This window comes from Hemicordylus capensis, chromosome 6, assembly GCF_027244095.1.
Source record: "Hemicordylus capensis ecotype Gifberg chromosome 6, rHemCap1.1.pri, whole genome shotgun sequence".
Classification (NCBI taxonomy): Eukaryota; Metazoa; Chordata; class Lepidosauria; order Squamata; family Cordylidae; genus Hemicordylus; species Hemicordylus capensis.
The window spans coordinates 137238569-137382747 of record NC_069662.1 but is presented as its reverse complement, the minus strand read 5'-3'; the positions used below and the strand labels follow the sequence as shown (position 1 = coordinate 137382747).

The following is a 144179-nucleotide window of genomic DNA, read 5'->3' as shown; positions in this document are numbered from 1 at the left end:
CACCATATTGTTGATGGGAGAGGCACTCTTTGTCTGGCTTCTCTGGTGAGACCTGTCCAGTATGGTTGGACCTCTGGCATAGCTCTAACCATTATATTATTATTATTATTATTATTATTATTAGATTTATATACTGCCATTCCTAAAGTGGCCTAGGGCAGTTTACAGTAAAATAAAAAAATACATAACAAAATCAAAAAGCAATTAAAAACAGATTAAAATTACAATTAAAACAAGATATCAATAAAATCCAGACTAAAACGATGGGTCTTAAGACTTTCCTGAAGGCCTTCAAGGAAGACAATCCTCTTATCTCCACAAGGAGCCTGTTCCACAACCTAGGGGTGACAACAGAGAAGGCCCTATTCCAGGTCACCACCAGATGAACTGGTGGCACCCAAGGATGGACCCCTCCTGATGATCTCAATGAGCAGTGGGGATCTTGTAGAGAAAAACACTCCCTCAGGTAACTCGGACCTAAGCCATTCAGGGCTTTAAAGGCAATAACCAGCACTTGGTACTTTGCCTGGAAGCATATCAGCAGCCAGTGCAACTGTTCGAGAACAGGCATAATGTGGTCTCTCCGAGATACCCCAGAGACCAATCTGGTGACTGCATTTTGAACTAACTGAAGTTTCTGAACTACATACAAAGGCAGCCCTACATAGAACACATTGCAGTAATCCAACCTGGATGTAAGCAGCTGGTGAGCCTGTTTTCAGGTCATTCTTCTCAAGAAACAGATAGAGTTGTCGAATCAGTCGTAGCTGGTAAAAAGCACTCCTGGCCACAGCCTCAACCTGAGGTCCAAGAGCATTCCCAATCTATGAATCTGTTCTTTCTGGGGGAGTGTAACCTTGTCCAGAACAGGTGTTCTATCCTCTCTTGCAGATTACAACCCCCAACAATAAGCACCTCTGTCTTGCTTGGATTCAGCTTCAGTTTATAATCCCTCATCCAGCCCATTACTGCCTGTAGGGAGGCATTTAAGCCTTTTCCTTATATTGATGGCAAGGAGAGAGATTTTGTGTGTCATCAGCATATTGATAACACCTAGCACCAAATCCCTTGATGACCTTACCCAGCAGTTTCATGTAGATGTTAAAAACCATTGGTGACAGAATGGAGCCCTGGGGGACTCCATATAGAAGCTCCCATTTTGAAGAGCAGCTGTCACCAATTGCCACCATCTGAAATCTACCCAAGAGATAGGAGCTGGACCACTGTAAAACAGTGCCTCCTTAGGGCTGGATTAAGCTAGTGTGGGGCCTGTAGCATATGTTATAAAGGGGCCCTAAATTTTAAAAAAATGCACATAAATTTTAAAACATAAATTGTTTACTTGCATAGTAAAGTAATTCAATTTTTTCATTTGCTATATTTTGGAGTATGGGGGACCAAGCAACAAACTCACACTTACTACTACAACAGTGAACCTTTATATACCGTTTTCCAATCAAAATTCTCAAAGTGGTTTACATAGAAAAATAAAGAGTGGATAGATGATTCTCTGTCTCCAAAGGGCTCACACTCTAAAAATAAAAATGTGGTAGGCACCAGCAATATCCACTGGACAGATGCTGTGCTGGACCTTCGCTTAAAAGGCACATTTAGCAGAAAAGGGATATTTTATCTAATATAGACCAGATAAAACAGGTAAAGTTTTTACTTTAATTCCCAGTTGGAAGATTGGCATGTGGGGCCCTCGAAAATGCGGGGCCCATAGCAAATGCTACATTTGCTATTACGTTAATCCGCCATAGTGCCTCCTATCCCCCAATCCCTCAGGCAATCCAGAAGGATACCATGGTTGATGGTATTGAACGCCACTGAGAGATCCAAAAGAACCAGCAGAGTCACATTCCCTCTATCAATTCCCTGGCAAAGGTCATCTGTCAGGCTGACCAAGGCTGCTTCAATCCCGTAGCTTGCTCTAAAGCCAGTTTAAAATAGGTCTAGATAATTGGTTTCCTCCAAAACTGCTTGGAGCTGATCAGCCACCATCCTCTCAGTCATCTTACCCAACCATGGGAGGATAGAGACTGGCCATAATTATCCATCACCAGGGTGTCCAAAGTGGGCTTTTTAAGAAGGGGTCTGACCACCACCTCCTTTAGACAAGATGGCTTTCCCCTAGTGAGATATTAATGATATCAATCATCCCAGCTCCAACAACCTCCCTGCAAGACTGATCCATCATGGCATGGATCCAAAGAACAGATGATAGGCCACACTGCTCCAAGCAGCTTGTCCACATCCTCAGGAGTCACAAACTGAATCTGATTCAATCAAATATTACAAGAGGGATTGCCAGACACCCCCAACTGGCCCTGCAGAAATATTAGAGTCCAGATTAGCCCGAATGCGGGAGATTTTATTTGCAAAGAACTCATTAAATGTGTCACAATGAGACATTGTTTCCAGAAACAGATTTGAAACAGATTTTGGTATGTATTTTGCACAAAAAGCTACAAATTGCACATATTTTGCACAAAAAGCTACAAATTGTACATATTTTCTACTTAAGAAACAAATTTCAAGTAAGATGAGGTGACAGATTTCCTCTTGAAACCAAATTTATCCTTACAAAGGAAAACCGAATTCCACATGCTACTTTTTTTAAAAGCATGTATATTCAATACAAAACAAAGCATACAAAATTTAGGATATGTCTGGAAAATGATTGGCCTATGCAGCCTAAAAAATGTTAGAATTGATCTGACCTGACAGAAAAAGTCTCAGAAGGCCTGATACGGCCCCTCAAAATTGTTGGGTCATCTTGGAAACTCAACATTTCCTGATATTCTTGTCAGACCCAAATTAAATGGCCCATGTGCTGCCTCTCAGCTAAGAGGAAATGTGCAGGCCATTTAACTTTTAAATAACCCACATAGTGCCTCTCAGCCGGGGTTCCAATAATTAGGGGCTCCTTGCTGTTGTGTCTGAACTCATGCTGATAGTGCCTAACAGTGGGCATATTGGGTCTGACATGACTGTCAGGGTGACACGACTGCACAGCAATAGAAAATATACAGAAACTTTTCTATAATAGAGTGCATAATATTTGTGGATGCAGAATTGGAGCAGAATTCGCTTGCTTTCGGAATTTCCTCTGTTCTGATGCATGACTCTCTAATAAAAAGTATGCTCTAATTTTCACATATTATCTATATATCTAAGGGACAAAAGAGATGTGATGTGGCAGCCATCCATATATCTGTCCTGGACACATATAAAGTGGGGACAGAGGAATCTACTCTTTGAAAAAAAGAAGAATGAGGAATAAAAACCTACCTCCTGCCTGCCTCACCTATCAAGTTTTTTTTATGCCTTACTACATTGAACTGTTTTAATCAGTTTTCTTCCAGACCAGCTTCGGTTATTGAAAGTAAGTCAAACTAGGAGAAAATTGCATACAACAATGGAGCACAGTGACATGGGGGTGTAGCTCAGTGGTAGAGCATCTGCTGTGCAAACAAAAAGTCCCAGGTTCAATTCCTGGCATCTCCAGGTAGGTCTAGGAGAGCCTCCTGCCTGACACTTTGCAGAACTGCTCAGTGTAACCATACTGAGCTAGATGGACCAATGGTTCCTATATCCTTCCTATAATCTTATAAGACAGAGGGGAGTTGCTCCCCTCCTCCATGCCCTCATTTTCATGTGAAAAAATAGGCTCTCAGACTGCCCTGCTTTATGCATGAATGAGGCAGACATGTAGATGAAATGCACATGGTTGCCCCAACATGTCTAATCTGACCTTAAATATAATGGCTTGGAGCTAAAGATGCCCTTCTGTGAGCCAAAAGTCTCTCCTAATCACAGCAGAGCTCTTTCTGACATAGCACAAGAGTGTTGCTTGAGAACAGTGGCCCCAAATCCAGAAGAGTTCCTCCATATGTGCAAACCTTTCCATAAATATATTCAGAAACTTTTGTATGGCTCACTAGAGTTTATACGCCACAGTCTCTATGTTCCTTATTTATCAGTCTTTTATACTGTAATGTATAACCCAAACACAGTGTGGTTTAGCACTGTGAGAAGTCTTTCATGAATGCTCACATAAGAGTTCATGGAGCAGCACAATTCATTGGATTCCAGTCAATTTTAGAGGGGTATCAATGAAGCATTCTTACCGTAGGAGCATAGGAAGCTGCCTGATACTGAACAAGACCATTGTCCATCTTGCTCAGGACTGTCTACACCAGGGATTCTCAGCGCTGGGTCCCCAGATGTTATTGAACCTCAACTCCCAGAATCCCCAACCAAAGGCTACTGGGGCTGGGGACTATGGGAGTTGAAGTCCAAGAACATCTGGGGACCCAACGTTGAGAATCCCTGGTCTACACTGATTGGAAGTAGTTATCCAAGGACTCAGGCAAGAGACTCTCCCAGCCCTACCTGGAGATGCCAGGGACTGAATCTGAAACCTCCTGCATGCAAGCAGATGCTCTACCACTGAGATATAGCCCCATCCCCAAAGGGGAATATCTTACAGCAGATAGATGTAGCATGCATCCAAATGCAATCCCTTGGGGACAATCCCTTGGTTTGCTGCCACAAGACTGGTTCTTCACCCCAAGCTTTGACTATTCTTATGTGCTGGACACACGCTCTGTTAGAAAAAACAAGGAGACGAGTCTCACAGTCAGTGAGACCCACTTTTGTGGGGAGAACCGGCTAAGTCCGCTCTTCCTGCAGACAAGCAGGGTGGGAACCCTGGGTGGCCGGATTGGCCGCCCACGTGACTGCCAGCTCCTTAATGGAGCTGGCGGGGTCTGGGGAGTTCAGGGGCCGTGCAGCCCCCAGAAGCTCTAGTATGCCCTGTGCGAGTGTGCAGAGCATACTAGGGAGACCCCCGAGCCGGAAGGCTGCTTTTCAGCCTCCTGCTGGGGGTCTACTCATGAGTAGCCATGGCTCCGCAAACCCAGTTTAAGGGACGGGCTACTTGAGCGGGTTATCCGCTCAAGAACCACCAGGCTTGCAGCCGAGCCCGGTGGTTCACACGGTTGCAGGAAATTGGGCTAGCGGAGGCTAGGCCAGTGTTCTACAGTCGTGTGAATAGCCTCAAGGTCTGCATAATTTAGCTCTTATTTATGTCCCTGAACTTGACCAGTGTCATTCTTGGGCAAGATGACAAAGTAGGTAGTGGTGACACAGCACCAGTAACTGCTAGAGATATTATTTTATTTAATAATAAAGGGGTCCCCTGGTGGCGCAGTGGTAAAACTGCCGCCTGTAACCAGAAGGTTACAAGTTCGATCCTGACCAGGGGCTCAAGGTTGACTCAGCCTTCCATCCTTCCGAGGTCAGTAAAATGAGTACCCAGAATGTTGGGGGCAATATGCTAAATCATTGTAAATCGCTTAGAGAGCTTCCAGCTATATAGAGCGGTATATATAAATGTAAGTGCTAATAAGACTGTATACTGCCCACTACCCAAGTCTCTAGGCAGTTTACAGCATAAAATAGTTATTTCCTTACTTCATATCAGTCTGGCTCCAGGCCCAGTTCTGAGACCAATACTGCTGTGCTTGCTAGGCGGATAAGCAACAGGGAGGGATAAACAAGGAGAGTGTTACCCTGTTGTTTCTTCTTGGCATCACTGACCGTAATATTTTCTGGGTGATCTGATGAGGTGAGGAGTACCACTATACAGTGGTTCCACACCAACCTGTCAGGTAAGGAATGGGCCACCATGAGAGTATTATACCTGGGACCCTCATTGGCTCCCAATTTGTTTCCAAGCCCTACTCAAAGTGCTGCTTAGGGGTGTGCACAGAAGTTTTTTTTTTAAGGTGCCCTCTCAATGCCAATAAAAATACCCTTAAAGGGGGGTTTAGAGGAAGTGAAACATTTAAAAATTACACATGCCTTCAGCATTTTTTGAAACACCTGTACATATTTTCATGTCCTAATGACTCGAGAATATCTTGATTTATTTAACATATTTTTATACCACCCCAAACTTACATTTCTGGGCAGTTTACAACAAAATAAAAACAGAAAAAGTAAAACATTAGTTAAAACAAAACAAAAAAGTTTAAAACATTACAACAATCTAAAAAATTTAAAACAATATTTTAAAACAGCATTAAAACCATTAAAACAATATTAATTGGAAAAGAACCGCGAAAAGGGTCTTGCAACATACTGCTGTTCCACAGAAAGAATGTAATGTTCCCTTTTTAAGTAATGCAGATTCATTCCAACTTCTGCACATGCAAAATGAGTAACAACAAAGCAGTTGCATAATGGCATGGAACTTTCATTGGAGCAAGGAAACAGATTCCACTTTCCAGTTCCCAGGAGACTACAGTTTAACAAAACACTGTTGTGAATGAAATGGAACACTTTGTGCTTCTTCAAAGGATAACTGGATATGTTTAGCCTGGAGAAGACCGCGAGGGGATATGATGGCACACTTCCAGTACCGAAATGGTGGTCACATAAAAGAGGGCAAAGACCTGTTCCCTGTGGTCCTAGAGCAGGAATTCTCAACGTTTGGGTCCCCAGATGTAATTGGACTTCAACTCCCATAATTCCCAACCAAAGGCCACAGGGGCTGGGGATTATGGGAGTTGAAGTCCAATAACATCTGGGGACCCACACGTTGAGAAACCCTGTCCTAGAGGACAGGACTAGATTGAATTGACTTAAATGACAGGGCAATACAGTTCTGTTGCATATTAAAAGAAACTTTTAAATTAAAAAACCACAGTAACAATGAAACCAATTACTGGGAGCGTGGGGTGTGTGGGAGTTCTTCAAGTGGGAGTCCATCTGTTGATGAGGCATTAGTTCTGGATTAAGTGAAAGGCTGGACTATATGTAGTGGCGTAGCTAAGGGAGGGGGCTCTGTGTTCGCCCCCTCCCTGGCGAAACAGCTTGGGTTTCTTGTGTATGCGTGCGCCAGCAATGCCTCTGCATTTGATGTCCCATGAAAGGCGGCGCAGTCTGAGCCCCGGGTGCACCACACGGGCATTCCGGAGCTTGTCTGTGACTTCTGCTGCGCAGTAAGCAGTCAAGACTCCCCAGCCATGGTGCTCTCACTCTCCGCCTTGCTCTGAGCAACCTACCACCAGCCTGGTTGACTGCTTGAAACTTGCATCGCTCCCAAGCTCCTGCTCTTCAGCTCCACCAGAGCTTCTTCTTCAGCTGAAGTCTCACCGCTCTCAGGCCTCTGACCCTGGTAATATGCTGCATCCACAAGCCTTGGATCCCTCTTTCCTTCCTCCTCCTTCCCCTCCCTCTTCCCCCTACTAACTCTTGATGCCAACCATACCGCTCCTGTACCTTCCTTACCTCCCCCCGCTTCCATCTATATCTGAATTATGTAAGACTTTAGGAAGATTGAGTACACACACATATGATAGTTAGGAACACTGGGGTTAATGTTGTTGCTAGCTATGATTGAAATATTGTTAGTAGTACTGATTGATTGTTCGGTTTTCTGCTCAGTTAGATTGATGCTGTTATTCTTTTATACTCAGTAAAGCCCATTGAATCATTTAGGAGTGTTTTGGGTCTTCTTTCTACCTTCATGTCCAGACTATAAAGGCTCACTGTATAAAAGAACTGGTCATTTTGTGACACTGATGAAACAAGCCTAATTTCATATGCTAGCTCCAGAGCTTATCTGGTATACAAATCAGGCTTGGTTCACAACACTATGCAAACTCTCCAGAGTTTATTCCCAGCCATGCTCATTGCTGCTGGGTGTGTGTTTAGTTCACTCTCTCATGAGCAGCCAGCAGTGAACATGGCTGGGGAATCAGGGCCAGCTGGAGTTGGGAGTAGGGGAGAGGCAAGGGACTAGTCAGATGGCTCCCAGGAGCTGGGCAACTTGGGTTCTTTGAACCCATCCACCCTATTATCGCTCTGCTCCTGATTATATGGCCTATAAGTTCCACTCTGTCTCTGGCTGACAGCTATGTCTGCTTGTTATGAACAGTCTATAACATATAACCAGAGGTACCAACTCAGAAGCATGATGAAATATAGGCCTGTGTCTGATTTATTTTAAGAGTTCAATTCAATGTCTGAACTGGAGGTGAATCTCATGACTGCCTGGTCAATGATTTGTAGAGGCAGGAGGAATGTAGCATTGTGTTGCTAAAATGGATATTCAGGGAACACAAAGGCTTTGGCCTGAGCTTTCATATGATAAAAATGTGACTCACTATGTCTGTGGAAGAGTTTGCCCGACCTGTTGAGTTCCTCCTTCCATTGTCAGTGATGGCCCTGCAATGCTCACGTGATTAGCACAATTACTGTAGCCAAATGGATACCGAGAAAATACTTGTAGGCTTTAAGTATTTTCTCACTGATGATTCTGTCCTAGCCAAATTGTATTGAATGTCCCACACATGCAAATATTCTCTTGTTTTCAATTACAAGAAAAACACTGGATAAAGGTACATAAGAAATAGTGGAATGATTGTCTCACACCTAATAGGACCAATTCCCTTACTAACTCTGAATTTTAACACCTCTCGGGGAAAGATGCAATTTGCAGCATCTTGGATGCAGATTTCCCCCCCTCCCTTCCTGAACGCGCAGTTTACAGGAGATGAGAGTCAAATCTCTCTCTGGACTAGCTGATATCCTGAATAATTAAGATTTTGTTCAGAAGGTAACAGTGAATTATCACCTCTTGGACGCACAGGAAAAGAGGAGATTTTTGAATAGATCCTATTCAAGGATCAAAGAGAAAATGACTATAAGAATGAGGCTTTTGAGACAGAGAGTTCAGCATTCTTGTGCCTACAACAAGATCTGCTCACACGCTTTCCCAGAGTTTGCTGCCCAGCCGCGGGGCTAAGCAGGAACTCTGCCCGTGCTCAGAGGCTATGACTCACTGCGCAGTGAGAAGTCAAGGCTCCCCAGCCATGGAGCTCTCAGCTATGATCTGAAGCAATTGCACAACTCCTGTCTCCGCCAGTGCCTCACTGCTTCAGCTAAAGTGATTTGTCTCTCTCCAGCCTCTGATCCTGGTAATATGCTGCTTGGAATCCCCTCATCCCTTCCTCTTTTACTGCTCCCTTCTCCGTCCCCCCCCTTCTTCCCTTCTACTAATCTCCCCAAAACCATGCCAGCCCCTCCTTTCTTTTCTGCCTATATCTGAAATGTATTAGAATCTAGGAAAATTTAATTACACACACATAATTTAGTTAGGCACACAATGAATATTGGTACTGGTTAGGATGTTCTGTTTAAATACTGTTGCTAAAATTGATAGAGGGTTCTGCTTTCTGCTTTGCTAGACTATGTTGTTAGTCTTTATACTCAATAAAGCCCATTGAATCCTTCTGAGTAGTTTGATCTCCTTTCCTTCATCGCTTCCAGATCATACGTGGTCATCAATATAAAAGAACTTGATCCAGACCTGTTTTATATACTAGCTAATGAGCATGTTTAGTATATAGATCAGGCCTGGTCTGTAACATGCTTCTCTCCTTATCTCTATGGACCAACTGAACAATATAGCAAGCTGAGTTGCATGTCTAATTTGACCCTTGTTCAGAGAGAAGACTACTAGCTAGCTTGCTGGTGGCATTCTGGTGAAGCACTGTGTCTTGGAGAAATGTATCAGGCAGAAATTAAGCAGATGCATCTCTAGCAAGTTATTCTGGAGGCTGTCCCTGTTGAATTTCTGCCTAGCATCATTTCACTGCCCACTGTTATGCTGAAAGACCAAGGCAAAGCATGGGGGAATGAACCCAAATTTGTAAACCCAAGATAATATACAGGACTATACAAAGTAATTACTGCTTACATGGTACAAAAGTTGAGGAGACCTCTTCACTTGCAATGTCCATACCTTTTTGGAGCACAGATGAAAATTATGATGACAATGCTCAATCTCAAACTACAGGGCTCTTAAATATGATGGGTTGGCATATTCTAGAATCTAGCAATCCATGACTCCTCTGGGAAAATATTTTAAATGATGAATCAATCTGATTCATCAGATTCAGAGAAAAGGATGAGAATTCACATTTTGCAAGTTTCAACTCGAAACCCATAAGAAAAATTGCCAACCAACCATATTTCTGTACTCTGGAGGAAGCCTAGAGGCCCCAATGGTCAGATAACCAGACAATACAGCTGTCATTTCCAAGAACAAATTTATCATTTTTTGAAAACAATGTATTTGTTGGTGTGTGCAATTGCTGGTATCAGGATACATACAGGTTATACTAATGATCATATAGAACTCATGCTGATACAAATGGCTACATGGGAACTAGCTTCTTTAAATTCTTATTTTTCATTGAACCTCCCGCTTGTATTAACAATTCTACCTGAATCTGAGATCTTTACTGGTGTATGTGCATTCTGGCTAGAAACAAGAAGTTACAATACAACCACTCCTATGGATACCCAAATGCAATTTAATACCATTTACAGAATGCTATGTTATACAGAGAAATACTTAAACACAACACTGTATATCAGAAATAGAGATGGAGGCCACATACAAATTGGGGAAGATCAAAATATGAGCTCCCCAGTTCAAATAGTCTTGCTCTCATATGAGCTGAGCCCAAATTCCCAGGGCACCAAATCCTGGGGGTGGTGTGTGCTGTTGCAGGCACTGCCACCACAGTGAATAGGAAGAGAAACTAGGGATGTGCATGGGTCCGGACTGGCATGGGGGGGGGTCTACCTTTAAGGGTATGCATGCTACTATTACGGCTTCTTCTGGGCAATGACGGGAGAAGGGGCGGCAGCGAGGAACGCTGCCACCCCAAAAACTACAATTTTAAACGCAGCGCCGGAGGGGGAAGAGCGGCGGGAGGGGTAAGTTCTACCCCACGCCCTTAAAGGTAGACCCCCCCCCCTCAGTGCTGGACCACCGGACCGGTCCGTTTCCGAACCGGTTCGGAGGCCTCCAACATGGCCTCCGGACTGGTTCGTGCACATCACTAAGAGAAACATAGGAAACTGCCTTATACTAAATCAGACCATTGGTCCATCTAGTTTGGTATTGTCTACCAGGTCGATATAAAAGAGAGCAGCAATGGATTCAAAGTTCTTTTTGAAAATGGACTAGAGCCAAAAGTATGTGCTAAAACACAAGTGCAATAGTCCGAATATGATGGCTATGCACCGTGCACTTGTGTGGTGCATTGTGGGATTTCTAGAGGCCGGGATGATGCATTCCAACCCCCGTACCTCTGCCTGTGGTAGCTGTGGATCATCTGGGCATGTGATTCGTGCGCCCAGAAGTTTCACGATGCTTGTCTGCAGGGAAGGCGAGCTTCTGCTACATTCCCTGCTCTCATACTTCCTGCTCTCAAGCCCTCTCATTCAATTGTGAGAAAGGGTTCAAAGGACTCGATGGCTTTCTGCAAGAAGAACACACCTAAGTTCCATGGGCTTGCACGTTCTCCCTCCTGTCTCATTCTCTCTTACACTTGAGAGATTTAAAACTTCTTCTTTCACTATGAGCTGTTCCAAAAATTCTCATTCTACAAACATGGAGAATTGTGGCTTATTCAAACCACAGTAAGGGAACAAACCAGGAACTGAAACAGCAGTTCGATGCTGGTTTGTTTTATTTAACTGTGGTTTGAGTTTTACTTAACTGTGATTTGAAGCCACAATCCCCCAAGTTCATATGCCACAGGGAATTTTGATTTACTCATACTCATACTGAAAGAGGAAGCTTTAAACCTCCTCTTGAGCACAAGAGAGGGGAGAGTGGGCAGCACACATAGCTGTGGCTCATTCTCACAGCAGAAAACTAGGTCTTAATGTGCACAAGTGAAGAGGGTTGCACCACAAATCCAAGAAGAACAGAGTGGTCACTGCTTGTTAAATTATTTTGAGCCAAGCAATATTTTAAGCTTTTCAAGTCCCAAGCCTAGACACTTTTCAAATTTTCATAGTAGAGCAAATAGTTGGTTTAAAGTTATGCATGGTTAAAGAATACCGGGGTTGGATGAAGATGTCAGATCAATGTAGTATGTTTGTTCTGTATGCACAATATTAGCTTTTTCAATCAATCAATCTTTATTTTGGTCTTTGACCAGCATAAGATAAAGCATTAAAAGAGTGGCATTAAAAGCAGTCTATGCCCGAAAAAAGCAGGAACTGTAACATTAAAACTAAGAATTATAGAAGTTTATAAAAATTAATTAAAATATGAGAAAATAAATGTATGAAGGCTAAGAAGTTTGAAACTATAAGCATAAGATTAAAATCTACAAGAAGCTATAAAAGAGTTAAGATTAGAATTAAAATTTGATCAAAACAAGAGAAAATGAAAACGGTATAACGGGGCAGCAGAGGTGGCAGTGCAGGTATGAACTATGTTGGGCCTAATTAGTTCTTGATGGAGATCAGATCCTGGCGGATCTGCACGCTTCCATGCAGAACTTGTCAACACTGCGTGTTGAGAAACATAGAACTGGCTTGTGTGGTCTGGCAACTTTGTAAAGTAGCAGGAGGAAGTGGGTATTGTGGATGTCTCTATAGAATAAGCAGCCTAAGAGAATGTGCTCAGTGGTTTCAACTTGCCCAGCATCACAGGGGCACAGACATTCTAGGAAGGGGTCTTATACCTTCCATCAAACACATCTGAAGGAAGGGCATTGCATCAAACCAGGGTGAAGGCTCTTCTGTGGTTAGGGGTCTCTAGCCGTGTTAGATATGCAGCAGTTGCCACTATATACCTTAGACTTTCAGAGACAGGTAGGTTAGGCATCCTACCCAGGTCAGTTTGGCACTTTATGTCCATTATGTGCTGTTTTGAGAAGTGTTCTGGCCTGCTCATAACCCAGGGAAAGTGGTTGGGGGCGGGGGAGAGTGTGAGTGATGCTAGTTTCACCAACAGGGTTTGCTTCCTGGTGGAATGGTATCCATCCTCCATTGTTAAGGGGCTAGGCCTGTTGAGAAGGGGAGCCAGCCAGAAGGGTATGGATAGCCATATTCTGGCCTCTACTTGCACCACGCCTGCATCCAGTCATAAAGCAGCATTGGAGACAGAGCAGGGTACCTGGAATACTGCTATTAGGAATTGTGACTGGATGAGCTCCAGAGGGGCAATGTTGGCAAAAGGGCCCAGATGGGCTCCTTCAAGAAGTTGGGCCAGCAGCTTAGATTCAAATAGTTTAAGGGCTGCAGGTATGTAATAACCTCCATCTGACCAGAAGACTTTTAAGCTGGCAGCAAAATGCTCCTCTGGGCATTTTGGCAACAGAACTGCCATGGGACTTCCTGGTGCCAAATGCATGAAAGACCACCCCCAAGTATTTGAAGCATACCACCTGCTTGATTGTGTTCCCATCTATGCACCAGGAGTGTGCATTTAGTCTCCTGGCAAAGGCCAGGATTTTGGTTTTATGGTTGTTTATTTCCAAAAGGTCCTCTTTACAATATCAAGTGAGGGTCCCCAAGTACTCTTCTTAGACCAATGGGGGTCCTAGAGAAGATTGCCACATCATCTGTGTAAAGCAGGATGGAGATGTGTTTCTCTTCCAGTTGGGGGAGATGAAAGTCTAAGTTGTGAAAGAGGCTTTCAGTTTTGCCCACAATTTGGTTTGTGAGATGGAGCTGAATGCAGACTTGAGATCTAAGGCAGCAGCATATAGGGAGACTGTGTTGTGGGTGGAAGTTAGACGCTGGAGTACTTGGCACTGGTCAATGGTAGATTGTCCCTCATTAAGTCTAGCCTGCTCTTCTGTGCCAAGGTTTTCTTATTCCAGTCAGTCTCTTAGTAGAGCTTGCCTATTTTGCTGAGCAGGCTGTTGGGTCCATAGTGTGCTGGGTCATCCCTTCTACCTTTTTTTGAAGATGGGAACAATAACTGCTAGTCCCCCAGCCCCTAGAGATGTGACCGTGCTTGTCAATAAATGGCCAGAATGGAAGCTCACCAAGCTGTTATTTTTGATTAGCTCATTGGGTTTAGATCCATCTCCAGGAGCCTTTCCAGGTCTTAGTTGGAGATCAGATCCTTGATTAGCTTTACTAGGTACATTAAAGAGTGTTCTGATTTGTATTTGATAAATAAATGTTCTAGATATTTCAATATTTGTGCAGTTGCATGAATCAGTTAATTATGTAATACTCAAGAGAATGTGTGATATTTGTCAGGAGTATCTAATATCTCAAAACTATATGAACATTATAAAGTATTTTTCCTGTAAAATCAGGAACAACAATGTCAGGCCTCAACAGCACAATTTGCCTCAACAGCAAAATTAAAAGAGTTTTTGCCTTAAAATATGCAAGGCTATCAACTGCTGATTGTTTTGGCAATAAAAACAAAAACTATGGCAACTTAAGAAAAAATTCAAATAATTGTTGGCAGCTTAGTAACATACATGCAAACTCAAATACCTCAGAGCTTTAGCTTGTATAGAATATGCAGTGACAGGAAATACAATGTAAATGTTATGATGGCAGAAGTATATTGCTAGCTACAATACATACAGTATAAAAACATGCCTTAACAGGCAATTAGTTATTACAAACACAGTACCTATTATGTGCCATATAACACTTAACATTGACCTGGCCCTATCCAAATTGCTTCCCTCAAGTGAGAAATACATTTCTAATCAAAGATAACAAGCTGCTGATAAAAACCGCCACTGTAGTAGCCACTTAGTGGCTATAAACTGAGCTTTTAAATTTAGTCGGAAAACCAGTGGAAAAGTTGTTATACAGTCTGGAAGAGTCTCCTTGAAACAGTGATGAGAAATAGTCTATCTTCCAGATAGCACTGGATAAAAATTTCCAGTTCTACCTTGCAACTTCTATCCTGATGTTTAACATGCATGTTTCTCTCTGTATGATATTGAGGTCCCTCCCTGTCTTCTTTCAAGACATCAGAAAAAGTCTAACTTAACTGTTGGAAGGACTTTGTACATCTCTACACCTCAAAATTTGCCTTTTGGAAATTTCTGTACATAGGTTTTACTTAATCACAGGGTCTGACTAATCCAGCGATCTTTACTATTTTTCAAGCAGGGGCCCATTTGGCAAAAAACCTTCAGTGTGAGCCATTTAACTCTGCACATATTAGTGCACTTTTCTCAGTGTCAGGAAGGCCTTTTAAGAGAGGTGGAGCCCGCTCTTAAGAGCTCCTTGGGGAAGGCACTGGGAAGAGCTAACCTCCCCAGCACTGATAGGAACCTAGGAAGCTGCCTTATACCAAGTCAGACCATTAGTCCTTCTAGCTCAGTATTGTTTACACAGACTGGTAGCAGCTTCTCCCAGGTTGCAGGCAGGAGTCCCTCTCAGTCTTATCTTGGAGATACCAAGGAGGGAACCTGGAATCTTCTGCATGTAAGCATGCAGATGTTCTTCGCAGAGCAGCCCCATCCCCTATGGGGAATCTCGTACAGTGCTCATATATAGTCTCCCATTCAAATGCAAACCAGGATGGACCCTGCTTAGCAAGGAGTACAATTCATACTTGCTACCACAGGATCAGCTCTCCTCCCTGGGCACGCCTTCCAAGTAAAGACAATGTAGGGGCTAAAAAGAAGATTCAGTTTCCCTTAAAGAAGCTCCCCAAGCACTGGTCAGAGCACAGCACTACACAGTAGGATTGATCATGGCTGCATGGTGCTCGGGGCCTGGGCCGAGTATTGAGCTTTGGCCAAAGCTTTTCACACAGTTCTTCAGAGTGCCACACTGAGAGTCGATGGGAGCTGCCACTGGCTCCTGGACTTTACAATAAATACTGGACTGATAACTGTACTTGAGGATTGAGAAAAGCGTTTCCCTAAGTAAACCACTCCAGGTGGTTCATTGTAGGGGTGTGCACAAATGGTTAGCCATCTAAGCAGTTCGCCTCGAACCAGGATGATTCGGTGGATCAATCATAAATCAAACTGGGGGGGGGCGGGGCGGTTCGGTCCACTATTGAACCAGCCCAAGCCTGGCTTGGCAGCGAAGGGGCAGCCAGGAGGGATTGACGAGGAAGGTAGAAAGGTCCTTACCTGGCTGGAGCAGCTGCCAGCACCGCCACTTGTCCACCCCCGCACAGCCCCAAGTGCACACGAAGCTTGGTTCAGGAAGCCACCCGCGTGGCGGCGGGTCAGTTATACCCTCTGCATATGTGAGGAGGCTGAAAATGGGCCTCCACCACTGCATGGGCGGCTTCCTAAACAAAACTTTGTGCATGTTTGGTGCCGGGCTGGGGAGCGGGGGGAGTGGCAGCGCTGGCAGCCACACCAGCCTAGTAAATACCTTTCTACCTCTCTTGCCGCCCCTGCCCGGCTGCCCCTTAACATATCCTGAATGCCCACTCCTTTTCTTGTAAAGGGGGAATCCTCACTGGATTCCCCTTTACAAGTATTAGCCAGCTGATTAGTCGACCGAACCAGTTCATCAGCACACATTTCAGCTCCAATTCTATTTGGAACAGAAATGTGATTTCTGGTTTGTGCACACCCCTAGTTCATTGCTATCTCCCATTACATGTGGTAGGGCTTCCCTTGCTGAAAGTATCCAGACCTAGCTGTTTATTGACAATTTTCTGCTTTATCTATAGAGAACACAGATATGTAAGCAGGGTCTTCTCCCAACCTACATTTGGTTATTTCAACATATGAAAGGAGCATTCATTTGTACATTTTTTACACAACTAGGCACCACTTCATGCAACTGGAAACCTGGAAAAGGCTGATTGTGCAGAGACATCCTGTGGACATAAACCTGTAGGTGAATAGGTCCATTTCAGATGCTGAAAGCAACATGTGTAAATTGGAGGCAGAAGTTGGGGGTGAAGTCTACTGCTGTGATGCTATCCTTTTTCTCTGCCTACACACATTCTGAGGTTTCATAATGCTGAACTCCAGAGATGTTCCACATTATGTGGAACTTGAGAGATGAATGCAGAACTTCAGTTAAAGGGAAGAAACCTTTTGCTTCCTTTTATGTGTTCTGTGATTTCTTTTTGTACTCTTGACCAATACTCTCTTTGCTTTAATTGCATATTTCATCTTGCTCTCTTAATTTGTGTGCTCTTATCTCACACTTCCTCTTTCAGTGTTCCAAGTTCGGGGGTAATGCTGAGTAGATCTCTTTGAATGTGCAATAGTATAGCCAAGACATGTGTGATCTGTCATTAGGAGTGAAATTTCTGAAATAATTATTAGACAATTATTAGCATTTGAAGCTCAATGAGAGCTTTCCAAGTTTTTGGAGGATCTTCTCCAGCATTCATTACCACATCTAATAAGCTATTAGGGATGTACAAACTGGTTCAAATTTGAACTGGCTCGGTTCGATGGTTCGAATTCGAACTGAACCAGCCATTAGGTTCAAGCTGCCAGTTTGAATTCTCACCAAACTGGGGGGTTCAATTTGAACTGGTTTGAACCTCCCAAGGTGGGTGGGGTGGTAGCTGGCACCCATGGGTGCCTAACACCCAACCCCCAAAGCAATCAGACACTCCTACAATTTTTTCAATTATTTTTTTTTCATAGGGTATAATGGGTCATGAACCAGTCCATTATTTCCTATTGTGGAGCACCAAGGGGTGCCAAACCTCGAAGCAATTGGACACTCCTACAATTTTTTTATGAATTTTTGAAATATTTTTAATTATTTTTCTCATAGGGTATAATGGGACTCAAATCAGCCCATTATCCCCTATTGTGGAGCACCTAGGTATCCCCTATTGTGGAGCACCTAGGGGCACAAAAGTGGGGTGGGTGATAGCAAATGAGAGTGGATTCATGGTTTGTCATTGAAAATCTCATATGCTACCCAAGAATCTACACCTCAAAAACAACAAAACCCTGTACTGCATGGGTTAGCAACCCATGCGGGTGGTTGGCACTCTCTGTGCACTACACCATCACTCTCTCTGGGCCACCCCAGTGCCCCCCAAGGTGCAGTTATGGGGCTGCTGAAAGCTCCATTCTTCCCTATGGAGAAAAACCTTAAAGATGCATAAACTTCAAAAATCACTAAAAAATCACCCCTTTGCCCAATTCCTTTGAAATAATTCTGATAGCTTCCTTGCCCCCCTTGGGAACTACCACCCACCACACTCCACCCTAGGCCACCCCTTTCCTCCCAACGTGAAGCTATATATTTGCTGGAATCCTCATTATTCCCTATGAGGAATTCAAAAATACTTTTAAAATTCACCAATAATTGGAGGAGTGTCTGATTGCCTTGGGGTTTGGTGGGTCGTAGGCACACAGGGGTGCCTACCACCCACCCCACTTTTGTGCCCTTAGGTGCTCAAATTCAAACCGAATGGGGGAGGGGTTTTTTTGAGCAAAACCAAAAACGAACCACGCCCTCCCGCTTCGAATTCGAACCAAACCAGGCAAACCAGTTTTGTGCACATCCCTATAAACTATTTGGAAGGGTAAAAATAAAACTGGAAAGGGCTCAGGTCCAGCTGGTCTAATCTCTGCCCAAAAGTCAAGTCCTCCTATAATGAAGACTGTGCAGCTTAACCTTGCAGTTCAGGTCACAGTGGTACCACAAGCAGAGACTACCAGTAGCCTTTTACAAGTTATATCCATTCAGAACTTTGAGAAGGAGTGTGTTCCACAACCCAAAGGCAACTACAGAAAAGGCTCACCCCTGAGTCACCACCAGATGAGTCATTAGTAACCGCAAATGAGCCTCCTCTAATGATCTTAGTTGGCAGTGGGGTTAATGACAAAGGCTCTTAAATACCCTAGGCTGAAGCTGTTAAGGGCTTATAGGTAATAACCGGAACTTTGTATTTTGTCTGGAAAAATAGCAGCAGCCAATGTAGTTCTTTTAAAACAGGAGTAATAAGGTCTCTTTGGGCTACCTCAGAGACCAACCTGGCTGCTGCATTTTGCACCAACTGTAGCTTCCAGAAAATGTACAGAGGCAGGCTAACATACAGCGCCATTGCAACAGTCAGGCCTGGTGGTTACCAGCATGTGCACCACGATTTTAAGGTGACTTTCTTCCAGAAAAGAATGCAGTTGGCAAATCAGCTTAGGAAGCTTTCTGGCACTGACACAACTTGAGGTATCAGAGAGCAGTTTGGTTGCAGCAGAACTCCCAAACAGCACACTTGTTCTTTCTGGTGGAGTATAACCTCATCCAGAACAGACCAATCTATTCCAGCTTCTGGATTCCTACATTGAGCATCTCAATCTTAATTACATCTTTAGTTTATTCAAACTGAAATACCTCAGTTTGAAAAACTAAAATTTAACAGAAATCCTTTATTTATATTCTCCATTTTTTAAATTGTTAGGTTTATAATGCCCTAACAAAAGACATTAGCACAACCGATCGTAAGTAACAGGCTTCTCAGCGCCTAACACAGCATTTCACTGGCCAGCTAAAGGCAACTCTACATGATCTCTCTCTCTCTCTTGTGCACAAGGATAATCACTCATTCTGCAGCTGTTAAAAAAAAAAAGTGAATTCCATGCTGGGGATTATTCTTAAAACTACTTTACAATTTTCATTTCCCATTTTTTTCCAAACAGAAATCAAAGCCTCTCACAACATTGTTTACAACAATAAAACATGAATGCATCATAATGATATCCCAAAAAGAACAGGGTAAGGTTAAAAAAAAAAAATCAGAGATAAAAATACATCCAAAGCAGAAAAGGGGAAAGGCTTGACCAAAAAAAGGAAGAAAGCCTTTACAAACTATTGAAAAGCCAACAAAGAGGATGCTTGCAAGATCTCCTGAGGGAGAGTATTCCACAAGAAAGATGGCCACCACAAAGAAAGACCTCTCCCATGTAGCTGACCACCACATCTCAGAAGGATGTGACACATGCAGGAAGGCCTCCATGAAAGTTCTTATGGGGATTCATGCAGGAAATGGCAGATTCATGTGGGAGAAGGCAATTCATCAACTATCAAACTATTTAAGTCTTTAATGTTCAAAACAAGCACCTGGAACTGTGCCTGGAAATAGACCAATAGCTAGTGCAGCTGAAGCAAAGAAGATGAAATACGATCCAAATATGACCCAAAGATTACCCATTCGCTTCCGAATTCAATTCAAAGTCCTGGTTCTTACCTTCAAAGCCTTGTGGGGCTTGGCGCCTGTTTACTTACAGAACTGCCTCTCCCATCCAGTTACATCCTGTCCTATTAGATCATTTCAGGTGGCCCTTTTGTCGGTCCCTGATTTTCGAGAGGTTCGGAGTTCTAGGACCCACGAAAGGGCTTTTTCGGTTGCTGCCCCACTTCTTCGGAATTCTCTTCCCCTTCAGATTTGTCTAGCCCCCTCTTTACTGGTCTTTAAATCCTTACTGAAGACCTTTCTTTTCCGCTGGGCATTTGCCCTGTAGTTCACTTTATTTCCTTACCATTGTCTATTTTAGTTTGCAATTGTAATGTAATTTTTGATTGTAATTTTTAATGTTACCTTATTTACATGTCATTGTACACCAACCTGGAGTCTTGGAGTGGGCAGTATATTAAATGCTTCTAATAAATAAATCCTCATCAGGACCTTACAATTGCATTCTGGACCAACTCAAGTTTCTGAACAGTCTTCAAGTGCTGCCCCATGTAAAGAATGTTACTGTAAACCATTTGAGCAGTAATAAGGACAGGGATAACTATAGTCAGATCTGAGAAAACATAGATATAGCTGGCGCACCAGCCAACCCCCCACCCCCAGGCCATGGCTAGCACCTGGTGTACCAACAGATATAGACAAGAGCCTCCCAAGCCACAGTCAATGCCTGAACTTCCAGGTGAGTGGTGGGTCCAGAGGTTTCCCAAAGCTGTACTTCTGACCCTTCAAAGGGAAGAGTAACCTTATCTAGAACAGGTTGATATACCATCCTTGCATCAGCAGCAGTGTTCCCTGAAACATGGATTCCAAGAAGTTGACTACATCTCCCAGCATCCCCAGCCACAATGACTTTTGGCTGGGGATGATGAGAGTTGTAGTCAACATCTAGGAATCCCTGTTACAGGGGAAACTGGTCAGCAGTTCTCTCCAGGAGAGTCTCTACCATATCCAGATTTAATTTCAGCTTCTTAGCTCACATCCAGCCCTTCAGTTATTCCAGGCACATATTTAGGCTGGTCACTGCTTCAGTAGTTGGGGATGGCACATGTACAGAACACACACACACACACCACACGTCATATACGGTGTATATACTGTATACTGATGGCACCCAACTCCAAACCCACATATCACCTCCCCCAGCAGTTGTTGTGTGGAAAGCTGGTCTTGTGGTAGCAAGCTTGACTTGTCCCCTTGGCTAAGCACTGTCTGCCCTGGTTGCATATGAATAGGAGACTAGACATGTGAGCACTGTAAGATATTCCCCTCTGGGGATGGAGCTGTTCTGGGAAGAGCAGAAGGTTCCAAGTTCCCTCCCTGGCTTCTCCAAGATAAGGCTGAGAGAGATTTCTGCCTGCACTGCTGTCAGTCTGTGAAGACAATACTGAGCTTGATAGACCAATGGTCTGACTCAGTATACGGTAGCTTCCTATGTACATATTAAAGAGTTTAGATGACAAGACAAATTGTTATAGGATACCATTGTTGGGGTTTATTAGTTTTTACCCCCAGTAGGTAAAACAGCAGAGCACTAAGGAATGAGCACACACTCCAGTTACAGAGTAGGGAAGAGAGGATGGATTATTTGTTGCAGCTATTTAGAAAAAAACACATGGAGATTCTTGTAGAACTAAATGCTAAGTATTTGTTGGTTAAGTACACTTGGATAGGAAAGCCTAACCTAATCTAAAGGACTACATAATGAATAGGTAAGAAGGGAGACAGATGTTTCCATCTGTTCTCTAAGAGGAAAGGAAGGATTGTGACTCAGCACAGGTGGTGTGGAAGAGTCAGATTAGGCGTCATAGAGTAGAGACAGATAGAACAGTTAGGGAGACCCTTACTCGCTATCTCTACTCCCAATGCCTCTAGTGGTCATTGGGATAGTTGGTGCAAAAGGTTGATGCACTGCAACTCCATCTACAACAACCATATGCCAGAGGTAGGCAAAATTGGCTCTCTAGCCAACTAGAGAACTACAGCTCTCATCTCCCAAAATTGTGGTAAGGGATTATGGGAGTTGTAATTCAACAGCTGGAGAGCACTGTTCCCTCTGAAGCGTGTGCACATGCGGACACTCACAAGTTTTCTGATCTCTGCTCAGTTAACTTTAGGTCCCGCTCAGGTTGAATTAGGAAGGCCCCACTCTGAATGCATGTGTGCACACAGTGCCTTGACACTGCCGCCCAGAACAAAACTCATTCTGCACAGAGATGAAAAAAAAAATTAGAAAGCGGGGAGTGGGGTGGGGTAAGCAGGTGAACTCGAGGCGCAGGTGTTCTGCACCCAGTTCAGCTAGTTCCAAATATTCCCCATAGTCTTTCTCTGTAAAGACTGGTACTCCAGCCTGCAATCAGTATTCCAAATGTCGCTGTTGGACAGATTTTTAGTTTGTCTGGTTACAATCCTGGCAGTTACATATTCAATCCCTTTCCTAAATGACATTACAACTCTCCATTTTACCAACCTTGGACAAGATGGTCAAATTCGTAGAGGCAGCTCCACTCTAGGGGTACTTTGATAAGACGGAGTATCTGGATCCCCATCAATCTCTCCTCCATCCAGTTTTAGGACTGGAACTGCTATGGTCACTGCAGTGACCTATGCCGGGGACTGGACAGAGGAAGTCTCTGTTGTGCTGGAGCTGTCTGGGGCTTCAGACACCATTGACCATGGTATCCTTCTGGCATGCCGGATGGGGATAGGGGGACACTGTTTGTGGCAGTCTGCCATTTTTACACCCTGGCATCCAAACTTGTCTCTCTCCTTCCTTGAACCATGCTCATTTATCTGCTACAATCTGCAAAATATTTTCCTCTTCAGTATATACTACCTTATAGGTAGTAAATGTTGTTGGCATGGGAATTGCACCAATAAGGAGTATATTCAATTAGAAAGTTTAAAAGGTATATCTTTGAAAAGTGATCAATTAGAGGGACCACTACTGGAGCCAAGGTGCCTATCCCTGCCAAAGCAAGGCAAGGATCAGATGTCCTTCCTGCCCCACACCCGTACCTCCTTCTGGAATCTACCTCACAGGAACAAACTGAACCACTGAAGCAGTGTGAAGAACAGACTCCCAGCAAAAGGGGTGTAGTTTACATTCTGTGAGGCAATTCTCACGACGGCAGGAAAACAGGTTAAGGGAACTGAGCCTGCTTTCCCGCGGTCATGTGCTGCCACAGGAGCTGCGTGGCTCCTGGCAGCAAACCTTGGTAAGTAGCCCCTTAAACGAGTGCGGGCCATCCTTCCTTTGGGCCGGCAGGTTGGCCTCCGCCACCGCTTCCCCGCTGGCTGCCCGCCCAGTTTTCTTCCCAGCCTGCCGTTTTCTCTGCCTGCCCACCACCCGCCGTCTCCCCTCCCCACCACTGGCCTGGCTGCCACCGCCATTTTCTTCCCTCCCACCTGTGCCCATTGCTATCCAGGCAGCTGCTCACGAACTCTTGCAAGAGCTGTCACGCATGGGATTAGTGACGGGTACCCTTAAGAGAATATATATATATATATATGTATATATATATATATATATATATATATATATATATATATATGAATGATAGGGGGGAAATATTTACATTTCAAATACTTGAATATAAATTATTTTTTCCGATCTTCTTTATATATATTTCTCTTAGGCGTACCCGTCACTAATCCCACGTGTGGCAGATCTCGCAAGAATTCATGAGCAGCTGCCCAGATAGCAATGTGCACAGATGGGAGGGAAGAAAATGGCGGTGGCAGCTGCGGGGTGGGGAGAGAAAGACAGTGGGAATAAAATACTTGGAATAGATGGTGTGGACCTCACAGAAGTTAATAAAATTATGTGTAATGTCGTGAAAAGTTTCTCCCTCATGATACTAAGGCTCATCCAGTGAAATCAATAGGTAGAAGATTAGGGATGACAAAAGAATGTCTAGAAGCCAAGATAGCCATACAGAACCTTAATGTTTGGAGGCAGGATGTGACCTATATATCAATTGCTGGGGAGGCTTCATGTCCTGCTTGTGGTTGGCTTCTGTGGAAAGCAGGATGCTCGACTAGATGAACTTTTATTCTGATCCATTACGGCTGCTCTTATGTTTAATTTAAAAATGGCTTTGTTTGCATGATCAAGTCAGTTCCCTCCCTCCCTCCCTCCCGAGATTAAGTACATACTTGAGCCAAGACACTGATAATAGGCCAGCTCCATGTCTTGCTGATACACTGCCTCTTCTTCTACTCCTAGCATTTATAATCAAAACAGATCAACAAGAGGAAGCTCCCCCACACACATTCAGCGAAATCAGCACCACCTCTCCCCTCCCCTCTAGGCAAGCCAAGCCAGAACCACAAAACAGGTTCTCTCACACCTTAGGAGAAGAGGCAACTATGGGGAGAAATGACAGAAGTGTATAAAATTATGCATGGAGTAGAGAGAGAATGGACAGAGAAAATTTTCCTCCTCTCTCACAACACTAGAACAAGGGGGCATTCCATGAAACTGAAGGCCAGGAAATTTAGGACTGACAAAAGGAAAAACAAGTTGTTTACCTGTAACAGATGATCTCTCTGGTGATCCACATTCACTCACAACTGTCTTCTGTGCCTGCGCAGTTGCTCTGCAGAGGAATACAAAGCTCTGATATGTGCTCTCCAGCATTCCAAGGCACAAGGGAGCACCTGTTAAAATAGGTGGGAAAGTGTATTCTACTTCAGTTCCTCATTCGGACACTGTGTCGAGACTGACAGAACGTTATGGAGAAGTCCAGTAAGGCACCTAAGAACAAAACACTGTGGATACACAGTAGCAGTGGGGATGGTCAGGCAGATGTTGTGAGTGAACATGGGTCACCAGAGAGATCACCTGTTACAGGTAAGCAACCCATTTATTTCTTGAGGTGATCCATGTTCCCTCACAACTGGCTCGCTATGGAGATGGAGATGGGTGCTAGCATGCTAGAGCACTTTCTAGAGAATCACCTGACCAAAGCTGGCCTCAGCAGCTGAGTGGAAATCCAAAGCATAGTGCCTCACAAAGTGTAAGTTGAAGAACCATGAGGCCACTTGCAAATGCCAGCCATGCTGATCCCTGATCAGCATGACAAGTGAGCAGCAGAGGCAGCCATAGCTCTGGTGGTGAGAGCCCAAACTCCAGCAGGAGGCTGGACCTCTTGTTGTCTGTAACAGGAGAATATTAATTCAACCAACCAGTGATGGTGCCTTTGACAGGAAACTGCAGAACCCTTGTTAGGACCCGAGTACGATATGATCATCAGCTTATTAGAGAGCCTGAAGGGTTTAGTGCGGTCCAGGTAGTAAACATCTATGGATGTCAAAGGGGTGCATGGAGCACTCCAGAGAAGTTGAAGGGTTGACGAAGAAGGTAGACAAAACAATATCCTGATAATGTGGAAGTCAGTGACCACCTTGGGGGAGAAAGTAGGGTCTGGGCCAAGCATCACTTTATCAGGTTACAACTTCATATAGGGTGAGTCAGCCCTCAGGTCAGAGGACTCACTGACCCTTCTGGCAGACGTAATGGCTACAAGGAAAGCAGTCTTGAGTGGAAGGATTTTTAGTGAAGAGGAAAGCAGTGGTTCAAAAGGTGATTCAGTGTTGGACAAGAGTACAAAGGACAGGCTCCATGGTTCAACTGGTTCTCTCACTGGAGGATAGAGGTTGTTTATGCCCTTGAAGAACAGCTTAGAATCCGGGTGGATGAAGACTGAACGTCAGTCCCAGCCCAGGTGACGTGCAGAAATAGCTGCCAAATGAACTCTCAGAGAGGTATTAGAGAGGTAAGGTACAAAAGGGCAGAGAAAGCAACCTTCGCATTGCAGTGAACGTGGCGTACAAGAAGGAACTGAAGTAGAGTGCACTCTCCCACTTATTTTAACAAGCACTCCCTCATGCCTCGGAATGCCGCATATTGCAGCTATGTATTTCTCCATGGAGCTACTGCGCAGGTGCAGAAGACTCAGTTGTGAGAGAACATGATCACCTCAGAGATGTACTTTTTCACACAGTGCATAATTAATCCATGGAATTCTCTGCCATGGGATGTGGCGATGGCCACTAGCTTGGATGGCTTTAAAATGGGCTTCGACAAATTCATGGAGAACAGGTCTATCAATAGCTATCAATGGTGATTATAGGCTACCTCCAGCCCGAAGTAAGATGCTTCTAAATACCAGCTGCAGGGGAGTAACATCAAGAGAGAGCGCATATGCAGTAGTGCTGTTCTTATGAGAGCTGAAGATAGTAAAGGGGGGATGGTGAGGGCAATGTATCAGGACCAGATTTGCAAGTTTGAGCAAGTCTATTAATGCAACAGTCCCATTATCTATCAGTTGTGCAGGGGATGGGGGCTTGTTGACCTCTCTCTTTGCCTCCATTAATATAGTGATCAAGAATAAGCAGCCATATAATAATACAAAACTGTCTTATGCAAATGAGACCATTGGTCCATCTAGTGCAGTACTATCTATTCCAAATGGCAGCAACTCTCCCAAGGCCTCAGACAGAGGTCTTGCCTAGCCCTTCCATTAGAAATCCTTCTACTTGGGTATTGAACCTGGGGCATTCTATATTCAAAACATGTACTTTACACCAATGAGTTACCCTTCCCTCTTGCTGCATTCATTACATATTATCAAAATGACATCCAGTAGGAGTCATTGACTATGTTCTATTCCAGGAGTCCTTGGTCACCCAAGGAGACTGCATGAATAATGCAACTGGAGTCTGACTGCACCAACCTGAAAATTTGATTTTTCACCCGAAATTCATTACATCTCACCCAGAGGCTAGGACATCCTTTATTAATTCTGCATACAAATGTATATCTTCACTTGGGGGGAATCTAGGCTAGGATTGCCAAAATCATGGTTTATCAAAGGCTCCACAGCTCCATTAGAAACAGCAGCATCTAAAGGTCTAGTATTGTACTTAAGAGAGATGAGTCAGTCTTCTGTGTCTGATGGCTGGACCGTACAAGCCACAGGAGACAGTCCCATATCCAGGGGAGGAGAATCACTGGAGCACAAGAACAAGAACAAGAAGTAGTACTCTTAACGGTCAGCACTGGGGTCACCATTTGTATGCAAGGCTGAAATTAAAAGCTCAAGCAAAAGCAACTGAAGAGGATGGATCCAGAGTGACAAAAGTGGCTGTCAATATTAGCTGTTGCTGTAATCTAAATGAGTGTCCTAGATAAAGTGGCAATCATTTATAAAACACATAGTACAATTACTCTTCTCTCTCTTAGGTTCCTGAATCAAGTGAGATCATTTGTCCCTTGACTACTCCGATATTGCCTACTTTGATGCAGACTTAAAAGCCTCACCTTGGAAGCAGTTCTTGCACTGGAACTGGGGGGAGATGAACAGTGGGGTTCAAAAACTAAATATTGGGGTTGGGACAACACCCACCACCAACACCAGGTATCAGAGAAACCAACACTCAGCAGATACTCTTGTAAACTCTAGTGCACCTTTCTAAGAAGGATGTTCTAAGCGCATAGAAACTGTTGCAGCATGTCTTCTGCCCAAAAGTTTCCATTGTGTGCTCTTCTCCCAGCAGACTAGGCAAATGTTCATGCCCACCTATAGGAAGTTTTCCTACTGAAACCTGGGGCTTGCAAAAAGACATCACAGCCTGTGGTGAACAGTGAAACCTTAAAGAAAAATACCTGCACAAAATGGCTAACCATGCCCAACTGAATTAAAGAAACTACTGCCACGTTCAAACAAATACTAACACTTGCTGAACAGTAACGCAGAGAGCTGCGAGGCAATACTCCTCACAGTATAAGTAGCTAATCAGAAATGTCCCTTTGAGGGGAAAGGGCATGGAAACCATTTCCCTGTCTAGAGCTCTAAAACGTTCCTGGAGAATGCCCTGCACAGGTGCAGAACCCAAATGTGAGTGAGCACAGAAATGACAAAGGATAAAAAGGCCACAAGATTTTAACACCACACACAGAGCCAAGTGATGCAACAATTATGGCAGTCCTTAACAACAAGACTTTAATAAATGTAGTGTTTTTGTTCCAGTTTAAAAATGTCATTCACTCACATCCAAAGCATCCCTTCTCTGTCTTTGGTGAGATATCCACCAGTATACACAGAATATGGTTCAACATTCAGGTGACACAAAACCAGCATTGGAAATGTAAGTTACATCATTTAAACAATAAGATGAATGGTTCAGATGTTTCATGGTCCCATATGTTTAGCAGCTTGCAAGTTATTTTGAAATTACCACTATCCATAAAAGCAGAATATTCTCTGAATGCGGAGTGTTTGAAATTCTAGACCCCTTACTTTGGTAGATAATGTCATCTAGTAGCACCCAAAGGCTACAGGAAGGCAGGAAACACTTGCATTCAACGTACAGTTAATGGAAACTAGTCAGTTCAGTTTCAAGAGCATATCCATAGCATAAGTATGTGATATGTGGGTTATAGCCTTCTTCTATACTTTGAACATACATCCTTATAAAATCCATGAACACGATCCATCTGTTCATGATTAACAAAACAGTAATGTAAATTATTTTAACACTGTGTTATATATTCACATGATCACAATAATTCAAAAACAGCCACTAACACAGACACACTATATGTACATAACATATATGCCACAACAGTTTGCCAAGTCGAGTCTTCACAAACTAGCCAGTTTCAACAGACATAAATAACCTTGTACCAATGTTTAGGCCTTTTAAAAGGAATTAAAATGTCTTAAGTATTTTAATCCCTTTGCAAATTTAAAAAAAATCCTAGAAAGTCAGTGCAAATAGAATCATCATACTTGTTCACCAAGAAAGATTCCTATTAAGCCGAGGATAACTCATTTTTAAGATATTAAAGGAATAAACTCAAAACGTTGTAAACTGCCTTCAGCAGAGGTTAGAGCAGATTAGGAATCAGAAGTCCTATATCCTATAGTAGTGCCTTCTGGGAATAAGTATTTTGTTGTGATGATGGAGGCTGTTGCTGTGGTGGTGGTTGGCTGCCTGGTGGCTGAGGCAGGGTTGAGGAGACTAAGTTATAGTTTGGCACCGGGGGCATAGGTCCAGAATTCTGGTAAGCAGCAACATCAGCAGAAGCGGCTGGGGGTGGGCTGTACACTGAAGCTTGGCTAGAATATGTGCTTCCTGGAATAGAACCAACCATTGTGCTAGAAGTAAAAAGTAAAAAAGAGGGAAAGGTCAGAACTGATTGAGAAGTAGTACAGGAGAAATCCAGATCTTTCCCAGAAACACACACCAAAAATATAAACTTGTTCTTAAACCTAAGAGAAGGGTGTACCTCAAAGATTCACACCAACTAGTTTGCTTAAAGTCTGAAGTACTTAAAATCATGGGATTTTTCACAAGGGCCACTTAACCGCCCCCCCGCCCCCACGCCAGAAGAGCTGCTGAAAAATAGTCTTACCTACTGATAAAGTCTGTAGCATGGAATACCATTTAAGTTGTTCCTCCAAAGAAACTTTGGTTTTGGCATCCCAAGCAAGAGTCTCCAGATTTAGACCACAGTGTGCACTAATACGTTAATGACTTCCTGTGTACCTTTGAGGTTTCCCTTTCTCTTGGTTTCCTGAACTAATGCCTTCCTCTCCAAATTTCCTGTTCCTCCACTGCTTACCACCAAATCTGAAATACAACCTATTTAAGAAAGAACATTGCCTTCTCAAAAGGCTAGTGCTTTTATGCAACGTCTGGCTGATACTCCAGCTGCACCTGTTTCTCGAAATCAATGACCTCAAAACAGTGGTACATCTGTTGGTAACCTCCAGACTTGACTTCTGTAATGCACTCTACGTGGGGCTGCCTATGTACATAGTCCAGAAGCTTCAGTTCGTCTAGAATGCGGCAGCCAGGTTGGTCTCTGGGTCATCTCGGAGAGACCATGTTACTCCTTTACTGATGGAGTAAAGGAGTAACATGGCTGCCGATAGGCTTCCGGACAAAATACAAGGTGCTAGTTAAAGCCCTAAACAGCTTAGGCCCTGGGTATCTAAGAGAGCATCTTCTTCACTACGAGCCCCACCGCCCATTGATGAGGTCCATCTCCAGTTACCGCCAACTCGTTTGGTGGCTACACAGAGACGGGCCTTCTCAGTCACTGTCCCGAGATTGTGGAATGCGCTCCCTGCTGAGATAATGATCCTCCACATCTCTGGCAATTTTCAAAAAACACCTGAAAACCCATCTTTTTGCCCAAGCTTTCTCAGCTTCCTAAATTTTTTGGGTTTTAATATCTGGTTTATTTTTAAATTGTTCTAAGTTTTTTGTATATGTTTTTAACTGGCTTTATGCTATTGTAAACTGCCCAGAGACGAAAGTTTGGGGCAGTGTACAAATTTGATTAATAAAATAATAATGATGATAATGATAATGATGATGATGATATAATTCTTTTAAAGTACACCATTCATGCTGAAAACCCTGCACTGGTGGACACATTCAACCAACATTTTTGTGATGACAGGCTGTCACAAGGAGAATTTCCCCTTACATTTGGTGCTCTTCTAGTGAGTTTTAAGGATGTGGTGATGTGATCTAGCCACATGAAAGCACTTTCATACAGACTCCTTTATCACACCAGATGCTGGAGAAAGGAAGTCATTCTGCATAGGTAGAAAATAGGATCTTATCGTGACCAAATTCATAATCTTCTGACAGCTATATAGTAATGGGACTAACTTATGAAAGCTCATTTTGTATGTTCTTGCTGTTGGGCAAAAACTTGTTTTACAGATTACCAATATTAGAGTTTGCATTTCGATTTTAGCTGCCCTATGTAAATGAAACTGGAGATAGATACATCCAACTTTAATTTTTGTGTCTTTTTCACTGCCAAGTTTCTTCTACAACGCCTTACATTTCTGAAATGCCCAAGCTTCTCTAAATGGAGTCCAATAAAATTGGCCTTTTAAAAGTCTGAGTAAGATCTAAAATGCCGCTCATACACATGTATTTAAGCTAGGACTTCCTAGTTCAATCAACAATTCAAACTGAAGGCCATATATCTACTAGGGATGTGCCCAAAGTTGCTTCTTTGCCGGCGGAGGTAGTTCTTTAAGGATGGGGGAGAGTGCACTCACCCCTCCCGCTGCATTTTCCCCGCCGGCACTCCATTGGTTTCAAGCCCCTCAGGGCAGCAGCGCTCTTCCCTGCTGCCCCCGTTGTCCTTATCGGCCGGAAGTCGCTGGAAGTGGTGATCGCGCGTGCAATCACTACATCCGGCCAATGAGGACAACGGGGCTGGCAAGGAGGAATGCTGCCGCCCCGAGGGGCTTGAAATTAACGCAGTGCCGGCTGGGAAAATGCGGTGGGAGGGGTGAGTGCACCCTCCCCCACCCTTAAAGAACTACCCCCGCCAGCACCAAAGCGCCGAAACGTTTCCGAGGCATTTACAATGGCCTCCAAAACGTTTCAGGCTCAAGCCTAATATCTACTATTTCTTACAAAGTATAAGGCACATTTTTTAAAAATTTATATTCGATTTCTATACTGCTCTTCCAAAAATGGCTCAGGGTGGTTTACACATATTGCAGATGCCATTTAAAAAACAGGTTGCTTACCTTTAACTGATGATCTGATAGCGACACATTGACATCCATTAGAATGGGTTCTGAGCCTGCGCTGAAGCCTCTTGGTGTCGAGTTTCTACAGCTCCTTTTCGGCGCCTCTGCCCCGCCCCACGTGACCACATGCAAGAGGAAGCGCAGGCACCTCCGTTCCTTGGAGACTGCCGAAGCAGTCTGACGAGTCGATGTAGGCAAGTTCTACTGTGCAAAGGTACATTCTAGTGCGGAGGGGTGATTCGGGAGGCTCTAATGGATGTCAACGGATCACTACCAGATCATCAGTTACAGGTAAGCAACCTGTTTATCTGGTACATGATCAGTTGAATCCATTAGAATGGGTGTTTGGTTAGCTCCTAAAGGAGGAGGGAGCAGTAGACCTATTGCAACACCCTTTTCAGCACTGCTCTTCCAAAGTTTGCCTTTGTGGCAGAACGTAGATCAATTGCATAATGTTTCACAAACGGTATTTCAGAAAACCAAGTGGCTGTTTTACAAATGTCCTGGAATGATATGCCGGACAAGAAGGCTGCGAACGCACCATAAGCCCTTGTGGATCGTGGTGCCTTTATCTTCTGAGAAGTGTAGGCCTGGTGAATGGCCTCCAATAACCAATGCGAAAGACGCTGTCTGGACAGGGCAAGACCCATCGTGGTGCCTTTGTAAGATATAAATAGCTTCTTTGATTTTCTGAATGATCTAGTCCTCAAGAGATAATACAGCAGAACCCTTCAGACATCCAAGGAATGAAGTGCCTTTTCTAATGGCGTGGCAGGCGACCTAAAGAAGGTAGGCAGCACAATGTCTTGGTTGACATGGGAGGCGGTTACTATTTTAGGTAAGAAGGCAATATCCGGGCGTAGGAGAACCTTATCTGGGTAGAACCGGGTATAAGGCATATCCAATCCTAATGCAGTCAGTTCACTCACCCTGCGTGCAGTGGTGATGGTTACCAAGAAGGCAGTCTTGAAGGATACATGTTGTATTGTCGCCGTACTCATTGGTTCAAAAGGCAGTTCCATCAGAGCAGAGAGGATCAGCGAGATGCTCCAGCGGTCGATGTACTGGTGGGATACAGGTTAGTAAAGCCTCTCAAAAAACTTTTGCTTAACGGATGGGAAAACAATATTTTGCCTTCAGAGCCTGGGTGCTTGGAAGACAGGGCAGAGAGATGAACCCTTATTGGCATGCTGGAGAGACCAGAGTTCTTTAGGCATGTCAGATGAAGCAAGACTTGCTGAATGGTAGTTTTCCTGGGATGTAACCCACGTCTCTTAGTACAGATCACAAACCTTTTCCACTGACTGCTGCAGTTCTTGCGGGTAGATGGGTTGCAATTATTCAGTAAGATCGTCCTTAACAGCTTATTCTCCATGCTGTCAGCTGGAGAATGGAGATTTGGAGAGTGAGAACTTCTGGGTGATGTATCCATCCATCCTCTTGGATTAGGAGGACCGGTAGGTTCGGAAGCCTCTGAAAAGTATGAGAAGTCAGTCTGAGCAGGTGTGGAAACCATGCTTGGCGTGGCCACCACGGCATGATCAATGCACTGCACATTGCCGTTTAGTTGCCGAGCCACTATCCTGCTCACAAGGGGCAAGGGGGGAAACATGTAAGTCTGATATAGGGACCAGTCCAATTGGAAAGCGTCCCCCAACTATTGCGGATTGTGTCCTGCTCTGGAGCAGAACAGCATGCACTTTGTTTTGTGCCTTGTAGCAAACAAGTCCACCTGTGATTGTAATGCAGTCAGCTAGTACATTGTCCGTACCCTTGATGTGGATTGCCATTGGCATAATGCTGTTCCTGATGCATCAATGCTAAATCTGAAGGCTCAGGGCACACAGGGACCTGGAGACTGTCCCTCCTTGTCTGTTTAGGTAGCCTATGGCCATAGTGTTGTTCAGATGTAGCTGTACAACTTGGCCTAGCAGCATTGGAAGGAAGGCCTTCATTGACTGAAAAACTGCTAACAGTTCTAGAAAATTTGTATGCAGTTGGCGCTGAGTGCACATCCAGAGGCCTTGAGTTGTGGTGGCATTGCAATGACCACCCCACCCTCGCAGGGAAGCATCCGTAGTGACCCAAACTGATGGGGGTTGAGCTTGAAAGGGCACCCCTCTGAGCAGGTTGGTCTTCTGCGTCCGCCAGGACAGTGAGTGTAGGACTGGCATGGGAACCAGTAGGCGTTTTACTGGGCTGTCCCGGAGCAGATTGAAGGACGAGAGGAACCACATCTGCAACTTCCTCATCGTCAGACAGGTGTATCAAACAGTAGACTTGCAAGAGGCCAACAGGCCCAATAGGCGTTGTACATGACAAGCTGGCTGCGAAGGATTGTTTTGAAAATGCTGAACCAGTAACATGATGGTCTGGTAACGATCCTCTGGTAGGAATGCTCTTCCCAGGGTAGCATTTAGCACAGCTCCAATGTACGAGATGACGGGCACCGGTGTGAGGTTGGACTTTTTCCAGCTGACCTGTATTCCTAGGTCCTGGAAAAGCCACAACATGTATTGTATTTGCAAACGTAACTCATTTTCGTCTCTTGATGACAGGAGCCAGTCGTCGAGAGAGAGGTACAGTTTCAGCCCCTTCGTTCTTAAGTAGGCTACCACCACCGCCATGCACTTTGTAAAGACACGTGGGGCAATGCAGAGTCCAAATGGTAGAACCCGGTACTGGTAAACCACATTTCCTACAGTGAACCGTAGATACTTCCAGAAGGATGGACGGATCCCTATGTGAAAGTAGGCATCCTTTAGGTCTAACGTCACTAGCCACTGCTCTTGATGCAGAAGCGGTAGGATATCTTGTAGCGTTGTCATGTCATGCTTCTTCACTTGGACGTATTTGTTCAGTTGTCTTAAGTCCATAATTGGTCGAATCCCTCCATCCTTTTTCAGGTTTTGGAAATAACGGGGGTAAAACCCCTCTCGTCTCTGTGCCCATCGCACTGGTACGATTGCTTTCTTGCGCAAGAGTTCTTGTACCTCTTGACATAAGGCCGGCGTCGCCTTCGTGAAGCGGATGCCCCGAAAACGTGGGTGATCTTTGAACTCTATTGCGTAAACGACTGCGCAGTCGATGCCGAATCAAAGACCACCTCTTGAGCCAACCGGCGAAGGCGTCGAACTTGAGGTAGACAATTTTCACGCTTGTTTTGCGGGTTTGTTGACGGGCACCATTTTGTCACCCAGCCTTTTTAAGGACTTAGGGGTTTTCTCTCTGGGCGCAGAGGTTTTAGACTGGGCATAACCCAGTGCCCTCACACCTTGTGGAGATTTGGACGAGGTGGAGGGCGCAGTTAAGGCATCGTCATAAAGTGCCACCCTTGAGCGAAGTTCTCGATTCCTCCTCGTCTGCTTTGAAAAGGACTGACAAACTTTGCAGGATGAAGTTACACGGGCCTCCCCCAAGTACAACAGGCATAAGCTGTGGCCGTCCTGAGAAGGCAATTTCACTTTACACTTAGTGCAGCACTTGAATGTTTTCTTCCCTTTAGGGGTATCCATCGTACTCACTCCTTAAGCAGTCCGTGGTCAAACAGCCAAAAATCCATCCACTCTTTTGATGATCAAAATTGGCAGGCAAGGGCAGAAAATAGAAATGGTCCAAGATCAAATCCAGCAATCAGTCCAAATCATAAATCCAGAGAATAGCCAAATAACGGTCCGAAGTCACAATAAAGTCAATCAGCAGAACCTTTTTGAATAAGATAATAGTGAAGGAGCTGCAGAAATTGAGAGCGATCCCTACGGCAGTCATAAAGGAACTGAGGTGCCTGTGCTTCCTCCCGCCTTAAATAGCCACATGGTCACATGGGGTGGGGCGCAAGCGCCGAAAAGGAGCTGCAGAAACTCGACACCAAGAGGCTTCTGCGCAGGCGCAGAACCCATTTCAATGGATTCAACGGATCACGTACCAGATCAAATCCTTCAATGTAGTGAGCTAAGAATTTTCAGCAAGTGCTTCCTTTAAGACTTTCTAGTTAAGATAAAACAATTATGTGTATTTATTTATATATTTACACACACACACACACACACACACACATATATATTTAAAAAAAATCAAGATTACTTTGTGTAAGATGTCTGAACTTGCTGGCTAGGTAGTCCCGAGCTCACTGGTGGTGGAACAGTGCCTTGACTGAGAGAGGGAAGTTGCTCTGACGGAAGACTGTAACCTTGAACATGACCCATCTGTGCATTCCCTGCCACCAGATATGCATTACTTTGAGGTTGTCCTGGATAAACCTAAGTACAATAAACAAAGGACAGAGATAAACACAGGAATAAGCTGCTACTTCCTTTTCAACTGATAAGCTTATTAAATTGCTCCACATATTCCTATATAAACAAAGTTTGAAAGGATTTTAATGTTTACCTAGTGTAAAAAACCTGTTAAAGCTTAAATTCACTGATGCTCTGCTGATAATGTATGTTAACAGTGCAAACTAGTAAGAATGACTGGCATGAAGAAAATTGTTCAATATAGTCCCATTCAAACAAATTTCAATGGGACTAATCTGAGTAGTTTTCCTCAAATGCACACAGCAAGCCAAATGACCAGGAGCACAAGGAGGAACAGAAGAATATAACAATCACCCTGCTGCATCAGACCCAAGGCCTATCTAGTCCAGCATCTGGTTTCACACAGTGGCTCACCAGATGCCTCTGAGAAGCCCACAGGGAAAAGGTGAGTGCATGCCCTCTCTCTTGCTGTTGCTCCCCTGCAAGTGATATTTAGCGGCATCTTGCCTCTGAGGCTGGAGGTGGTCTATAGCCATCATCAGACTAGTAGCCATTGATAGACCTGTCCTCCATGACTTTGACTAAGCCCCTTTTAAAGCCATTCAAGCTAGTGGCCATCACCACATCTCATGGCAGAGAACTCCATAGATTAATTATGCACTGTGTGAAAAAGTACTCTGTTTTGTTGGTTCTAAATTTCCTAGCCATCAATTTCATGGGATGACTCCTGGTTCTAGTGCTGTGAGAGAGGGAGAAAAAAATTAACTATGTCCGCACTCTCTACTCCATGCATACTTTTACACACCTCTATCATGTCTCCCACCTCTATCATGTCTCCCAATAGTTGCCTCTTTTCCAAATTAAAAAGCCCCAGATGCTGTATCCTTGCCTCATAAGGAAGGTGTTCCTGGCCCCTGATCATCTTTTGATTGATGATCAAAGTATTTTTGATTAAAATGCTAAACAGAACTTATCTGTGAAAGAACAACAAAGTAGAGGCCTGACTGACCACAAGGGGCAGGGAATTCCAAAGTACAGCTGTTCCCAAACTATTCTTTCTATACTTCCCAAAAAAACAGGAGGATAGAGCTATCAGCTGTTGCATGATCAAAGCTTTACAAACCAATACCTCCTACCACAATATCTGCCAGAGACCTTTAGAACATCCAGCACATACCTGAGAGCCAGAAACACCAGACTGTGCCATGTAATACTGTTGGTTTTGCAGCTTTGAATACATAGAATACATTGGGTCCTCGTTCATCAGCTTGGTATATAATGAGAGTGCCTCCATCACCTTGACATTGAGCTCCGAGAGCTCTGAATGTTTCCTGAATGAAACATTTCCGTGTAAATAAATATCTTTTTCTTCAAAAATGAATACATCTTATGATTATTAAATGTTTATATTTCATTGGTTACTCCTTGAATCACAAGAAAAAGCAATTTAGTAACCAGGAAAATTCATTTTAGTGCAAACGGAACAGAAGTAAAAAGAATTCACAATTATAGACCTGAAGGCACTTTCCTACTTCACAGGAAATAGGAACATAGGAAGCTGCCTTATACCGAGTCATACCATTAGTCCATCTAGCTCAGTACTCTACACAGACCGACAGTGGTTTCTCCAAGGTTATAGGCCTATGGGACCTTCTGCATGCAAGTGTGCTTCCCAGAGCAGCCCCACCGCCTAAGGGGAATATCTTCCAGTGCTCACATTTAGTCTCCCATTCAAATGCAAACCAGGGTGTAGTTACTCTTCCTGAGAGTAATACTCAGGGTTCTTTTCATCCTCTTTTTTTTCAAGCACTTAAAAGAGCTGAAGTACCTCAAAGAGGCACCAGTGTTTCACATTATGCCAAGGAATCAGGTCTAGAGCTTGGCTATAACTGGAGATATTCTGAAACACCTGTCTAAAATTATTCTACAGATGCCATAAGATCACAAACAGTGCCAGAAGAAAAGCAACAAATGTGTCTTCCAGGGGTGGGGGGTGATGTCAATAGGAAAAGGCTTTGCATTAAGATAATGACAACTTCCTTACCTGTCAATGTCTTCTAGCTTTTCATCAATGAGGGGTCCCATTTGATGGCACATTGCTAAAAATAAAATTAAGTTTAACGAGTGTTTCTACAGTGAAAAACACCACACACGCACGCTATAAGTAGCATGCAACATCCAGACTAATTCCCAATTCTTGTTGGCTGACATCCTGAGTGATGAAGTGCATGCATAGAGGGACTGGCAGAGCATGCAACTGGGGATGCAACTGGGGCTCGTGCACAACATCCCCGTCCTCTGTCTTTCTATGCACATGCTGTTACACAAGCAGGTGAAATGTCCCTGCTCTGCCCATACTCCAGAAGAGGGGAAATGTGTTGCTGATCCTCAGTGATGCATTTCCTCTCTTCCAGAGTGCTTCTGGAGCATGGGCAGAGCAGGGACATTCTCTTGTGCAACAGTTTACGCTTAGAAGGACTGGGGGAGCTGCTCAGCCATGTCCCTGCAGCCACCCTTTTACACAAGCCCATCTATATTCAAGATATCAGTCACTGAAATCAATGGGACTGGATTTAATGATTCATTTCAATGGTGCTTAGTTATGACTAATTAGTCTGGATGTTGCCCCAGTATGTTCAAGAGAGGACTTGCAATCGAGCATAAAAAGGCTACAGATCATCAAGCAAGGCTGGCTTTTGGTGACATTGCATGGTTAGCATCTCACAGCCGGAGATTATTTAGAGCAACGCAACCTGCTCTCTAGTGGAAGAACTTATTTGTGGCTGTGAAGGAAGAACTGGGAGAAGAGACATCTGAAAGTTTACCTTCAAGATGGATCAGCTCTGGCAGGTCTGGTTGATCATCAGTTGGATCTGCACTTTGCAACATCTGCAGCAGTTGGTCCATTTTATCCTAGGATGACACAGTCATCATTTATTTGGAACCCGGTCTACAAGAAACCTGTAGTACTTGTTTCAAAGAACCTCTTTAAGCACTACTTGAACATGCCCAGTGGGATATCTGACATTTTCATCCAGAGAGGAATCCCAGCCCCAACCCCATGTCATATCTGAAACTAAAAAAACAGAACTTTAACAAGTCATTCTTGAAACTATCTGCCATGGGGGTCTGCTGTTTGAGAAATATAAGCCCAAAGTTCTCTGAAGCAAACAGAACTAATTGGCCTGTTTTTTAAACATCCCTGGGCATAGCTGACATAATAGTTTGATTTTTTTAAAAAAAAATCTGTATATCATATGCACACACTTCTTGCATTGTCAATGTTCCTATCTATAGTAAAAACACTGCCAGCATTAACATATCTGCTACAAGTTGGTTTGACACCACCAATGTGGTTTCCCATCAGACTCATCAATAGATATATCTTTCATATGAACAGCTTCATCTAATCCATACAATAAGAAAGCTTCATCTACTATTCAGTGTACTAGTAGACAGTGTAGTGAACCACAAAATAAATAGCAGTATTGAGGATCAGTTAAAGAAATCTTGGTCAGTTAAGTCAAGTCTGAACAATTTGCAGCTTTACCTGATGTGCACAATGAGAACGCTTCAGCTACTAATTTGAATGAAGACAGCTCAAGGAAAATATTATTTGTGTTTAGATTATGCATGCACATGTAACAAGCAACATCTTTGAAGCATTCTGTCTGTCTCGCGCACTCGAGAGAATTACTCTTAAGATGTGCCTGCCGCTCATGGTTTTCATATGCAGCTGCATTAAAAATGTTTTTGAAAAAGAAATCTGTGATTCCAGTAATTAAAGGCACTTTTTTAAAAAATTCAGAAAAATTGATTTAATCAATTATCTAAAAATTGCAGCCCTAATGAAGTGCAACAGCAACAACCTGTTCATTGAGAACTTCAGATCTCTTAATTGACAGGATCTGTTAAGAACTGTTCATAAACAAACCCCTCCCTGTCACTGGGTCCTTCAAACAGATAAGCAATTTGCCTTTAGCTGTTGCTCTGTAGAGATTTTTGAGCTAAAATGTCAGTCATTAAGGTAGGTTAACACTACCACCTAGAGGTACAATGGAAAATATTTATAAGAATGACTGAATGTACATTTTTAGTATTCAGATATAACTCAAGAGTCCATACTTCCACGAGAGATCTCGAAAAACAGGGAAGTAAGAACTAGTTAGTCCAGAAAATCAGGACCAAAGCAAATTAATCTGACAATTGCTTGTGAAGAGAAAACAGGACAAAGAAGTTTCCCTGTCTAGAGACCCAGCGTGGTATAGTGGTTAGAGTGCTGGACTTGGACTGGGGAGACCCGAGTTCAAATCCCCATTCAGCCATGATACTTGCTGGGTGACTCTGGGCCAGTCACTTCTCTCTCAGCCTAACCTACTTCACAGGGTTGTTGAAGTAGGGCTGTTGTGAGGAGAAATGTAACTATGTACACCACTCTAGGCTCCTTGGAGGAAAGCAGAATATACATGTAATAAATACATACAATACAATACAGTACAATGGGTAGCTTCCACAGTGATGCTTGTGTAAGGTCTTTTTGCATCTGCACAAGAAGTTGTGCATGGAATTTCCAATTTGCATAAACACAAGCCTGTGTAAGAGGTTGCACAACAATTGCAAAATATTGCACTAACACGATAACTAGTTTGGAACAGAGGTGAATTTCTTTGTGTGCCACATCCTTATGTTAGTGCATCAGTATTCATACTAGCACAAGACTAGTCCGGTTGTATCAAAAGAAAGTGAATCCTGTCTAAGCACCACTGAAATCAATGGAAACAAGTTAAATTATTATTATTAAACTGAGTCTCATTTCCATAAGAGATTGAGGATTCTGGGGTGGGTGGGTTATGGATACAACTCAATGACTAACTTCCAGATTAACACTGCATGGACCAAAAAATGTTGCATGTGCACATGGATGAGGAGCAATTTTTGCCAATCCCCTCTTCCAAAAACATGTCCCTGAGAATCTCACATCCCTCAGGGACATTTTTCAGGAAGCACAGTGGGTTTTAGAGAGATATGGAGATCAGCAAAAACTGCTTTGGTCCCATTGTGTGAGTGCAGCATTCTTCAGAAACTCAAATTAAATCTTTAAAAACGTAAATTTTGAAAAAAGTTAAAGCATCTTGCAAGCAAAATGGCTGAGCCTGAGGTAACAGAAGATTTTACCAAAGAAGAAAAAACTTTGTGAAATACAAAAATGAGAAGGGGTGGAGGGAAGCTTTCATATTCCAAGCATCTATTTGAAAATAGAGAAGATGCACACTGAAATATTAGAAGCTAGGACATTTAATATCTAAATCAGTCTAATTTTAAAATTGAGGAAAGTGTTGCTTTAAGCTACAATTCCTTAGTATGTGCAGCAGTTGAAGGGATGTTTCAGAGTCTTTTTTTTATTTGTTTGAAAAAGATTAGTTGCATCATATTCCTTACTGACATCTGCAATTTTGTACATACTTCATCTATATAAACTGGTTCAGGCTCTGGTTCAATTGTTTCAACTTGAACTTCATCACTAAATTGCACTGTTTTCTTCTCAGTTTTCACTGTAAAAATAGATAAGATACAGACAATAAAATGTTACAATGGAAACATATCACCCAAAGGTATCCATTCTGTTTGCAATATACAGCACAAAACAGGTATTTGAGTCCTATTTACACATTAGGTTCAACATTCACACAAGTATACAGTGTACACATATACAGAACTGTACTGTACACAGATGCAGTGATTCACAAGTTATGCCGAACGCTGGTAAAGCAGTACACTTCCTATCTGTACCATGCACCGGGGGTGGTGGTGCAGGTTCACTTTTAATATGTTTATCTGAAGCTTCAATTTCATTTGCTGGAATTAGTGATTTATTATGTTCAGAATTGCTTCAACACAAATTTAGAAAGAAACAAGGAAAAGAGTAAGGACTAAGGACTAAGCCACCTAACACTCACCAGTAAAACCAATGGAAAACACTGAAGAAGATGTGTCCTTTTCAGAGGCTTCGATATTCTTGCTTTTGATCGCTTTATACTAAGAATGGAACAGGCTCACATTCTGTGTTGCTTAAGCTAGCACACTAAACTAACACCTTTTATTCAGAAATCTACTGACCTACTACTACTACTACTACTACTACTACTTCTTCTTCTTCTACAGGTGGACCTGATTATCCATGGGGGTTTCGTTCTCCACTACAACTGCGGATAACGGAACTTTAGGTAACAAGGTAATGGGAATGGGGGGGAAGGGGCGGCTTTGGTTCCTGGAAGCTGGAAAAACTGGCAAAAGGGGCAGAAATAATTTAGTGTCGTACCGTGCTCCATGGGTCCGCAACTGTCCAGCGATACCACCACCACCCCAAGTTTACCATTTTTCCATGAAAAATGGGGGGGGGGAGGTGTTAAACCAATGAGCCACAAAATGGCTCTTCTCCTCAAAATAGTGGCCAGAAATGACCTTGGAGATAATTTCCAGCCACCGCCAAACCACAGATATGCACAATTTAACCCTTTCCCCCACCACAAAATATACCGAGGTTGAGTGTCAATTGCCAGTCCACAGATACAAGGAACTGTGGATGTCAGGTCCACGTATAGTGAGGTCCACCTGTACCATGCATTTTGATACAACTTTTGAATGCTCACAGTATATCACATGGATTATCTTGTTGTTATCCTCACACTGACTCTAAGGTAAGTACTGTTATCCCCATATTGCAGATGGGTATCAGAGACCTACTGAAGGGGTTCGCAACGCTGTGTCCCTAGATGTTGTTGGACTCCAATTCCCATCATACCCACTGTAGTGATAGTAAGGATTGGAGGGAGGACTAAGCCTCACTTAGAGCAACTGCTTGAAGGGTGGGCCTTTCCTAAAAAAGGGAAAAAAGCCCGGGAAATTAAAATCCAAGGGACCACTCCAGAGTACTGGGTGGAATTTCTGACACAGCCACCTATTGAAGAAGAGAAAGCTTTGTTCTCTTAGTTAGTCTGTCCCAGGAGGGTCCTGAGGAAGCAACAGGTTGAGAGCTGCTGGGGAAATGGGAAGGCCACAGTCAGTGTGTAACAAGTTAGGATCAGTTCAGGTAGATGTGTGAGGGGACTTAATTTTTTCTTTTCTGTATTGCTGGAATCTGTGTTGCCTAATTTAATGAAATCTCTCTCTGTTCCCATTGTTCTTATTACATACTTAAAAAAACAACCCAAATCTAATAATAAATCCTTGTTGCAGAAGTGTGCTACTCTTCATTTTGGGTCTGCCTTAGTCACACGCCTTTGACGGCCTAAGACTGTCCAGCCCTTCTAGGGAGGGTTTTGCCACTTTACCCTCCCCCAGGAATCTTATATGAAGAGTGGGTTTCCCCACATTAGAATAAAGTGGATGGTGGCAGCCTACTGTGAATCCCTTGCAGTCAAGGATTCAACCCCAGTGAACTCCCCCACCCCCCTCTGGCTCGGGTAGGAGTCATGATACCCACCCATTGTGGCTGGCGATGAAGGGAGCTGTAGTTCAACAACGTCTGGGAACCCAAGGTTGGGAACCCATGACCTTATGATTTCATGGCAGAGATGCGATTCAAACTGGGGAAGTCCTGATTTGTAGCTCAGTCTCTTAGCTACAATGCAACACCAGCTTATAGCTTCTACTAGAACAACATTAGGGGAGCAAAATGGGGAAAGCATCTGAGTCATAAGAACATTTTCAATCATAAAGGAACATCTTTAAGAACCGCTTTGGAATTTGATTGAATTTTTAAATTCTTTTTAAAAAAGAAATCTTTAGCCTTAAAAATTTTTTTCCACTATCCACCTTAAGTCCTTTTTAATAGGAACTGTTTTAAACAAAGTCTGAATATGAGAGAAGGGCAAGAGACAAGAAGCTCACTTTCTCCCATTTAGACACTCCTACTTAATACGATTGTTGTCTCACTCCCTTTCTGAAACCTTGGAAAATAGGTTTAAGTTGTTTTCCTTTAAGGAAAACACTGCTGCAAGATGTGACTGAGCTTTATATGAAAAGTGGTTTAGAAAAAATTAGTAATATGTTACAAAATTAATTGGTGGGGGGAAGGAGACAGGCCATTAGCTTAGATGGCTTTAAAAAAGGATTAGGCGATTCCTGAAGTATGTTTTATTAGCCATGGTAGCTAATTGGCACCAGGTTTTGAAGCAACATGTTTCTAAACGCCACTTGCTAGGCTACAAACAGAAGCAGAGGGTCGATGCCTTCATATCCTGGTTGTGTGCTTTCTGGAATTATCTGATAGGCCACTGCTGAAAACACTAGATAAACCCTTGGTCTGATACAGCAGGGCTGTATCAGGTTGTCCACATCCTGAGCCTGGGCAGCCAACTGTGCACCCTTAAAACTAGACATTTGGCTCACATAGTCCCATCCCCACTATCTTAACTGTCGCCAAAGCATTAATTCCAATGCAGGATCGCTGCTTCTGGAAGACAGAATGCAGGATCAGGGCAATCCCACTTGCAGATAAATATAGGATTTCCATGCTTTGGTATTGCCCTCTTGGCAAGTAGTTCAGAGAAGGAAGATGGGAACCCAAGGTCTGCTTCCAATCTTACTCGGGTATTAGTCTAAAGGAAATGTATTGCCTCAAGGGGCTTCCTGTTTTCCCACTTACATTTGTAACCCGGGCATTCTACTTTCCTATTTGCATTTCTAAACTTTATACAAGATATATGCAGAGAAGCAATGAGCTTTCCATTAGAAGAGTTAGCTCACTTTGTTGAGTGACTTACCACGGAAGGGTATCTCAAAGATCAACAAGCTCAGTGACTCAAGAAACAACCATTACTGTATCTATTTGCAACCCAACCTGTTCCACTTATAAGAGTCAAACAAACTGGTAACATTGGGATTAGTAGTCTTGCATTAGGTGTATTTTCCTTTGCTATGTCACAAACCAAGTGCATTTTTATACGACTGTATTACTCACTCATCTCTGGTTCAGCAGTAAGATCCGCAGTTACAAAATTAGAGGGAAATAATCCTGTCCCTTGATGAGTTTCACCTTTCCACCAATTTGGATCACTAGAGATTAGAAAGAAAAATATATTACATAACTACATAGTTCCAGGTTAGCCCCATGGTCAGATATTAGCTGAATTCCATCTGTAATATCAATTACAATGGATTAATTCTAACAGCATTCCTGTTTATTCTAGCAATCGTATTAGATAAGTACGGTCTTCAATTTCAGTAGTGCTTCATTAAGATATGAGGAGTCATCAATGCAGAGAAGTACATGACTTAGGTTCTGCTGGGCTCAAAGAGCTCTGCTTTCTTCAACAAAAGGCTCAAGCCAACTCTGCAAATAAAACCCGTTTCAACTCAAGAGCACACAAGGCTGCTGTTCAAAAGTAGGAGAGGCAAGAAGCTCACTGAGCCTGTGAAAACACTTGAGTGTGCCTAACAAGAGCTCACTGAACTCTGGCCAGAAAAGGGAAAAATAATTTTTAAATACACATTTATATTTGTAAAAGAGACATAAGGAAAGGGGTTTGCAGAAAGTGGGCCTCTAAATTGTATACAGAAGCTAAAAACATTTGGCAGCAATAAAATAATTCATTAAAAGTATATTCCAAGTTCCAAAGTTTCTGTTCCTCTTTAAGGAAACTGAAGAAAGGAGCTAGAAGGTGCTGAGAGGCACCAAACTCCATATAGATACATAGGAAATGGGTTAAGCAGTTTGGATCCAAACCAGAGAAAGTGAAGCATGCTTACATCTCAATGACAGACATGACAGACAAGAACAGATGCTAAAGTGCCATTGAACTCAATTGCACTTAAAACAAACTCTCTCTGGATTGTACCTGAAATATATGGAAATCTTCCTTATAAAGATCTCCTCATACTAAAAGAACACCATCTTTGTGAATCCAACTGCTCTGTGTTACATTACTTTTCAAGAAGTTACATATAAACTGTAAATCATTTCACATTTGAATACAAAAATTTCTATTAATGTGCTACAAAATCTAGTTTAAGTTGATATTATAACATCTGTTATTTCTTAATCATTAATGCCACACCAATGAACAGTCCCAGATAAATAAATAGCTACTAGCTGGGCCGGACACAGAACATCTGCGCCTCTATCCCCTGCCCCCCCCGCCCGCCGTCTTATCTTCCACCCACCCTGTCCGCCTGGATTCTTCCTTCTCCTGACCACTGGCTGCCATCACCACCTTCTTCCCCGGCTGCCGCCACTGCCGTTTTGCCCACCCGTCCTCCCGCCTGCCGCCGTTTTGTCCTCCCACTCGTCCTGCTGCCAGCCAGCCAGCCACCACAGTTTTCTTCAGCCACCGCTCCTGCCACCACCATTTCCCCCTCTCCCACTTGTCCCATGGCTAGGTATCTGGCAGCTCTCCGAACTCTTGTGAAAGCGGCCACACATGGGATTAGCCATGGGTACGCCTTAGAGAAATAAATATATAGATAGATAGACTATGTAACTTATTTTAAAGAAACAAAGATGGAACCATAGTGGATTTCTAGGAGTATAGGCACAACTACCAAGATAGCTGTGGTACAAGCATAGCTACCTAGTCCATACAACATACTTTGATATATTTAAGTGTTTATAGAATATGAACAGAGTTACTAATACAATGTGAATTTAACAGACAGTCAGTAGTCTAAAGAATTATCACGCTTAAAGAATTATGCTTTATTCCCTTACATTGGTGTATTCCCATTGCTCTAACTGGGGTTATAGTACCAAAGTGTTTCAGGGAATTGTCATGCAAGGAGCAAACAGAAACTTTTTAGAAATTTCATAAGTTCAAACATATCACTGCTAGAAAGTCTGTCCTGAATTTAAACACAATTTGAAAAATTAAACACACTGAAATCATTTTCTGCATTAAATAACTCTTAGAATTTCATCTATAATTGTCATTTACCTTTCCACTCAGGGCTCTGTATATCCCAGTACCTTTCAGTAACATAATCAAAACCCTCAAAAGAATTTCTGCAGAGTTAAATGGGATCAAGATTTGCAGGAAGAGTATGAAAGAAACCTAACTTGTTTTAAACTGTTGATTTTTCAACTGCAAAATTGGCTGTTCAGAAATGTTGCAATGCACTTATCCTTCAGAAACTGTGAAGTGCTTTTCAGCACATACTTTTTTCCTTTTTTTTCTTTACACAAAGCACAAAATACATTTAAGAACTATTAAGCCTTAGCTCTCCTTGCATCATAGAAGCAAGCATCAAGGGCTTCAAAAGCTGAGTACCAACTGTGACGTTCCACTAAGGTGAAAATCTGTAACCGCAATTTGAATCTATTTACCAGTAAAATGTAATTTTAAAAGTACAACAGAGCTTGAAGATTTAGGCTGCACTCCTGCACAGCTGACAGAATTGGTGCCACTACAGTAAATGAAACTTACAAATGGGTAACCTATGTACAGGGTTTCAGCTTCATCTGCACCCACACAGATATATTTTGAAAAATGTAATTTGTCAAGTCCAGCAGAGTTACCTGTCATCAAGTACAGTGATAAGTTCTCCAGCTTTAAATGTTAGTTCATTATCTTCAGCAGCTTCAAAGTCGTAAATAGCACGAACCTTCCGGCCTTCATGTTTGTGATTTGTTAAGAGACTTGAGGTGCTTGGATAAAGACTGGAAAGTGGTGGTTGCTGTTGTCTTTGTTCTTTCAATGACAATTCAATGGCTGCAAAATAATATGTTGTAAAGAGAACAAAATAAAGGCTTGTGTCTTTGACATTTAACTCTTCTTCCTGCAGCATTTAAAACCTCAGTTCCTTGCACAAACATGCATTTTGTATGCTATGTATTTGTTCTGTACCACCCTGAGTGTCTTTTGGTAAAGGCATTATTTTTCACCCCTATGTAAAATGTTCCGGGAACTCTCCTCTTGAAAAACATAACACAATTTTTCTAACAATTAAAATACATTTTTACTCAAATTTGAATATATTCGCAGCGGGGAAGCAACCTGCCTAGAGAGCAGGAGGCTGGCTGTTGGTCCAGATCCCCGCTGATGTGTTTACCAGAATATGGGAAACTCCTATACCGGGCAGCAACAATATAGGAAGGTGCTGAAAGGCATCATCTCATATTGCGTGGGAGAAGGCAATGGTAAACCACTTCTGTATTCTACTAAGAAAACTAGGGATGTGCTAATCGATTCGGATACAAATCGATTTGTACCCGAATCTAGCTGATTCGGGTGATTCGGAGACAAACAAATCACCCCTGTGGTCCATTGGCTAGATTCGGGTACAAATCGAATCGCAGCTGATTCGATTCAAATCGATTTGGGTTTTGGATCTGTCCTATTAATTTCCCCAGATTCCCAGCTTTCATTTTTTAAAAAAAGCTAAGCTCTAGCCCTTATAGAGGTGGAGTTTTGGAGCAAAATGTGTGGTCACTATTTTTTAAGTGTTCAGATTCTTTGGTGTATAATAACTTTCACTCAATGAATCCTTATGAGGATTCATTACACACCTTCATTTCTTCTATTCATTTTGACTGTCTTTTAGACAGTGCCAATTGTCAACTGCCATGTGCCAACTACACCCCACTCCCACCCACAAGGCAGTGAGGTACTACTCAGTTTAAGTTAAGCGCCTAATGGGTGGAGGCTACCACCCAAATTGCAGAGGGATTGGGCAAAGGGCTGGTTTTTGGTGAATTGTTGAAGCTTTCCATAGGAAATCATGTAGGTTTCAGCAGCCCCATAACTGCACTTGGGGGGTGCTGGGGTGGCCCAGAGTGAGTGGTGGTATAGTGAACAGAGGGTTTCAGCCACCACCATGGGTTTCTAGCCCATGGGGTTCAGGGTTCTGTTGTTTCTGACGTGTTCTGAGTGTAGATTCTCTGGTAGCAAATGAGATTTTCAATACAAACCATGAATCCACTCTCATTTGCTACCATAGAATCTACACTCAGTCCACCTCAGAAACAACAGAACCCTGTACCCCATGGGTTAGCAACCCCATGGGAGTGGCTGGCACCCTATGTGCACTACACCACCACTCACTTTGGGCCACCCCAGTGCCCTCCAAGTGCACTTATGGGGCTGCTGAAACCTCCATTATACCTTATACGGAAAAACCTTAAAGATGAGTAAACTTCAACTACTCACCAAAAACCAGCCCTTTGCCCAATCCCTCTGCAATTTGGATGGTAGCCTCCACCCATTAGGCACTACCACCTCACCACACTCTTCCACCCCAGATCCCACTTTATGCCCCAAATCTGCCTCAAAGACACTAAACCTTCAACTATTCACCAAAAACTAGCCCTTTGCCCAATCCCTCTGCAATTAGAGAGCCAGCGTGGTATAGTGGTTAGAGTGCTGGACTAGGACCGGGGAGACCCGAGTTAAAATCCCCATTCAGCCATGAAACTAGCTGGGTGACTCTGGGCCAGTCACTTCTCTCTCAGCCTAACCTACTTCACAGGGTTGTTGTGAAAGAGAAACTCAAGTATGTAGTACACCGCTCTGGGCTCCTTGGAGGAAGAGCGGGATATAAATGTAAAAATAAAAAAAATAATAATAATTTGGGTGGTGACCTCCACCCATTAGGTGCTACCACCTCACCACACAGATCCCACTTTATGCCCCAAATCTGCCTCAAAGACACTAAACCTTCAACAATTCACCAAAAATCAGCCCTTTGTCCAATTCCTCTGCAATTTGGGTGGTAGCCTCCACCCATTAGGCACTTAACTTAAACTGAGTAGTACCTCACTTCCTTGTGGGTGGGAGTGGGGTGTAGTTGGCACATGGCAATTGACAACTGGCACTGTCTAAAAGACAGTCAAAATGAATAAAAAAAAATGAAGGTGTGTAATGAATCCTCATAAGGATTCATTGAGTGAAAGCTATTATACACCAAAGAATCTGAACACTTAAATAGTGACCACACATTTTGCTCCACAACTCCACTTCTATAAGGGCTAGAGCTTAGCTGTTTTTTTTAAATGAAAGCTGGGAATCTGGGGAAATTAATAGGACAGATCCAAAACCCGAATCGATTCAATTCGGATCAGCCGCGATTTGGATCCGAATCAAATCTGGGGTGATTCAGATGGGTCAGATTCGGATCCAAATTGAATCAGGGCTGTTTCGATTTGGTTACAAATCGAAACACAGAAAATCCGAATTGCACACCCCTAAAGAAAACCACATGGCTCTGTGGTCGCCAGGAGTCAACACTGACTCGATGGCACAACCTTTCCTTTTCAAGAGTTTTTAATAAAAACAATCCAACATCAGTCATACTGAAGACATTTTAGCAGGAAATTAATTCAGATTATGCTCAGCTAAAACCAAGACAATTGTTTCGATGTTTACATCAAAATGTAGATCCCTGAGGTGCCGAAATTTTCAGGTGAGATTTTTTTTTACTTTCAAGGATTAGGCATTCATTTAAATAGTTTGTTATCTTGGAAGGAAGTGAGAGTAACAAATATACTATTATGCCTCTTCATCCTTGCATACTTGAGTTCATCGTGATCCATAGGAATGAGATGCACACAAGCACCTATATATCAAATGCAATGTTTGACTTTCACTCATTCATACCACGCACACACCCCACCAGTTGCTCAAACCGTTTTGGAAGTATCTCACTTTCAAAAACCATTTACAACATAGGGTATATATTGGTGAGCTGCTGTTTGGCAGGGAATGACGACAACACCACCTACAGATATAACTGATACAGGTCTTTGGACCTATATCCCATTTTTGCAGTTCTTTTCCATTTCCTCAAACAGTAAGGCCTTCCTTTCAAAATAGTGCCAACTTCCCAAAAACAGGTTGCACAAGGCATGCATGTTGAGTTTATAAATATGTCCAGTTTATTCCCTGCAGAATAAGAATTTTTATTGCAACATTTCAAGAGCCTGGGTCTTTTTTTTTTCTTTTTTCTTTTTTAACATCAAGCAATAACCCACCTTTAGCTAGATCTTCCTCCTCTTTTTTGTTTGCCACTACTCCAGGATCTTTGGCTACCAGAGCTGGGCTTGCTTTTGCTTGTTCTGCAGCCTGAATGAAGAATAGAAATTAATAGAAAATTCAAAGCAGTACATTAAATCAAGAATTTAGTATATTTGAAATATACTAGCTATAAAAGGACATATTTTAAATAATCTATTTAAGCCATACTAACCATCCTGTAACGCCACAGGAAGAGGGTATTATCCTCTTTCAAGGATAAATGTAGATGTAATTTGTTTAATTGGATGTCGGATGTAAATGTTTGGGAGGCATGCTGCATTTGTACACACCATTCTCCCTGCTCCTGAACCCCAGAAACTTGTTCTTAAAGTTAAAGGGAGCCTTGAGAATGGCATGGGATCTAGTATGCATGGCCACAGAATGAGGGGGAATTCCTGGAAACCAGGTGGAAGCACCTTCCTTTTGGTACATAAAACAACAACAACAACAACAACAACTATTTATATACCGCTTTTCAACAAAAGTTTCCAGAGCAGTTTACACAGAGAAATAACAAATAAATAAGATGGCTCCCTGTCCCCAAAGGGCTCACAATTTAAAAAGAAACATAAGACAGACACCAGCAACAGTCACTGGAGGCACTGTGCTGGGGGTGGATAGGGCCAGTTACTCTGCCCTTGCTAAATAAAGAGAATCAACATGTTAAAAAGGTGCCTCTTTGCCCAGTTAGCAGGGGCCTGCAACTCCCCTAGCTTTTGGGGTGCCAACAGCATGCTGCGCCACTGAAGGGCTGCCGTTAGAAGACAAACGTTAAGAAGTTAGGGATCTCACTCGGCTCATTGGCCTACCTGAGCATTGCTCTAGACTCTGATGTGAACAAAAGAATGAATCATGACTACATTTAGGCAGCAGAGACAACTTGCAGAACGCTTGGTACTGCACTTTGCCCACCTTAAGCACCGTTTCTGGAACGTTGGCATTTTACCTGTGAACCAATAACTGGAAACATAACACCTTGCTCCTTAAGATTTTTTATCATAGCAGATATTAGACTAAGTTGGGGGTCGTTCTTGAATTCATCTGTCCACTCTACCATGAGGGCTTTTAATTTCTCACAGACCTTTGGATGACCCTGTGAAGGATAAAACTGTATAGTTTATTATTTACATCATACACCTTCTCATCCTTTCAACCTTTAACCCTCTAGAAGCAATACAATGCTTATATTAGTCCACATTAACCTCAAACCAGTTTCTAATCCATTCCACCTTAGATTGTTGGAAGACACTTTAATACAAGAACCTCCTAAGAACTCTAAAATGGCTTTGATTTCAATAGCATAGATACTAAGGCTGTTTTCACGAGCAGCCTAACCCAGGCTAGGGCAACCTGTGTGGCAGTGCTGCCCGCCTGCCTAACCCCAATTCAAAGCCCAGCCTTTAGCCGAAGTTAAGGGCACGAGCATGCCCTTAACCCTGGCACTGGGACTGTGTGTGTACTCAGGCTGCTTGCAGCCAGAATGCACACAGAGATGGGTGCCTAGAGTGCCTGTCTCACAGGGGGTACCGCACAGTGCATTGTAGGATATGTGGAGGCCAGGATACCTCATCCAGGCCTCTGAAGACCAACACTGTGTGAAGCAGCACAGATCATATGGGAGTGTGTCCCGCACTTCCCACTAGCACTGAGGAATTGTGTGTGGGGGGGAGGTAGGTTTAGTGCAGCCTTCCCCCTGCCGCCCCCGCCAACCCTCCCTCCCTGCCTCCCGGTCAAGTGAAGTGAATACCCTTACTGCCACCTTCCCTAAATCCTGCTGAGGGGATGAAGATTAAGAAGACTCATAAAATGCCATCTAAATGCTGTGTTCAAGTGGTAAGGAGAGAGAGATATCCTCACAACTATAGTCTCCCTTTTCCTGGAAATCTGTTAAAGCAAGGGAGGGAAGATATTCTGACTGCACTGTTTCCTCTCCCCCAGCCGAATTAACAATCTTTTCTCTCAAGTAAATCTTTATAGCAATTTCTCCCACATGTAAAAAAAACCCCTGCATTTAAGCCCCTTCCCACTGCCCAAGCTTTACCCTACTTTTATTTCAGTTTCATTTGAACTAATATTGTTCAATTTCAACAAGTACCAAATATATTACCTTATTTAACACGTTGCTTACTTCACTAGCAAAATCTCTTGAACACACTTCTAAGTGAAATATTTTACCACAGTTTGAGACGCATGCTCCTAGAAGCTAAAGAGAAAGAGAAATCAGTACTGAATATTACACTAGAACTTAAAGATTAAGTGAAGTAAAAAAAAAACCCACACAACCAACACATACTGTTAACGCTTGCATAGCAACATGAGGATCCTTGTGGTTCACTCTCTTCATAATAGACCGAAGACAGTCCTTAGGCCTAATAAATAAGAAAAGTGGTTTTTAAAATATACTGGAACAAACCACAATGTTCATTTAGAGATAGAAAATTTACTCACATATAACTTGGCAGGTATAAAGGGTTTCTTTGTCTTAAAACCCTCCTCTGCTCACTTACTACAACTCTACTGCCACCAATCCCTAGTTATCCTTAATAATAAATCACCCTTGAGTCTCACCCCTCCTGTAGAAGGTGGTATTAAGGCATGGATGTGGCACTGGTAAAATATAGGAATACAGATACAAACACAGATACAGTGTAAGCAGTGCTCCTGAAGTGAGGAGTCACTGCCTTAAGCATATGCATACTTGTGCAAGACCACAAGGCCACTGCTTCCCATAATTCCCAAAACAGCACAAGCTAATCAGAAACGCCCACATAACGCAGTGTAACATGTGGGCCGGTATTTTTATTTAACCAATTTCTCAGGCAAAAAGTAGAAAATCCACAGAATTCAAAAGAGTAAACCCCAGATTCAGGGAGCAAGGTTGGATACAAAAGGCAATGGTTTCGTTTAGATAGTAACCTATTTATAAAGGTGGTTCTAAGTTTACTTTGAGGGAGAATAGAGCAGGAATTAGATGGCTCCAATAGCCCAGAAGCTGTTGTCTGGTGGGCCCTGTTATTTGCAGTTATGCTATTTGCAGTTGCAGGTATCTACAGAAAATATACACCCAACCACAATATTCATGGTTTAGGGTCTCAAGTATACACAGTTTTCGGTGTGCAGATCCCTCTATATATAGTTGTGCTCTTTGGGTAGTGAGAGGAGTTTGGAGAATGACGGTTTGGAGGATGACGGTGTGTGAGTTTTTCGCTGTAGAAACCCCATTTCAAGTGCTTTTGGAAGCTTTGGTGTCCTCAGGCAGCCATTGAGAGCCTTTTGGAGCCACTGCTCTTGAGCTTTTGGAGCGTGTGTGTGTGTGTGTGTGTGTGTGTGTGTGTGTGTGTGTATAGACCAAGCCTATGGGAGGGTTTCCTCTGCCATTCCTATGGAGCTTCTTGGAGGAGCCTTGGGCAGCACTGGTAAAATGCTAATTATAACTTTAACTTATTTATTTTATTAATTTTATTTCTATACCACCTGATATAGAAATTTCCAGGCAGTGTACAAGTTAAAACATAATATAAAATATTTAAAATGTATATAACAGATAAAAAGTCTCAATAAGTAAAAACATATTAAAATTTAAATCAGTTAAAAGCCTGGGAAACAGGTACATCTTGAGATTTTTCCTAAAAACAAACAGAGAAGGAGATGCTCTTATTTCAGAAGGGAGTGTATTCCAGAGCCCTGGGGCAGCCACAGAGAAGACCAAATCAAATCAATCAAATTAATCAATTTAATTTCTTTTTAAAATATTTTTCAATTGGTAAAAATTTACCAATTTTAATCTTGGTAATTATAGTACTGTACTGTACCGTACCATATAATTGCAGTTAATTTGAATAGCAATTAGAAATGTGATTATACATTAACATTCATTTTAAAGTATGCACTGTACTATACAACACCCACAAATATTTGATCTCAAGTATCCACTGAAAATTGATTTAAGGTACTGTATCCATTGAAAACTGATTTTAAGCATCCATTGAAAATTGATTTTTAGTACTGTACCATATCAATTTAAAATCAATTTTAAGCATCCATTCTAAATTAATTTTAATTATCAATTACTGCCCTGTACTGTACTTTATCAATTTGGTGTGGGGGTGTTTGATACAATTACTGTGCTATACTGTACATAACTGTACAAATTTTTCCTTCCTCCACAGCCAAAAGGAGCAAGAGCACAGCGGAGAGCTCTACTGAGGGGAGTGGCAAAAGGTTTCACAAAGTGTTGCCCTTGAGAAAGAAGGTGAAGCTGCTGGACATGCTGGCTGGTGGGTATAGTGCAGCATCCATTGCACGCCATTAAGGCATCAATGAGTCTACTGTCAGATCCATAAAGAAACGCGAAGCCAGTATCCGTATGAATGTGGTGTCCGGCACATCTCAGAGTCTCAAGGTGATGTTCCATCCACGCAATCCCCACATGGAACAGATGGGAAAGGCCCTCAGCCTGTGGATAGAGGACCAAGCCCAGAGAAACTTGCCACTGAGCAGACCAATAATCTGTGAGAAACCACTGAGGCTCTACAGGCCAATTCTACAGCGGATTGCAGCAGAAACTGCTGGAGCACCTGCAGAGTGGGAGAGCTGAGGGGGTTGAGGTACAGTGCTATGCTCCACCCTTATTTCCTCTTTGTGGGGGGGGCAGGGGTGTGTGTGTGATTTTCCATCATTTTCCAGGGCTCCAGAACCTAACCCCAACCCCCTTATTCCCATAGACTCAAGGTCTCATTATTCATGGTTTTGTTATCCACGATTGTAGACAGGAACAGAATCTCCACAAATAATGAGGTACACCCATATGTTTAATTATGAAAAACAGTGCATGTGGCACATCTTCAAGTCACAGAATCTGCCCTTTAAAGACCACTGAATAATTTTGCCATTTTCACATAATGGTGACTAATGTGATAAACAGCAGATTCCTTTATTACGGTCATCAACCAGCTAAACAACACCACCTAGTAATCATCATACATAACAAACTGGAAAAGGGTATACCTACATCATCCATGTATCTCTTTACAAATTGTACAAGCTACAGAACAAAATTTAGCCACATTTAAGGAAACGGAATCATTTTAATCAGACAAAAATGTTGAAGATAAAACAGATAAGTACGGCTGGCATATTTTACTAAAAGTGTGTGTATGGGAGGGGGGAACTATTGTGAATATCCTTATAAAATGAACAATAAAGTAAAACCTGTGCAGTTGTTTCAACAGCTCTGGTACCACGAGGGCACAACTGAGCTGTATAAGGTATTTTCTTATATTTCCTGTCTAACAGCATTGTATGAAGGACATTAACACTGGGCAAGTCAAAGCTCTTTAGAATTTTGCTATTGTTAGATTATTTAGATAATTTGTGGGTTTTAAGGAGAAGAGTTGGTTAGTCATAAATATATGTCTTGGAAGGCTAGCTAAATCTAATTGGCCTTCCACATCCAATACTCACTGTTTGAGAGTTCTCTTTGCCCTATCAGAACCCCTCTTAATAGGTTCTTCCTACGAAAAGCCATAAAAATATAATTTCTGCTTTAAAGATCTTTTCCACCTTGAGTCATGGCTTATCAACCATGGTCAGGTTGATAAGCCAACAGAGCAGAATAGCAACTTTAACCAATATGTAAAAAATGCATAAACAGCAGCTAACATCTAAAATTCCTATTTTTAAAATACTGGGGGTTTTTTTGGTATCCAAGTTCTTTAAAAAGGTATTTATTATACCCATTATTTCATTTTAATATCAAGCATTGATATCCAGCAACTTGGAGGAAGGTCTAGTTTAAGTTACACTGCAGCTTTCGGTAATCTATATTTGGTGGTGAATATGTTTTACAAACCTCTGCATCATACTTAGCACTACTAATTATAGAAAATGCTGCCACATAACATGATCATTTCGCACTGTACAAGACTGTGAACGTGGCTTACTGCAAGGAGAAGCTGCTACCAAGTTTTCTATTAAAATAAATGTAAAAGAAATACAATTTGGAACAAGTGGCTTTCATATTCTACTTTTTCATGAGTTAGTAAGTGCATTTGAGGGGGAAAATATCAGAACTGAAATATGTATAAGTATCACTATCATCTGCTAAGATGGCATTGGGAAACCTGTCATTTACATTAATACAATGTTTAAACCATACTTGATTTATGATTGATATTTTAGTTCATATTTTTAATACTTGCAAGTTGTCAAGTAAAAATGTTAAATATCTTTGGTTATAAAAATAATACATTAAGTGTTGCGCATGGAGAATGCTTCTGCATGTGTTGTGGTACCTCTGGGGTCATATATGGAAGGCACAGACAAATGCAGAAGGAAGTGGGTACAGATAATTGAAAATCACCCCTTCCCTCTGTGTGAGCACAGAAGTGTTCCCCACATGCAACTCTTAATCTGGATGTTGGCTGCCAATTTTAAGGTCTTTTTAATAGAAATTATGAGATTATTAACAGGAAAACCACATATACTGTACCATGCTGAAATAAAGTTAACTTACAGAAACATAGAACTGGAAGGAGCCTGACGGTCATTTGATGAACCTCACAAGCTAAGGGAGAATTCTCCCCATTATCAATAGTTGTCCCCCTCCCCCATTCCAAGACTGATTCACAGTATTCAAACTTTAACATGCAACAAGCAGAAGTGAATAAGGTACAAGTTACCTGCAGGACAGGAAAGTTTACAATTACTATCTGACATGAATCATCCAGACCAGAAATAATGCTGTACTCTTAATTGCAAATCCAAAAGGTGACAAAAGTATAGCATATTGTGATTAGAATTATGCAAACAAATCTTAATTTTCATAATTTTTGAATAATTAGAGTACGACATTTAGAATGTTAGGCTGATACAGAAGTAATCAATCTCTAGAATAGCTGAGAAAAAAGTGTTCATCATGCTAAACTTCTATAATAATTCAACTAAGTATTCTGCTTAAGAAAATATTCAAATGTGCTTGAGGGCTGATTCAGAGACTTACATTTTTAATCAATTTTAAAATTAAGTCACTAGTATGGATTAACTTCATATCATTAACATTTCAAATTAATGCTATCTGTACTTAATGGATTGGGATGCGAGTTCAAACTGCATTGATCTATTACTTTAAATCAATTTAGAGAAGTTATGTGGAAAGCTAATCCAAATTCAAACACATGTACCACTAAGGACCAAAAGACAGCTGCAATTATAGGGTAGGATCAAATTAATTACTTTAGGCAAACAGGAGGGCTTTGAGCCAGCCCAATTATTATTATTTACATTTTACATTGAATTTTTATTGATTGATTGATTGATTGATTCATTATTATTATTATTATTGATTATTGATTATTATTGATTATTATTAATAATTTTTTATTATTATTTACATTTTACATTCATTTTACAATGAAATGCTTGACTTCTGCTTTAGACAACAGATGCCCATGCTGTATCACAGACTACCTTTGAAAGTCAAAAGTGGGTTTTTAGGTGGTATAGGAGCTACTCTTACATAAGCACAAGTCCAAAGCTGCCTAAGTTACATAGAACTAGTTGGACTATTCTTTGGATCACAGTCACACACTAGAAACCTAATTGAAAAATGGATTCAAGTTTGGCCCCTGACATTTTGCTCACACCCCAGCAAGAAAAGGAAAGTGAAAGAAAAGGAATCAAGGCCCCATGAAGGAACCGGGAAGAACAATACTTATTTGTGCTCAGAGTGAGCCGCAAACCCACTGCCATGAGGAGGGAGGTAGGGATGTGCATGAACAGAGGTCCATTCACTGGTTCGGCACCGAATTGGTTCGGCGCCATGGGGAGGGGAACAGCAAGTGGGATCTTTAAAAAAAAAAAAAAGAGGAGAGGAGAGCAGGTCCTTACCTGCTCTCCTCTGCCGCATGCAGCTTCCTACTGCAATGGCGCTGCCCATAAGAACCCGCACAGTGTCAGCACACACATGGTATCTGCACATGCGCGGGCACCATGTGTATGCCGGCACTGCGCACTGGTTGTTGGGAGCAGAACCGTCGCAGCAGGAAGCTGCATGTGGCAGAAAATCTCTTTTTTAAAGCTCCTGGGGAGGAGGAAGGAGGCTAAAATATAGATCTTGTTTTGACAAACTTCTTTGCTTGTATATACATGGAGTAAACCTATTCCATTGCCGCTGTCTTTTGGTCAGTAGTGGTGCATCTTGTAAAATTTTCTGAAGCCAATTAGAAACAGAACATGCAAAGTACTTAGCAATGAGCTGTCTACTCATATAAAGATATCAAAGTAGTTTGCTTTATAGTGAATTTCTAGTTCACACGGGAAGTCATTTTTCTTGTCTCCTCCAGAGTGGAAATGAGAGCTGCTCATAGAAATCAATGGAGAAATCAAGAATTTCAGCTGAGCTGTGATCAGCAGCATGTTTACCCTCAAACAAATAGCAGCCCAGACAAGAATTCATGAGCTAACTCAGATATTATTTCAAGTGAAAAATGAAATTTGCTTTTCTAATATCAATATAGAATCCTTAATCCCCATATTAGTATGTAGGTGTGAAATAACAGATTGCAGCACCCCATAATACAGTCCACTATTAATATTATAGGTCAGGAGCGTCAAACCGCTGGCCCGCAGGCCAAATCTGTGGAGCCCAACTAACTGGCCAGCCTGAAGCAGTCCTGTGACAAGCTGTCACTGCTGTGTTTCTTCCCCACTCCCGTGCATCAGACCAGCAGTGTGTCTCTTTAGTGGTCAGCGAAACTCCTCTTGCCGCCAACATTTCTCTCCTCCCCCTTCCACCCTGTGCCCCAAGAAAAAGTTGTGGGTTGCTTCCTTCCTCCCAACGTTGCCACGCTCCTTTCCCCTACATCCTCATGCTAGGCTCTTCAATGGTTTAAGTTCTAGCCCGGAGAGGAAGAGAAAGACAGAGAAGGAGGAAGACGAAGGCAGAGGGCAGCGCAGGGTGCTTTTTTCTCTTAGCTTGGGAGGGAGGAGGAAAGGAGAATGAAAGGAAGTGAGTTTGTGAGAGAGGAAGGGAGGAGGGGAGGAGGACAGGAGAAAAGAAAGAAGGGTGAGTAGGGGTAAGTGGAGGAAGAGAAGTTCTGCTTTTCTTGGGTATGATGTTGCTTTGGAATTATTGATCCGATTACCAAGTTTCTAAAACCTGGTTTAACATCTTAAAAATATGATGGTTATGTTGAGAATTTCTTCTGAAAATAAAAATAAAAAATCCCTGAGTATATTCTGGTGTAAAATGTAGTGCATTCAGCTAATTTCAGTGGCAGGATTGTGTATGCAAAATTTGTTATCTGTAGATCATCAGGAAATAGGATACTCAGATTTTATTTTTAAAACTACCAAAAGAATTATTTAAAATTCTCCCCAAGCATATTCCAGTGTAAAAGTAGGGCATTCAGCTAATTTAAGTGGCAGAACAAGAAAAGGAAGAAAAAAAAGGAAGAGAGTGAGAAAAAGAGGAGGGAGGAGGAAGACAGAAGGTGGACCACAAGGCGACAGAAGGCAGCACAAGGCTATGTGAGGCCCCCTTAAGGTGCATCAGAATCAAATCCAGCCCTCCACTTGAATGAGTTTGATGCCCCCGCTGTAAGTTAAAGATGGGGTGGAGGATACCTTGAATTTCCAGTCAAAGATACAATACACCCTTCATATTGATATAAAGATAATGCTTCTTAAGTTGTCCCCTCAAACCTTCTCCTAGCCCAAATCCAGTGCTCAACTGCATCTAAAAGGCAAGTGTGTGGGGTGGGGAGGAAGTCTTGAAAAACTGCAAGTTGACGCCTGTGTTTGAGTCTAGTCATTAAGTCCATGCTGGCTTAGGCCATCTCCTAGAATAGAGAGAGACTGATTGTACAGGAAATTCAAACTTGTCGTTTGAGTTACTAGAAGAACTATGCTTGCCTACATGACATATTCCCTCAAGAACAAGCCCCACAGTTCCTACTGACATTTCTTATGCACAGATAGGAGTCAACGGGGTCTGGTGTCCAATTGCTAGCAGGTGGGAGGGACTAGCACTATAAAGATCAGAGAAATTGAACACTACTACTGTTGATAGGATTTACGGGGACCAGAACATGTGTAAGTTAGTTGGTCTTCTGGTCTCCAAGTACACTAGAAAGTAGGGATGTGCGAAACATTTCGGGAACAGAACGATCTGTACCCGAAACAGCCAATTTCGGGTGATTCGGATCCGAACCGAATCACCCTTCTGGCCATCCGAAATTTTTCATAGCCAGACCGAATCACCTCCTTTTCGGCTCCAAATATTCGGATTTTGACGTCTATTTGAATTTCCCGCCTTTTTGCCTCCCATTGATTTCAATGCAAAAAGGTCTGAAATTCTTCTACTCGAATTTCGGGTCCCAGGGGCAAAATAGTGGGGTGGGGTGGCAGTGCCTAATGGGTGGATGCTGCCACCCCAGTTGCAGAGGGATTGGGCAAAGGGCTGATTTTTGGTGAATTGTTGAAGTTTTAGTGTCTTTGGGGCAGATTGGGGGCATAACGTGGGATCTGGGCCAAAACAGTGGGGTGGGGTGGTAGTGCCTAATGGGTGGAGGCTACCACCCCAATTGCAGAGTGATTGGGCAGAGGGCTGATTTTGGTGAATTGTTGAAGTTTATGCGTCTTTAAGGTTTTCCCCCATTAGGTATATTGGAGGGTTATCGCTTCACGTCGGGGGGAAAGGGGTGGCCTAGAGCGGTGTGGTAGTGCTAACCCATGGGGTACTTGGTTCTGTTGTTTCTGAGGTGTTCTGAGTGTGGATTCTATGATAGCAAAAAGGAGTGGATTCATGGTGTCTCATTGAAAATCTCATTTGCTATCATAGAATCCACACTCAGAATACCTCAGAAACAACAGAACCCTGCACGCCATGGGTTAGAAACAAATGGGGGTGGTTGGCACCCAGGGTGGATTTGATTTAAATCAAACTGATTTAAATCACGATTTAAGTCATGATTTAAATCACTAGCAGGGTGGATAAAAATAAAAAAAATCCGATTTAAATCAAAAAAATCGGATTTTTTTGATTTAAATCGGATTTTTTTTTATTTTTATCCACCCTGCTAGTGATTTAAATCGTGATTTAAATCAGTTTGATTTAAATCAAATCCACCCTGGCTAGGCCACCCCTTTCCCCCCGACGTGAAGCGATACACCCTCCATTATACCTAATGGGGGAAAACCTTAAAAACGTGTAAACTTCAGAAATTCACCAAAAATCAGCCCTCTGCCCAATCACTCTGCAATTGGGGTGGTAGCCTCCACCCATTAGGCACTACCACCCCACCCCACTCTTTTGGACCAGATCCCAAGTTATGCCCCTGATCTGCCCCAAAGACACTAAAACTTCAAAAATTCATCAAAAACCAGCCCTTTGCCCAATCCCCCTGAAATTTGGGTGGTAGCCTCCACCCATTGGGCACTACCACCCCACCCCACTATTTTGCCCCGATACCCGTTTTTTAATCCAAATCGATTCGGATTCGGATTAATTCAGATCCGGATCGAATCAGGGGTGATTTGGATGGGCCATATTCGGATACAGAACAGAACAGGGGTGTTTCGGTTCAGATCCGAATCAAAACACCGAACATCCGAATAGCACACCCCTACTAGAAAGTACACCATAAGCACTAGAAACCAAGGACAAAGAAAAATCAAGAAGCAGAAGGTAAGGAGATTTAACAAAGCACTAAAGGCACCAACCAATCATCTAATGTTTCAAAACAGACATAGCCTTTTAGGACAAGTAAAGGGAGAATCCATGGTAAAAGTTTGTACCAGAAAAATGATGCTTGAGCACTAGATACAGAAGAAACATGGAACTTTTTTAATGCTTCCAAACTGTAACCAAGTTTTAAAGCCAATCAGAGCCAGTGAAAAGGCAGAACATAATACTGGGGTCTTATAAGCTGGTATAGAAGAGGCAAGACATATGTTGCATTAATGAACCATACAGCTATGCTAAGATAGAATGTCTTTATCACGCATTCTGAATCTTATTTCTAATATGCTTTTTAGAGTCTGGTCAAAAAGAACAAATGTTTGAAGTTTCATTCAGCTCATTTCCATATTCCAATCTCTTATTTTCCTCTCATTTATAATCTAATTAAGTGGGGGGGAGATAACTGGAATGCTTAATCATTTTAAAAATTTCAGACAAGACAAGGGTTTCACTTCTGTCAAAAGCAAAAATTCCTTTAGCTCATTTAAAAAGTCAAACAGGATTTCACTGATCTAGTATACAAACCCTGTAGTAATTGCAATGCAACTTGAAATGCCTAATGGAACATTTTACAAAAGAATAATCTATATTAGCTATACAAGAGCATTTCTGCTAAATGCACTCTTCCAGAGCCTTTAACAAGTGCCAAGTCTGCAAAACATTTTGTGCATACCTGGGAGTTAATGCATATGCTTTTCTGGTTCTCCCAGCAGGTGTCTTACATACTTTGTACTAGACTTATTTCTTTTCCTTCCAGATAAAATAAAGTTTAACCAATGGGAAGTTTAAGCTTACCCAGTTCGTGACTGTCCAACTTTATCACAAATATCCAAGATGAGTCCCCAGTCTTCAGCAGTATTCATCTCACTGGTTGCCTTCTCTTAAAAAAACACACACAAAAAGACTTGGAATGAACTTTAATGCACAAGTGAATATTCAATTTCAACACATCATAGAATCAAGCACTTTAAAAGTTAAACTGATACCTTGATCATATTTTTTAAAATTTTGCTGAAGCATGTTTATATGCAGGCCTAATGTAGAATTGTATCAAAATTTGTTTCAATCACTTTGAAATCAAGTGATACATGAACTCCTAAGGAAACATAACACACTTGTAGTTCTAAGGTTGTGAACATGATCAATGGCAGGGTCTCATTACTTAAGACATTAGCACATTGGTTCATCAAGTCAACACATTTCTGCTGCAGCCGGTCCTGTAGATCTTGCAAGCCAATAATAATAAGAATAAAAATCTGCTCTATCATATACTTCCTTGATCTTTGCCTTGGTTTCATTGATCTGCAAAGACTATAAGCAGACCTGGGGAAGGTGGGGTGTCACATCTTTCAATTTCCAGCAACTGTAAAGAATCATCTCATAAAGAATAATCAAGTGCTATTTTTGCTGAATCTTCTCAGTTTGGGGGTGGGGGGGAGAGAAATCCTGTTTTAAGCATGTAGCAATAGCAATAGCACTTACATTTATATACCGCTCTATAGCCGAAGCTCTCTAAGCGGTTTACAATGATTTAGCATATTGCCCCCAACATTCTGGGTACTCATTTTACCGACCTCAGAAGGATGGAAGGCTGAGTCAACCTTGAGCCCCTGGTCAGGATTGAACTTGTAACCTTCTGGTTACAGGGCGGCAGTTTTACCACTGCGCCACCAGGGGCACCATGTATGCTTATATTAAAGTAGGGGTGTGCAATGTAAGTCATGACCCAGGGGTCATGTTGCCCTGCCCCCCCCCAAGGTTTTCCCCATTCTGCAGCTGCACAACTCTACCATCATGCAATGGCTGTTCTGGGCAAGGAAGGGGATTCTGAAGGTGGGGGAGATTTGGAAGGATACTAAGTCCATGGGTGTTCTGCTCTAAGAGTCGTTCAACAGTGGAACAGTCTACATTGTGCAGTAGAGGGCTCTCCTTTGCTGGAGCCTTTCAAACAGAGGCTGGACAGCCATTTGTCAGAAACACAGTAGCAGTTTCCTTCACTGAACAGGGGGTTAGGTTAGAATACTTCAAAAGGTCCCTTCCAACTCTAAAATTCTATGACGCTGCTGTATTTTGGGATCATGGCCAGCGACCTGTGTTTCTAAGAAGTATTCCGAGGTGCCAAGTAGACCATGATCTCATTTGGCATGTTTACTTGACTTAGATATTTCACAAACGAAGAACAAACACCACAAGTTAAATTTTAATGTGCTAATTTTTATATAAACATTTCAAAAGTTATCTTAGTAGTCAAAAGGATCTGAATAGAAATATTTAATTAGGAGAACAAACAACATATTGAATATAGTTTAAATGTTATATTCAGACAGTTTCAAAGGTTTATATTAATTATTTTTACTGCAATACTTGTAAAATAAAGGCAAAACACAACTGTGTTTTGCACAAATATGTCCAACTTCCCCAGGTCACCAAAATAAACAAGACATTGCTCTGTATTACCTGGAATTGAAACCAAAACTAATCAAGTTAATCAAATCAAACCCTCCGGGAGATTGTTTCAGGGGCAAAGGGAAGGGGAGAGTACCAAAAATTGTCCCTCCCCTCCATGACAGAAAACCCTGGCACACTGATGCAGGGTTAGTTTGGATTGTAGTGAAGTGTATATCCAGAACTGTTGGGAGTGAAAAGGTTAATAGTTGAAGGAGGGGCTTCTACCACTAGGGAGCCTCTTGGAAGAAGGAACTCCTAGTAGTGTAGCCTGGGAGAACCTCCAAGGTGGCTGTTGGGTTTCTGAAGTTCCTGATGTCTTAAGCATGTATTTCTTAAGTTGTTAAAATAAAACTTTTATACATATATCTAAGGTCACAGAGTGGCGCAGTGGGGAAATGCTTGACTAACAAACAGAAGGTTGCCGGTTCGAATCCCCGCTGATACTATATCGGGCAGCAGAAATATAGGAAGGTGCTGAAAGGCATCATCTCATACTGTGAGGGAGGAGGCAATGGTAAACTGCTCCTGTATTCTACCAAAGAAAACCACAGGGCTCTGTGCCAGGAGTCAAAATCAACTTGACAGCACACTTTACTTTCATATATCTAAGTAGTAGCAGTTGTTGGTCATCTTTGAAGGGTAGAAGAATGAATGAGCTGATTACAACAAGTGGCAACGAAGTCTAGTAAAACCTTGTGTATGTTTTCTATTACATCTAGACTGAAAGATGGATCCCCTATTTAGAGGCCTGGACCTGACTTTTGTAGAAGGCTCCGAGCCCTTTCTCATGATTACGCGAGAGGGCTACCAGGTGGGCAGTAGGGAAGGCTGCTAAAACTTACCTTCCCCACAGACTAGTCCTCTGTCCTTGCTGGGCACACTGATCCACATACCCAGACGATAACCAACTTCCCCAGGCAGCGCAAAGGTTTGGAGACCAAGATGTTTGGGAGCCACGGAGGGTTGGGGGTCATCACACCCCTGGAAATCCCATAATGCACTACAAAAGTGTACAGTGCATTTTGGGGATGCCCCCTCCCCGATGCCAACCAGGAGCTTGCTCCTGTGTTGGTGCTGCATGGCGACGACGTAACCCTGGCTAAGCAGCTGTCTCGCCATCGAACCGCGCAGCTGCCAGCGGTTCTCACGCACAGCCAAGACAAGGCTGACTGCCTTAGCGCGGTTTTGGCTGCACATGAGAACAGCCTCTCCGAGACATTTCCCTGTTATGCTAAGTGTTTTAAGCAGTTTTTGCTGGCAAAGGGTATTACAGACAAAAGCCAGACAAAGGGCTGTGTTCTTATCTTCTGTAGGGAAGTGTTGCTTTGCCCTGCTCAGTGACTTGCTGGCTCTCCTGCCTTGCCAGCAGACACATCATTAGACACTTTGTTCCAGACTCTGCAAACTCATTTTGAGCCTAAGAAAAGAAAACCGATTCATAGATTGCTTTTTGTTTCAAGGAAGCAACAACAGACAATCTGTAGCAGATTTTATAGCTTGTTTGAGGAATTTGGCTATACCATGCAAGTCTGCAGCTTCTCAGAACAACTAGTTTTTGGAATTTCCAGTTCAGACTTGTGTTCCAAATGGTTCTTTGTGAGTTATACAGCTGACCTTTCTTGGACCAAAGCCATAGATAGTAGAATCATTTGAGGCTACAAGATCAAGTCTGCAAGTTTTTGCTTCAGCTGGATCAGTTTCCTTAACAAAGCGGGAGAGGGCAGCTACAGTGGAGACAGGTTAGGGGTCATCCGATGCAATTGCCTCATGGGTGCACCCACCTTCCAGTCAAGATTTTTAAAAAGAAGACTAGTCAAATACAATCTCCGGGGAAGCAGGCCATCGCCCCATGTTTATGCTGCTTGGACACTCATGGCTCAGAGGCATGTCACTTTGTGAACTTGGTATGCAATCTCTGTTTAAAAAAACACAACCAACAGGGACACTTGACCCAAGAACGCTCCCAGCGTAGTCACCCACAACGACCTCGAGATGGCCATGGAGCCAACCTCACTTTAGCTTCCACAGGTACACAGGATCAGGATCTGGAAATGGAATCCCCTGCCCTTTGGGGTCCTGATGCCTGGAGATTGCCTGTCTTGCAGAGTTCAGCGACAGTGACATCATATTGGATTGTGATGCATATAGGAGTGCCAGTGCACATGGAGTTTGATACTGGCACAACATAAACGGTAGTCTCACAGGTTTTGTATCAGATACACTCGTCTCACTTTCCCTTGTTGCCTGCAGATACTCTGCTAATTTGTGCCCAGAGACGCAAGTTTTGGGCAGTATAGAAATGTAATGAATAAAATAATAAATAAATTTCTTACACTGGACACATGATACAGTTACAGGCAGGGTGGATTTGATTTAAATCAAACTGATTTAAATCACGATTTAAATCACTAGCAGGGTGGATAAAAATAAAAAAAATCCAATTTAAATCAAAAAAATCGGATTTTTTTGATTTAAATCGGATTTTTTTTATTTTTATCCACCCTGCTAGTGATTTAAATCGTGATTTAAATCTGATTTAAATCAAATCCACCCTGGTTGCAGGTGGATGTGTGCTTCCGAGAACATCACAAACTTCCCCTACTCATTCCTAAAAATGAAAGATGGGCTCTTAGGACTGTTCAGTGACTGGACTGAACATTTTAAATTAGATTTGGCAACAGTGTGCATTTTCTGATATGATGCAGCAGTTGTGTGCCACACCCAAGTTTTTTGAAGTTCATCTGGTGCCATACGCATTAAGAAAAGCAGTGGACAAGCACCTGTCAGACCTCCAGGCCAAAGGAGTCATTTCACCAGTACCCTTTAGTGAGTGAGCAGCACCAACTGTCTGTATCCCTAAGCAGGATGGCGCAGTCCGGATTTATGAAGATTATAAAGTTACAGCTAATTCAGTTCTAGCAGTGGAGCATATCCTTTCCCAGAATGCCAAGATCTGTTCTCTCAGTTGTCAGGAGAGCAACAGTTTTCTAAACTGGACCTTTCACAGGCTTATCAACAAGTGGTTATTGAGCCATCATCTCAAAAATATTTGACAACATACACCCCAAGGGGACTGTTTCAGTATAATAATTTACTGTATGGTATTACCAGTGCTTCAACTATTTTTCAGCGTATCATGGACCAGTTGTTACAAGGCCTGTCAGGGGTCATATGCCATTTATATGGCATCTTGTTGGCTGGAAAATGCACCAAATTAAAAAAATATGGAAGCAGTGTAACAGAGGCTGCAAGCTGTTGGCTAAGTGTAAACAGGCAGAAGTGCCCCCCCACCGCTCCAAGATCAGGTTAAATATGTGGGTCATGTAATTCATAGCCAGGGAATTGCCCCACAACAAGAAAAGGTCTGGGCTATCAGAGGCTCCGGCCCTTGCCAGTGTCTCCAAGTTGTGTTCATTTCTGGCATTGCTGACTTATGCACAATTTATCCCAAAGCTTTCCCCCATGATGAAACCATTATATGAACTGCTAGGTCAAGGACAACCCTGGAGTTGGTCCCCAGCTTGTCAGCAGGCATTTCAGTTAGCCAAAAAGACCCTAACTAGTGCCTCTCTATTGGTACACTTTGATCCTTCTCTTCCAGTGCTCCTGGCTTGTGATGTTGTGATGTAATATACAGTGCTACTCCTCCCCCAACCCTACCCTCCCTATCCCTTCTGTAGAGTATATATCCAGGAATATCAGTGTCCCACTGGTCCATTCCACCAGGTTTCTGTTACACCCACTATATCTATGTTTTCATTAGTAACCAAGCACTCCAGCTCACCCATCTTTGCTTGGAAGCTTCTGGCACTGGTATATAGACACCTATAAACCCTTACCTGGTGTTGGCATGTGCCATCTCCCTCACCATCATTTGACCTTTTTGGCCAGCTATCATTTTTATTTATTATTTATTAAAAGATTAAATATACCACCCAATCCACAGGCTCAGGGAAGTTTACAAGGCAAGAACAGCATCTGAGATTTTTTTTTTTTTTTGAGGGGGGGGAGAGATTGAGATTTGAAGGGCAAACGCCTGACAGAACAGAAACGTCTTCAATAAGATCTTAAAGGCTGAAAGGGAGGAGGTAGACCGAATCGGGGGTGGGGGGGAGAGAATTCCAAAGAGAAGGGGTGGCAACAGAGAAAGCTCTTCCATGGGTTCTAGTACTATAGACCTCTCTGAGACCAGGGACCAAAAGAAGAGCAATCTGAGATTATTTCACAGGACAGGACTGAACTGCCAGAAAGAGGCAGTCCTGAAGGTAAGCAGGTGCTAAGTCCTGAAGGGTTTTTAAAGGTGATAACCAGCACTTTGAATTGGACCTGGAAGAAAAAAGGTAATCATATGTTTCCTTCTGTTCAACTCCTGGCTCTACTCTGTCCCCTTCGGTTTATCCAAAATGTACACAATCTTGCACCTTAGGGGATTTTGCTGGCCTAACCAGGTACCATCCAGTACCGGTCTGCAATCCCCCAGGCATCATTTTAAAAGCTGCTTTACAAACTTTTTGATTTTAAGTGCCAGCAATCTGGTTCCATGTTGGTTCAAGTGGAGTCCATCCCTTTTATACAGGCTTCACTTGCACCAAAATGTATCCCAGTGCCCAACAAATCTAAACACCTCCTCCTGGCACCACTGTCTCATCCACGCATTGAGACCCCTCAGCTCTGCCTGTCTCACTGGCCCTGCATGTGGAACAGGTAGCACCTCAGAGAATGCCACCCTGGAGGTCCTGGATTTCACTATGCTGCCTAGCAGCCTAAATTTGGCTTCCAGGACCTCCCGGCTGCATTACCCCACATAATTCATACCAATGTGCACCACAACAGCTAACACCTCCCCAGCACTGCTTAACAGCCTACCTAGATGCAGCGTGACATCCACAACCTTTGCAACAGACAGGCAAGTCACTGTGCAGTGTACACATGGGTTACAGACCCATCTCTCTATGCCCCTAATAATTGAATCACCCACTACTAGGAGGCCCCCAACCCCTGGAGGAGTATCCTCTGTGCGAGATGAGGGAAGGCATCCCTGCTAAGGCAGTGTTTCCCTCTTGCACAGACCAATATCCTCCTTCCCTTAGACTTTCATTCTCCATGACAGCAGAAGCACCCTCAGCCTGGGAATGGGATGCCTCTATCATATCCCTGATGGTCTCATCTACACAGACTTCTCTGCCTCCTTGAGCTTCTCCAGGTCAGTCACCTTGGCTTTGAGGGAATGAACTTGTTCCCTGAGATCCAGGAGCTCTTTGCATGGAGCACACACCAAGGACTTCTGCCCCTCAGGCAGATAGTCATACATGCAATTTTCTGTGCAATACACTGGGAAGCATCCCCTTCCCTGCTTGCTTTTACCTTCATAACTGGTTTAATTGGCTATTTACAATAAATAGGGCTTGTTCACTTGAAGCTGTGTATTGGGTGCCAGTGTCAGCTAAATAAAGGTTTTAAGCTTTGTCCTCCAAGAAAGTTACCAAAGATGGGTAGTATAAATGTTATTCTCATGCTGGGTGCATCCTCTATGATGAAGGGGGACCAGTTTTGTGCCTCCCTACAGAGTTCCCTGTCAATCTCCCGCTAAACTCATTCAATATCTGTTTGCAAAGCTCCTATGATTTGAGCATTGTCTTCAAGATCTGCTGGCAAACTGACTCACTTCAAGTATGTGACCTCTCCCACAAGCTGAGTCACTCACCTGGAATGAATCCCCCATTCAAGCTATCTGCTCTTGCTCTGTCAAATACACGAACACGTCCAGCCAGCTAGAAATCAAAACCTAGAAAAGTATTAGCCCTAACAAACGCGGCTTCTCCTTTCCCCTTTGTTTTCTTGTTGGTTTATTTATTTATCCTTGCTGTGTTTCCTTGCTCGGTATCTTCTTTAGGAGAGAAATACAAGCTTGTTGCCTTCTCTGTATTCAAGATCTGCTGCTGTATTCAAGAACTGCAAGGAGTATCACTGTATATAATGAAAACATAGATACAGTGGGTTTAACGGAAACCTAGTGGGCCGGTGAGAACCAGTGGGACACTTATTCCTGGATATAGACTCTACAGAAGGGACAGGGAGGGGAGGATTGGGGAAAGAGTAGCTCTGTATATTAAAGAAGGGATAGATTCCAACAAGCTAGAAAACCGATGTGGACCAGAGTCCTCCACAGAATCATTATAGGTAACAATACGAGGACTGAAAGGAAATGTGTTATTGGGGACGTGCTTTTGCCCTCAGGATCAAAATGCTGAGAGTGACCTGGAATTGGAGAAGCAAATAAGAGAGGCTTCAAAGAGAGACAGGGTAGTAATAATGGGTGACCAACTACCCACAAACAGACTGGGTAAGTTTACCTTCTGGAAATGAAAGAGGCCAAATTTCTAGACATGCTAAATGACTGTGCCTTAGAACAGTTAGTTGTGGAACCAACCAGAGAGATGGCAACCTTGGACTTAATCCTGAGTGATACCCAGGACCTGGTGCGAGATATCAGAGTTGTAGAACCATTGGGGAGAAGTGACTTTAGTGTGATCCAATTCAGCATATATGCAGGTGGAGAACCATCAAGGAAATCCAACACTGATGCACTGGACTTCAGAAGAGGGAACTTCTCAAAAATGAGGTGACCGGTAAAAAAAAAAGTTGAAAGAGGAAGTCAGGAGGGTCAAAACACTCCAGAAAGCACAACACTTATTTAAAACCACAATACTAGAAGCTCCATTGGAATGTATACCAAGGAGGAGGAAAAGTACCACCAAATTCAGGACATCAGCATGACTAATGAGTCAGCGAAGCTATAAAAGGGAAGCAGCCTTCGTTCATAAAATGTAAGTCCTGCCCAAATGAAGAAAACAGGAAGTAACAAACTGGCAAAAGAAATGCAAGGAGATAAGAGATGCAAAAATAGTTTAAGGAGCATATAGCTAGAAGTGTCAAGGGGAATAACAAAAGCTTTTTTAAATATATCAGAAGTAGAGAACCTGCTAAGGAGATGGTTGGCCCCTTAGATCAAGGATCCTCAACATTGGGCCCCCAGATGTTAGTGGACTTCAACTCCCATAATCCCAAACCCCAGTGGCCTTTGGTTGGGGATTATGGGAGTTGAAGTCCAATACATCTGGGGGCCCAACGTTGAGGATCCCTGCCTTAGATGATGAGGGCATAGATGGGATTATTGAGCAGAATAAGGAGATTGCAGAGAAGCTGAATGAGTTCTTTGCATCTGCCTTCATGGCGGAGGATACTGACCATATACCCTCTCTGGAATTGAGCTTCTCAGGTTTAGAAGCTGAAGAACTGAGGCAATTTCCAAGGGAAAATGTTCTAAACTGTCTTCAAAAAAACTAAAAATGAACAAATCACCAGGACCAGATAGCATCTACCCAAGAGTTCTGAAGGAACTCAAATGTGAAATTGCTGATCTCCAATCAGGCTCTGTACCAGAGGACTGCAAAGTAGCCAATATAACGACGGTTTTCAAAAAAGAATTGGGGAGGGGGGAGTGGACCATGGAGCGGACATGAAAATATGTGTGAGCACGTGCATACACTCATGCCTTAGAGGGAACACTGATGGAGCTGGAAAAATAGGAGACAAGGGATAACAAAAAAGCAACACATTAAATAAAATGACCTGGAAGAAATACATGCATCTGCATACAAATATTTATTCTGGATCCAAACTTTATTCTGACATTTCTGCGGCCACAGAACTGAGTGGGCAGTAGAAAACAGGATTTTGGTTTTCCACTACTTGCTTCTCTGCTAATTAATCAGATTTCAACACGAGTTTTCTCCCCTCACAAACCCTTGATGTTAAGGATTTATGATTTTAAAAATAAGCCACTGCAGAACATCTGGCCTATGTTATGGTATCTGCCATAACTATAAGAATGAAACTATTAAAAATTAACAGTTGTTGACTTGTAAAATCTGACTGGGCTGTCTATGGTAAGTCTGCTACATAGCCAACATATCATCCTAAACACACACGCAGGTCAGTGGGACTTCCAAATAAGGACTGAGGTTTTAACACCTAACTTTAAGACTTGGTTTGCTTAATTGATTTGCATCTTCAGTTCCATCTACACAGAAATAAGAGTACTGACTATCGGGTTACTTTTAGTACTGCTTTTGTAATCTGCTGGACTTCTACTTATGAATTCATTGACAGATTTTTATTTTTAGTATCAGCTGGCCAGAATACTTTCTAAGCAATCTTGGACATAGTCTTATGTGGATCTGGCTTTTCCAAGAAGCACCTGGCATATAGTTATGCAAACCCAACCATATTCCTTTTCAAATCAATTCCTTCCTATTAGCACACAGTCAGCTAATTCCATGTTTATATTAAACATTCAAGAACACACACACCCTGCAAAAAACAAACAAACAAAACCAATTTGCAAAGGAAGAAGCAAGAAAGCTAGTGAACTGGGTCTCACGATTAGTGAGACCCGGTTTGGATGGGTGAGCGGGGAGAGCGGGTTAAGCCCTCTTTCCCCGCATACAAGCAGAGCGGGAGCCCTGGGCGGCTGGATCAGCCACCCACACGATTGCCGGCTCCGTGACAGAGCCGGCGGGGGCTGGGGAGCTTGGGGGGCGTGCAGCCCCCAGAAGCTCCAGTTTGCCCTGAGTGAGCAGGCAGGGCATACCGGGGAGACCCCCGAAACCGGGAGGCAGCTTTTTGCCTCCCCTCCGGGGGTCTACTTGTGAGTAACCATGGTGCAGAGCCGCACCACGGCTACTTACGATCTTTTAAAACCGGGTTTGCGGAGCACTCGCTCTGCAAACCTGGTTTTAGGGCAAGGGTAGTTAGGCAGGTTACCCGCCTAGGAACCATCGGGCTTGCAGCCGAGCCCAGTGGTTCACATGATGGGGCAAAATCGGGCTAGCCTCCGCTAGCCCAATTTCGCCCCATCGTGTGAAGAGCCTCAGTATGTTTTTCACAAACGTATCACTCCTTTACTTAATCTTTTAACATAAGTTAGCTGGCCCGGTGCAGAGCATCTCCACGCTAGTTCTCCCTGTCTCCCCCCGCCCCGCCGATCCGGCTCCCTGCACCACCTTCCACCCATGCCACCCCCTGCCATTCGGGATGGCAGTGGAGGCAACAAAACCTCCTTTCTGGCCCCCACTGGCTGATTGGTCCCCTGTCCTGCCCCACTGGCTGATTGGGCCCCTGCCTTAAGCCACCCCATGGCAGTGGAGAAAGCAGGCGATGATGGAGCACTAGCGGTGGAGATGACAGCGAAAGCATTGCATCAACAGTGCATTGCATCAAATCAATAATCGGTTCTGAGGTGATGCAAGCCCTAAGAGGAGAGCTGGTCTTGCGGTAGCAAGCATGACTTGTCCCCATAGCTAAGCAGGGTCTGCCCTGGTTGCATATGAATGGGAGACTTGATGTGTGAGCACTGCAAGATATTCCCCTCAGGGGATGGAACCCCTCTGGGAAGAGCAGAAGGTTTCAAGTTCCCTCCCTGGCTTCTCCAAGATAGGGCTGAGAGAGATTCCTGCCTGCAACCTTGGAGAAGCCACTGCCAGTCTGTGAAGACAATATGGAGCTAGATAGACCAACAGTCTGACTCAGTATATGGCAGTTTCCTATGTTCCTATCAGAACAGTTTTCTGTGGAAACTATTCTGGAGAAAGACTTATCCAATACAGGCACCTAATTCAGTACCATACCAAATCATATCAGTTGGGTACCAAATAGGATCAGAGACTGGGGAGGGGATTAAAACCAAGAGCAACAGCAGCGTTTCAAAACACTATCATTCATTCCATTTTCATGCCCTAGAAGGCACCAGGGCAGGAAGCAGTGTGTGTCCTGATGCATAACTGGGGGGGGGGGGGAGAGAATGGCCTCACTCTATAGTTAAAGGGCATCACCAACTTTCCCCACAGTCAGGCACCAGGAAAAGGATGCAGTGCAATGGATGCAGTGCAATGTGCCCCATTCTAGGGTACAAAGATGGAGGGAAAGGCAACATTTTGAAATGCTGCTGCTGGGACTGTCAGAAGGCAGCCACTTCACAGAAGCCAGCTCTTAGTTTAAGGTAGCCCTCCATCAGTACATCAAGCTAATAACAGTTATCAGCTTAATGTGGTCCTAAGCAACCCCTTTTTCATTAGCTTGATGTGAGAATGCCCAGAATCAGGCCAATAGTTCAGCCAATACACAGGTCTAATATTTAGTTTTGTTTACCAAATATAAGTCAAATAAGTGTGCTAGATCAGATCCCAAATGATTTTGTGCATTCAGAAAACCCAAGTTACACATGCAATATGCTTCTTTTATAAAATGTTCGCGATGTAAGCTTCCATGAGCAATCCAGGAAAGGTGTAACAGATAGTTAAAATAAGTATGTATCAAACACACACATCCAGGATCATCTATAACTGTATATCCAGCACCAGCTCTCACATCTAAGCCCATCAGTTGTCCAGAAGAAGACATAATCCCTTGTTTAAGTAAAACACACACCCCCAAGACATTTCCAATTTCATGACTATAGTAGCAGGTTTGATTATAAATCTGACTAGCTCACTCTTCACAAAGGAGAACAAAGCACTGTTTTGCCTAGCAGTAATACACAATCAATGGTTAGCCTAACCACCAGCAGTCTATACACTATAAACCTGTAACAAAATAAATCCTTGCTATAAAACTCACCTTAAGCATTCTATTGCTAGTTAACCCATGTATTTTTTTAAAAATGCAAGTCAGTAATTCAGGAGTCAGGAGTGCGGCGTTAGAGCCTTTTGAATTGAATGTCACAACTGTTCTTCATGGAGCCTGAAAAACTCAATGGGCACCAAAAGAGGCAGAAAACACAGGAGTGATTTTTTTAAAAGTGTGTTATATACTGCTAAATTACCAAAAATATTTGTATTCTCCATTAGAAAACAAAAGTTGATGCAAATTATTATATACTAAAGTCGCATTATTAAAATAGATCATGCAAATTAATGACAATAATAAGCATCAAGGACTAGGTACTGTACAATAATTACATTAAAAAGAACCAACTGCCTGCAGGCTTACAGTCCAAATAACCATTAGCATTCCACTCACAGGACAGATTTCAAACAATGTTTTAGTTCAGATGAACAATCCGCAGGTAGCACTAATTCCCTAGGAAACAGACAAGGGGCGAACCACCACAATGCACCTACTTCCTCACCTCAGTCCCACCACCGTAGTGCTGTTTCAGTTAAACAACAGGATAGCACCACTGAAGCTACACAAGGCTTTTGTGGCTCTTCCAAAGAGCTTGTTACTGATAAATATACTGAGGAGCACAGCCTGCAATGTTACTTCTCAAAAAATGGATTAAATACTTTTGTAAAAATTAAACTCAAAGTAAGGTGCCACCTGATCCAATGTATGTTTACTCAGAAATGTCAATCCCAGTTTAATGGGACTGACTCCCAAGTCTTCAGCAAAGCATTACAACCTGTTAACAGCACTGAAATTATCTAACTGGATTTGTGTTAACCTTTGAACACATTGTAAAAGCTTCTGAAGACGTGTTTTTTTTAAAAAAATGTAATAAAAAGTAGGGCCTCGTTACATGTAAAACGTCGGCAAATCTGTTAAGGAGACCCCCTACATGCCAAAATCTTTAAGCAGATAAGATAACAGAGATATTTCCTACCTTCAGTTCAATGGGATAGGCTTTACTTATTTCCCACTTTTCTTCCATTATGGAACTCAAGGAAGTGTACCCGGTGTTCCCAGGTAGCAAACTATCCAGAAACTGATCAGACCTAATGCTGCTTATCTTCAGCACAATGGCTTTATCATGTGATATCAAACTATGCTGCACCAGATATATAAATCAAATACAGCTTATTTGCAAGAACACACAATTCTATCCATATTTTAACTCCATGATCTCCATAAAACCTTATTTTTGAGTTACCCAAGGATATCTTGCTGACCACTACTTGGACATTAGCCCATACCACCCCATACTGAGATCTGCAGCAGACCTCAGGCTTGCACCAAACTATGCACTCTTAAGGACAGCCTTCCTGGACCAGACCTAAGGCCCATCCAGTCCAGCACTCCGTTTCACACTGTGGCCCACCAGAAGCCTCTGAGAAGCCCACAGGCAACAGGTGAAGGCATGTCCTCTCTCTTGCTGTTGCTCTCCTAAACTGGTATTTAGCGGCATCTTGCCTCTGAGGCTACAACCACCAGACTGCTTCTGCAGAAATAAGGAGAGGCAAATATTTGAACTGGATGTTCTACTTAGAGGCTTTCAGGGCTGATTAATCTTTTCCTTTGGGAATGCGGGAGGGACAGCAAAGGGAATATATGAGTTTGCATAATTTCAAAACCTACTCCCAATTTCTTCCCATCAAAATCCTGGGGGGAAATAACTAAGGGCTTGTCCATATGTTATTTTCTCACTAGTTCTGGAATAATCAATAGCCTGTCTCTTTTGTTTGACAGAATATGGTGATTCTTCCATTCTTAAGATGTACATTCACTTTCTCTGGAAACTGTTTTTCTTAAATTTTGCTATCTTGAGATTTAATAAAGGCTGCATTTTCCATTCATACTTTCCATTACTCTCAGTCTATCCCATATTAACAGGTGTGGCCCTGTGATGAACATTCAACTGTTTCTATGAATCACTGATGACTCTTGTACGTAAACACGCAAGTCAGCCAGTAATAAGCAGAGTGTCATCCAATTTATGTCCAATTTAAATCCTTCTTATAAAAGCTTTATCATTAGTGAACTACTATGCTCAAGTTTCTGCCTTCACAGCCCTTTCCAACATCTGAATGTCATTAATGTTACAAACACACATAGCTTAACACTGACTCTACCTACTCCTAGACTTTGGACCCTCAGTTCCTACCATTCTCTTACCTAAAAGAAGCTATCTTATAGAATGCCAAACAAGACTACCTTGAAGAGTTAAGAGCTTAGGGTATGTGACTAAGGGTTGCCATGTTCCACAATTCCTACAATGAAGAAATGATCATGAACATACCATGAATCTCATGAGAGTGAGAGAGAGACGTTTCCATATGTTTCCACATAACCATTCCACAAATGGCTGCAACCTGCAATCACCACCAAACCTTCGGGACCCATAACAATCAAATGGCACAAACTGATTACCTAACCTTTCAGCCCCTAAGGCCTTCCTCAAGACTGTTTAGAATAAAAACAAACCTGGCAAACAACTAAGCCACCAATTAAAACCATGTGCTAATTTTAATTTTACCATTCATACAGGAATTCTGAAGAACTCCAAGAGAAAGGCCATTGGACAGGCAACTCAAGGGAAGTCACAGGGGGTGGCGGGAGTTAAGAGATACCAAAGAAACAAGCATGTTCTCTTTATTTCTATATTTTACATTTTATGATGTAAAGTCCACATAGTTTGTACATATTTCATAGTGGTTCTGAATACACAAAGGCATATTTCAAAAAAATTATTTATATTTATAAACCACCTAACACTGAAATCTCAAGGCAGTGTACAAAACTAAACAATAAAGTTCAATAAACACAATTAAAACAATTTTAAAATCATAAAATTTCAAAAAAATTTTTTAACAAAAAGCAGTTAAAAAAATATTTTTAGCAAAAGGCCTGAGAACACAGTTGTCTCTTAAGTGATTTTTTGAAGGCAGCCAGATATGCAGAAGTTCTTATATTGACAAGGAGCACATTCCAAAGCCCTGGAGCAGCCACAGAGAAGGCCTGGTCTTGCATAGCACCAAACAAGCTATAACTGAATCTCCCCTTGTGATCTCAGTAAGCAGCAGGGTTCGAGACAAAGAAGGTACTCTCTTAAATACCTTCACCCAGCTGTTAAAGGCTCTATAGGTAATAGCCAGCACTTTGTATTTGCTTGGAAACATATTGGCAACCAGAGCAGTTCTTTTAAAATTGTTGTTATATGGTCTCTTCGGGACACCCCTGAGACCAATTTGGCTGCTGCATCCTGCATCAACTGCAGTTTCCGAACTATATACAAAGTTAGCCCCACATACAGCACATTATAGAAGTCCAGCCTGGAAGTTACCACCATATGAACTACTGTTTTGAGGTTAACTCTTGAAATGGGCGCAGTTGGCATATCAGCCAAAGCTGATAGAAAGCACTCCTGGTCACTGCCTCAGTCTGAGGCACCAGAGAGAACTCTGAGTCCAGGAAAATTCCTCAACTGTGTACCTGTTCTTTCTGGAGAGTGTAATCCCATCCAGAAAAGGCAGATCTAAGCCATCTCCTGAGTCCCAGCCACCGACATCCAGTACCTCTGTCTTATATGGATTCAACCTCATCTTATCATCCCTCATTCAGCCCATTACCACCTCCAGGCAGGCATTTAGGGAAGTTATGCCTTTCCTGATGAAGTTGATAAGGACAAATAGATCTTGGTAACAACCTAAACCAAATCGCCTGATGATATCTCTCGGCAGTTTCATGTAGATGTTAAAAAGCATTGAAGACAGTATGGAGTCTTTTGGGACTCAACACAGTAGCTCTCGTTTGGAAGAGCAAAGTCTCTACCACCTGGAATCTGCCCAAGAGGTAGCAGCAGAACCACTGTAAAACAACTCACAACTCTCTATGGCAACCCAGCAGGATACCACGTTTGTTGGTATCGAAAGCTGCCGAGAGATCCAAAAGGACCAACTGAGTTACACTCCCTCTGCCAATACCCAATTGGAGATCATCCATCAGGCCAACCAAGGCAGTCTCAACCCTTTAGCCTGACTGAAAGACAGTTTGAAATGGGTCTAGATAATCATTCCTCCAGTACTTCCTGGAGCTTAGAGACTATCACCCTCTCACTCACCTTGCTCAGCCATGGGAGATTAGAGATGGGCCTTTAGATGCCTAACTCTGAGGGGTCCAATGTAGGTTTTTTCAAATATGGTCAAATTAGTCTCCTTAAAACAAGGAGGCATCTGAACCTCCCTCAGAAAAGCAATTATGTTTACGAGACCAGAAAATATATATGATACTAGATAATGTAAAAAGATAATTGTTTATTAATATCAGTTAATTTTTTAATACACAACCATCTTGAGCCAATCACTCACAGAAGGGGGAGGTGAATTTATGTCACCTTTAGCTCCATGAAGGGAGGACACAATACCAAAATTAAGCTTTACCTGATATAAGAAGTGAAAATAAAGAAGGGAAGACCTTCAGGGATGACTGAGCACCTTACAATTAAAAATATGAGCCTATACAATAAAACCAGCTCTTTAAGCAGGGTCTGCCCTGGTTTACATTTGAATGGGAGACTACATGTGAGTGCTGTAAGACAGACCCCTTAGGAGATGTGGTCACTCTGGGAAGATCACCTCTATGCTTGAGGAGAGCTGGTCTTGTGGTAGCAAGCATGACTTGTCCCCTTAGCTAAGCAGGGTCTGCCCTGGTTGCTTATGAATGGAAGACTACATGTGTGAGCACTGTAAGATATTCCCCTTAGGGGATGGAGCCCCTTTGGGAAGAGCAGAAGGTTCTATGTTCCCTCCCTGGCATCTCCAAGATAGGGCTGAGAGAGATTCCTGCCTGCAACCTTGAAGAAGCTGCTGCCAGTCTGTGTAGACAATGCTGAGCTAGATGGACCAATGGTCTGACTCAGTATATGGCAGCTTCCTATGTACCATGCTACCACCAGTGAGGCACTGCTGGACATTCAATGGCTGGCAACTGCAAGCAGGGCTAGGAAATACCCCTGTCTGAAACCCTGGAATACTGCTGCCAGCCAGCATGGACAACACTGAGCTAGATGGGTCAATATTCTGACTCTGCATCAGGTAGCTACATATTTGAACATGAGGCTGTGCCAGAGACAACATCAGGCCCAGGGTGAGGGGGGCTGTCCAGGATGGAAAATCTATATGAGGAAGCTCACCCCTCTGGGACGAAATATTACTTATGTCATTATCAGAAAATAAGAGGCAATACTTTTTAGACTAACATTTTAAAACATAAGCTTTCATGAATTAGAACTCACATCCTCAGATGCAGGGTGAAAGCAAGGATGGACAGTTATATGCAAGCAGACACCTATAATTTTAATAACTTGTTTTAACAACTGTTTCATGCTATTGTTCGTATTGTGTTTCATGGATTTTAACCTGTGTCTTTTTATATTGTGTTAAATTTTGTACACCACTTAGACCAGAACATATTAAAGGTAAAGTGTGCTGTCGAGTCGATTTCGACTCCTGGCACCCACAGAGCCCTGTGGTTTTCTTTTGGTAGAATACAGGAGGAGTTGCCTCCTCCCACGCAGTATGAGAGGATGCCTTTCAGCATCTTCCTATATCACTGCTACCCGATACAGGTACTAGCAGGGATTTGAACCAGCAACCTTCTGCTTGTTAGTCAAGCATTTCCCCGCTGCCCCACTTAAAGTGGTTCATGTACATATTAGGCAGTATTAAAATATGAAAAATAAACTGACCATCCTTGCTTTCACCCTGCATCTGAGGAAAATGGGTTTCAACTCATGAACGCTTATGTATTAAAATGTTAGTCTAGCTGGTGCTGCCTTGTTATTTTTCTGATCTATATAACACAGTACAACATGTATGTTTTATATAATTTAATTCAATGTGTGTCAGTAAGCCACCTTAAAGGCCTAAGTGGTACAAAGGCAGCATATAAAACCACTAGATAAGCAAAATAAATCTTCATAACCTATGACTTTATTAATAAAACACACGATTTATAACGAACTAAATCCTTCCTTGCTGAACTTATGGGGGAGGGAGAGAACTGACAAAGACAAAGCAACACAGAAGTCTCTGTATGTGGGAGGGAAGAGGGGTGAATCCGGGGGTGGGGAGTACCAACTCCCGTCGCCCGGCCCACCCCGTGAGGGAGAACTGGGAAGGGCAGCGCTGGCTGGGGGAGAGCAAGAGGAAAGCTCTGGGTAGGGCCCAGGCTGGGTTGACTGCCAGGGTCGTCCTGACACACTTACCCACATCCTGGTCGAAAGGGTTGCTGGTGAAGAGCGGCATCTTTCCGCTGGGGGGAGGAGGGCCGGCGGTGGAGGGCGGCAGGCAGGCAGACCAGTAGGTGAGCTTCGCCCGCTCCTCCGGGGAAAACAAACAGCAACAAACACCTCAGCTCACTGAGCTGACTGCGCGAGGCCCCACGACGGCCGAGACCCCGCCTCCCTCCATCGCTCTCCGTTTGGCTCGCAACTGTCGCCTCCTCCTCCTCTGGAGCCGGCCTCGCGGTGCCTGCCGGGAAAACAAAAAGAGGGTGGCCTTCGCGCTGCCTGATGACGAGTCGCGGTCTTGTATTCTTCGCAGTGGGCTCCCGCGGGTGGGACTAAAAGGCACTTCTTGTCCCCGTTTCTCACCCACGGCGCTGCCTTCCTGTGCCCGAGCGAGTTTTGTTTGCCGCCTCCGGTTTTTTTTTGGGGGGGGGTTAACTGAAGAAATGAGGCCCCCTTCAGGCGCTTTTCAGGCAGCTTCAGCGTCCCATCTAAATGAGGTTGGCTGATCTGGTTGTTTGCGAGGAATTCCCATTGGGATAAAGACGACAACTCGGTGGCTCCTCTAAAAAGCCGGGGTGCTGGTTAGTTGCTCAGGCCTGCTAAGCCGCTCTTCGTTCCTGCTCCACCGCAGCTAAATGGGACCTCCACATGCAGAGACAGCATTCCTCTGAATTCAAGAGGATGGGGACAAAGATCAGGTGGATGCGATGGCCCTCATGCCTCCCCCTGCCCCGCTTTTGGCTGCCCCACCACCACCACTGCTGGGAGTAGAGTGCTGGACTAGATGGAGACAGGGGACTACTGAAAATTCCCAACTGAGTACAAAGCAAAAGTGAGGGGGTTGAGCCTCATCAGACCATTCCTTTTTGACTCCATGTCTTATTTTCTGCTTACTACTATTTGTATTCCGCTTTTCAATGAAAAAAGTTCTCAGTGTTGTTTGCATAGAAAAAAGAATTATAATAAGATACTTGTTAAGGGTGTGCTGAACCGGTTCAAATCAAACCTGGTTTGATTTGAACTGTCCCAGTTCGAGCGGTTCGAGTTCAAACCAGACCCACTAGGGTTGCTAAGATTCTACTGCCGGAATAAGAGGCATGAGGCAGGGATTATGCAGAAGTAATTAGGAGTTGAAATGTGTTTTTACCGCTTTCAACTTAAACTACGATATAAGTTACAACTTAGATTGCTTCTCCTCTACTTATTGATATAATCATGGGTAGTCAAAGTGGGTGTGATGTAATTTTGTTTTCTAGAAAAAGAAGTGTTGTTAGCCAGTAAAAATAGTGCTTATGTGTGAAACCTATCTAGTTGTAATCACTTTCATGATTTTCATGATCATGATACCTGGATAATGCTAAGTTATTCAGTCATCATTGATGACTGCTAATGTTAATGTTTTTGTTAATGTCCCCACTCCCCAATATGGGACTGTTGGCAACCCTACAGCCTTCAGCCTACCAGAACCACAGAGTATTCTGATAAGGGGGAGAAGTTGTTGGAGCTCATTATAACTAGTTTTATCTGAGCCTTAGGTTCTTCCCATTATCTGAAAATAAGGGACAAATGGCATCCCGTAGGGAACAGGCAGTTAGGGGCTGAAATAAGGGACGTCCCTGCTAATAAGGGACTGTTGGTAACCCTAGGACCAGCTGGTCTCAATTTGAACCAGCCTGGTTCAACAGCTTTGCTTGTAAAGGAGCATACAGTAAGGATTCCCCTTTACAAGCAAAGGGGAATTCCTACCTAAAAAGGAGTTGGAGGCGGGTGAGAGGGCACCTTCAGTGGCAGTGGCAGCCCCGCCAGTACTCCCTTGCTGCACCACTTGTTAAAGTTTTCCCACTTGTTAGGGACAATTCACCTGCCCAAGACCACAAACTGACAGTAAAGGCACCAGTGGGCCAAACTAGATGTGGCAGCAATAGTTCCAATTTGTTAAAACAGAACTGCTCAAATCATATTAAAAAAGGCAGTGGAGGATATTTGATTTTATAAGCAAAAGGTAAAACAGGTAGGGCTTGCTTCCCCTACAGCTGCTTTCCACTGGTGCTTTGCTCCCAACCATGGACACGGCATCAGAGCCTTGGCTAAAAGAAAAGTGCCTGGAGGAGAGACTGTGCTGCAGACATGGAGAGGGTTCTGCACTCCCCATCCAGCCAGGCTTTTAAAATCAAAACATTTTATTTTAAAATCCGACATACATATACATACCCTTCCTCTTTCTGCACACATTATTTATTGCAAAGCTCCTAATTAATGTATAGACAACAGTGCTGCAAGGCTTGGTAATGGCCACTAGCTTAGATTACTTTAAAGCAGATAATGGACTATTTGAGAGTTAAATAGATTCTGGTCAAATATTACACAAGTGCAGTGAAAGGGTGCCCCTAAATAAATCAACTTGTAATTTACAGTACTGGCCTATGGCTCAAGTTAATTAAGCAGAAAATTATTTTCCACACTCATTATTAATAAATAAATTTCCCACACACTCCTTTTTTTTTTACTTGAGCATTTTACAAAATGACAAATGCTCAATGTATAGCATAGCATCATGCAAATGCTTGCTGAAATCAATGGGGTTTTCTCTTCTTAATGCTCCTAGTGCAAAAATGCAACATATTTTATACTTCAGTCTGCCTTGGACATTTATGTGCCCTAAGGCATGGAAGACTTGCCCACTGAATAGTTGCTTGCTATTGAAGGGTTGCTCTGCTGTATTTCTGAATGGGTGTCTGAAGGTATGAAAGCTGGGGAGAAAGATACTAGTTTCATTTTTTCAGTTAGGTTTCCTCTGGCCTAGGATTTTTCCTGGAGATATGAGATAAATGAGATAAAAACATCTCATTTTGGGTTATTTAAAAATTTGTTTTGTTTGTTTTGTTTTTTGAGACTGTTCCCAAGAGCAGCGTTTCCCAACTGCTGACTCTCTCCAAGTCCTTTCCAAAAGTGGGAATTTAAACTCTGTGTCTTTGGAGTTGACTCACCCCATAATACACTGGAAGGGACACATCTCTCCCAGTGCATAAGGAATTTAAACTCCACACTTTTGGAGCTGATTTGCCACATAAGGCACTGAGAAACTTCCAGCCTTTGGAGCTGATTCACTCCCTTATGCACCAGGAGGGATGTAAGCCTGAAGGAGGAAGTAAGCAGAAATAAATGCACAAATAAATAAATAAAAATAGTGTTATCTCTTTGCCACCACCACCCCAACAAAAAACCCCAAAATAAGAAGTTCTGGTAAAAACTAATCTGCCTACTTTCCTTTCACTATAATCTTAACTGATAATGTACAAGTTAGCCCACTTCTGCCTCAAACATTAATGTGTCCATCATCTTGAATTGGAGTAGATGACATCATCACAAATTTTGATGTTGAGGTTTGCTTATGTGTCCCCACAACTGTTCCAAATTTGGTTCAAATCTAGCATTGCAAAATTTTTAGTGGGGGACACAGACACATACACACAGCTGAGTGATCTCACAAGCTTACTTGCCTAAAGGAAAGTAGGCTTTAAAAAGTGTCGGGTGGGGGTGTGTGTTTTTAAAGTCAGTTTTTAAAATCAAAATTTAAAAGGCCTGAGTGAAAAATGTCTCTACCTGGCATCTAAAAGAACAAAGTGATGAAGCCAGGCAAACCTTACTGGGGAGGCTATTCCATAAATGGGGTGCAACTACCGAAAAGGCCTTCTCCCTAATAGCCTTTTGCCTCACCTCATTTGGCAGGGCACTTGGAGGAGGGAAGAAGATCTTAAGATCCGGGTTGGGACATATGGGTCAAGGCGCTTTCTCAGGTAGCTTGGTCCCAAGCCATTTAGGGCTTTAAAGGTTAAAACCAGCACTTTGAATTGGGTCCAGAAATGGACTGGGAGCCAGTGCAGCAGACGAAGCACAGGCGTAATATGCTCAAAACATCCAGCCCCATTTAATAATCTTGCAGCTCTATTTTGTACCTGCTGCAGTTTCCGGACTGTTTTGAAAAGCAGCCCCATGTACAATGCATTGCAGTAATCTAAGCGAGAGGTTATCAGAGCATGGTCAAGCTATCCTTATCCAGGCAAGGTTGGAGTTGGCATATCAGCCAAAGCTGATAAAAGACGTTCCAAGCCACAGAGGCCACTTGAGCCTCTAGCGACAGTTCTGGGTCATTGAGCACTCCATACTGCAAACCTGGTCCTTCAGGGGGAGTGCAACCCCATCTAGAACAGGCGGAACATAATTCACTTGGGCAGAGGAACCACCAGTACTTCTGCTTTGACTGGATTGAATCTCAGCTTGTTCACCCTCCAGTCCATGACTGCATCCAGACACCGATTCAGGACAGTCACTGCCTCACCTGCGTCTGATGAAAAAGAGATACAAGTGAGTATCACCCGCATACTGGTGACAGCTCAGGCCAAATCTCCAGATGACCTCTCCCAGCGGTTTCATGTAGATGTTTAACAGCATAGGACAAAGACTTGAACCCTGTAGAACCCCCAAGCACAACTGCCAAGGGATTGAGCAGTAACCCCCCAGCACCACCTTTTGGAGATGGACCCTGAGGTAGGAGCAGAACCACCTCCAAGCAGTGCTTCCCACACCCAATATGGCTAGCTTAACCAAAAGGATACCATGGTCAATGGTATCGAAAACGGCTGAGAGGTCCTGAAGCCTGATTGAAATGAATCTAGATAATCCGTTTCCTCCAAGAGTATCTGGAGCTGGTCAGCAACTATATGCTCAAGCACCTTGCCCAGGAAGGGGATATTGGCTACAAGCCTATAGTTGCTTACATCCTCTGGGTCTAGACTAGGTTTCTTTAGGGGTGATTGAATAATAGCTTCCTTCAATGGAGCTCGGATCACTCCCTCTCTCAATGAGGCATTTAGAACCTGCAGGATCCAGATAAAAATTCCCTCCCTACTAGATGTGATAAGCCATGAAGGGCAAGGGTTGAGCATGCACATGGTTGGACAAACTCGACTGAACACCTTGTCCGCATCCTTGGGCACCGATAATTGAAACTCTTCCAGCAAAACTGGACCAGGTGGTACTCTGGACACCTCTCCCAATGACACTGCAGTCCAGCTCATGGTGAATGAGCGTGACTTTACCCTCAAAGTGCTGTGCAAATGCATCACAGCGTGCTCCCGAGGATATTTTGGGAAGTTTACAAGCAGGATATGAATGTATCAACCCTCCCCTTTGGCTTATCCTTAGCATCTGGTATTCAGAGCGGTGTACTGCTCCTGGAAGTAGACATTCCACATATGCATACGCATTCCATCTCAGGCATGGAAATGTGTCTCCATCATATAGGATACACACCTTCACACCGGCTAGCTTTGTAATATGTGAAGTGGCCTTTCGTGTTCTGGGGAAAGAGACTGTCCGAGTCACTGTTTAACTTGGACCTCTCTCTCACACGCGCGCGTTTCCAACCGCGAGAGACGGGAGACTATGGAAGGCAAGGCTGGAGATCTTAATGGCTTGGTAGCGTGAAAAATATTGGGGAGAGCATTGCGGGGCGGGAGCTTCTTGGCGGCGGCGGCAGCAGCACTCATTCCCGAGTCTGCAGGGCGAGGGGCTGTCAGGGAAGGAGGAGCGCGGGAGGCGGGGCATGTGGGCAGCTGCCTGGGAGCAGCTGCCCTCCGGCTCGGCGAAGACAGATGGGGCGAGCGCCAGAGTCAGCCGCTCCAGCTGCCAGCCTCGCCTGCGCCTGACCCCTCCTCCGTCCCGTCCCGCGCGCGTGGGCCTCCGTCTATCTGCGCTTGGCCTCGGTCCGGGGAGAACAACCATGGCGTCCAGTGAGGAGGACGGAGCCAGCAACGGCTCAATGGAAGAGAAGAACAGCAAGAAGGCGCCGCGGCGCCACCGCGCCGTGACTACCGCCTGGCTCATCTTCTACAACATCACCATGACGGCGGGGTGAGCGCTTTGGCAGGCGCCTCCGGGCGGGGCAGCCCTCCTCCTGGGGGCTTGCCCGCGCCTTAGCCCAGGGGGAGAAAGGGGGCTGCCGTTGCTGCTCGCCCGCTTTCCTCACTCCTGGCACAAGGGCCCGGGCCGCATCTGGCATTGCAGCCGGGACGGGGGGAGGCGAGGCGAGGCGAGGGAGCGCGGCGGCGAGTAGGGGCTAAGCCCTCGCTTGCCTGCATGTCCTAATACGGTGCAGCCTTCCAGCCAGGCGAGCGCGTCATGCCTCCAGCCCGCCGGAGAGGTTAAGTATAGCCCGGGGCCGGAATGCCGGGCGGGGGTGCACGGGGGGCAGAATGCTTCCCTCGGCATAATTTACTGCGGCGGCCGCCCAAGGCGTTTGCACGCTCAGCCGCTGCTTCCCTGGAGGAGCAGGTCTCTCCGCCGGGTCCCCTCCCACCTACTGTACGAGGCTTCCTGCAGCAGCAGCAGCAGCAGCAGCCGGCTCCTTTCCCATTGGAGCGCCTGCCCGCCCGCCAGACGGGAGGCTGGCCAAGGTAACCCGAGCGACTGGTCGCGGCGGCTGTGACCTGCGGTGGCAATATGATCTTTAATTTTTTTTTTAAAAAAAAAAAGTGGAATTGCAAGACTTTCTGATGTGCGGGCTGCTGACGGAAAGGCGCTTGCAAGAAGAATCGGGAACATAAAATGGATTGGTGTACAGCTGTCGCAGGTTTGGGTTGGGTTTTTCGTTTTGTTTGGGTGTTTGTACAAAAGTGCTTTTCGTGTAGCACATGTGCTGCTATTCTTGAAGTGGCCATGATCTGCAATGAGGTCCAGAATGGTGGCTTTGCATATTCTTTATGCGGTACTATTCTCTGCAGCTAGGAATAGAAGAATGGCATCCAAAAGGCTGATATCTTTCTCCTGAGACATCTTCAGCTTGATTGCACTGACTATATGGGCCAATCAGTCCCTTGGCAAGCAACAGCATGATCAGAAGTGCCTTGTGTGTGGACACCAGACCAAGAATGAATGGTGTGTGTATGTGTATGAGAGAGAGAGAGAGAGAGAGAGAGGCCGGGAAGAGATGTTACTCTAGGAAAGAGCCTTGGACCTAGGTGCTCAAGGATCCAGTGAGAGAGGGGATGGTATGTGTGCATTTTGATTTTTCTATGGTCTGCAGCTATCTTGTGCAGAAGGAGTTGTGCTTTAAGGTAGCAGCATTTCTCTCTGTTGACTCTGGACCTCTGTTGACCTCTTGCAAGGACCATCTGAATGCAAACTACAGACCTGATTAAGAATATATATAATATTCTTGATATAATAGTTGTTGATATCCTATTGGATACTTATTGGAATGTTGAATATTAGATTGCAGCTGTTTGTGTTTGATTGCTCTGCTGTAGAAATGGCAACCACTGGTCTGAAACCTAAACATCTCTCCATCTGGTCTGAGGGTTAAAAGTAGCCAGAACTGGTATCTTGAGCGCTGGATCTCTGTAAGGCTTGATTCAGCTTTTGGATGAACCACAATTATAGAAGTCCAGTTAGAATGTATACCAAAAAGGAGGAAAGGTACTACCAAGTCCAGGAGAATGCCATCATGGCTAACAAGTAAAGTCAAAAAAGTTGTAAAGGAGAAGACGACTTCCTTCTGAAATTGGAAGGCCTGCCCAAATTAAGAGAACAGAAAGAAACACAAACTCTGGCAAAAGAAATGCAAGGAGATAATACGGGATGCGGAAGGAGACTTTGAGGGACATCTAGCTAAAAGCATCAAGGGAAATAACAAAAACTTATTTAAATACTTCAGAAGCAGGAAACCTGCTAGAAAGGTGGTTGGACTATTACTATGATGAGGGAGTGAAAGGGATTATTAAGGAAGATATGGAGATTGCAGAGAAGAAGCTAAATGAGTTCTTTGCATCTGTCTTCATAGCAGAGGGTACAAATCTGTGGTGTAGCCACATTTGGTGTACAGTTCTGGTAACCATACCTCTAAAAGGACATTATAGAAATGGAGAAGGTGCAGAAGAGGGCAACCAAGATGATCAGGGGCCTAGAGGCAAGGCTACAACCCCTGGGGTTTCTTTATGAGGCAAGGCTACAACACCTGGGGCTTTTTATAGTGGTCTATAAAAATTTGCATGGTGTGGAGAGAGAGAGAGAAATTTCCCTCCCTCTCTCAAACACTAGGACCGGAGTCATCCCATGAAAATGATTGCCAAGAAATTTAGGACCGACAAAAGGAAGTACATCTCACACAACGCATACTCAATCTATGGCATTCTCTGTCACAAGATGTGGTGACAGCCACCAACCTGGATGGCTTTAAGAAGCCATGGAGGACAAGTCTTTCAATTGCTACTAGTCTGAGGGCTATAGGCCACCTCCAGCCTCAGAGGCAAGATGCTTCTAACCAGTTGCAGGGGAGCAACAGCAGGAGAGAGGGCATGTCCTCACCTCTTTCCTGTGGGCTTCTCAGAGGCATATGGTGGGTCACTGTGGGAAACAGGATGTTGAACTAGATAGGCCTTGGGCCTCATCCAGTAGGGCTGTTCTTATATTCTTATGATGGGTTTGAGGTAGTGGTTTCTAAATGTTTTGCAAGGGAACTCACCTGTAGAATTTTCTTTACCGTATTTTCTACCTGCCTGAAATGAAAGTGTTGAATGATAGATTTGCATGACCATGCTTTTTGTGGTATGATTAGTATCAACCTCAGTTATTTTATCAGCCATTGCTCATAATTAGCACTTTAAAAATACTTCTCAATAATGAATGATTTCTTTTAGTTGTGTCATTCAGGCATATATGGAGGCATACACTATCAACAAACATATAGCACAACAGAGGATATAAGTGTTTAGTAGGAACAGGATGTTGAAATCTGCAGTCAGGCTAGTACAATAGATACAACATAAAATCCATATGATCAGTTTATTAGGAAATCAGGTCAGTTGGAATTCAAAACATAAAACAAAAAATGTAGTTTCAAATCTGGCTACATTATTTGGTGATATAAAGGGACATGTATGCTCTAATTAAGTAGCTTCTAAAAGATGTTCAGGCCATGTCAAAGTGCCAAGTATAGCACCAGTGAGTTGCATGTTCTCTAAGCTGAGGAGTAGCTAGACCAGGCCATGAATTCTTTATATGTATATTAGGAAGAATGAAGAGAAAATAAATATTCTCTTTCCCCCCTCTTTAATAAACTGAACCTCAGCATTGTGCAAAGAGTATTCACCCACCCCTGGTCATGTGAACCAATCAACATCTTCCAAGTGAGAGAGAGCGTGCTAGAGGCAGGGATTGTTGGAAGCCAATCAGAGATGTTTTTCATATTTCATTTTATTCCCGTTCTAATAGATGTTGATTTGACATGTTGATTTGCCTAGATTTTTCTCATTTGCAAAAAAATTGTATAATTTTTTTCTCAGAAAATTTTACCATGCAAATTTTCATAATGCACTAAATAGATTGTGATCTAATTTGGCATGATATTTGACCCATATATTTAGTTTTTAAAACACCACCATATTAATTTCCCATGCTGTATCTCCATTTTTCAAGTAGTTGAACTGAATTGATTAGTTAGTAGTCAATCAAGTAGTTGATTGATGGTGGAGGGGGACCTAGTAAAGAAACTTAATGTGCTTTAATTGTTTATGTGGAAAAAATATTCTTATTACATTTCCTAGGGATAGTCACCTGAAAAACACTAATTACAGCTTTGAAATAGCAACATTTGCCTAATATTACATTGGCATCCCTTCATTGTTACTACAGGCAAACCTCGCCATTCATGAATCTAACATCCACGGTCTCGTGTATCCATGGTTGGGTAATTGACACTCAACCTCAGCATACATGGTGGAGAGGAGATTCACAAAGGGCTAATGTCACTTATCTGTGGGTTTAGGATGGCCGGATATGACCTCCGAGGTCATTTCTGGCCACCATTTTGTGAAAAGGAGTCATTTTGTGGCTCATTTGGTAAAAAACATTTCTAAACCATTTTTGTGTGTGGGAAATGCCAAATTTTGGACTTTTGGGAGGCCATTACTGGACACCTGGAGACCCGTGGAGCACAATATAGCACTTGTTTAACTTTTTTTTTGTTTTTTGGCTGTTTTTGGGGCCCTTCTTTTCCATCAGTTTTGGAGCCTCCAGGGACCTAACCCCACCCCCGCCCCCAAGTCCCATTGACTCAGTGACTCTGTATTCGCGGTTCTGTTATCCATGGTTGTAGCAGAGAACAGAATCCCCATGGAAATATGCATGAACTTTAGCTTGACAGTTTTTCTATACTGAGTTTTGCCCCTTTGAAATGGAAGCTAGTAATGTAAAACAGGCCATTATAAGTGGCATTCATCACAGCTTCTCCAACAATTTATTAGAATGACATCGAGTAACCCGTAAAGACTGATAATATGGATTTTCTTATCAGACAAGCAGAAAAAGATTTCCACTGCTTTGAATTGATAAAATAATGGTCAGTAGCAAGGCTGAGCAAACTTGAGCCTCACATGAGCTGGCAGCCTCAGATGACTGAGAAATTACTTCAAAGCAAGCTTCATGTGCTGTTGTGCTAATATGACTGAATGATTATAGATCTTAGAAAGTACAATTCCATATATATTATAATTCGAGCTGTTACACTGAAGGTTTGTTTGCAGGGGCAGGGTTTTTTTGGAAGCTAACTCTGATCACATCCTGGGTGAAGTAGATGCTGGCTGGGGAGCCACTTTCAGGTTTGGTTGCAGGAATGCAAGGTACTTGTGTAATGAGGAATATGAATCCTCTTGAACAGACCTCATGGGAACATTTGGTTTGGGGAGGGCTCCAGCCCACTGCTTGAAAGGGAGCCATTCAAAGTCTTGTACAGTCCTTGATCAGATGCAGATTGGCTACCCTGGCTGGAAGGGTCTTAGTTTCAAATGGAGTATTAGCAGCAAGTAGTATTAAAGAGAATATTCATCTGACAAGTTGCTCTGATTTATTTAGCAAGCGGCTCTGCAGAGCAAAGCTAATCTTTTGACATTCCCCTCCCTGCATATTCCATGGACACATTAAAGATTCCAGTCCTGCTACAGATAGTTTGTTGATGAGCCCACAGATTTATGTAAAAGCAATGCTAATTGTAGAAATTCTAGCTTTTTAAAAATATCAGTGTATACAGTTGGCGTGAAATGTGTGAGAAAATAATTCACCAAACAAACGGAGTGCCATGTGTTCTAAGAATGTTGTTTTCCCTCTGTCTAGGTGGCTGGTATTGGCCATTGCCATGGCACGGTTTTACATGGACAAAGGAACACACAAAGGCTTATACAAAAGCATTCAAAAGACACTTAAATTTTTCCAGACTTTTGCTTTGCTTGAGGTAAGTTTTTAGGTGACGTATGTTTTTGGCCTGGACAAATGTTTTATTACTATTAAGAATATTTATATACAGTGTTGCTTTTCAGCAAAAACAAACAAACAAAAAAGTTCTCAAATTTTTTCATAGAAAAAGCAATAAGATGGTTCCCTGTCCCCAAAGCATTCACAGTCTAAAAGCAAATACAAGGTAGACTCCAGCAACTGCCACTGGAGAGATGCTGTGCTGGGGTTGAACAGGGACAGTTGCTCTTCCCCTGCAAAATGTAAGAGCATCACCACTTTAAATGGTGCCCCTCTGCCCAGTTAGCAGGGAGAATGTGGTATGCCATCTACATGTGTATGGCACTTTAGGAAGAATGAGAGGACAGGACCCTGTCCTGGGAAGCTCCCAATCTAGATATCAACACAAGGGAAATGGGGGGGACGGGGACACATGGTATTAGATGTCAGTAGGGGGAGAATATGTTAATGTTCCAGTTACATGTACTTACACTTTGTTAAAGAAGGGAAATATGAATAAAACATTTTGTCAAAGGCATCACAGAAAAGGTGGGTTTAAGAAGGTATATGGTTAATAACTTTAAACAAAGGCTAAGAGAGAAAGCCCCCAAAACATAGTCTGTTGTCAAGATAGGCCTGTAGCTCAGTGGCAGAGCATCTGCTTTGCATGCATAAGCATGTCAGTCCCAGGCATCTCCAGGAAGGGCTGGGAAAGACTCCTGCCTGAAACCTTGGAAAGTCACTGCCAGTCTGTGTTGACAGTTCTGAGCTGGATGGACCAGTGGCTTGACTTGGTATAAGGCAGATCTGACTTGGTATAAGATAATATACATTCCCAGATTTTTCTCTCAAGAGAGTTCCAGCCAAAGAGGAAGAGACCTGAGACTGGTTCTCACAAGTTGGCAGCCTGAACTGGCTGTGTCTGGAATGCAGAAGGCCGCTGCTGAGTTTACAGCCAGGAGCTGCTCCACATGGGGGCTGTACATGCAACTAACATGATATGCATGACAGTGATGGTCCTTCTCCTGAGCCATCATGTTCATACAAATTGTAGTTACCATATGTATAGCCCACATGGAAGTTCTGGTTTGTACAGTCAGCACTTCAGCTAAAAGCCTCAGGGCTGTGAATTTGGTAGCAGCCTTGGAGAGGAGAGCTGGTCTTGTGGTAGCAAGCATGATTTTTCCCCTTAGCTAAGCAGGGTCCACTCTGGTTGCATATGAATGGGAGACTTGATGTGTGAGCACTGTAAGATATTCCCCTTAGGGGATGGAGCCGCTCCGGGAAGAGCATCTAGGTTCCAAGTTCCCTCCCTGGCATGTCCAAGATGGGGCTGAGAGAGGTTCCTGCCTTCAACCTTGGAGAAGCCACTGCCAGTCTGTGAAGACAATACTGAGCTAGATAGACCAATGGTCTGACCCAGTATATGGCAGCTTCCTGTGTTCCTCTTGAATGCTCTTGAGGCATTTGCATGGGTGGCTACCAGCTAGTATGAAGCAGCCTATACAGATTTATTCTTAACAAAGTATTTTGCTAACTTGATGTTAAAGGTAAAGTGTCCCCTCAAGTCGATTTAGACTCCTGGCGCCCACAGAGCGCTGTGGTTTTCATGTATTATACTTACGAGAGTGAGAGAGAGTGCACATGTGTGAGCAAACCTGCTTTATCATACATCTTGGAAATTATGTTGGGATGGCAACAGATTTGGAACGCTTCATAAAGGGGCTTATGTTTGCAAACGACCAGTCCTCTGTTCTTTGTGCTTGTCCTTCTATCCATCATGAAACTTCCCATTCTCTGCTCCATATAGTTCACTATATGGAGCCACAGCTGTTTCTGGGTCTGTTGCCCTAATGGTTTTGTGTTCTCAGTTCTATGTATACGTGTGGCCAGTTCATGCTCACCTACAGTGGCATGGGGGCCACTTCTTGGAGAAGGTTTGTATGAAAAAGCCATGTGATTGGGTCCAATTTCATGATCTGACCCTCACCCCCCATGTAAATATTGCCTAGCTTGGGATGGGGGTAATTAAGATAAAGCACACCGAGCTTTGATAATTGTCTACAACACTTGTAAACAAAGTACATCCTAACGTTTGCATCCTTTCCATTTCAAACTAGCTCCAGCCCTTTTAACCTCCCTCGGCCCTCTTGGAGCCTAGATGGTGGTGATTGTTGGGAATCCAAATAGATTCACGTGTGGCCCAACAGCCATCTACTGGTGGCTCCCATGTTCAATGTTCATATCACTGTACCGTTGTTTTAAGAGGTGTTGATTAGCTGATGGCTGGAGTAGGCCTGTCTGACTACACACATGTAGCAGCAGCAGTTTGCAGCTGTCAAAATAGTCGAAAATGAATAACAGAACCCTTCATATAATTCAGCAACACTCTTAAGGGATCTTTTGTAATCCTTTTATTCCATGGTCTGCTCTGTATCTCACAGGGTTGTATGGAAATAGTTGATGTGGAGATAATCCATAATTTATTAACAAGAAGACAATCCATTATTTATTAACAGCATGTTCAGCCATTGCATCAGAAAAAGCATCTCCCCGTCTATTATCAGATTGGATTATGATCATTAGAGTCTGAGATGTTGGCAGAGATAATAAAATTAACATATAGCTCAAGAAAATAATTTGGCTAATACATACTACAGAAATCGTCATTATTCATAACATATTAGAATTATACATCTGATAAAATATATTCACAATCCTATTTTAATTTATTTGAAAGGTGTACTGAATAATGCATTAATTGAATTGATTTAAATATGTAATGTGAAATCTTTTTCTATACTTTATACACCTTTTATTTATTTATATACATACATACCTATAATTAAACACAATCTGGGGTTGTAAAATGTTCGGTTATTCATTCTGTGTGTGTAATTAAACACACACTAAATGAATAACAGAACATTTTACAGTCCCAGATATTGCAACTGCTGGTAATTCTGCTATTAATATCAGTGGAATCAAGACAGAGATTGCTTTTAGCTACTAGGTACCTGTAACCGGTGATGCTGATTATATTCTAAGCCTCATGGTCTGCAGCTGGGAGGAGGGAAAGATGGATAGCTGCTTTTCCTTACCCACCCCAATACTGTTATTTTTGAAGCACATAACTGTGTAATAGCCACCTAATGGCGCAATGGGGAAGTAACTTGCCTAGGAAGCAAGAGGTTGCTGGTTCGAATCCCTGCTGGTATGTTTCCCAGACTATGGGAAACACCTATATCAGGCAGCAGTGACATAGGAAGATGCTGAAAGGCATCATCTCATACTGCTCAGGAGATGGCAATGGTAAACTCCTCCGGTATTCTACGAAGAAAACTACATGGCTCTGTGGTTGCCAGGAGTCGACACCAACTTAATAGCACAACTTTACCTTTACCACTCTCTCTATCATAGTCGCACATCCAGATTTTTCAGGAAGACACATTTTCTGTGTTCATCGCTCCATAATTGTTATGCTTCTTGTGGAGCTTGAGTGTTCTGTATAAATTCTGTCTTGGAGCATGTAAACATTAATGTTAAAATTAAAATTTAACTAAAAATTAAAGGAACTGTTTTCATGTTGGTGTATGTGTACCATTGAACATAGTCAGGTCTTTTTGTTTTTGGTACCCATAAAAGAAACCCATGAAAGACATACACAGACTAAGAAAGTTAAGAATAGCAATATCTTTATTTTATGCTAACTTAAAACAGTTTTGGATACATGACTCTTAATGCTCCTTATTTCTTTTTTTTTTTAACCTTACAGATAGTCCACTGTGCAGTTGGTGAGTCTTTGTTTCAGTTTCTCAATTAACTAAGCAAAATCCTGCCCTATGGGACAAAGATGACCTGTTTCTCTCTTTAAGGAGTAGTGCACACCTCTGTGCTTGTGACTGGGGTCCAAGTGAGTTCCAGAATCTTCATGGTGTGGTTTATTACACACAGTATAAAGCAGGTAAGTGTCAGGAAACGTTTGTGTCTCTGCTTTACAAGGAGAGGCCCTTTGTGGCCTCAGTAGGAAAGCATGTTTTGGTGGCATCATGTTCTTTCAAAAGGCAGCATCAGCCCATCTTCATCAAGTCCCAGAGGCTCCCTCCAGGAACTCCCAGAGGACTGAAGATGTCTGTAACAGTGCACAGCTCTGCAAGCAGAATTTAATAGGATTCTCATTTGCATCTGCCTTACACATGGGAGACAAGGACTTAAAGGCCATTGGAGATGGATATCTGAGCTGAGCTGGCTTGTTGCCTGGTCTGCTCTGTCTATGAAACAAGATCAAAGGCTGACACATCTCTTCGTCAACCTAGTCACCCATTCCTGTTTTGGAGAGGACTTAAAATTAGCACATGGTGAATGGACTAAGTGGAAATGAGCATTAAGCTGAATGCATGTGAATTGACTTTCACATAGGTGCCCTCCTAGTTTGTGTGTTGATTTCATTCTTTTTTAAAGTATGTGTGAGTACCATGTCATTGCAATAGTTATAAATTCCCCTACCTTTTCAAAGGACAAGCACATTTTCAAACTCTCGAGAAAGTATCCGAGTAGCAAAGGTTATTGAGGTGTATGTTGCATTGGACACAATCATTTGGATTTGAACAGAAGCATGTGCTTTGGCAAGTTAAATGACTTAACCAGATGGCAGGGAAATTTCTTTGCAATATTCATAGAAATTGTTCTGTGGATACTAGACATGAGTGAGCCCAACAATAGTATTAAGAAAACTGATGCAAACTACAGCAAAAAGTCTTATTAGCCTTATTGAGAAATACAAGATATTAGGTGGAAAACATGGAAGATTCTTTCATGTAGCAGTAATTAGCTAATACATAAGAAACATAAGTGACTTGTAGAACTATGTTCTGAAACAGTTAAAATAAATCTATAAACTTTTAAGGTTGTCAATGACTATTGCCTGAAGGTTTGCCAGGATGCATTGTCAGGTATTTGTGTGTCATACATTGGATTTCCTTAAGCTTTTGAGCTCTGGAAACTGGGAGTGGACAGAGAATTGATTGCTGTGTATATTTCTGCAGTCTGCCAGTAACAGCAGTTAGTTTGACCTGCTGTATCGTGCTTCTGTAAAATCAGGATTTTGGAAGATCAGGGGGTTTGCTTTAACAGCCACTATACAGTCAAAGTTTTTTTTAATCTTGTTGACTTAAGTGGTAAAGGTCACCATGTGTTTAACTCTCTCCCAATGAAAATCAATGGTACAGTACTTAAATTTAAAAAGCTAAGCTTAACTTTGTCAGGATTATGCCCAGTCTATATTACAGTACTGTAATATTATACTGTTCTCTGTATTATAGTTCTCCATATAATTTCCTGTAACTGAGAGTGAAGAAAATTATTGTATTTTGAAGTGAACTTTATTTTGACAATCTTGATGTTTAAGGCCTGAATGAACCCTAGAGCTCATGCACATGACCTCGCCAGGGAGGGTGGGATGTGTGGATGGCAGGAACTCGCCTGCCTTCCCCAGCAGACGAGTGGCCTCCATCCTCCCCTCTGTCCTGCTGCGTGCCCACATGAGCGGTGGCACAGCAAAGGGAAATGTGGGAGCGGGAGGACTTCCCACATCCCAAGGTGCCCCAGGGCACAAGCGCAACAGCTGGGTTAGGCTGTATGTGTGAATATCCTTCTAAGGCTTGTGTTCCCCGATGTTTGATGGGTGGAACCAAGCCTAAAACTGAGCCATTTTTAAAAAGGGCCGAGACATTAAACTGACTCACCAGCAGGTGGCACATGCCCATCTGCTTATGTGGAATAATATTCAGCAACTGCCTCCTTTTTAAACACACTTGCTGACAGAACCATTGTCTTTTGATGTTGTCTCTTCTGAGCAAACTTGAATGTAGTACCATCAACGTTGTTTTTTTAAGTGCATACTAACAGTAGGGTAAGTTGTTGAATCAAACTCTTTTCAGTATTATTAGAAATACTCTGTTTAGGTTCTTCATCCAAATTGAAAAACACAGCAGTGGTAAGAGAGGAGATGGGACTGTTTTCATGCTGTCATTGGCAGGCTGTAACTAGGATCATGCAAATATGGAGTGAGATATGTGGGGATGGGAATGCGAAGAGTTGAAAAGCAAGAGCTTGAGGTGTAGGAAACAAATCCTAAGCTTTTTCCTAGCATAACGGGCTTATTCGGATCCAGCTAAAAAGGTCACAAAGTAAGTTTGGAGCTCATCAAATTTCAGCAGGCAAAAGATCCCCACCAAAAGAAAATAAGGTAAGGGGGGGAATGTTGGTAGTGATAGAAAAAACCCCTAAATCTGCAATTTGTAATAGGGATGTGCACAGAACTGGGTGGGGGTGGTTTGAAGGCAGGGGGGTCAGACTTTAAGGTCAGGGAAAGGTGCACTTACCCCTCCCTCCACTTCCCCCTCGCCGGTGCTCGGTTTTAGTAAAGTCCTTTGGGGCGGCAGCAGACCTTCCTGCTGTCCCATCCCCTCTTCGGTCAGAAGTGGCTGGAAGTACCTGGCATGCGTCTGCGCACTGGGGGGGTGTGCGCACACGTTGTGTGCATGTCAGGTGGGCTCATGCGCGAGCACAATGTGCACACGCACCAGGAACGTCCGGCCACTTCCAGCCGAAGAGGAGACGGGACGGCAGGGAGGTATGCTTCCACCCCGAAGGACTTTACAAAAACCGAGCACCGGTGGGGGAAAGCGGAGGGAAGGGTAAGTAAGTTCACTCTCCCCTGCTCTTAAAGTCCAACACCCCCCACCCCAACTTCAAACCTCCCAGTGTTTGAACCTGTTCAGAGGCCCATAAAAGGACCTCCTAACAGGTTCATGCACATTCCTAATTTATAATAACCTTAAAATGGGATAGGGGAGGTGTTATGCAAACTTAATTAGGTGCAAAACATTTTCTCAGGCTGCACCAAAAACTGCTTTCCTCATTTTGAAAATAAAGCCAACAGTTACTCTGTTCTGCCTCTAGCAATCGTCAGAATATGCGAGTCCCCTGTAAGGCAGCAAAAGTTGCTTTCTCGTTTTATTTTTTAAAATATTTTTAATTAAATAAATGTTTACATCACAAAAAGCAAAACAACCAAAATCATTATGTAAATATTCATAGACAATCAATACCAGCAGAAAATCACAAAAAAATAATAATGCTGAACAGCAGGGGGGGAAATACACAACTCTCTAAGAAAGAGCAAATGTACACAGTTCTGGATTCATTTTTCCCCCTCCACCTCCAAAAGGTTGCTTTTTCTCACAAGGGTCCTGTATCTTTTCCTCTGCAGTTGGGAAAGCAGCTGAGAGGGCAATTTTGATTGAAAAAATGATTCATGGGGAAATTGTTAAGCACTCCCTCCATGCATAACTGCTTCAATCAAATTCATAGCTCCCCGCGGCAGCATTTCAGTTTGTTCTTTTTAAAAAGTTGGGACACAGCTTGTGTGTCTCCTGCGTCTTGTCTAGTTTGTTTTTCTCCCTTTTAAAGTTTACCTTCCCATTCATGAGGGCTAAAACCTTGCTCTTGCTCTAATAAGGGTTCGATTTCTCATTAATGAAGGGGATGCTATGCTCCCTACTCTGACTGTGCAGTAAAATAGTATGTCTGCATATGTGTGAGTTGTGTTGATTATTTAGTGCTTGGAAGTGCTAGGAGCTGTTCAAGTCAAGATAAGGCTCTATTTTTCATTATATTCCACTATAGTGCATCAAACTAAAGGCCTGCTCTTATGATATTTCACCGCATGGTGACTGCAGGGGAAAGTTTTATTCTTTGGCGCCTGTCTTATTGCATCCATATACACAGCACTGATAGGGATTAATTTTCAGTTAATGTAAGGAAGCACTGTGTTATGTACAAAACAATGCTAGTACAAACCGTTTACTCCACAGCGGCCTCCTCGATGAACGCTATAATAGCTTAGGCTGGACTTGGAAGGGCAAGGGAAGCTCTAGAAGGAAGGATAGCTGTCTGCTTGTTTCTAGTACTGCTACAAATATTTATATACTGCCTTTCAACAAAAGTGTTCAAAGCAGTTTAATAGGAACAACAACAAGAAGAAGATAGGTCTTAATCACAAAAGGGCTCAAGAAACAAAAAGTAGATACAGTGGTCCCTTGACTTACGAACTACTCAACATCCGAAGTTTTCGACTTACGAACGACAAAAATGACCGGAAGTCATTGCCGGTTTAGATGCGGCTTCCTCGACTTATGAATTTTTAGATGCGGTTTCCTCGATTTAAGAATGTTTCCAGACCTCCGTGGGTGCGCTTTTCGACTTACGAAAATGCGTTTGGAACGGATTAACTTCGTAAGTCGAGGGACCACTGTACCAGCAACGTCCACTGAAGGGGTGCTGGGCTGGGGTTGGATAGGGACAGTTGCCCTCCCCCTGCTAAATATAAGAGAACCGTCACTTTGAAAGGTGCCTCTTAAAGCAGGAGCAGAGTTGTGTGCTGAGAAAGAACAAGAATTTTAAACCCTGCAAGTGTTAAGAAAATTCTGCATTGAAGTCTAAAGGGACCATGGCCCTCTAGCTGCTGCAAATCACAGTGAGTGAAGCTGTTCCCACGATCAGTAGAAGGCGGGCTAAGGGAGCCTAGCCTGCTTTCTATTGATCGTGGGAACCACCAGGTGAGCCCGGTGGTTCCAAGGCGTCTAGCCCACCTCATTCCCCCTCCCTTTAAATGAGGTTAACGGAGCAAACGCTCTGTTAACCTCTTTTTTTTTTTTTGCTTGTGTGCCGCCGCAACATGTGGCGACACACAAGTAGACCCTAATTGGGAGGCTGCCGCCAGGCTCCTGGCCTCGGGGGGTCTCTCCAGAATGCCCCACATGCTTGTGCGGGGCATCCTGGAACTTCTGGGGGCCAGGTGGCCCCTGATCCCCACAGCCTCCAGCAGCTCCATGTTGGAGCCAGCAGTCCTGTGGGTGGTCAATCTGGCTGCCCAGGGCTTGGAGGCTGCTCGTCTGTGGGGAGAGCAGGCTAAGCCCGCTCTCCCCGCAGACCCGCCAGAAGCTCTTCTCAATGATCGTGAGAAGAGTTTCGATGTTTGAAACATGTTTGCCTTTTATATGTTCTTTAGCTTTTCTAGGCTGCCCTTTCTTAAGAATTTTAGGTGGGTAAATCGTTTAAAATAGAAAGCCGTGTATACAAATCTGTTTTTAAAAACCCCAAACACAACAAACTTAAATCCAAATCTGATTTTCAGAAGTTGGCACCTTGCACTAAACCCTGACCTAAATATTCCTGAGATGTCCGCTGTGTCTAAAAACATGGATTTGGATTTTGTCACGGTACAAAATCTGTACATGTAACAAAATGTGTGTTGCTTTAAGTTTATTTCACAGACATCCCTGGAGCTTTTATTAGTCTTCAGGCATGGAAGTCTATCACAAAATTCTTCCCATTTTAATGAAAAGAGAATTACTTGTCTGTAATTCCTGTTCTCAGATAAATAGATAGATAAATAAATAGATCCCCACCCACCTCTTTCTTTGCCGTGTTAGAAATTAGTTTGCTGTTGCTTGTTTGACCTGATGTCTTGAAGTCATTGTAGATATATTCTATCCACTGAGGCGGTTTAATGACTCCGATAACATGCTGCAGATGAGCATTCCCATCTGCCGGTGGTAGATCCTTGCACCACACTGCACACGTCATCAAGAGGTCTGACCCTGCTCCTGGCTAAATAATCCTCATGCAACTCTAGCCACTCCAGCCAAATTCCTGCTATCAGGTGACCTTTATATCCTGTAGCCTCCTTTTGGTTACACAGAACAAAGTGAACCAAGGCACTTAAATGTATGTAGGACAAGGAGAAGCCACAAGGACTTGTTCTACAAAGTGGCATAATGAAAATGAAGTCTGATTACAAGTGCTTTGTGAAAAGATGAAGGCAGAGAGAGGACATGCAAGTGAAATATTGTACCTCTTAGAAGTGGGCATATTTTGCCAATTATGTAAATGGTACCATTACATCCATGAGTTCCTGAGAGAGAATTGCTCCCAAAGCAATTAGACAAAATAAGAACTACTGTTTGGGAAGCTAACTGAAATGGTTGCTGGGAGGAGAAAAGAATCAATCAACTTTTGCAAACAGTTCTGCATGAATATGTGAATTTGCTACTTTAATAGCTCTTTATTCATTGTTAACTTTGATGTGAGTGTCTCATGTAAAACCTTAGTGAATGCACATGCATTCTTAAAATATTTGTTCTGATGTATTGTCTTGAAAGGGTCTACTCGAACTTTTATTGCAATTTAAGGATGCGGAAAATGTTGGTTCTTTATACTTCTACAGATCCAGAATGAGGACAGCGTTGTACTTTTTCTGGTCGTATGGACTGTGACAGAGATTACTCGATATTCCTTCTACACATTCAATATGCTCAACCACTTGCCATACTTCATAAAATGGGCCAGGTGGAGAATGCCTTGCAGTTTAGTTTCTCATTGTTCTGTGCACGCTAATTTCATGCATGCTGAACTAGCACAAAGGCAACCCACAGTGAGTGTGGCTGATAGTGTGATTTTATTTTAAAACAGCATATTGTAGTTTGTATGGTTAGAGATGTTTTAAACCTAGAATTTGCTGGATATTCCTGCTAACCCATTTGTGTGTGTGCGCGCGCGCCATTAATATTTCTGGAAATTATTTGTGTGCCTTTCAAAAACTGCATATTGAATAAAGTAGGAAAGGTGCTCATTTACAGGATGTTGATTTACTTGAGTAATGTGTCATTGTTAGGATGCACTGTGGGGGGACAGATCTCTTCATAAACTGAAATGCAATATCCTGTAAATGCAATATCTGTGAGAAGCTTTCTCTTACATCCATTTGGAGCCATAATTCTACTGCGCTTTGGTGTATTGGTGGACCAGGTAACAAATACATCAGATGAGAGCAGGTGTAGCTTCGTGGCTAAAGTCTTTTTCTGACATTATGTTGTAAGACTGTGCAGATGACTGTGTACTCGTTGTACATGTCTTGTGAATGATTGTATCTGTGTTCATCAAAAGTGGATCTGGGTGCAGGCCCCCTCAAATGCAGGGTACAGATAGGAAGTCTACTGCTGTAGCTATACAGCAGTATATAACCCCTGCTAACTGGGCAAAGAGGCACCTTTTACTGTGGTGATTCTCTTTTTTTAGCAGGGGGAGAGTAACTGGCCCTATCCACCCCCAGCACAGTACCCCTCCAGTGACTGTTGCTGGTGTCTATCTTATGTTTCATTTTAGAATGTGAGCCCTTTGGGGAAAGGGAGCCATCTTATTTATTTATTATTTCTCTGTGTAAACCGCCCTGAGCTATTTTTTGGAAGGGTGGTATAGAAATAGAAATAAATAAATAAATAAATAAATAAATAAATAAATAAATAAATAAATAAATAAATAAATAAAAGTTAAACTTAATCTGTAAATAACTTTGCTTGGGTACCCATTTGTACCTGTGTACACTGTACAGTCGTGTGTTAAACTTAAGTGTGAGCAGGGCTTAAAAGACTGAGCTATAAATCAGGATGATAATAATAATAAACTTTATTTATTAGCCACCCCATTACAAATTGTGTTCTGGGCAGCTCACAACAGAGGATTAAAACTTACAATAAAAACACATAACATATTAAATCTTAACAGACAAAAAAGAAGAAAAGAAAATGCAAAATACAATATAATGCATCTTAAAAACTCATTTTAAAATTAGTTAAAAATCAGATCAAATTTGAAAACCAGAATTTAAAAAGCCTGGGTGAACAAAAAGGTCTTTACCTGGTGTCTGAAAGAGCAAAGTGACGAAGCCAGGTGAACCTCTCTGGGGAAGCTATTCCATGAATGGTGCAACCACTTAAAAGGCCCTCTCCTTGGTAGCCCCCAAGCTTACCTTGTTTGGCAGGGGCACACAGAGGAGGGCCTCTGAAGATCTTAAGGTTTGGGTAGGGACATATGGGGTAAGGTACTTTATCAGGTAACCCGTTCCCAAGCCATTTAGGGCTTTAAAGGTTAAAACCAGCACTTTGAATTGGTCCCGGAAACAGACTGGGAACTAGTGCAGCTGACAGAGCACTGGTGTGATATGATCAACACATCCAGTCCCTGTTAATAATCTTGCAATCCTGTTTTGTACCAGCTGCAGTTTCTGGACTGTTTTCAAAGGCAGCCCCATGTACAATGCATTGCAGTAATCTAAGCCAGAGGTTACCAGAGCATGAGTGACTGTGGGCAAACTGTCACTATCCAGGTAAGGTCGCAGCTGGTGTATCAGCCAAAGCTGATAAAAGGCACTCCGAGCCACAGAGGTCACTTGAGCCTCTAGTGACAGTGCTGGATTAATGAGCACTCCCAAACTGTGAACCTGGTCCTTCAGGAGGAGTGCAACTCCATCTAGAACAGGCTGAACATCATTCACTTGGGCAGAGGTACCACCAACCAATAGTACATCTGTCTGGATTGAGTCTCAGCTTATTCACCCTCATCCAGTCCATTACTGCATCCAAACACTGATTCAGGACATTTCACCCCTTCACCTGCATCTGATGAAAAAGAGAGATACAACTGAGTGTCATGTGCATACTGATGACGCCTCAAGCCAAATCTTCTGATGACCTCTCCTAGCGGTTTCATGTAGATGTTAAACAGTATAGGAGAAAGAATGGAACCTTGCAGAACCCCATAGCATAACCCCATAGCATAACAGCCAAGCAGTAGCCCCCCAGCACCACCTTTTGGGAATGAGCCTCACGGTAGAAGTGGAACTACCTCCAAACAGTGCTTCCTGCACCCAACTTGGCCAGCCTATCCAGAAGGATACCATGGCCAATGGTATCGAAAGCCACTGAGAGATCCAAGAGAATTAACAGGATTGCACTCCCCCTGTCTCTCTCTGTGCATAGGTTGTCCCACAGGCGACCAAAGCAGTTTCTGTTTCTTGGTTTCTGTTCGTTGGATGTCCTTGGTTTGACTTTCACCTCTGCCGTGGACTCACTAGGTGGCCTTAGACAAGTCGCTCCCTCTCAGCCCCGCCTCATCTGCAATATGGAGATAATAAAACTTAGAGTGATGTAAGGGCTACAATAGAATACATGTGGAGCACATTGAACACTTGGAAGTGCTATACAAATTTTAAGTATTACTACTGAGTATTAGGGAAGGCATCACCCATCTTTACAGTGGGTGAAGATGAAATATCTCTAGGCCTTTGCCAAATTGCTGCTGCTATGCTGTGTTTTAATAAGCCTTGACAAAAGCATTTGCAAATCTTAGTCCTGAGATGAAGAGCAGTCAATTCATAGAGTACACATGAAACCTGTAGTTCCCTTCTAACCTGTGACTAGTGCAACTAAATGGCCGTGACCATTTTTACAGAGTATGTGGATTTAAATGGATGTTTCAAACTCCAGTGTGACAATGAGCTAATGGTACCCTGTTTTTCATGTCTGGTTAGTGAAACTGCTAAAAAAATTAGAAATACAGAGGCACTTCACAAGCCCACTTGTGAAGCCCACTCTCCCTGCAGACTATCAAACCCGGATCAGCTGCCCACATGACTACCAGCTCCGTCACGGAGCCAGTGGGGGCTGTGGGGATCGGAGGCCGCCTGTTCCCCGGAAGACCCAGGATGCCCTGTGCAGGTGCAACACCAGGAGGCTGCTTGTAGCCCCCCAGGCAGGGGTCTACTCGCGTGCCACCATGGCACACCATCAAGGAAACAAGTTTAACAGAGCGCTCGCTCTGTTAACCTCGTTTAAGGGGAGGGGGAATTAGGTGGCCTAGCCGCCTTGGAACCACCGGGTGGTTCCAACAATCACTGGAAAGTGGGCTAGGCTCCATTAGCCCACTTTTTAGTGATAGTAGGAATAGGCTCACTGTATGATTGTATTACCACATATTGCAAAGGGCTGTAGAATCCTAACCCTTTTCTGTCTGGCTTTTCCAGTATAGGTTCTTTTCTTCATAATAACTGAAAAATTAACTGGATTTCAGAGAACCTAGAATACTTTTCTCGACTAAACAGCAATAGAGTGGGTGACATCCTGACTAAACTTTCTTGAGGAAGTCCCATTGAAATTTAATGGGATAAGCTAGGCATGCCAGCAGTAAATTCAGTAAGGAGGTCAGCCAGTAATATTTTACATGCCTAACATTTTTTGCATATTCCCGCCGTATTAAAAGCTGCAGTCATTCCTGCCTTGTAACCCTGCATACATTACTTGGTGATATCCTCTCATCAGACATGGGCAGTGCTTACTGCTAAGAGTGAGAGTTAGGCCTATGTAGTGGTGCTCCCCCTCTACATTCTAGAAAATCCCTCACCTCCTCCACTCTCAAGGCAGTAGGACCTAGGGCACGGCCATGACTATCTTGTTCAGAAGCTCAAGCATCTCTTTCCTGTCCCATAAGTGGCTTATGAGAAAAAGACATGTTTCTAGGATGGCAGCATGAGTAGTGAATTTTTGTCATTTGGGGGATTTTGCAGAAGCATCTCTCTCTAAAAGGAGCAAAACTTTGGGTTGTATCCTAATCTGTTTTTGTGCAAACAAAAAAACCTTCCATCTGTGCAAGTGAGTATTTTTGACAGTTTTCCCTCCCTCAGCAGCCTACGTATTGCATATCATCGTGCTCCAAAGCGTTCTCTGATCCTTAGGAGTGTATTTTTGTGGGCCTTGGGGCTGCTGTGGAAGTTCCTATGTGGGAACCTGTTTCCACATGCACTAGGGTTAGGATACAACCCTTTGAGGTCATTCACACAATCAAAAATTGTGTTCTACCCAGGTTTGGGAGCTGTGTGCGCTCCTGATTTTCAGTTGTGTGGAAGCAAGCTAAGAGGAAAACCTGGGTAGAAGTGATAGTGTGGAAACAAAGTAGGAGGAAAAGCTACCTAGGTAGCTACCCCAAACCTGGGTAGCTTTTCCTCCTAGCTTGCTTCCATACAACCAAAAAATGGGAGCACACACAACTCCCAAACCTGGGTAGAACACAGTTTTTGATTGTGTGAATGACACAATCATTCTAACACTGACATACTAGCACTCTATGTGTGCTAGTAAATGTCTACAAAACAACTGGCCTAATTTAGAGTGTATATACATCCTCTATAACTACAGCTTGTCTACCAAGTGCCTCTTCAGGTAGCTTATGTGTCTTCAAGTAGCTTACATGCAATATTATAACTGGAAATGGCTCTGTATTATTTTGGTCAAATTTTACTTTTTAAATTAACTTTATGCTTTTGATGCTTTTAGTTAATATTTATATCCAGTTTTCAACATAGTACATACAATATGCAAAGTCTGCATATGTTAATGCATTGGCATTCAAAACTACACACATGTTGAATATCTTGTGGGTAGCATCCACAGTTGTACTTAGCCTGGAACAGAAGTCTTCATACTGAAATAGGACTCCTGTTTCCAGACTAAAGACAACTGTAGATGCTCCTCAGGGTCACTATGGCTGGGTTCACGCAATCACAAGAATCCTGATTAAAAAGCTAATCAGGATTAGTGAGCCCTGTGGAGCTCATTGTGAGAACCCAGAATTTCAGGGCAACCCTGATCAAACCGCTCCAGTTAACCAGCATTTAACCAGGACTCAGTGCTGGTTATCTGTGCTGCTCAAATGCTGGTAAACTGGTGCACTTTGACCAGGATTGCCCTGAGATTCTGACTAAGTTTTAAAACCAGGATCATGGTGATGGTGTGAACCCAGCCTATATAGAATAACTTCTACATACATGCTATATAAATATTATTTAGTAAATAAGTGCAGGAGAACTTCGATATTTGTGGGGGTTCCGTTCTGGGCTGCAGCTGCGGATATGGAAAGCGTGAATATCGAGTCATTGCGGGCTGTGGGATTGCGGGGGTTAGGTTCCCAGTTGGCCAGAAATGACCAAAAATTGGCCAATTTTTGCACAGGGGGGAGTTTCTTACCATGCTCAACTGCTCCCCCTGAGTCTTACTGTGCCCCCAAATCAGCTAAAAATTGACATTCTCCCTCCCTATTTTTTAATAAAGATGGGAGTCATTTTGTGACTCCATTGAAGAAAATGGCAGCCAGAAATTACCTCTGTGGTAATTTCTGGCTACTTCCAACCTGCGTTTACGTGAGGTCGGCATGTTATTTCTCCCCATGTATGCTGAGGCTGGGTGTCTTTTTCCTGACCCTGGATGTGCAAATCTGCAGATAATAGGTGCACCTGTAATCTTAAATTACAGTACAAAACAGAACTTGAAGAAACGTACTTCAAGTAGGTCAAGAGGGCTGGTGTGATGATTAGCATCATAGAATCATAGCTCAGTGAGGACATTGTGGACCATCTAGTCCTGCCCACTGCTTGATGCATGAAATCTGAAGCATGGCTCTCTAGACTTTGCTTAAAGACTCCAACAAGGAAGAGCTCACTACCTTCCAAGGTAATTGGGTTTCCCAATTGAGAAACTCCTCATTTGAACCCCTTCTTGGTCATGAAACTCACTAGGTGGCTCAGAGCAAGTAGTTATTTCTAAGCTTAAACAGATTTTAACAGTGTTGATGTAAGACTAAACAAGAATCGAACCTTTAGAAGGATGTGGGGATATGAGTATCAGTATAGAAAACAATAGATACACCAACAGAAAGAATTAATTGATGTAAAATAATTTTAACAACACTTACCCAACAAGAGAATTATGGCTTGTAAATAGAACAAAATAGACTACCATATGCTGGACATTTTTCTCCACTGGGAACTTTTCTTCAAGAGATTTCGGATTCCAGAAGAATGAATTTAACATCTCCAATTCATATTAGACTCCTTGTAATAGATAATGCATAGATGTATGTTATACAGCACTACTTTATGATCACTTGAGTTATATGATCTTGTTTGCTTCCAGAAAAGCTTGGTCTGCCTGTGTTTAAATGAAATATGTGGAGCTTAGCTTTGGTCTAGAGCACCACTCTCTATTTCTACTGTGCCCAAATTGTATTAATGAGTTCTAGTATCCTTTCCTTCTTGCATCCCACTAATTTATTGGGTTCCTTATAGTCCATTCTAGTTGACCTATGTGCACTCTAAGCTCATCGGTTCTTATGAGGGTTTCAGGTCCCCAGACTGCAATTTTAGATCTTACCTGTTTTGGCCATGGAATGCACATTGTGGATTGCTTTCTGACTCTGGGGCGGGGGGGGAGGGGCTTTCATTGCCTTTCCCAGACTGAGCTCAAGAGATTAGTTCTTTATGAATGACTGCATCTGTATGCTTTACCTTGTGTGAAAACTCTTCAAAGTATTGCTAACCGTTTCAAAAAGGGTTTTCCATTGTGTAGTGTGACACTTATTTGGTTATTACATTTCTTCTATACAGCCCCATACAAAAAAGTCCCTGGGTGGTAAACAATCTAAAAACCATTAAAACATAAAAACAATGTAAAAATATAAATTAAAAACTCTAAAACTTTTGTTTGTAAAAATACAAATAAAAACCCTAAAAATACAAGTGTGTGTGTGAACTCAGCTGGTGGTTTTCAAGAGCAGCTTCTCTGTCCCCCATCCACCCCCTTATTATAAATTGATCACAAGCTCTCTAAAATGTCTGTGGTCTTATACATTAAATGAGGACACCTCCCAAAGTCAATAGGCACATGCATATTTTTTTGGATTGCATTCAAAGGTTCCCTTCATCCAGAGCAAGGGGTCCTTCTTCAGAGGAAAGATTCCTCTCTGTGGAGGAAGGGGACTTTTGAATTCAACCCACTGTATATAAATTTCAAATGAGATATTAGATAGGTCTAGCAATTACTTGTTCAGGTAGAACTAGATGCAGAACATTTTGAAGCAAATGTGAAAATATTGAATGAAGTATTCATTTAATGGTACTCCCTTGTCCATATAAAATCCACAAGCTTACATAAGATAAAGCAATAGGAATTTATTGGCTGCTGTTCCTCATTAAGTGTTTCGTATGTTCAATACAGGATTTTCAGATTCTGAGTAAAAAATTGGAGTTGGATATTTAGCTGCTCTCACACTTGGTCTTTTGGGTCAAAAGACAAAGGAGACTATTCAGTTGGCAGGGCTTCACTCTTCCTAATCATAGAACTAGGTAAAATCTGTGGCAGAGAGGAGAATGAGATGCTTCAAAGTGTTCCCCAAAGTTAAATTCAGGGGATTAAACCACCCCAAAGAAAGGTGCTTTGTTGGCCTTGGTGATCACTGTCAGCTGACACAAGCTAGGAAGCATGTGGTTGGATGTAGTTTGTGATAAATCAGATGTGATTTCATTGTGCTGGCTCTCTTACATGAACTTACTCCCTATGACAGAGGTTCTCAAATGTGGGTCCTAAAATGGTTTTGAACTACAACTCCCATCATCCCCAGCCACATTGTGACTGGGGATGATGGGAGTTGTAGTCCAGCATCATCTGGGGACTCCCAAGTTTGAGAACCCCTGCCATAGGCAACTTCTCAGGCCCAAGTTGCATCTTGAGAACCCTAGCTGAACATGCATGTTTGAACTGCTGTCCCTTACTGTTGTGCTGTTGTTAATCCAAAGCAAAACAGCCATTCAGAAAGAATTCTTGGGAGTTATTTATTTATTTGTTTCCTTTCCAGGTACAATTTCTTCATTATTTTATACCCTGTGGGAGTTGTTGGTGAGCTTCTAACTATTTATGCTGCCTTACCCTATGCAAAGAGATCAGGCATGTTTTCAGTGAGACTTCCCAACAAGTATAACGTCTCCTTTGACTATTACTATTTCCTTATCATCGTCATGGCCTCCTACATACCATGTAGGTATCATCAGATGCATGTAGAAATATTTGTTCCCATTTGTTTGGTGCAGATGATGATAATAATGGAATAAAATTTAATCTGACTGCTACCCAATGCATTATTTTGATTGTTTTAATGTTGTTTTTAGAATATTGGGTTTAAACAAAAAAAAATTGTTGTGTTTTAAATTTCTTGGTTTTGTTTTTAACTAATGTTTTACCTTTGTTTTTATCTTGTTGTAAACTGCCCAGAGACGTAATTTTTGGTCGGTATAAAAATATGTTGAATAAATAAATAAATATTTATTATTATTATTATTATTTATTATTATATATTGTTGTTATTAGATAGTATCCAGTAAATCAGTCATGGCCATGGCTGCTCAACTTTGGCCCTCCTGCAGAAGTTGGCCTACAACTCCCATAACCACTGAATATTGGCCACTGTGGCTGGGGATTTTGGGAGTTGTAGTTCAAAAACAGCAGGAAGACTGAGCAGCCCTGGACATGACTAAGTCCCGTTAAAATTAATTAGACTTAAGTTAGTCATGACCAGCTTGGATTTCAGTAGTGCTTAGTCATGATTAAACAATGGCACTACCTTGGTGGTGGTGGTGGTTCATTTTTTTTGGAAGATTCATAGTTTCATTGTAGAGCATATGTGTGTCTGCATGCAAAAGGTACCAGGTTCAGTTCCAAACATCTCCAGTTAATAAGACTCTGGAGTCAGGGGTTTCACTATAATTGGGCAGATGGGTTCAAAGAACCTGGAGGCCCCAGCTCCTGAGCCCCCCCCATTCCACCCCTCCCTATTTTCTTCATTATCTCCCTCACTCCAAGGGGCCATTGGGGAGAGGGGTGAACACAGGCCCCTTCTCCCCTAGCTGTGCCCCTGTCTGGAGTATTAGGATTGAGAAAGTGTCCTGCTTGAGACCTTGGAGAGCAACTGTCAGGCACAGTAAACAATGCTGAGTAAAATGCCTTCCAATTAAAGCAACTCTGCCACCTCATCAATAAAAATGTAACTCTATCCTGGGTAGAAATGGAACTCAATCCAAGCTCAGCCTGCTTTGAATCTTATCCTTTCGTCTCCATTCAGAGAGATTTCTAAAAACCCTCCTTTTTAATATGGAAAGCCTGGATGAAAAAATTGACAACTAGTCTTTCTCTTCTAACACCATTTTTCGAGCACCCTCTTTTCTCTAACTCTGATAAATATGCCCAATTCCAATCATGAAAATTGAAAGATCTTTATACTTTATAGGGTCTAAAGAGCAATTACTTGAAATTTTCTCTGACTATCCTCCTTTCTGGTTTCAGTTGTTTCATTTCCATTCATTCCTGGGGAAACTGCTACTGTGCCACAATCTAGTTGTCCCTTGACATTATTTGAAAATATGTGCATACATAAAAGGAAAGATTGTGCCATCGAGTCAGTGTCGACTCCTGGTGACCACAGAGCCATGTAGTTTTCTTGGTAGAATACAGGAGTGGTTTACCATTGCCTTCTTCCACGCACTATGAGTTGATGCCTTTCAGCACCTTCCTATATCGCTGCTGCCCGATATAGGAGTTTCCCATATTCTGCCCGATATAGGAGTTTCCCATATTCTGGGAAACACACCAGCGGGGCTTCGAATCAGATGCCTCCTGCTCTCTAGGCAGGTTGTTTCTCCACTGTGCCATTAGGTGGCATGTGCATACATAACTCCGCCCAAAAGAAAAAATCTGCAGTAGCTATTTAGGATTTCCTATTCCATTCAAGTGGCTGGTTCCTTTTCTGCTTTGAAATTGACTTGGGAAACTGATTTGGAAGAATCAGTCCCTGATTCCCTATTCTGTTTAACATGGCAAAGATTCCCTTTTAATTCAATATATCAACTTCTATAAAAGAGGTCTCCCTTAAGCTTTTTCACTGATGGGATTTCACACTGCTACACTTACACCACATCAATAAGACATTAAGGCTATGCACATGGCATATGTGACGGTGGGGTAGAGGCTGTGCTGAACTTACCTCCCCCCCGCCGGACGATCCTCCCACGCTGGAGGATCGTAGGTCTCCAGAGACTGGAACAATGCATCCCAGCCTCTGGATATCCCACAATGCACTTTGCAATGTGCCCACACAACCCTGGTGCCAGGGTTAAGGGTGCTCTCGCCTTTAAGGCTGGAGGCCTATAGCCCTCCGACTAGTAGCCCTTGATAGACCTCTCCTCCATGAAGTTATCCAAACCCCTCTTAAAGCCATTCAGGTTGTTGGCTATCACCACATCTTGTGGCAGAGAATTCCAGAAGTTGATTATGTGTTGTGTGAAAAAGTATTTCCGTTTGTTGATCCTAAATTTCCTGGCAATCAATTTCATGGGATGACCCCTGGTTCTAGCATTATGTGAGAGGGAGAAGAATTTCTCTCTATCCACTTTCATGCATGGTTTTATAGACCTCTATCATGTCTCCCCGCAGTCGTATTTTTACTAAACTAAATAGCCCCAGGTGTTGTAGCCTTGCCTCATAAGGAAGGTGCTCTAGGCGCCTGATCATCTTGGTTACCCTCTTCTGCACCTTTTCCAGTTCTACAATGTCCTTTTTTAGATGTGGTGATGAGAGTTGTATTCAGTACTCCAGGTGTGCCTGCACCATAGACTTGTATAAGGGCATTATAATATTAGCCGTTTTATGGAAATGGTAAACCCCTCCTGTATTTTACCAAGGACAACCACAGGGCTCTGTGGTTGCCGGGAGTTGACACCGACGTGATGGCACACTTGACCTTAATCTCATTCAGCATTTTTCAACAAGAAGAAGAATTTTTTCAAAGAGTAATACCTAATAAAATAAAATCAGTTTCTAAGCTGCACTCAATCTCATGTTCCCGATCAGTTTTGTATGCTAGAATCTTCTTTTTTTTAATGCATCATGTCTTGTATACTTAACATCATAATTTTTTCTGCCCCTTAACAGTGTTTCCACAGTTGTACTTTCACATGCTGCGTCAAAGAAGAAGAGTGCTCCATGGAGAAGTGATTGTAGAAAAGGACGATTAAAACAACCCTGTAATCATGGTGCTTTGTAACAAACCAAAACCATAATGTGTTGCACGAGTCCAAGTTTGAAATCATGGAACAAGAATAACCAGTGCACGAAATCACTCTAGATCATATTATTTTGTAACACGAGTATTTTCAGACTCACATTTCATCTTTGCGTAATCTTTGTGTGTGTTTCTTCTCTGTTGGCTTGTAGACAAATGCTTTTGTTTCCCATGTTTTTATATATATACACAGGGGGCCCTCATTATCCGTGGTTTTAGCAACCATGGTTTCACATACCTGCAGATGGGTCAGAGACCCAGTTTCATTATCCATGGTATTAAAAATAGGCGGTTTTCACCATTGTTTCTGGGCCACAGGAAGTGACGTCTGGTGTTATTTCCTGTCCAGAGGCAGCACGGAACCATTTTGTGGTTCATGTTTACAAAAAAAAAAAAAAGCAGCCTGTGAAAATCAGCAAAAAATTGCCCAATTTGGAGGTTTGTGGGAGGAGATCTGGAAAGTAAGGTACTGTACTGTACTACTTTTATTTCTGCTTCCCTCCCGCATTTTTTGTGCATAGCATAGTCTTTATTTTGGACCAGTAGAACAGCAAAATAGACAAAAACGGTTCAAACAATCTACTCCTACAAAATAATAAAAAGTCTCCATAAAATTACTTAGTATAATAAGTAGAAGAAGCTAGAAGTTAAAACTATGAACATAAAACTATATATGAAAGTTAGTCATGTTTTTGTTTTGGGGTGTGGGTTTTTTTGGCCAAAAAATAAACATATGTGCAGGTACCTAACCCCCAGGTTCCCATCAAGTTAAGGTTTCATTATTCACGGTTTCCATATTTGTGATTGTAGGCAAGAACGGAACCCGCAAGAATAATGAGGGCCATGTGTGTATGTGTGTGAAAAACTTGAAATCTATTGTGATCGCCCAGGCTGTTTTAAGATAATTTTGGTCACAAATACTGGGTTGGGGGAGTGGAAATATTTTGAAAGTATCTTTTATAAATTTACAGTAGCTAATGATCTTTGCCCTAGCAGACCTGGCTAAATTGTAGCTGGGGGTCCTTTGAGACTCATCCTTGTATGAAAGCACTTCTGCGCATGCTTGTGGGTAGCTGGGTATCTTTTTCTTCCCGCAGCAACTCCTTGTGCCTCATGAAGTACTGCTCCAGATGAACTTGAGTTTTGTGGGGGAGGTTTTCTTCAGGGGGCATATGGGGATGCCACTGTAATGTGGGCTGTAAAACCCCACAGTGTGCAGCATTTTAGATCCTGGCCTGTAACTGTCTTTAAATGTTGGGGCTATAGTATTTTTTGTGTGTCAATATTTTGTAATGAAAGTGCAGTTGTTGGATCTTTATCAGTCTTTAAATTTTATAAATTCTCATTTTAATTTGGATCTTTTCACAGATTGTATAGAATTTCAAAGTTTTTTAATCTCCTAGAGACTGTGTTATTCATTGTAAATATAGAAGACAGAACTGGGCTCCGTCTTAAGTGCAGTCACAATTTTAAAAAGCTGTTGGTTACCCATTTAAAAGAAGTTGCTAGCAAATACCTGCAGTATCTTCCACACACATATTATTGGATCCTAGCATAACATTTTAAAAGTCAAGAACTGTCCAGATAATTATCAGATAATCTTTTTTGTTTGTGTTTTTAAAGGAGTATATGTAGCTTTGCATATGAATAAACAAAAAGTGTACAGAAACATTATAGACTTCTGCAATCCACGATAAATGAAATTTTAGTTTATTTTATTAAGGAAGGACTGTTCAGCAGTTTATTCTTATTTATTTCTAACCTGCCAGTTTGCTTTACAAAAAATTGTAGGGCAGGATCCAAATAATTGCACAATCAGTTCTGTACACCCAAAGGGCCTTTGAACTGCCCTCCTCCCAGTAAACTGGCCTTTATGCTACATAGCAAGCTACTTTTGAAATTAAGCATCTGCTATTCAGAGGAGAGTGGGGAGTAAAATACATACACATAACACATGCTACACTAAATATGTGAAACACAACTATTTGTGTCCCAACCATTGTGCCTTAAAATACAACCATATAAAACCATGATCAATAAAACACATGCAAAAAGAATGCAAGGAGAGATAAAGACTTGGTTGATCAGGGACTGGGTGTGGAGTGTCAGTGATTTCCCACCCGGCTGCAATATGTCCTCCTCTCCGTTGGCTCCAGATGGTCTGGGGACTCTCTCTAATAGCTTTGGGACGCTTCAGATGGGGATGTGCAGAACTGAAGATTCCCTCCCTGCATGAGCAGAAGCAGAGGCATAGCTGTAATATCAGAGGGACAGATGTCTTTGAGGGAGGGGGGCCTCCAGCTTTGCTCTCCCCCTCCTGCCTCTCTGAAGGAGCAGGAGTCCATCTTCACATTTTGTCCCAGGGCTCACGCCTACCTTGCTATGCCCCTGAACAGAAACACCTTTGTTTGTACAGCAGGATCTTTAGATACACACCATGATGTGGGGATTAGAACTGGCTGCAAAATCTTTCTTCAAATATATTTGATCTTATGTCAAATCCTTCCAAACTTGTGTGTTGACAGGGTTTTAGCTGAAAAATGCATTGAAGACACACTTTTTACTGTAAGTGTTTTTTCTGGCAATTATAACAACTTTATTTTAGTGGTATTTTTTGTACAATAAAATGATCAAAGGTGCTCTAACCATTTTTTTCCATGTTGCATAAAGTTGTAGTATGTAATAGGGTAACATACAAAGTTGCTCAATCATGTTTAAATTAAAGGGGTTTAAGTTTAGGTTTAAGAGCCAGCATGGTGTAGTGGTTAGAGTGTTGGACTAGGACTGGGAAGACCCGAGTTCAAGTCCCCATTCAACCATAAAGCTCACTGGGTGACTCTGGGTCAGTCACTTATCTCTCAGCCTAACCTACCTCACAGGGCTGTTGTGAGGATAAACATAACCATGTATATCGCTCTGGGCTCCTTGGAGGAAGAGTGGGATATAAATGTTTTTTTAAAAAGTTGCATCAATATATATATTGCAATATATATTGTTTAATCCTGACTATTTAAAAAAAATTTAAATGTTTCTTACAACATATCCAGGCAGCTCTTTGATACATGTGTCTAAATTAGTGCAGAGAAGAATGATATGGAAAGATCACTATTTATTCAATAGTTAATATAGTTACCTCTTTTCCAAGCATTTTAACTTATTAATGCATATCATGTGGCTCATCCTGTAATTCTGCTGATCTAATTTGAAACTGCTGTAGCTGTTCTTTGAATACAATTATGTGGCTCTCATGTATGCTGTCATTTAACTTGAGGATGTTGTAGGCATTTTTTTTTACCATTTTGTACAATAATCCAATATTAAACAATACCACTTCTTGCAATCATGATTTCTGTTTTCCAAAGAATAGCCCTGTAGTATTCCTAGGTATATTTAAGAAGAAAAACACTGGAAGTGATTTAATTATGGTAATATTCTGTTCAAATGCACTTTAAATAAACTATTAATCATACTTTTTAAATTTTTAGTTCTGCAGTTTCTAGAGGCACAGAACACGAAAATTGTTCAGTGTAGAATCAGTGTGCTTTGCACTTAATTCTGATACATTTCTACCCAAGATATGTAATGATTTTTTAAATCCCTTTTTTCTTCTTTATTATTTAGAAATCTTTGTTTTGAAGAGCTTAATTGTTGTCTAAAGCTGCAGGATAGACGTTGACTCCAAATCTGAGCCAAGTAGATCTTAAATCTGCCTGATAAAACATGCATTTGTGGATAGGCTTAACTTTTGAAACACTTGGGCCACAATCTAAATGTATCCAAGCAGTAGCAGAGCCAGACCAGTGGTGGCCCCACTCACCCTGCCCCTATGCCTGAAGTCAGACGTGGGGGTTAGCCACACCCTGCGTCTGACATCAGATGCAGGGGGTGTGGTCTGGCTCCTGAACCGGGCCATGCGGCCCCATTCGGAAGTTAGATTCGGGCCGGCGCTGCGTTCAGAGCGTGGCCAGGAGCAGCTGTTCCCTGCCTTAAAGGCAGGGAGAGCCTCCCCTGGCCGTGCTGCAAATGCAGCGCTGGCCATCTAACTCCTGAATGGGGCCTCGCAGACCCGTTTGGGAGCTAGATTGCAGCCAGCACTGCATTTGCAGTGCAGCCAGAAGCAATTCTCCCTGCCTTTAAGGCAGGGGAGATTCACTCCTCGCCATGCTGCGAATGCAGCGATGGCCATTTAATACCTGAACGAGGCCGCACGGCCCTGCTTGGGAGTTAAACCAGCCCCCCCCCCCCCCCGCATCTGATGTCAGACGCAAGGGGCGGCCCCTAGGGGTGGCATCCCTCAATCAGTGGTGGCTACGTCCCTGCATCCAAGACCCTGCACTATATGACTTTCCCCCCTTGAATTAGGAACATAGGAACATAGGAAACTGCCATATACTGAGTCAGACCACTGGTCTATCTAGCTCACTATTGTCTTCACAGACTGGCAGTGGCTTCTCCAAGGTTGCAGGCAGGAATCTCTCTCAGCCCTATCTTGGAGAAGCCAGGGAGGGAACTTGGAACCTTCTGCTCTTCCCAGAGTGGCTCCATTCCCTGAGTGGAATATCTTACAGTGCTCACACTTCTAGTTTCCCTTTCATATGCAACCAGGGCAGACCCTGCTTAGCTATGGGGACAAGTCATGCTTGCTACCACAAGACCAGCTCTCCTCCCATTATTGCACAGCCACAGCCCCACGCGCCGTATCAGAAACCGCCTTTCAAATTCCCCTGGGTGATACAAGCTGAATGCATGTCGAAAGTGCTGCTGTTCAAGAAGCATAAGTTGAAAGCACAGCTGGCACTAGTTTAAAAAGCACTGAAATATATGAGTTGAAGTCAGAAGTGTAGCTGAATGTGGCTATAATGTTGGTGCTTTGTGGAATCAAAGACTCAACTTGTTTTGGATTATGTGCTTAGATCCATCAGTGGAATGAATCATAGGCTTAAAGTACTTTTTAAGGATCTTCATAGCTTGCTCAGCATTCCGGAAGACTGAGCTCTAATAATTCCAGATTTCAATACAGGTAAAGTATATTAAATGTCCATGAAATCTTCTATGTGACAGGTCCATTCCCTCATTAGCTGCACTGCTTAAACCATGTCCTCCCCGCTCCCCCCCCCCATGAAAAACTGGGAAGGACCAACAGTGTAAGCTCTGCTAATTCAGAAGGCATTATTACCTTCTGACTTTACTGCTTAACCACCATTGCTGTACTAAACAGTTCAATATAAGAGCACTTAAATCTGACAATTTGGGATATCACCATATGCAATGAAATGTTTCTTTGGAGATGATAGATGTTTGTTTGTCAGCATGTGTGTATGGATGCATGCTTTGAATATATACTTTCATTACTGTGAATACCCATTTTGCCAAGTTACAGCCAGCATAACAGGAGCATTTATTTTCTAGCTTCATGCGCTGTAACAATAGCGATCACCAACAATGTATTTCAGTCTGTCTGTGCAAGCCGAAGTTTAGGGAAATTTGTATATAATAATACTTCTGCTTCATCAGTTAGCAGTGAATGAACATTTAATTTGATCATGCATTGGTTGCAAGGTACGCTACATACAGGTAAGGCTCTTTTACAAAGAGAGAACGCTTGTAGTTCCCCCCATTTTTCAATATAAATATATATGTAAGCTCTAAAGCAAAGAAAGTTGATCATGCTTAGGGACCATTGAAATCCATAGGACAAGTTAATTACATATGGTGAGAGGAAGAGCGTAGACTACCTTGAGCTTTGTGGGCAAAAAGTATATCTTAAAATTACAATAAAAGATTGTTTCTACTAAAAAGAAAATATAATAAACAATCATTCCTGCCCTCTGCGCTCCAGGTCATTGTTAGTCTCTCCACAGCCATGGAGGAACTGTGCCAGTGTGACACTGATCGAAGGTCAGACTTGAACTCTGAAGACCCAAATTCAAATATCTGCTGAGCAGATTTAGATTATTGTCTAAGCCTGCCAATTGATTTCAATGTAAGTTGAGGCATACTAAGCTCTTCTAAAGAGCTAAGGGCCTGATCTTGTATTATTCTTGGGGAGTAACTGCATAAGAAGTGTCCTATAGGTACCTAAGTACCCAACCTGTGAAGTATTACATGTGGAGTGCTCTCTTTTAAATTGGTACTCAGGACTGAAAACACCAAATGGGATCCATATGGTCAATTGCAATTATGGCGGGTCACTATCAGGATTACACCTACAAATTAAAAGGCTTGGGTGACTTCCAGGGGGGTTCATAGGAAGCTGCCTTATACCAAGTCAGACCCTTGGTCCATCTAGCTCAGTACTGTCTACCCAGACTGGCAGCAGCTTCTCCGAGGTTTCAGGCAGGAGTCTCTCCCAGCCCTATCTGGAGCTGCCAGGGAGGGAGCTTGGAACCTTCTGCATGCAAGCATGCAGGTACTCTTTCCAGAGCGGCCCCATCCCCTAAGGGGAATAACTTACGGTGATCAGATGTGGTCTTCCATTCAAATGCACCCCAGGGCAGACCCTGCTTAGCATAGAGGACAATTCATGCTCACTATCACAAGACCAGTTTTCCTCCCTGTGAGTGTGTGATCTTTTTTGTGGCTCAATTTATGAATAAACTTTTTAGAAATGATTATTTTGCTTTTTCAGTAGCCTTCTACGTGTTTCCTTACTGTAGGTGTAATGCAGTTCATCTTGTCTAAGCCTTTAATCTTAAACATATGCTTTCATATGGTCAGCATAACTTGTTCCTATATTTGAACTTTTCCAAGCTACATTTCCTCCAATAATTTGATACTAATAATCTGTAGAAATGGGCTTTTAAAAGAGAGGATTTGAGGATTTTTAAAAAAGAGTATTCAGTTTGAAAATCTGATTATTATAATATTTAAAGAGGTAGTTTCACAATGTTAATAAACCACAATTGTTGATGCACACGATCTTTTTAAAGCTTATTGTGCAACACAGAAGGTCACTAACTTGGAAATGTAATTAAAAGTTTTGCTTCATGGTAATTTGGATGTGTCTGGTTTTGCCAAGCATTAACAAGTAACATAGGTCAGTTCGTACAGCTAAAGTTTTCAAAAGGTTACAGGAGGTCATTGCACAGCTACAAATATTATGTTTCCATAACCAGGATTACAGTACAAGTTCACCTTGAGTTCCTAACTATAATAAACTACAGCACACTTTTTGACACAAGAACACCGCTTAACGTTTTAAATTACTCCTCAGTGCAACTTGTGAAACTAGTCCTTGTTCTTCTGTTTGGGTATTTAAAGAAAACCTCTTGGAAATATTGGAGGTGGGTTGTGGACAATCCAAATATTGGATTTTGGACAGCCATTTTTATTTTCTTATTAATTATGGGCTCGCTAATTCTGCAAGATGCTGGCCCTTCTGCTATAGCCCAAGCACGATCCACTGCAGCAGAGACTGTAGCTTCCAAGAAGGATTCCATCCTAATCTAGCAATCTTAAAACATTTGATATAACTTTCATTTATCTTCTTTTCTCAAGTAGAATTATCTTATGTATCAAACTCTTTATTGGTCTATGGCAACTCTTCACTCTATTTTTGGTCTCTAACCCTTCTTTTATGTAATTGTGTCTCAAGCGGTTTCCAGATATTCCCTCCCTATGTTCACTCTCATGGAAGTGATAAGTGGAACCCTGACCTCTGTACATTCAGTGGAAGTGTGAAAAGCACTCACATGGGCTTCCATATTGTGAAAGAGAGGAACATAGGAAGCTGCCTTCTACTGAGTCAAACCATTGTGTAGACCAGTATTGTCTACACCAGGACTGCTCAACTTCGGACCTCCTGCAGATGCTGGTCTACAATTCCCATAATCTGTGGCTATTGGCCACTGTGACTAGGGATTATGGGAGTTGTAGTTCAAAAACAGCTAGGGGGCCTAAGTTGAGCAGGCCTGGTCTACACAGACAGGCAGCGGCTTCTCCATGGTTGCAGGCAGGAGTCCTTCTCAACCCTACCTTGAAGATGCCTGGGAGGGAACTCTGAGCCTTCTGCATGCAAGCATCAGAGCAGCCCCATTCCCTAAGGGGAATATCTTATAGTGTTTACATGCAAATGCAAAGCAGGTCAGACCCTGCTTAGCAAAGGGGACAATTCATGCTTGCTACCACAACACCAGATCTCTTCTAAAACCTGATGCAACCCTATACAAGGGTTAGTGACAGGTCACAGGTAAGGTTGCCAATTACGCAGAAAATACATCATAGGAACACAAGAAGCTTCCTTCTACCAAGCCAGATCATTGTGCAGCCAAGTCAAAACCTTGTACAGCCCTGTCACATTTCCATTAAATGTGCAGAGATTGGAGGGGGAAGGACCAGTGGGTGTGATCCTGCTCCCCTCACCACACGTTTAATGAATGCATGAAGATATTCAACAGGCTTAAGTCTTCCTCTATTATGCATATGCTACTTTCCAACAAAGCAATATACAAAGCAAAAGGAATCTTCCTTCCAGCTTCCTTTCAATTATATCTTGAACTAGTTCCCTTTCCTTAGAATGTGCTCTGTATTGTACTAGGTCACCTCTTCCCCTCACACTGACTGTACTTGTCCTTATCCGTTTCCAATCCTATCCAGGATTTCTTCATTTATTTTTCTTTCTAACTTACCTCACACATTCTTTTGCAACATCACATTTCAAACGTCCTCAGTTTCTTTTCAAATGTCCTCCGTTTCCATTTTTACCTATCACCATGCTTTACACACACACATCACTTTTCTAGGGCTGTGCAAGACTGGATTGGGAAAGTCAGCAATGGTCTGATTTGGGCCATTCCAGAGGGCATTGGAGATAATCCTAAACCAACCTAGGGAAGCCTATTTTGTCTTGGGGTTCCTCGACACTGGGGAATTTCAGAGTATTTCAGACCTCCAAATGGCAGCAGGAGTCTCCCCCCCTCCCACATCACATTTGGGGTGGGGGGGGCATCTTCTGGCATCTATCTGCCTGCCCGCCTGCCTTCCCAATGCATTTATTATTATTATTCTTTTAAAAGATTTTTAGCTGGTTATTTTACTCAATGGTTTTAAAAAAGAAGTGGAAGATTCTCAGATGTTATGTCCCTTCCCGAGATTCTAAAATGTTACATCACTTTTCTTCTGCTATTCTCTGTGAGTACAATTTCTGGGTTACATACAAATAATAATTTAAAAACAAAAGATGGTCAGATTCATTTGTAATTAAATACACAGAGTCCAGCCATCCATACCTATGTCTGTGCCAACTTTCAAAGCTCCCTTTCTAGACTTTGGGGGAGTGATTTAATTTCTCCCATAGACTTCTGTGGGGATTTTTGCCATGGGTGGGGGGTGGAGAATTGGTCCGAGTACAAAATACTGAAGGATCCCAAGGACCCGAAACAGGTACCTGTGATTCTGTATCGGATCGGACTCAATCCAAACTTTGCAATTGTGCACTGCTATTTTCCACATGTAAATTAGGGATCCCTTTTCTATATGTATGTTTATATACATTGTTTTTTCCAGAAATAAAATTATTCTTCATGGCAGGTGTTTCTCCTAATACAATGTCTATTTCACCAGAGCTATTCATATTTAAATTTTGCTCTAGATCTTTCATTCTTGGTAATCTTCCTTCCAGGATTTCTCAATTTGCAATGGATATCTATCCATTGTGACAAGAGCTGCCTTACTTGTCACTAATATCTTTGTTGTATCCATATTTTAAAGCTGTACTTCTGAAAAAGCTGAATTCATTGTATTTCATATTATATGTTTTTCCAGTAAATGAACTTTCCAGAACTGAAAAGTTGATCAGTACCAATTTCAACTGGAGAAACAGTGAAATGATTGCCGTAGTATTAAACATATTTGCTCAGAAGTGAGTTTAGTGACTTTAAGGGGGCTCCTACTAAGAGCGCTATGAACCCATAGCAGGGGGTCACAACTTAAACTGCAACAAGGCAGTCTGTGGATGGTTGAAATGGCTGTGGCTAAATTAGGAGCCTCTTCAGACAAAGGACTGGCTGGAGCCAATTTTATCTGCATAAGCAAGCCAGAGGTTTCTGGTTCGAATCCCCACTGGTATGTTTCCCAGACTATGGGAAACACCTATATCGGGCAGCAGCGATATAGGAAGATGCTGAAAGGCAACATCTCATACTGTGCAGGAGATGGCAAAGGTAAACTACTAACTTGGCAAAGAGGCTCCTTTTAACGTGGTGATTCTCTTTATTCTGCAGGGGTAGAGTAACTGGCCCTATTCACAGCATCCTTCCAGTGGCTGTTGCTGGTGTCTATCTTAGGTTTCTTTTAGATTGTGAGCCTTTTGGGGGCAGGGATCCATCTTATGTATTTATTATGTCTCTGTGTAAACTGCCCTGAGCCATTTTTGGAAGGGCAGTATAGAAATCGAATAAATAATAAATAATAATAAACCCCTCCTGTATTAATCAGCCCTTCAGGGCTTTAGTGGCCTGGGAGGGCTGGGAATGGCCCCCACTCTGGGGGTGGCGTGACTCACCAGCTCAGAGCTTTGATGGCTTGGGTTTGAGGTGGGTCAGGCCACTCCCCCCTCAGCAGGGTGAAGCCTCACAGTGAGCGGAGGTCAGGACATGGCGCCTGACCGAATCAGTACCCAGCCCTTCACCCTGGTGTGGGACGGCCGTCACTAGGAGGTGGCCACCACACAGGAGGCGTACCTGCACTCTGATTAGTTAGGGACCTCATTGCAAGTTTGTTATCCACTGTACATGAATAAAGTGGCCCTAATTTACTCCAACGATGTGTGTCCTGTCTTCATTGGGGCCTGGGGGTGCAATGGCTATCGCTAAGGACTAGCCAAAGCCAATTTTATCTGCATAAGCAAGCCAGAGGTTGCTGGTTTGAATCCCCACTGGTATGTTTCCCAGACTATGGGAAACACCTATATCGGGCATCAGCAATATAGGAAGATGCTGAAAGGGATCATCTCATACTGTGTGGGATATGGCAATGGTAAAAACCCTCCTGTATCGTACCAAAGAAAAAATACAGGGCTCTGTGGTTGCCAGGATTTGACATCGACTCGACAGCACACTTTACCTTTAACTGTGAAACCACCCTCTGGATTTAATCATCATCATCATCATAAATTAAGAAATCTTTATTTGTTAGCTGTCCCATAACAAATTGTTCTTTGGGCGGCTCACAACACATTATTAAAAAACAATAAGATACAATGAAAACACATAACATCAAATCATAACAGACAGAAAGGAAGAAAAAAAAATACAAAATACAGTACAAAGCAGTTTAAAAACTTTTAAAATTAGTTAAACATCAAATTCAATCACTTCATGTCTGTATGAATGAGGTAGAACACTGATTATGAAAGCATTCACTTATCTTAATCAATTCAAAGACATCCAAGTTTGACCTAGTAGTCCACAGCAACAATTTCAGAAAAAAATCCCTACAATGAATCCAAGTTTAATGACACATCCTATTAAAAATAGACCATGTAGATCAGGCCTCAGCTGCTGTGACGTTCCCAGCTTGGAATGCTGTAGTCAATTCACAGCCTTAATTCTCTCTTGCTGATCTCTGCTCATGCCTTTCCAGCAGAATGGCATCTGCCTGCTCTGAAGGCAGTACTCCCAATTACAGGGTAGCAGATGGAGGATCACAACAAAAGAATGGATTAAACAGGGAGAAAGGAGGGAAAGTGTCTCAACCTCTGTGCAAACTGCTCAAGGCACCACTGGAGTTCATTGGAATGAGATGGTTCTTAATTTATTATTCACAGTCTAACTGAATTTTTTTGTAGCACACGTGATGTTTTCGGATATCCATTAGAAACAATTATGATGGGTTTCTGGAAAGAGACTTTTTTAGGGTTCTCCAATCCCTGCTGCTTCATTCAGTATCCTTGCTACAGGTACATCACAACTTATAATATGTTATGCAGAATTAATATCCGTAATTAGAACGTTCTGGAGGAAATGGGATACGGGAAACCATAACTTGTTCTTAATTTGTTTTAAGCATGTTGGAGAAAGCTAAAGGTGGCCAAAACTCTGCAAGGACCCACAAAGCACCAACAGGCTCAAATTATGTCCTGCAGAATTAGTAAGTGGTTTCTTTCTTTGTGCCCCTTGGTTTGTGGCACAACCTGCAGAAGTATGGGCATTTCCCCCCATAAGACTTAAATCAGTCTGCCGTGCAAATATAACGCCTACATTGGCTGTATCGTTAGTTTCATTTCTTTTCTATGTCCACTCTGCATTACCAGTATTCCTACAGGGTATAAACAGCTTGAGGCAGAATCAATGGGGTATTAAAGCCACATCTGCCTGAAGACCTCCAATCCAGTCTCAGCAAGAACTCTGTTCACATACCAAGTCATGATCAGGCAAGGCTGACTTGCAGCAAGCTGCCATTTAGCTTCCAAAGTTTCATCCTCTGCTTTGGCAAAAGCTGAATGGCTGTGTCCCACTTCCCGTAAAATCAGATCACCTAAACGCTTTTAAACTCCTTTTTCTTAAAAGGTACATTGGAAGTTGCCTTCTACTGAGTCAGACTATCAGCCCATCGAGCTCAGTGTTGTCTACACTGACTGGCAACCATTCTCCAGGGTTGCAGACAGGAGTCTTCTCTGTCCCTACGTGGAGATTCAATCCTAAGATCTTCTGCACACCAAGTATCTACTCTGCCACTAACCTATAGCCCCTCCCCATTGCACCTTGGTAATACATAAAAAATGTTTTTTCCCATGACACTCTATGGATGTGAAAGCTGGACTTTGAAGAAGCAAGAGAAAAAGCATTGACGCTTTTGAACTTGGGTACTGGAGAAGCCTTTTGAGGATACCATGGAGAGCCAGGAAGTGAACAAACAAATGGCTCATAGAACAAATCAATCCAGAATTTTTAATTGAGGCACTTATGACCAGGCTCAAACTATCATACTTTGGACACATTATGTGAAGACCCAGCTCCCTTGAGAAGTCTATAATGCTGGGAAAGTTTGAAGGAAAGAGAAGAAGAAGATGACCAGCAGCAAGGTGGATGGACTTGATGATGACAGCAAAGAATGCGCCACACTGAGAGACCTTAAAGGCCAAGTTGAAGACAGATCATCCTGGCGAGAATCTATCTGTTTGGTTGCTAAGAGTCAGCACTGACTTGATGGCACTTAATCAATCAATCAATCAATCAGTTGGCTCCCTGGCTGCTCTCCCAACACAATGCTTTCCTCCTTGATATATAGTTGTGCTTGAGGAACAGCACAGATCAAGCATCTGTAGTATTTGTGAATTGATTTCTAATCTAGTTCCCATTCAAGCATCACAAGGCACTCTACTCACAATCTTAGGAGTTTTTTTTGCTTATGTATCAGTTCATTAGATTGTTGCCATTGCCAATTTGCCAAGATAGGACTGGATCTTTCAAACAAACACCCATCTCTGCTTCCCTCTCTGCCTCCGGCCAGGTTTTTTAAAAAGCAAAATTCAGAACTCTGCAATGGTATGTAAGAGTAATTGACATGTAAGAGTAATTGACATTTATAGTGCGCACTGCTACATACACACACATATGTATTTTCCTTGTGTATACACACATACTTTGTTGCCTAGAGTTACATTCCATGACATTAAGCCAACATAGAGTGGGAGGAAATCCTCAGAATTGGAAATCTGACAGAACTAAAGGTAAAGTGTGCCATCGAGTCTGTGTCGACACCGGGTGACCACAGAGTCCTGTGGTTTTCTTTGGTAGAATACAGGAGGGGTTTACCATTGCCTCCTCCTGTGCAGTATGAGATGATGCCTTTCAGCATCTTCCTATATCGCTGCTACCCAATATAGGTGTTTCCCATAGTCTGGGAAACATACCAACGGGGGATTCCAACCAGCAACCTCTTGCACCCTAGGCAAGTTACTTCCACGCTGTGCCATTTGATGGCTCCTACAGGATGTAAAAGATGAGTAATGGGAGAGGAAGCCTACTCTTACACACACACACACACACACCATGCTTGGTTACTCAGAAATAAAGTGCATAACAACTCTGATGATGACCTTGGATAAGAATTCAGAGGCTTCTTTGGGTATGTTTTGGGTGATTATCTTCTTTAATGATATACATTCATTGTGCACATAAAGGGTAAGGACAACAATTAAGTAAATTGGTAGAGCAGGCATGGCAGAAAGCATGGTGTTTCTTATATAATAGGAGCTCTAAAGGTATTTGAAACATTTCCATTATGTCTGCTAGCTGTTGCTGTATTGTACAAATATACATATTTTGCTGCATTCTGTCTGAATAAGTAGGCGACAAAATACAAGTGGCTTTTAATGAAAGCAAAATGGTACAAATTGAGGTACCCAATGACATGTCCAAATTTGTTTTCATTTTGCTGCACAAGTGCATAGCAAGGCAGTTCTGGAAAGTAATTTTTGAGGTCACGGTCAAGTAATTAGAACTGGCCACATGGCTAGTTAAATATCTGTGATTTTCTGCTGCCAGAATTAACAGTATTGCAAACAATTGATTAATAAAGGGGGAATTAACCACAATTATTTTCCAATTAACTAGTGTTAATTAACCAATTAACTAGTGTTCTGGTATACTTAAGCTTGGATTCTAAGGGACTGCACACAATAGATCTAATGTCAGCTCTGTGGGAATTTAAAGATTCCCATGGTGCTGGTGCTCCCATAGAGCAACAGTGTAAACATAGAAATTTTCACTGATCTCCAGCTGACAACTCACCAACCTGATATGAAGCTGACATCATCAAGCCAACTACAAATCTAAGATTACAGATCTCTGCTTCATGTCGGGTTGGCATGTTGCCAACGGGAGGACAGGGAAAATTTCTGGGCTTCCACAACCATGTTACAGAAGTGCACACATTGTAGGAACCTAGATTCCCATGGAACCAACATCAGAGTGCTCATATGTGCATAGCCCTTAAGTGGAAGATCATACAAAGGAACTTCCCTGCCTCCTTCTCCCCCTAGCACGCCCCTGTGCTCCTCACAAGTCAACTCCCGAGAGCCAGAGGAACCTCCTGAACAGGATGGCATACCACACAGCACAGGGTTCATTTGTATGACCATGGGGTTTCTGAATTAATCTTTATGGCTACGCAAGTGAACAGGAAGCAACTGTTCACTTTGCATATGTGTATTTTTAGAAAAGGAGTGTACAAATATTTTAAACAAAATAAACTGATTACAGGGCAGAAGCTGCTCTAAAAAAGAAATTTAAGGGAAAGTATCAGGGAGAAGCTGGACCTTTGGTACAATGGATTTATCCACAAGCAATAATAGGATCTTGTCCATAGGAATGGACATTGCTGGGTTTTTATGGGCAGTGTAGTGCTGTGCAGAACCATCAATTTCATTCCGCTTACAGCTGATTGTGAAAAAGGAGTGCCTTAGCAGACCTGGAAGCCATCATCTTCTCCATGAAATCTTGCCCAAAGCAGCCTTGTAAACATTTACCTTAGACTAGGATTTCATGAACATCAAGGGGGCTTTGTTATACCTCTTGCTCAGCTTGTGGCAGATTTCCCCATACAGTTTATCTTCAAAGAACTTGGCTTGTGAGATGGAAGAGGGTATGTATGGGTGATCTGGGAGTACTTGTTGCAGTCGCATTGCTGAATCTTTAAGTGGTGTGGGCTTAATAAGTGTCCGGATGCAAGACCATTAGGAGATCTATATAAGCCACGCTCAGCTTTATTTCTGAACAAGGCAGAATGTGATATAAGTATAGTAAATAATACAACTGGCTGACATAGATGACTGCTCTCCCATAAAGGACAGGTTTTATGGGTTGAGCAGGTCTGCAAAGGAATTACTTGTATGTGGTGTCCTATAAAGACAGGGAAGAAAAACCCACAAACCAAGAGAACTAGGAAATCTTTTTCACATGCAAAGGAGATACTGCTTCAACAGATTTGCTTTTGGAAGCCATGATAACTGTTGTAGAGGCTGTATATAATTAATCATTCCCCAAAAGGTATCTTTATAGGAGCAACTTAAGTCATAACAGCAACAGACCAATTGTGGCTCTTTTCTTGTGCCGATTTCATTGAAATAAATATGAATATGAGTACCACAAATAAAACATCATTATTCAGTAGCTTACATAGATTATATTATCTTCTTTCAGTAGGTTTGCCCTGATTTTGAGACCATTTCCCCATTAGTTTAAAATAGAACATAAAAAAGAGGAAAAGCCAAAATTACGCTGGATTCATATATCCTGCCATTTTACAATTCCACTACGTTTTCAGCTCAAAACGAGTTCATCAGGAGAAAAGTAATCTGAAATAAATTTCTGCCTGCCATATAGAATCTGCTTTCTTTCTTCCCCTTTTTATCCCCCATCCCATTCTGTCCCATTTACAGGTTTTCTGGTTCACAGTTCCAGTGATTATTATTTTTTAATCCATTAGGAAATCTGATCCTACTGCATAGTTTTTATTCAAAATGGTTATTGTCCTAAATGAAATTGTCATTAATCAGGAAAGGAGTTTATTGATTTATTATACTACCACCTGTGAGAGGAAAGGAAAACAAGATTAAGGACTCTGCTGATGTCCTTATTTTTTCCTCCATTTGATATTTGTAAATGCCTTCTTTGAGGGCACTCAGAATGTTACATGGTGTACTGAAGAAACCCAACACCTTCTGCTGAACAGAAGCAATAAAAGGAGTGGCATCCAATAAACCAGAAGGCATGATACAAGAGTTCTCCAGCCTTCTGATACCTGGGACATTTACTTTTCCTTAAGTAAATCAGAAGGCAAATTTCATTCAGAGGCTGAAGATAATACATACAGTAACGTTCTTAGAGCAGCAAGGCTACTTGGGAAGGCCCTTCACTGCATTCAGTCCTAAGTTATCTATTCTTCTCCAGAGTTGAGCTCTGGAAAAAAACAACCCTGCAAATTTCAAGCAAGAGCTGTTACCCGCTATGCTTTTTGTCAGGCTCCCAGAAGCCTCCTTGCTTGTGGTTGAGTCTCCAGGCTTGGAGGTCTCACTTTTGGTATGCTCAGGAACTTCACAGCAGCATGAGCTCCCAGTTTATGACACATGAGGACAGGTCACTTATATGGCAATGGGCTAGTCGCCCCTAGATTTGGCTGCAAGCAAACAAATTGGAACGGGGAGCAGATGCATGCTCTCCCTATGTGGGAACCCCTTAAGTAGATCCCAGGAGTTAACAAAAGCAGGTTAACTTCCAGTCAAAGTCGCTCTGCACTCAGAGTGAACTGCCTTAACTTCCCCCTCCTTTCACAATGGATAGCAACAAGTTAATGTGCCAATTAACCTAGCAGGAAGACACAGATAAGGTAGCAAAGAAAATTCTCTCCCCACCACAAAAGGGATGAGTCAGCAATATTAACCTGGAGATGCACCTATTAAAAACATTGATTGGATTCTGAGTACTTCGTCCAGGCAGCCATTCTTGTTGCACATCTGTGTACTCTTGGTTTTCATGACAATCAGCCTTGCTTCGGCAATTCACACATGGTTACACCCAGGAAGAGCGAGATCAGCGACAATGCATTCCATGCAGGTTCATCTTGGCATTTCTAATCAGAAGGAAAGGGCAAGAGGAATTCTGCCCCAGGATATGAATTTAGATATAAGTATTCCTACTGGCACAGCAAGGAAATGACTTGATTAGCAAGCCAGAGGTTTCCGGTTTGAATCCCCACTAGTATGTTTCCCAGACTATGGGAAACTCCTATATTGGGCAGCAGTGATATTGGAAGGTGCTGAAAAGCATCATCTCATACTGCACAGGAGATGGCAATGGTAAACCCCTCCTGTATTCTACCAAAGACAACCACAGGGTTCTGTAGTCACCAGGAGTCAACACCGACTCGACCGCATAACCTTACCTTTACCTCCATGAGACAGTATGCTCCTTCATTCCTCTTACTTGGGACTCTTCTGAGTTACTCCTTGTGCTTTCTCCCTTGAGCCACACACCTTGCAATCACCAGCAGCTTCACCAGACGATCTGCTGCTCACACGCCTTTACGCCAGGCAGTGTCCAGCTTTTTGTGTCCCTTTCCAGATCGGTCCTCTTGCCGATCCAACCAGCCAGAAAGAAGCTACTGCCAGTCTGTGAAGACAATACTGAACTAGATAGACCAATGGTCTGACTCAGTATATGGCAGCTTCCTATGTTCCTATGAAGCTGGACCTATGGAGGAAAACCCCTCGTGGGCACTTTTTCCTCTACTAACCCCTGCAACCTTCCTGCCTCCAACCAAGCTGTCCCGGAGGAGCGAGATCCTGCAGCCATCCCAGGAGCCCTGAGGTCTCATCATCCAGAACACGTGATAACGCAAGTTTGCCCTGCAACTGGGCCTACTCTTTCCCTTCCTTAAATCCAAGCTATCTCACCACCACCCCTTAAGCCTCTTTCTCTCGCCCACCTGGGAACTAACACAATTTATACTCTAAGCTAAAAACGCCTCCTTGCAGTTGGTTTATTTAGAAACATATTTCTGATAGAATTGTTCTAACACCTCCCTCTCTCTCTTTTATGTACCCCCTTCTCAAATAAATGCTTCTTTTAATTTTGAAACTATAACCTTGTCTCAGTCCAGTCGTTTCTAGAGTCCAAATGTTTGCACAAATTAAAACTAACGTGGAGCTGCTCCATCTAGAGCTAATTTCCCCACAAAGCCCGAACACTGGGGTGCTGACCAATCACCCCGGGCAGTTCCATTAACAAGCCAGCTGTTCAGGACATTGATTGGCTGCTCTCCATGATGCTGTAACATTATTAGAGCACTAGGACTATTCTGGAAGGACCTACACTGCATTCAGTCCAAAGTACCTCTTCCTTTCCAGAGCTAAGCACTTATCCACTTCCCCAAAGCAGGAGCCAGTTCTTCTAGACATTGAGGCTGTTCTCATATGCAGCCCAACCCTAGGGAAGCCCAGCCTGGGTTAGGCTTCTCATGAGAACTGGTGGCAGCATTGCCTAGCCCGGCTTTTCAGCCCAGATCTTAGCCGAGGCTAAGAGAGTGAGTGTTCCCTTAACCCGGGCCATCTGCTCATGTGCAAACACGAGTTGCTACCAACCTGGCCACACACCTGGATGTTTCATCCCAGCCTCCAGAGTTCCACACTATGGCCACACAGTGCTGATTGTCTGGGAGTTTGGTTTGTGCTCCCAGCAAGGTCACATGTCCATCTGGGGGGAATAATAACCTAAATCTCCCCCACAAAACAGTGTCCTTCCTCCCCACCCTGCCAACACCTTAACGTAAGGTTAAGGTGCAGAGAGGAGGAAAGCTTGAGAAGCAACTCACTTGTCCTTAAGTGAGTCCTTAAGTGAGTCCCTCCTCAAGTTTTCCTTCTGTCTGCATCCCTGCTGACCTGGAGATGCCAGGGAATGAACCTGGGACATTCTGCACACGCAGAACATGCTGTGTGTGCCACTGAACTACATCCTTATCCCCCTTTTCACTTGCCAGTTAGCTATAGGACAGGATGCATCAGGAAAATTGTGTGTCTGATTACTCTCTCCCTCAGGATGCCATTGCTCATACACTGGTGGGAAAAGGAAATCTGTGCTGCCTGGGGCTTTCTGCTCTGAAGGAGACAGAGTGGTGCGTGTGCATCCATGTAATGGCTTGTCTTGTCACAGCACAGTGCATTCAAGCCCCTCTTGCAGGACATTAGTGTGCACCAGCACATAATTTGGAAATCACCGAATTACACAATGCATTTTGCTGTTTGGCTTATTGGTTTTTCAAAAAGACTTCTAAATCATATTATTGATACAAAGAGGTCATTTGGATGGAAGACATAATTTACCTTTGAGATGTATGTATGGAAAAGAGGTTTAATGGCAGTGTGAAGGAAATAACTATGCAGCAAGCAGGGAAAAACAGGACAAAATGCTGGAAGTCCAACAGCATATCTACAGCGATGGGAAAGGGTAATGAATCTAACATCTTCTAAACATGACCTGATATAGAGATGTGTGCCAGGCGTGCTAATGGGTTCAAAACACTTTTGGAAATCATCCTAGATAACTGTGGTAATGAAATCCCTGGTTCAAAGGAATAACAAGCAGTTTAGGAGAGAATGAGGCTATTCACACAAGCAGCCCGACCCACACTAGGGCAGTGCAGCATGGGTTGGGCTGCTTGTGTGGAGTGCCAGGATCACTCCTGATCCTGGTGCTTCCTCCCCATTAGGCCAACTTTTTAACCTGGCGTTTAGCTGAGGTTAAATTAACCACCGTTTCGTTTAGCATGCAAACTGTGAGTACAATCGCCACCAGGTTAAAAGGCTCCCCCCATCTCCCCGGCCCTCTGCCATTTCCAGCAGTGAGCCAGGGTGAAGGAGCAGCCATTGTGTGCGCGGAGGCTTGCTCTAATGAGAGCAGCCGTCATACTTGTAGCCCGGGGCACTCTGGAAGGCAGGTAGAAGGAAGTCCTCCTGCTTCTGGCTTTTGCCTTCGCCATGCCATCTCTCGTGTGCGCACACACTGGCGGTGCCTTCCCCGCAGACCTCTGTGAGCGGCGGCATGAGGTTGTGTGCACCATCTCAATGATTTATGTTGTGTACATTTAAGAAAAATGCAAGCCTGTAGCCAGGGATGTTGTGTTGCAATAGCCTAAGGGCACATGATGAGGTGGTGAAAGGGTACTACATAATAAATTAAAAGCAAATAAAAAACATTAAATACAAATCATCTGGTGAAAGTAATCAATTGTCCAAGTATCTGTCAGTTATTTCAGCAAATTTACACAAATGGAGCTGGCCCATATGTAACTCTAAACTATTGTTTCCTTTTACACACGTTAGCAAGCTTCAGGTTTGCATGTTCTCCCATTTCCTCTGGAGCACCTTGACATCCTCTTTCTTGGCAAACCACAGTTTGTCCAGTTTGGATGCAATTGCAAACCATGGTTTGCACAAATAAGAATTAGAAAGAGCCACTTGATCATGGTTCTCAGTCAAGCTATGTTTTCAACAAACAATAGTTTGCCTAGTTGAAAGCAAACCATAGTTTGCTGCAAAAGAGGAAATTAGGGAGGGCACAAGGGGAGGAAGAAGGCAGAGGTGTGAGCTTACTAATGTAATGCCACCCTTACATTAGTAACCTCATGTCATGCCTAATTACAATTAGTGAGTTAGCTCACTAACATAATGGTGGCATTATATTATTCCACTACTAATGTAGCTCACTAATGTAATACTACTGTGAGGTTCATCTCACTAATTTCACAGTGAGATATTTATTCATTAATCACTGTTAGTGAGTGGTCAGTGTGTCAGTACTGAGCCATTAACTCAATAGGCTCACTAATGTAGTGCCAACTGATCCATTGGCTGGAAGACAGTAGAGGGTTTACTTCTTACTGAGCAATAGAGATGTCCACGAATCATTTGTTGCGATGTGATTTGTGTTGGGATGCCATGTTACCTGCTCGCTTGGGTGGCCCCGTGGAATCTGGAGAAGGGTGTGGTATCCTTTGGGGGGCAGTAGGGATGAGAAGAACCCAGGCTGGTTGGATCCCAGTAGGGTTGAGAGAGCAAGGCAGGGAGAGCTGCATGAAACAGCTCTAGGAAGACAGCTAGGTTGGGTGTGGCAGGAAACAGGAAGCAAGGTCAGGAAGGGGGCGGGGCTGGAAGTAGGCTTTAAGCCCTGTCAGCGCTGCACTGGGGTATTTAAAGTCAAGACAGCTGATTAGGAGGAGCTGCTTCTGAGTATGGGAGCCAGGACTTCTCCAGGAGAGGGAACTCGCTGAACGCAGCAAGCCAGGAGGAGGCCTCGGGTGACAAGCTAATCTCCCACACTGGCTGTTCCTGAGGCTTACCTTCTGGGGTCCCTACTGAGCAACTGGATAGAACATTACCTGTGCATTTTCCCCCCTTATTTCCAAAGATAAAAGAGCCACAGACTTAATACAAAAATACAAAAAATTGGGGTGGGCTTATAATACCAAGGAATAGTTCACATCCCGGCAAGCTACCCCACTCCCATAGTGGCATCCCTAGCAAGATAGATGTAGAATAGATCTAAATTGCCACCAGTCTGCTGTGTCCTCATGATCTGCTCACAGCTCCTGCCAAGCCCTGCAAGAGGAAAAATATTTGCTGGCCTAGGATTCAACTTGACTTCATTCCCCTCATTGCTACTGTACTCCTCTCTGTAGGGGATCACCTTACATATTCTTAATTGCAGAGACAGCTTGTAAAGCTGGCAGTGATTGGTACTGAGAAATGGATTTTAATGGTGTGCACTTCATTTACTCCCTTGCAATCGAAGCCTTGAACCAAATCACCCAGTCAAGTCAGCACTGACAGCTGTTGTCACAGGCAAAGAAGGTTTAATGGAGCCACTAAAATTTTACTGTACAGCTTATGCTCCAAAAATGGATGGTCCAGTATTAAAGATCATTTTAAAGCCTTATTTTCACACCACAAGACTGCTGACACATCGGTCTGCAGTACCAATTCTCATTCCACTGCATGTCCTCTTCCACAGTGAGAGATTTTGCTATTTATGGGGACCAAATAGTGCCATCTCTCCACAGCCAATATCTCTAGTGGAAACATGTCAGCTCCAGGGCTGACCTTATTTAGCACCTGAGGAGCCATTAATGCATTAATTGTGCTGGGATGTTTCAGCATTTACATAATTATTTTGCCATCCTTGCTGTTGTCAGTAGACCAGTACATGCTGTAATTCAGAATTCACTTTCACAAGATGGGATGATGGTGCTCACTAGCTTAGGCAGAGAGTAACTTTATCAATGACATTATCAATAATTGAGAGCCACCTAATGACACATCGGGGAAATGGCTTGACTACCAAGCCAGAGGTTGCTGGTTCGAATCCCCACTGGTACATTTCCCCAGACTATGGGAAACACCTATATTGGGCAGCAGCGATATAGGAAGATGCTGAAAGGCATCATCTCATACTTCACGGGAGGAGGCAATGGTAAACCTCTCCTGTATTCTACCAAAGACCACCACGGGGCTCTCTGGTCGCCAGGAGTCGACACCGACTTGACAGCACACTTTACTTTAGTGTGGTATAGTGGTTGGGGTGTTGGACTAGGACCAGAGATATCCAAGTTCTAATCCTTATTCAACCAGTCTTTTCTTTTGAAAGAATGAGGAGGTAATCACCTCCTCATTTTGTCTTGCACAGTGCAGATTCTAAAGAAAGACAAATTGAGGAGGTGATTACTTTATTTATTTATGTTTACATTTACATCTTGCTCTTCCTCCAGGGAGCCCAGAGCAGTGTACTTGGTTATGTTTATCCTCACAATAATCCTGTGAGGTAAGTTAGGCTGAGAGATCTGTGACTGGCCCAGAGTCACCCAGTGAGTTTCATGGCTGAATGGGGGTTTGAACTCAGGTATCCCTGGTCCTACCATAGTCCAACACTCTAAACACTATGCCCTGTTTCTGAACTTTCTAGAGACACCTGTGCAGCTCCTGTTAGAAATGCACACTGGACCAAATAGTTCATTGGTCCGATCCAACAATGCAGTTTGTTAAATCTAGGAAATGGTCAGAGCAATTCAGTATTTCTGATCCCACCATCCTTTTAGCAGGCTTTTAGCAGGAAGAGTCAACCCTGACTCAGAATTTTAGATTCAACTTGGCAACAATTCCTGTCATAAGAACATAAGAACAGCCCTGCTGGATCAGGCCCGAGACCCATCTAGTCCAGCATCCTGTTTTGCACAGTGGCCCACCAACTGTGTATTTAATGGTCAGTATGGTAGCCTTACCTGAAGACTCCTTTGCCCTTTTGTTGTCAGGACACTCGTGGTTTTATCAGAATATTGCTTTTTGAGCGTTTCTGCTGGTGGACCAAAGCTAAATCCTGTATGCAAAGAGATATTTCAAATATACTGTAGAACATGTGAAGAAAATGCATGGGGAGCATCACAGCTTTAGGCTCTGCTCCTGACTTATGTGCATTTGTTTCACATCTGCAAGATCTTTTGCAAATTCAAGTCTGCAAGATCTTTTGCAAATTCCCCACTATTCATTAAGATCACCAGGAGAGATCCATTTCTGGGTGCTGCAAGTTCATCTGGCGGCAACTTGGAGTCGGACCTTAGTATCCACCCTGTGGTTGTGGAACACACTCCCCATGGGAAATAAGAGCACTATCATCCCTGGAGGCTTTCAAGACAGCCATAAAGACTTACTTTTAAAGCTTGTCCTTTAAATAGTATTTGTTTTAATTATTTTTAATGATTTTATGTCAATATTTTAAATGGTTTTATTTTTGATTGTGAACCATCCTGAGCTATTTTTGGATGGGCAGTAAATAAATGAAAAACAAGCAAACAAACAAGACTTTAAGACCTCTTGAATTTGTAGGTAAAACAAATCAAAACAAAGATCTTACAAATAGAGCAAACGTGTTTTAATGTTAAAATATCTTTGTTAATGCTCTATCTTAAACAGCTGGAAACTCTTGAAATACAGCCACTGAAACTAAATAAGCAATCCAAGAACAGGGGTGAGGAGGAGATGACTCTACAGAACAAGTTTCTAACCTTCTGACAGATCAATACATTTCATTGCCTCTTTCATTTCTTCCCTAACATTAATAGTTGGTTGTCATTGTTCAATATGTATGTCCTCTTTATTCTTACACTTTACTGTATTTCCTTCTATAGCCAAATTAAACATCTTTGTTTGCACAACTCTTGCTTTATGTTTTTCCTTCATATTGTTTTGCCCAGGGTTTCAAGTGGTTTTTTATGATGTTGCATAATAAAATAACACTTTTGCAGCATAATTCAACATCATTAAAACCGTTTGAAATTTCTTGTGTTTTTTTGTTTTTGTTTTACCTACACATTAAAGAGGCCTTAAAAATAAAATGAGCCTGTGCACTTTCAAGTGTACATACGAGAGCACCTCTTCACATGACTGTGAGCCTTATAAATATATCATTCCCAATTGTGTGAAGAGGTGAACAAGTGCATAGGCTCATTTCAGATGTTGAAATGAATGTGTATCTATTGAGGGCGTAGCCTACCTCTTCCATTTCCCCTCTCCATATGTATTTTCCTCCACACCTTTAACATCTGAAAATAAGAACTGCAGTCAAAAACTGTCCCTGTATAGTCCAATACCAGCTACATACATAGCTGAATCCTATGCACAGTTACTCCCAAGTAAGTCCCACTGTGCATAGATTTGTAGTCTTAAAATAAAATTGAATGTTCTATCCATCTTTAATGATTATGGAAATCAAATCATTTCAATAGATGGTTGTCACAGCTTCAGATTTTCACAGCTTTGAAAATTAAAGAACTTCCATCAAACACTAACAGCAGACAGACAATTATAGCATCCAGACCTGGCATTCTGTTCCGTAGATATGAAAGCACTTAATTTTCTCACCAAGAGACATGTGGTTATGTGATCTTTTATTTCAGTGTAAGTTTTGCCGAAGAGTTTTAATTAGGATCCATTGCTAATTAATGTTTCACTTTAAAAAGGAAACGACAATATGAAAAGGATCATGAATACAAAAGGGATTTCGACATTTTACTTTTTTCCCCCAAGGTGAAATGTGCTGGTTTGGATGAGCTGTGGTATAATTAGACCACTCAATATCAGGCTGACATTATTGCCTTCCATCTTCTGAATTGCCACAGCAAATGAATGGCTCTGACACCCTTCTGCCTTAAAAGTAATGGATTTAATCCTCTGGCTGGAGATGCTAGGACACTCTATTAAATTAATTTCTTTACATTCTGACCTGTATCCAGTTGATGTTACCTGCAAGCAAATGATGACATACCTAGAGAGGTCAATGATCTGCTCTCATTTCCAGACTAAGAGAAGCAGTATGAACTATAATAATCTGGACTGGCATAAAGTAATCTTAGCAAAGATCTCACAAGTGCACTCAGTAATCACTGAGCTAGCCAAAGGAAGCACAGTTGACCCATTATTTTGAATTGCAGGAGGTAACATTGAGACTGTGAAGTAGTGTTGCTAACCCACTAAACAACTTAATGTATTATCTGCCTTTTAGCTGATAATCTATTCAATATAATTAGAAGTCTTCAAACAAAGAGTTGTGTGATTGGTTCAAACCAAAATGTGAAATTTACCACAATTTCACCCAGATTCTTGGCCCTTGTGACCATCCTGGACTCTTCCTCTTTCTTCTTGGCATATTGCCCCTTAGCTTTCCTATCTCCTGGGATCTTTTCCCAGTCCTCAGCCTGTCCCACATATCTATTCCATATCTATTCTAACTTACAGTTAAACTGACAACAGTTCATCCTTCACAAAAACAGAACTACAAATATTCTGACAGCTTTGTTGTCAGAGAAGACTTCTGAATGTTTATGAATATTCCATGCCATCACAAAAGACAATGGAAATATCGACATAATACTCAGGTAGCAGTTTTCATGTTAATGTATTTGCTTTTATCTGTTCTGCATCTATGGTCAATCAATTTTACAGAGTGTGTTGGGCACGGAGATATTCTTTAATCTCTGCCCCAACTTCAACCCCAGGACCTCCCTACAAATAACTCCATCTATTCACAGGACCTCCCTATACAAATAAGGTTTTTGAATCCCATGCAAATATTGAGACAGGTGGCCACAACTTGCCTTCATGCCTAGAATATATATACATTTTGTCTAGGAGCAGAGCCAGCCAAACAGCAGCCTGTGTTCCACCCCACACGGCAGCCCCACCAATGACACCCTGTGCGTGTGACACACACAGGGGCATGGTTAGGGCTCTGAAAAGTCCCGAGCGAGCTCTCCCCCTCTCATTTCAGGCAGTGTTTGCTGCCTGACAGCATTTATTTCCCTTCCTCTCCCTCGCTGGAGGAAGAGGAAGGGGAATAAATGCGGTCAGGAAGCAAACACTGCCTGAAATGAGAGGGGGAGGCCTGGGGTGGACATTTGAGCAATTGGGCCATGCCCCCTTTGTGTGTGACGTCACATGCAACCGGGGCTCCAGTGGCCCTTTTCATTGGCGACCCAGGTTCTTTGAACCTGTTCGCTCAATGATGGCTCTGCCCCTGATTTTGTCTGCCTTTGTAAGACAAGATTCCTCCACAGGAAACTGAACATATACATCCCAGCAGCAGATCATCTTTCCCTCCTCCTTCTTATAACCCTGGAACTAGAAGTATTCAATGTCAGAAGTTCCTAACTGCAATATTAGGAGCATTTTAGTTGCCCCTTGCTGCACCTTTTCCAGTTCTACTTTATTTTTAGGCTGAGACAACCTGAAATGTATACATGATACCAAATGTGACTGCACCCAGATGTGGTTGGGCTACACTCTCACAATGGGCCATTGTGCCTCATTTGCCGTTAGGAGAATGAGGATTTTGCTGTGCACTAAATACTTAGAAGTAAGGTAATTAATGAGTCTCCTTTGTATCTGGCTGCACTAACTTCTTCAACTTGTTCTGGCGTAGAGGAGTAAGTGAATAGGGCATCTTTAAATTATGGAGGACTTTTAAAATAATTTATTCAGCATGGCCTAGTGGTTAGAGTGTTGGACTAGGACTGGCAAATCCCCATTCAGCCATGAAGCTCCCTGTGTGACTCTGGGCCAGCCACTTATCTCTCAGCCTAACCTACCTCACAGGGTTGTTGTAAGGATAAACATACCCATGTACACCACTCTGGGCTCCTTGGAGGAAGAGCAGGATACAAATGCAAATAAAATAAAATAAAATTCAAGCTCTTTGACCATAATATATTATAAGGCTGTTCACGGGTGTTCACACAACCCAACGACCTTTGGGCATTGCGACTGTGGATTATGGGAGAGGTAGTCCAACACATCTGGGGACCCAAGCAGTGTTCCCTCTAACAGGGATCTCCAGATGTGGTTGACTACAACTCCCATGATCCCCAGCTGCAATGGCTTTTGCTTGGGGATTATGGGAGTTGTAGTCAAGAAAATCTGGGCATCCCTGTTAGAGAGAACACAGGACTCAAGGTTGGGAACCCATGTTCCCTGTAATGGGAAAAATATCTGTTTGGCTGAATTTGTTAAGGATTGATCCATCACATAGAGTGACCCCGTGTTCTAGTCTTATAAGAGAGGGAGAGGAAGAGCCCCTTTCTATTTTGTAAACTTATTTCATGTCTGCACACCACAATCTTTTCTAAACTATAAAGTCCGAAAGCCTTTCCTCCCAGGGAAAATGCTCCAGCTTCCAATCATTTTAGTTGCTCCTTTCTGCACCTTTCCCAGTTCTGCATTATTTTTAGGATGGGGCAACCACAATTATATGCACCATTCCAAATGAAACAACACTATATATTTGCATGAAGGGATTAAGATGCTGGCCATTTATTTTCAACCCATGATTTCAAGCATGGAATTCATTACCACCATATTCTGAGCTGATCTTTTCATTGAGTTACCCATAACCTATCAAGATATCTCCCTGGGTTAATCATTGCCTGTTGAGACCCTGTCAGTGTCGATATAAAGCTAGGGATTTTTGCCCAAATATGCATCCATTTGATTTTTGATTGATTAAGTGCAATCAAGTTGGTGTCTTCTCTTAGCGACCAGATAGATAGATTTTCTCCAGGATGATTTGTCTTCAACTTGGCCTCTCAGTGGTGCATTCATTGCTGTCATAATCGAGTCCGTCCACCTCGCTGCTGGTCATCCTCTTCTTCTCTTTCCTTCAACTTTCCCCAGCATTATGGACTTCCAAAGGGAGCTGGGTTTTTGCATAATTTGTCCAGAGTATGATAGTTTAAGCCTGGTCATTTGTGTCTCGAGTGAATTTGTGTCTCGAGTGTTCCATTTTCACTTACATATATTAAGCCTCAGGAGAGTGAGAATTTTTCTATGCATGAAATGCTCATAGAGGTAAGGAAATTCATGTAAAATGGTAATTAATGAGTCTCCTACCTACCTGGTTGCACTGACTTCTACAGCTTCTTCTGGAGTAGAGGAGTGAATGAATGAGCCTTCATTAAACAATGGAGGCCTTTAAAAATAATTC

At 42.7% G+C, this 144179-nt stretch overlaps 2 protein-coding genes across 13 annotated transcripts; one reads left to right on the top strand and one right to left on the bottom strand.

Annotated features, from left to right (window-relative positions):
* Positions 1-27991: 27991 nt before the first annotated feature.
* STAM (signal transducing adaptor molecule) lies at positions 27992-82234 on the bottom strand. 3 transcript variants are annotated; one of them, XM_053260836.1, is made up of 14 exons: positions 82018-82234; positions 63384-63468; positions 53142-53217; positions 52956-53051; positions 51795-51941; positions 50806-50896; positions 47356-47548; positions 44806-44900; positions 41307-41395; positions 38669-38756; positions 37888-37942; positions 37021-37174; positions 35671-35846; positions 27992-29175 (listed from the first exon to the last, which is right to left on the bottom strand). In XM_053260836.1, exons 1-14 carry the CDS (start codon positions 82055-82057, stop codon positions 28938-28940), a joined length of 1623 nt encoding a protein of 540 aa, XP_053116811.1. In that variant the 5' UTR covers positions 82058-82234; the 3' UTR covers positions 27992-28937. The 3 variants fall into 3 exon arrangements, with proteins under 3 accessions (XP_053116811.1, XP_053116812.1, XP_053116813.1); XM_053260837.1 differs by lacking the exon at positions 82018-82234 and adding an exon at positions 66818-66837; XM_053260838.1 differs by lacking the exons at positions 63384-63468; positions 82018-82234 and adding an exon at positions 57363-57381.
* Positions 82235-82304: 70 nt separating this feature from the next.
* Positions 82305-118501, top strand: HACD1 (3-hydroxyacyl-CoA dehydratase 1). Of its 10 annotated transcripts, none has more exons than XM_053260843.1 (7): positions 82305-82873; positions 93208-93325; positions 97100-97118; positions 97200-97288; positions 103616-103737; positions 111907-112085; positions 115032-118501. In XM_053260843.1, the coding sequence occupies exons 1-7, from the start codon at positions 82749-82751 to the stop codon at positions 115112-115114; spliced, it is 735 nt and encodes a 244-aa protein (XP_053116818.1). In that variant the 5' UTR covers positions 82305-82748; the 3' UTR covers positions 115115-118501. The 10 variants fall into 10 exon arrangements, with proteins under 10 accessions (XP_053116818.1, XP_053116821.1, XP_053116820.1 ...); XM_053260846.1 differs by lacking the exon at positions 82305-82873 and adding an exon at positions 87295-87493; XM_053260840.1 differs by lacking the exon at positions 82305-82873 and adding an exon at positions 87531-87954 and having other exon boundaries at positions 97206-97288.
* The last annotated feature ends 25678 nt before the right edge of the window (positions 118502-144179 follow it).

Coding starts and splice junctions, on each gene's coding strand:
- HACD1 (XM_053260839.1), top strand. CDS start 87,647: ATGTGGGCAGCTGCCTGGGAGCAGCTGCCCTCCGGCTCGGCGAAGACA. Junction 87,955..93,207: donor AACATCACCATGACGGCGGG/GTGAGCGCTTTG, acceptor CCCTCTGTCTAG/GTGGCTGGTATTGGCCATTG. Junction 112,086..115,031: donor CATGGCCTCCTACATACCAT/GTAGGTATCATC, acceptor GCCCCTTAACAG/TGTTTCCACAGTTGTACTTT.
- STAM (XM_053260836.1), bottom strand. CDS start 82,057: ATGCCGCTCTTCACCAGCAACCCTTTCGACCAGGATGTGG. Junction 38,757..41,306: donor AACCAGTTTATATAGATGAA/GTATGTACAAAA, acceptor GTGTCATCCTAG/GATAAAATGGACCAACTGCT. Junction 37,175..37,887: donor AAGCTAGAAGACATTGACAG/GTAAGGAAGTTG, acceptor TGTTTCATTCAG/GAAACATTCAGAGCTCTCGG.